The sequence below is a fragment of the Anguilla rostrata genome, chromosome 10 (assembly GCF_018555375.3).
Source record: "Anguilla rostrata isolate EN2019 chromosome 10, ASM1855537v3, whole genome shotgun sequence".
Taxonomy (NCBI): domain Eukaryota; kingdom Metazoa; phylum Chordata; class Actinopteri; order Anguilliformes; family Anguillidae; genus Anguilla; species Anguilla rostrata.
Window position 1 is genome coordinate 26,933,605 of NC_057942.1, and position 121,688 is coordinate 27,055,292.

At 41.2% G+C, this 121,688-nt stretch overlaps 3 protein-coding genes across 4 annotated transcripts; 2 read left to right on the forward strand and 1 right to left on the reverse strand.

The window, feature by feature from the left end:
- The first annotated feature begins 210 nt into the window (after positions 1–210).
- Positions 211–43,586, forward strand: entpd8 (ectonucleoside triphosphate diphosphohydrolase 8). 2 transcript variants are annotated; one of them, XM_064296293.1, is made up of 11 exons: positions 211–417; positions 11,012–11,141; positions 17,837–17,986; positions 20,061–20,178; positions 34,863–35,013; positions 36,591–36,750; positions 37,642–37,872; positions 38,088–38,354; positions 41,907–42,017; positions 42,273–42,410; positions 43,178–43,586. In XM_064296293.1, the coding sequence occupies exons 3-11, from the start codon at positions 17,858–17,860 to the stop codon at positions 43,370–43,372; spliced, it is 1,500 nt and encodes a 499-aa protein (XP_064152363.1). In that variant the 5' UTR covers positions 211–417; positions 11,012–11,141; positions 17,837–17,857; the 3' UTR covers positions 43,373–43,586. The 2 variants fall into 2 exon arrangements, with proteins under 2 accessions (XP_064152363.1, XP_064152362.1); XM_064296292.1 differs by lacking the exon at positions 11,012–11,141.
- A 6,848-nt stretch (positions 43,587–50,434) lies between these two features.
- Positions 50,435–74,134, reverse strand: LOC135233101 (zinc finger MYND domain-containing protein 19-like). The gene is made up of 6 exons (XM_064296294.1): positions 73,846–74,134; positions 64,883–64,942; positions 61,568–61,674; positions 58,809–58,949; positions 52,648–52,828; positions 50,435–51,737 (listed from the first exon to the last, which is right to left on the reverse strand). Exons 1-6 carry the CDS (start codon positions 73,894–73,896, stop codon positions 51,594–51,596), a joined length of 684 nt encoding a protein of 227 aa, XP_064152364.1. The 5' UTR covers positions 73,897–74,134; the 3' UTR covers positions 50,435–51,593.
- A 31,379-nt stretch (positions 74,135–105,513) lies between these two features.
- On the forward strand, positions 105,514–112,694 carry LOC135233723 (basic salivary proline-rich protein 4-like). The gene is made up of 7 exons (XM_064297521.1): positions 105,514–105,598; positions 106,774–107,039; positions 108,050–108,113; positions 108,815–109,065; positions 110,518–110,642; positions 111,283–111,503; positions 112,579–112,694. Exons 1-7 carry the CDS (start codon positions 105,514–105,516, stop codon positions 112,692–112,694), a joined length of 1,128 nt encoding a protein of 375 aa, XP_064153591.1.
- Positions 112,695–121,688: the final 8,994 nt, after the last annotated feature.

A 121,688-nucleotide genomic window follows, 5' to 3' on the forward strand; every position in this document is an offset into this window, starting at 1 on the left:
GTTTATCAATCAAAACATATTTTCTTTTAATGATATTATTTGTATGTTATGCTTTGGCAATATATGTGTTCCACACCAATAAAGAATGTTGAATTGAATTGAACTGGAGAAGGAGTTAGAGGGGGAGAGAGTGAGCTAAGAGTAAACTAAGTAAGAGTATAATATAAGTGATTTTCACATCAGCCTGCCAGTGTGGGTGTGGGCATTTGGAGGGACTGCCCAACAGTATCAGGATGTAAAAGGAACACAGAGCGAAAGAAAGTGTGGCTTCAGCAGACACTCTTGATCATCAGTCTGTCAGAATTAAAGGCTGTCAGAATTTATATCAAAAAATAAAATAGTAAAAAGACTGGATATTGTTTGTGAAGGGCGTCTGAACAGAAGTGAAGGTAGAAAGATTTGGACGTTCACAGCAGGGTGAGTGTGATAGTGCCCTTCAGCTTGTTGTGAGGAAGGCAGACAGTTAATGCATAACAAAGATAAGATTGTGGTTACTGTTTAACACGGCAGTATTTCTGTTGAGTAACTGCCTGCTTGTATGTTGTACTAGTAGTTCCATTAGTACTCCAGTCAACAAAATCAAACTCATTTGTGATCATTTGGAACAGGTACAGAGTGCTTTATGCCTTAAGTGGGATGGTAAACTAGTCTCATTAGGGGCAGCTGGTTTGTCCTTTAGCTAGTTTACCTCCCTTGCTTCACTGAAAGCTGAGTAGAGGAGGATGTGTGATTTAAAAGTCACCTTTGACTGAGATCCTTTGACTGAGATCTGCAGCAGTGCTACGACACAGTGCTACGTTTTTTTTTTACTATTTCCAAAATATGATGAAAATGGGTTTATTTCATACAAGAATGGCACTTACCTTTAACTCTGTAGCGGTGATCAGACAGCTTGTTCAGACAAGCCTGGTTATGCATCAGATCAGTTGTCCTGATACCAGATTGGTCTGATATTATGGTCTATGCAAGTGGGCATTTCCTGAAAAGAAGTACAGAAGCAGAAACACTCAATGTTCTCAGAATAAAATTTTTTTTTAAACCAATCACGTCCAAAAATCAGAAATGGTGTCTGAGTGTGACAGAAACCAATTATTTTTTCACATAAATTGGCTATAAATCCTGCGAAAAAAGATTTTATGGAATTAAGCATAGGAGGTTCATGATAAGTTTAGACATAGACAAAAATATTGAAAATTTTGACTTAGCATTTTCATAGGTTACATTTTTTAATACACTTCCAAATTTGCATCTATTATTCAATTTGACTGGTGCTGGGATATTTTTCTAGACGGTTCTAGGCAGTGGCACATTTGTTAAATTTTCTTAAATTAAAATAAGTCACAGGTTCAGTGATATTAAAACTGCTTCATAGTATAAATTCCCATCTTTCTATGCATCACATTGACGAGGGACAAGATTTGATTCACAGACAGTACTAATATTCAAAATCTAATGTATTGAATGTAACTAAATATTGACAAACCTTAAGCTGTGGTATGAATTGTGGTATGAGATGTGAAAATTGGTATTTGTTTTTCTAGGCACAAATCAGTTTTAAAATGATTATTTTTTAAATCTACAAGTTGTTACACATGCTACCAAAGTATAATATCTATTAAAACAGTTACAGTGTCAGCATGTCATACATGATTAATCATGCAAATTCATGAAAATATATTCAGCATGTTTTATAAATATTTGTTTACTCTTAAGGAACTACATCATGAGATGTAGATTTGGACTATGAAGAATGGGAATGATTAATTCTTGTGTTCAACTTTCCTTTTACATAAGGCTTAACTGTAAATCAAACTGTTTGTTCCCTTTCATGAATAACATCATCTTCACTTGTTTTCAAAGTAGTAAGTGATTAAATGCTCCCTTTCCACCAAAAAGACATTAGTGATTCTGAGTAATTGATAATCAATGTAGAATTGTTGTAAATCATATAAAATATGCCCATATAAAGCTGGCATTTTGGGCTGATTTACTAGAAGAGCAAAAGGACGATTCAACTACACACAGTGCAAATAATAATTATGATTATAACTTTTTAAACATCTACACAGATACAGCAACCCAAATAATATACAGTATATTGGAGTGATGAAAATCAACCCTTAATTTACAGCCACATCTACACCGAGAAAGCAAAAGAACCACTCAGGTTCATATGACTAGTATTTATGTGATCTTAAAAACCATTAATTCAAATATTATATACCTATTATATACCAAATATAATATATTCAAATATAATAGACACCCATATATACTTGTTGAACATCTCATTCCAAAACCATGGACATTAATATGACCTCCACTCCACTGTCCAAGCTACATTATGAAAATGGCTGCAGGGGATTCGCTTCTATTCAACCTCAACAGCGTTGGTGAAGTTGGGCACTAATGTTTGGCGTAAGTCCTGGCTTGCAGTTAGCATTCCAATTCACCCCAAAGGTGTTTGATGGGGTAGAGTTCAGGGCTCTGTGCCCTGAACTCTACCCCTAGTCAAGTTCTTCTCCACCAAACTCAGAAAACCATTTATTTATGGACCTTGCTTTGTGCACGGAGCATTCTCATGCTTAAACAGGAATGGACCTTTCTCAAAAGGCCCTTTCCTGTCCCCTCGGGGACATTAAAGCTTTATTCTACTCTACTCTACTCTAGAATGTCATTGTATGGTGTAGCATAAAGATTTCCCTTCACAGAAACTAAGGGACTTAGCCCAAATCATGAAAAACAGTCCCAGACCATTATTCTTCCTCTACCAAACATTACAGTTGGCACTATGCATGCATCTCAGACTGCCAGATAGTGAAGTGTGATTAATCACTCCAGAGAACCCGTTTCCACTGTTCCAGAGTCCAATGGTGGTGTTCACTCCAGCCAATGCTTGTTATTGCACATGGTGATCTTAGGAAACCCATTTCATGTAGTTCTTGAGGGACAGTTCTTGTTCTGACGTTGTTTTCAGAGGTAGTTTGGAACTCTATAATGAGTATTGCAACCGAAGACAGATGATTTTTACACAGTACTCACTTCAGCACTTGGCGGTACTGTTCTGTGAGCTTGTGTGGCCTACCGTTTTGTGGCTGAGCTGTTGTTGTTCCTGTACGTTGACACTTCACATTAACAGCACTTATAGTTGCCTGGGGCAGCACTAGCAGGGCAGAAATTTGACAAACTAACTTGTTGGAATTCTGGCATCCTAAGACTTCCACGTTGGAAGTCACTGAGCTCTTCAGTATGACCCATTCTGCTGCCAATGTTTGTCAGTGGAGATTGCATGGCTGTATGCTTGATTTTATGTGCCTGTTAAAATCAATCATTAGAACAGGTGTCCACATACTTTTGGAAATGTGTATATGTCTGTGTGTGTGTGTGTGTGTTTATGTATATAGAATTTTGAACACTGACTACAGTGTACTACTATCTGAAAACTAGTTTGCATTTAACAGAGGTAGGAGAAGATCAAGATTAAGATGCCTTTGTCTCAACTGCAGTGTGTTCATTAATTTGGTGGTCAGAAATTATATAGTCTTTATTTTTATTACATTTTATTATGTTTGTTGTTTTATTGATTGTCAGTCAAGTGATAATTTGGTGAAAACTATGGTTCTCGAATCAGCTAAATACACCCTTCTTTAATTTTTGGCACTCTGAATGCCAAATATGTGGTACCAAGTGCTAAAACTCCTCACTTATCCAACATGTGAAATATATTTTATTTATTTCTATTTATTTTATTTCTGAATTATACAACAGCAGTTATAAATTAAATTGCTATTCATTGATAGGCAGAACAACATAGTGGATCAACATTAATCTGAATGTACTCACAACCGGATTGAGGATTAAATTACAAGTTTTTCTATGTCTAAACTAAAGATTAGGTTTCAGCTACCTTTAAAAGCAATGAAAGCTACAGTCACGGACATTAAGTTAGTCAAAAAAGAAATGAATGAAAGATACGAAACTACAGTTTGTCTGTCCCAACCTAATCCCAAAATTGCGCAAAAACAAAAGACCAGAAACCAGTAGGACACGTAACACCAAAAGGCATGGGACAAAGACAAGTAGACAAGAACAAAGAGTTTAGAACACGTCTGAGTATGCTCCAAAAGGGGACCTACAGGATCATTCAGCAATATTACAGTTTTCATAACAGAAATGTAATTGAAATGCTGAATTAAACTAATGCTACAAAACAATATTGGTAAAATAACAGAAAAAACAGTATCATTTATTTATTATGAATGATTAGATATTCATTATTCCTTCAAACTGTTTGTGTGTTGCATAAATTCAAACTGACTCACTAGTCAAATTACCATTGCACAACAGCTTATTCATTTTTAGATGGATTGATGAACGTGTTACAAATGTTTGGGATGAAAAACCATTCTCTCAATTACGATTCCATTATGTCCATATTAATTAAAGCTTTTTGCAGTGCAGGTGCTTTTCATAATAGGACATATTTCTCAACACCTTTCTGATTAGCAGGGACCAAACAGCCAAAATGATATATGGAAAATGACTGTTATTAAGTTATTGCCATAAGGTGGAGTACCTCTGTAAGAACTTTGCTCTGTTTGTTGTGATCATTTTGTTTGTTCGTTTATACGTGAGCGCTAGCTTAGCTATGTATCAAGGTAGTCACTGTGCCAGGTTAGTGGTGATAAATACTGCTAAAGTATATTTAAAATTTTTCTCTTTAAAGGTAGCTGTAGACTACCATAACTTCCAAGCACATGTGTTCAGGGCTGTGACAGTACACTTTCACATGGCATTTAACTGGCTTGTGAAGTTGCAAATTCAAAGGAAGCCCAACAAACTACAAGGATGTCAGGCTGATTGAATATGCACAGAACCAGCGGTAGAAAGAATACGATCGACGGGCATTTGATTTTCCAAGAACAGAAAATGTCTGTTAATGTTTAATTTAGCAATTTAAAATGCAGTTGTGAGATTGACTGTGTGATATGTTGTAGTATATGCACAAGATGCTTCAGGTTTCACCTCAGCCAACACAGAATGTTACCTGCAGTCTTGATTACCTGAAAACAAGTTAATTCAGTCTGATATCAAAATTCAACCAGTGAACAATACCAATTAACCCCTTTGCGCAGAAGCCAAATCTGCCCAACACTTGCCCATTTAGGGGGTACCTTATTTGAAGCTTTATAACTCCAGATGTGAGCAACACAGAGACTTGAAAAATGGCATAAATGAAGCAGGACATTTGTATATATAATACTAACTTAGATTAGTTTATATTCATAATTTAGGAAGAAATTAAGTGCCACAAATGCAATTTTACATTCAAAAAATCAAGAGTGAATTTGCTCTTTTTTAGTTTGCAATGAAATACTGAGAGATCCCATGTATAAAACTATACATGTTCTGGATGAAAAACTCCTTGACCACAAGTGTGTAAAATCTAAGGGTGGATATTCAGAACTACTAAAGTTCTATGGAGCAAAAAGTAAGCAGTGTACCCACTGTCTCCAAATCTATCCAAAATGTCTAAATTATGCATTGCTGTAAATCACAACATAATCATGTATTTCACTACAAATCAATTGTTTTGACTCAAGAAACTCACTTTTGGATCATTTTCAAGTGGGAATTACAATCTAGGGATCCAGAAACACATCCAAAATCTCTCCAAAAATGAATAAAATGCTTTTTGTCCATTATAAAGCATATAAGTTTGCCCCTTTTGAAATGTTTCAGATGAAACATTGATATCAGATTTTTTTTTAAATGCAAAAACATTATCACACATGTCAGCAAGGTGAGGATTAATTTAAATATGTGTAATTTTCTGAACCCAGCAGTTTTAACCATTAACACCCTTGTTTGATGTCCGGCACTCTGAATACCAAATACAGGCGCATCACCCAATAAAACACCTCTTTTAACCAACATGTAAAATATATTTTATGTGATTTAATTGAATAATTATTATTTAAAATGAGAATTATCAATCAAATTGCCGAATTCATTGATAGGTCAGTCTTCAGAATCAACCAACAAGTCAAAACAAGCTCTATACCAAGTTATAAGATGAAATAATTGAATTAAATACAAAGCAGTCAATTAGATTAATAAATTGAAAACATACATTCTTTATTGAATGCAGGCACACTACTTCTAAATTACACGACAGAAGACATTAAAGAAAACATTAATACCAGAAAAAAGAGAGAGAGACGGATAAGCCAGACCTTGCCAAAGTATCACCCACTTCCAGTATAAGTGCCACGGGATGAAAGGAAACCAGCTAAAAACACACAACCAAGAAACCACCACAAAAATAAAGAGGAAAACTCTTCTTCTTCCAGGCTCCGAAACCAAATTCAACACAACAACGTTTTCCTGTGGCTATCTTAAATACCTTACCCAGCATGGTTTGGGGATGTTAGCCCTGATTTGGTGATGCCGAGTTAAGGTGTAGGAGAGAAGGGAAGGGGGGTCAGAATAATTTATGACAAGGACGGGCCTACCTAAAGATGGCATTCAAACCTAAAGAGGACATGGGAAAGGGAAATGTTAGGCATGTAGCTATGCAGGGTCTCTGACCCCCGATATGGTGTCCTGTGTCATCTGGTTTGTCTCTTCTGGGGAGGTGAGACCCATAGATTGTCTGCCTAGATTAGGGTATTTAGGGATCAGTGGATTTTAAATTGCCCCAATTACATTTGCTTTGATGCTGGTGACGGGGAGAACAGGCCACAACAAGGTCCATAGCGTATAGCCGCGTTTCCACCAAAAGTACCTTTTAGTCCCAGGAACTACTTTTCAAGGAACTAAAAGGTTCCTTCAGCCCATTGTTGTCTGCGTTTCCACCGCGGTCTAAAGTCCCGCGAAGATTAAGCAAATTAGCCCACTGACGTATGAAAAAGCGACGTTGTTGTCGGTCCATCTGTCCTATGATTTCTTCTGTAGCCCCATACTACCACCGAAGTAGCCTACATTATTTTCTAATAACCGGGACAGCCCGGAGGGGTTTATTCCACTTATATACAGCGGGTTACCAACAATGACTATATATGGTTACTTTTGTATTTATTGATTTTTATCGATTTAATCACCTGGGATTGAAATATTCTTCTGTAGACGTTTGGGCATATTTTACCGTTGTCAAGCAAAACTGTCGTTGGTAGTTGAACTTGGACCATTGTTATGCAACAAATAGGATATAACAGGCCAATAATCAGATTGTAACTGTTTTATATATCCTCTCAAACACATTCATTATGTTTTTATGCAAACATTCACTTTCATGTCTTGACATCCGAGGCGACAGAATGCATTCACATTTCCAATATAACTGGCAACAACAGCAGAAAACATGCACACGTTGTAAACAATTTGCTGTTTGATTACTTTCTCATCGTCAATTCCATATAGGCTAATGACAAAATGACAAGAATAGAACGAAAACTCTTCCGTGAAAATTTAAATTAGCAGTGGTACAGCCACCGTTTGCTTTCCTTCGAAGTTACTGCTAGCCGAGCAGCGAAGTGTGCCCTCCAGATGCGAACCATGCACCATAAAGTCCATAGTCTTCCTGGTCTTTTTGTGGAATTGAAGAATGGCAGAGTAAAATTACGGCAGTCTGAAAAAGCTAAAGGGACGATTACTAGAATTAACCTGTTATTTTACCCTGACAAAAAGTGCGAAAAAAAAAGTCCAGTTTGCTTTTACTGTATCACCAATGTGAATTACGCAGAACTACCACATACCTCACATAACTGTATCAAACGTTTTGAGTCAATTACAACGGGCTAACAAAGAAAATCCGGAAGAAAATATTCAGCAACCGAATTAATCCGTTTGAATGTTTTGGTACGTAATATGCTGTCCCAGCACGAATGCTTAGCATTTTATAAAACGAATACTAAAGCAAGAAAAGAACAGAAGAGCACACGTTATAATTCCAAGACGTTGGCAGACTATAACCAAAACTAGGCTACTGCGCCGCATAACATACAAGTTTGATTTGAAGTTATTATGAAAATAAATCGGTTTGCGGCTGCATATTTTTAAACATGGCGGTTGAAATAAAACACTGCAAGTAGTCGACCAATCAGAAATTTTCCACCCCAAAGGTTCTGGTACTTTTGGAAAGTACTACCCCCCGAGCAGGAACTTTTTTGGGGGTAAAATAAAGCCCCCGGAACTAAATTTAGACCCTAGTTCCTGCGGTCGAAACGCACTGAGTTCCTCAAAAGGTTCCTAGTTCCGGGGTAAAGTTCCTGCTTAATTCACTGTTTCCCTCTCTAAGGCCAAAATCTAAACACTACATATCCTACATACAGTACTTAAATGTGTCATTAACTCATATATTTTCTTGTATGGGGATTAACTGTATTCAACCATCCTCCACATTTGGCAATGATCCAGCACATGCCACATCCTGTACATCCTGAAACACAAATCCTACTGAACTATTGACTGAGCCATCAACAAATGGTTACGTTACAGTGAGAAATATCCACATTATAAAATACCACTAATCTATTTAAAGACACTCAATTTCAGAAATAACATATACAGCCAAAATATTTTGAGCAGTAACACTAATAGGGATGGTTGAGAACCGGTTCCAAGTTGTCCTGTTCATTGGAATTGTATGCCTCCGAGCTTATCGGTTCCGCTTATCGGTTCTGCTTATCGATGCCAGCATGTTTTTACTACAGCTGCGCATTGCAAAACAATGACGTAACGCCTTGGGGGCGGCACGCACGCAGGCAGCACGCTGCCTCTCTCAGGTGTTTGTTTTGGACGGCAGCCATCATGGTGGAGAGGAAGAAATGGTCAAAAGCATGGCTTCATTTTGCAAAAAAAGATGACAACAGCTCCAGTTGTAACATTTGTAAAATTACAATTTTATGTAAGGGTGAAAACATCAGCGATATGCTTAAACATCTTTCAACACAGCATGGCCTTAAATTCCAGGAATGCCGTGTATTCAACAGTCTACGGGCGAGTATCGTTTCCCAGCCCAGTGCGAGCACGTCCGTTACCGAGGGTATTGCGTCATCCACTGGTTATTCACGCCGCTGGATTTTCATATCTGCTGTTATTCTAACATCTCATAATATTCTATTACATTTCAGTATGAAGCAATCTAGGCCAGTCCTTGACCAGTTAGGGGGTGTCATATTTAAGGCTTCAGATGTAAACATCACAAAGACTTGGAAAATGGCTTAAATGAAGCAAAACACTTACATTTAATGTAACATTTACAAAACTAACCAGGCCTTGAAAACAGAAGTTTTTTCTATCCATTCACTGAGCAGAATTGGAATTTTAATGTTTCTGTTCTTTTGTTCTATCCACAACATAATGTTCCTGAACCTGTATAAGCAAAATAAAAAAGGTTAATCTTGTTCCTTTTCTCCCACCTCACAAACATTCAAACCAGCCTAGCAGGCTGTCTCAAAAACTATTTGTGACCGTGTTTCAAATATTGGGATGGCAGGGATGCCATCCCGCCAAGTTAGGGCTTAGTCCTGCCGATTACATCGTCACAAATGCTCCAGGCCCACAAAGAATACATTTTCCCATTCGACCTTTGCTACATCAGCCAATAAAAACATAGGATACACATGCAAAATTGACATATATTATATATATATATTTATTTCCTGCCCTGTACGGCTAGTTCAGAAGTAGCTCAGTGGTAATGAGTTTGCCTAGGGGTCCTTCGGACGAGTGGGAGGCTCAGGTTCCCATCTCGAATAAGGCAAATCATTTATTATTCATTACACTGGCTTATTTGCTTATTGCTTATTTAAGTAATAATTGCCTTTTTTAACTATTGCTTTTGCAACTCTATAATCTTTGTGGGAAACTCATTTATATATCAGAAATCCATTTTTGATCATTTCAACACGCTTTGAACCTGAAACAGTCATCTACCTTCTTTAAAATAAGAATGAGCAAACAATGGCATTAAAGAATGTCCCTTTTTCTGTAAAGGCACATCCTATTGTTTGAATCCTTCTGGGTAAAATACACCCAGTTTAGTTTAACTTTTGGCACTTTGACCAATTTTAGCTAACAATCGACAGAGTGAGTGTATAACATTAGTACAGATAGCACTGAAATTAAGCATGGAAATCTGCGTTGCAGTTCAGTCTGCTAGGTAACGTTGCCGATTGTATGGGAACCGGCGCAAGATAATGATTGTCAATTTCACCATTCATGACCATTAGTAAGTGTTGATAACTTCATTTCCTTATGCAATGTTGATTTTCAAATCATATAACAATGTTCAATACATTTGTTTTGGAAAACTCACGAAGGGAGGAAGCCATAGGCTACTGACTTCTTCACAGCAAGTTTGTTGATTTTCTTCAAGTGAGAAATTAGTCTTGTTTAAACTGTTAACTCCTTTTTAAGTAGGCTACTGTAACTTGCAGGTTCCAGATCTTATTCTTTACATAGGTTACACAAGCACTGTCAAATGACCACACGTCCCGTTCATTGGAGGGCCACAAAAATTTCCTCATCATGAACTCCAGGGAGGGCTTGACTCTTGGGTGACCAGTAAGTTTGCAGGAGTGCACCCACTGGAGGACCTTGGATCTTACAGAGAGATGGACAAACAGACAGTTATGTGGACCCCCTCCTGGGTTGGGCTCTGGGCGTTGAGGCTCCATCACTTAAAATAGGATACCCCACAAGGCAGGGTCCACAATAATAGAGCAAGGGGATTATGGTTCATTCTCCCGCTCTCAGTCAGAGACATCAAATTGACTGGAGAAGGTGTCTGGCTTGGTGTTTTTTGAACCTGGCTAATATGAGATGGAGAAACTATTAAAAAACAATGCCTGTCTAGCCTGATATGAGTTCAGTCATTTAGCCTCATGGATGTAAAGGAGGTTCTTTCGTTTGATAAACTGTGAACAGATGCTCTGCTCCCACCAGCCAGTGCCTCCATTGTTCTAAAGCCAGCTTGATGGCCTGTTCTTTGTTCCCAATGTCATAGTTGCTCTCTGCCATTGTCTGCCTGGGGAAAAAGTAGGCACAGGTGTGAAGCTTTCAATCACCAGAGGTGCATTGAGACAGCTCCGGGTCCATCCAGAGGTGTCTACCTCAATGAGAAAGGAGAGAGGCAGGTATGGCTGGATTAGAACAGGAGCAGAAGTAAACTTGCCGCGGCCTCAGGAGACCGGAAGAAATGGGGAATGAAACCTTTCGTCAGAGCAGATAATGGAGCTGTCGGAGAACTAAGCCCTCTTATATGCCTTCGGTAAAATTTGATTAGCCCAGAAAGCCTTGTATTAAGTTTACCATAGAGGCCAGTCTAAAACCGCATGAACCTTCAGAAAGTCCATCAGAACACTGCCGTGGGATTTCTCACATTTCTCTGGTTTTACATAAAGCTGATTGTTTAGGAGTTCCTATAACACCAGACAGATATGCTGTATGTGTTCAGAGGGGGTCTTGGAACAGATTAATATATCTAGGTAGATGAATACAAAGCGATTAAAGGTCCCATGTCATACTATTTTTCAGCAATTTTATATTAATCTACAAGGTCCACAAAATATTCCAGTACATTAAAAAATATTTAAATCCAGCAAGTTTTTTATTCTTTGAGCTGAAAAGGCCGTTTTGGGTAGGCGTTGTTGCATTTTTCACATGCTCTGCGTTGATTGGTTAAGTGACCTGGAACGACTCGATCCCCCTTCCCATCTCTTGCCCACACTTCCCCCAGAAAAGCGAACATTGCTTTCGAAATCTATTGGTACAACTTTATATGCTTCAGAACAGTTCAGCATAAAGCACCGCATCAAACTAAATTAGTTAGCCATTCCTTGTCTACCATCCTTACTCTGTCTAGTTTCACCGGGCCTCAAAGTGCTTATTTCAAAAATACAACCGTGTAAAGCAGGACATGGTGTGAAGTTGGTTCCTGCGATAAGGTGCTATGATTTAATGTGCCACTAAGTACCTGTCAGAGCAGTGCTGCACACAGTACCAATGACAGCCAGCTTATTGATGAGAAATATAATCATTTTAAGCGCTTTACTTGTTGTGGAGGTCAGAATCGTGTAGCAGTAGGCTGCCACTGCTTCGTGAGTGTAGCAGAAACACTGCAATACTAGGAAAGTAGATTGACATTACATTCATTACATTAAAGATCCCATGACACTATTAGCAAAGAGTAGGGGGTTCCACGGTGTCCTGGCTAAATTCCCAGATCTGGCTCTTGCAAAAACTTGCCACCTAATCATCCCCTGATTTAATTGGCTAAAAAAATGTTCTCTCTCTCCAGTGGAGCTGCTCAGTGGCCAACAATAGAGGATTGTGGTTGTACTGGGCAGCTCCCAGGTGTGAATGTGTATGAGTGTGAAGTAGGGCGTTCCTGCAAAAGAGCATCCATGCTCAGTGAACCTACCCTGGGTAAATAAGGGTTAAATAAAAAAATAACATGTATGCTACTGCTCGATTAAACTGTAACTACAAAACACACATGATTACATACACTCAATATACATGCTTTCAGCTGATAAGATTATGACATTAGTTGCTAAACCAGGAGAAGGCAGAAAATAGATGCTAATTAACATAACATAACATAATAACGAGAAAAGGTCATTCAGCTCAACAATGCTCTCCAAATTCCCGACTAAATTGTAACTAGTGCTCTGATTGCCTACAGTCTAGGTGGTATCTGACAGAGTAATTTTCCATTTATTTTGTTAATACTCCAAGTGTGGTCTAACAAATGTAGGGGATAATTAGGTAGCCCGATGTAGAGAGCCACTTTCATGGAAATTTGATTTAGTCAACAGGAAGATCACCCCTACTATTTTTTTAAAATTCCCAGGGATCATTAATGACAACAATTCATCAGTATGTGACATAGCACAGCCATGTTTGGCTTCAGAAGCTCGTCATACGTGTCCAGGGTGGTACAGTACATGACTCTTGTAAACACTTTGATATTGAATGGACATACATAAATAGGTCTTCATCAACAAACCAACTTGCTCAGTAACATAAAATTGCAAATATTTCCCTCAATGTTGTGATCCCAAAATACCTCCAGACCACACACATTTTAGTGTGAGACAACTAAGCTGGATTTCAAACTTCGTGCCAAAACAAGTAATTTGATTTGATTTTCTCCTCTTCTAGCAGGTGAGCTAAAATGTTATTCTTTAGAACCAGGGGTGGACAGTAACAAAGTACATTTACTTGAGTACAGTACTTAAGTACATTTTCAAGTATCTGTACTTTACTTGAGTATTTATTTTTTTGGAAACTTTACTCCACTATATTTGAAAGATAAATATTGTACTTTTGACTCCACTACATTTCTATGAAGGTTGTCGTTACTCGTTACTTTGAAGCATAGCTTTGAAGTCAACAGTTGAATTTTTTTTTTTTTTCTAAAATACGATTGGCCACATGCACGCTGTGTTCCTCACAGGAGAAAAACCAATCACAGTAGCCTACTCCTAATACGCTGTCGGTCAAGTTCAAAGTGCTTGCTTGTTGCACCAGTGGTTGAACAGTTCAATTTGAACTTGGTGGCGGCAGAAAATAAGGATGATTCTTCGCCACCAGAGCACCCATGGCCATATCTCAAGTCCATGTTTGAGATTTGTGAAATTCAAAAAGATTCATACTGTTTTAAATGTTTGCTCTGCTTACCGTGCACGAACTACATCTCTGCATTCAAAAACTCGCCATCCAGCCTGAAAAAGCATGTTGAGGTATGTAAACGTTAGCTAACGGTAGCCCGTTTGCTAATTATGAAGTTGTCTGAGCTTGTAGTGGTTGTAGTTTTTATGCTAGGATTGGTCAAATTTTATGGAATTTGAGCGAAGGGTCATCCAACTGTTTCACATTTCAGGCAATGCTATCTATCATCAGGGGTTAATTTTGGGGTGGACGCGGGTGGACGGCGTCCACCCACCTTTGATAAATAAATAAATAATTTTGACCGGCAGTTTTACAAATAACTATGACAATCCAGTCCATTTAGGCTCCAGTCCACGTGTTCCCTCTAGCCAGTTACTCGCTCAACCAATCAAAAGTCCGAAGAAAAAAAAACTCAGGAGGAACAGTCGTTTATTTATATAGACAGCACAGAAAGAAAAATATTGTTGATTGTCTTGATTGATTGGAAGCGGACGCGGTAGGTAATTTCATTAACATATAATTTCATCTATGCAACATTTTAAAGAGAGATGAATAAACAGCCCCCACGAACGCCGGATATTATTTACGGCAACTTTGATTGCTTAAAGTAATAATCTCGAAGATTTTCATTAAAATAAATGTCTGTTAAAGTAATAATCTCGAAGATTTTCATTAAAATAAATGTCTGTTAAGTCACTATCTATCGCCGAATTAGGTAACACAATGGTGATTGAGCCTATTATTATATTAGTTAATATTATTATTATTATTATTATTATTTATGATTAAAGAACTGGGTGTCTGTGGCGACATTCCCGGGAAAAAATCATAAGCGGCACATAGTTAGTGACGCGTTTTCCATCACCCATGAGCGGTTGGTCCGCCAGAGAGGATAGGCGGAGCTAACGCAACAGGCTCGCTCTTCAACTCACTTGTGTGTGAGCGGTGTACTGTTTTTTCCGGTGTCTGCTAGCCTTACAATAACAGAGAAAATGGGGGTGGGTGGGGTTATGGAACCCTAAAAGGTTTTTGGGAAACATGAAGTCATATTATTTGTTGATGTAGATTTCGTATTACATTTGATTACAATGTAACATTACTAAATTACATAGCCTAGCTATTTGCACAGCTAACGCTAGCTACCGGACCATGTCAAGGAAGGCAACATTAGTTTAGACAACGTTGCGCACAGTATCCATCTCTCATATCAGGTAACGTTGCATTAGCTAGCTAGCTAATGTAATTAACACAATTTAATGTCAGCTAACAATTAGAAAAAACGCTAGCTAATGCTACTGACTGGTACCGACCTCGCAAAACGTCTCTCGAATGCAATGCTACCTTGTGGCAACGTTGCAATGTAGCTAACTAAAGATCAGTTCAGATCGATGATTCGCCACGAGACTGGATGCAACTTGCTAAATTCCAAGACGTCTGATTGTAAACGTTCTAACTGCACTTGGCGATTTGACAAGGTGGTCTTTTGAGTACCCCAGGCAACGGCTTCAGATGCTCTGCAACTAACCAGTTTACACCGCTGCAATTTTCTCTGCAACATTCTAAGACCGTTTCGTCTCGTTGCGAATCATTGATCTGAATTGGCCTTAACGTTACCGTTATTTACATTGCCATCAAGTTCATCAGTATATTATAATGATTGGAATAAAGCCGTCTTTACACAGAGCATTAACCAGGGATATAGGTGGAGCAGAGCTAGGTCTGATTTCAGTGTAAAGATGTCAAACCGGAGAAAACTAAAAAGAATACAGCAGTATGGATTAGCGTTATTATTTTATTACGCTTCCTCATATGGTCCTTCAGCCTTGCCCTTTTTTGATGAAATCTCCTTTGTTTTTGTTTTATTCTTCGTGTTCTGATTGCTAATTTAACACCCAGCTTCGCTTTATTCTCGAAGTTTGCTAGCAAAAACAGAAACACCAGCGGTAACATTTTGCAAGGCAGTTGTTCCAAAAATATATCACAACAATCATTCACGAGAAAGACTGTTTAGTGTGCACGAGATACATAATTGTACGAGCCACAGCGAATCCCGCAAATTCTTCTGTGCAGTGTAAAGATGTTCGCACCGGGCAAAAGGTGGATAAAGAACGTCTGTGGAAATTGATCATCACTAATTGTACCTCAGGTCTGCTACAGCATTTTAACCCAGCTCGGTAGTGTAAAGGCAGCTTAAGTTAGCCTAATGTTAGACAATGAATGAGTGTGTACATAACGTTACTTTTATAACAACCATTTTTTATTCAGTAAATAGTAAGTGTTATAGTTGGCATGGCCCAGGTGCCAACTGACTGACGTCACACAGGCAACACTGGTTGGATCCGGTTGGATCTCTGGGAAGTGAGGTCCAAAACCACACCTGCAATTACTGCTTTTTACCGTCAAAGAGAACGAAACAGAAATCTTTGAGATTGTAACTTTAAGCACAATCAGCAGATTGCAGGTCAGCAGCTAAGCTAGGATTGAATATTTCCCACAAAGAGAAAATTAGAAAATTGGTGGGGGGCAAAACTTTACTTTAACTAATCATTGATCTCAACCGGTTTTCATTAGTAATTGTCCTTTACAATCAAGCGTGCCAACGATCGGATTAATCAAATGACAAGTAGCCTAACACACAGCATCTTCATACCGTGTTAGGGGGATTAAATCATAAATTCAATTTATCCATTAAAAATTCGTTTTAATCACCAAGTAGTCTACACTTAACAAATAAGATACACCAGTCTGTTATCTACTATGTTAGCTCTCAGAATAACCAGCAAAACAAAACCTGCACTTCAATTGTGTTTACAATCTAGCCTATGCATTGCAGATATTTGCCATGAATTCGAGTGCGGAGAAAGAAGTGTATCCGCAAATAATGTTGATTAAAAATGTGCACAATTTTGTACTGCAAATGAACATAAATGTAGACTATACGGCCTAGGCTACGCGCTAAAACTGCCTATTTGAGAAGAGCTGGCTATATATGATAGTATTGAGTAGCCTATTTTGTGGATTAATTGTATTGATACTCAAGGAAAGTCATAGGAAGATTCCGCCACTGCTTAGCGATTAAAACGGATTTTTCTAAATCACATTTATCATTTAATCTTCCTAACACAATGCGAAGAAGCTGTGTCCCTTTCCATTTGATTAGTCAGATGTTTGCATGCTTGTTAATCACTGAAAATTAATGAAAACAGTTTCAGATCAATGATTAGTTTAAAGGAAAGTTTTGCGCCTCACCAGTTTAAGAAAGATGGATAAAGGAGGAAAAAGTGAGGACAAGAGGGGGATGACCGATTATTTTCGTGGGTAAAAAAAATTCTCAGCATTAATGACACTCAATAAACTTGAAATATATTATGTAAAAGCTTGCATCAATAGTATACATTCTTTTTAAAACATTGTTTTCCTTAAGCACAATTATGTGCACAACACATTAAAGATACTATTTTGAGCTGAGACATTCATTGGTTTGTACCTTTTTTCACCCACCTCCCACCGTATCTCAGGGTCCACCCACCTCCCAAATCCCAATTTAACCCCTGTCTATCATGTGTTGCTATCTAATAACAGTAAAAATGCATCTGTAAATGAGCTTCTGTAAATGCATCGTAGAAACAATACAACAGTGCGTTGGCAGTACTTTTGAATACTTAAGTATTTTTAAAAGCAAGTACTCCAGTACTTTAACTCTGTACTTTAAATTTGACTGAACAACTTTCACTTGTAGTGGAGTAATATTTGACCAGGGGTATCTATACTTTGACTCAAGTAATGAAGTTGTGTACTTTGTCCACCACTGTTTAGAACAGATGCTACAACAATGCTGCAGTTCTTTCCCTGAAATAAAATGTTTATGCTGTGTATGTTTGTGTCTTCAGTCCTTTAATGATCTGCTGAACAGAACAGTTATTATATGTTTTTTTCTTGGTGAAGAGAGATAAGTGAAAATTTTTACACACACAGATAAAATTCAGTTTATGTTTTATGGATATTTGAATATACTGTTGCTGTCACTGGAAGATTAATAAGATGATATTGAAAGGAAATGTCAGTAGTAGTAAATATAGGCAATAGGTAAACGACTCCAGAAGCATTCCTAGAAAGATATGTTTAAGCTGATGGATATATTTGTGTATTCTCACAGGTCTGTGTGCTGCTGAGTGTGATGGGGAAATTGACACTAAAACAACGGCTGGTGGGAACACTGGTGGCTGCAGTTGGATGCACAAGTCTCATTGCTCTTATCCTTATGCTGGTCCAGAATGACACTGTGGAGCTGCCACCCAGCTTTCAGGTCACTATATACACACTGTTTTTTATCCACCTTATACTTTATATTAGACCAGAACAAACAGAGAAATTGATCATAGAAATATTGGAACACTGCACTGTAAAAAAATATGAAGCTACATAAACTTAGATAATAACAATGATAGATAATATCTTGAAAAACAATATACTGACTTACTAATACGTTTCATTTTTTTACCTGACATTTCATGTTTTGCCAATTATACTTTAAAAAGGGAGTGTAACAACAAATTTTTAAGTTAGACAAAGTTTCATGTCATTGAGTTCTGCATCCTACTTACTCCTTCAAGTTTAGGCAACTATTTTTCAAGTTGCATTTTTTACAGTGTATAGTCTGGAGTCTAGATCAGCATCCAAAACTTTCAAATGTTTTCTGATTGTATTTCAGCATTTAGATTGACTTTCATTTTCAAATTGGGTTCAAAATCAAAAACCTTTCATTTTGCAAACCAGGATACTTTCAACTAAAATGATATTCGTCTCATTTTTCAAAAGACAAGATTGGATGATTCTGATTCAGATTAAAAACAATGAGGTAATGATTACAAAATCTGGATCGGCAATGCTTTAAAAATACCTTCCGAGCTGGATATGTATACATAAGCACATTTAACTACCCTTTACACTCCCATTCAGAATTAGAAAAAAATAATAAATTCATTAAATCATAGGCTACTGCAGCAATTACTGCAGCATTCAAGCAGATAAAACAAGCCATTTTAAACAGAATTAGAGACAGTAAAATTAATTTGAGTTCAATAATGTGTACATTTTATGTATAGAAATAGATATGAAATTTCTAATCAGTTTTCATTTTAAAATTTTGTTTTTGTTGCTGTTAAAGGGCATGATCATGGAGAGGAAATTAAAAAATGTAAAAAATAAAAAAAGATCTTCCTGGCTACATGGCTACAAGGGCAGTAAATGCCAACTTTTTAAGCCACGCGCACTTCAAAAAGCCAGCTATAGAAATCATATGGCAGTTTAGTGAAATTGTGAATATAACTGTAAAAATGAGAAATACAGTGTTCATCTTCTGATGCAGATTGAAGACCCACCTCTTCTTGGATTGTTGAATACATTTTGGAATTCATGTTGTATCTCCATATTCCTATTTCTTAGCACTCTTTCTCAATTATAAACATAATTGTTACAGCATGGGGACGGTGACATTGCTTAACAATTCAGTAAATGTGCCAGTTTAGCCGACCTGGCTAATTTTCAGCTGTAGTCCCTGGACAGGTACATTAATATGGGCTCTTGTACATGACAGCACAGTCTAATTTGGCAGCACTACTTTTTAGGACTATGCTGACATTGCTGAAAATTTGAGTTACCAGATCCTGAAGAAGTTAAACGAACATCAGTTTTGTGATGTGTAGCTAGACATCTAGCTATCAGTACACAACTGGCCCAACTTGTTGTCAGGCAACCTGTGATGATGATGATGATGATGATGATGATTATCAACAACATGTAAGCTACCTACCCAGTTCAATTACTAAATGCAGTGAAATAAAAACTTAGTTTGTAAAGTTTCTTTACCTGTACTGATGATATTAGCCAGCTAATATAGTGTCCACACCTAAGGATCACTCACCAATACATTTGTCTGACTCACAGGTTTTCAAAACACATCTCAATCTTGTGCTTATTCCTGTTAATTCTACTCCTCACCTGTTCTCAGTCACTTGGATAGAAGCATGCTCAAATGGTTTGACCATGCTCTTTAATGTTTGATATTTGAAATAGTGCATCTTTGCTGTGGGATTAATCTTACTAGTTGTACACTGTGCTGTAGCTAGCTCATTATAGGGATTCCCATATTTTGCATCACTTCCAGTTTAAAAAAAAAAATATTTATCACAATCAGCTTTCAAGTTGGGCATGGCTGGTGACATTACAAAACTCAAGTCAAGCTGCAATCATAAGCATCAGTTTTTCCAAAAAAATGCATGAAATCCAATTGCTACATAATGTTTTACAACTAAATGATGTTTTACAACATAATGTTGCTACAACACTTTTTTCCCATCCCTTCCCTCTGTCTTTATTAGTATGGGATTGTGTTTGATGCTGGGTCCACTCACACAGCCCTCTTCCTCTACAAGTGGCTTGGAAAGAAAGAAAACAACACAGGAGTGGTCTCCCAGGTTCTGGTCTGTGATGTTGAAGGTCAGTGCAGTGGAGTTCTTTTTGCAAGTTAATTCATAATGCTGTGTAAAGAGCTCTATAGGAAATAAGAAAGAAGATCGGTTCCCAGGTTAGGGGTTGGCAAAAACATTATCCATCCATTATCCAGGGCAGGGTCGTGGTGGGTGCTGGAACCTATCCCAGCATGCATTGGACAAGAGGGGAGGAATAAACCCTGGACAGGCAGCCAATCTATTGCAGGGAACAGACACCATTCACACATTCATACCAATAGGACATTTAGAGTCTCCAACTAGCCTACCTGCATGTCTTCGGACTGTGGGAGTGCCCAGAGGAAACTCTATGCAGAAAGGCCCAGGCCAGATTCAAACCTAGGACTTTCTTGCCGTGAGGCAACAGTGCTACCCACAGCACCACCATGCCATATTTATGCATCACAATTATTAAGATTTGCATCACAATCATTTACACCCCTGTTCACTAGGGCTGTCAGAATATATTCGAAGTTCGAAAACTATTCGAAAATCTTTCTTTTTTTAAAGTTCGAACCTAAATTTGAGCATTCGAATATTAGTTTTGGATCCCGCGTATTGTAATTAACATGCAGGCTTTAATTTCATGCGGCGAATCATGTTCATGCACACAAAGTTCATTTCCTGTGCTAACGTTACTTCCTCTGTCAACAAAAAACATTCTGCCCTGGACCCAGAGCAAGTGGATCGTCTGTTTTTCCTTGCCAATAACCTCCGGTGATACTTTCAGCTCCATGGACACCTAACGTTACTGGTCAGCTAGCCTCGCAAGCCAGTCTCTTTTTTCACTTTGTTCAACAGATCTGGTCAGCTAACAATTTAGGCTAAATAATGTTCCCATGGCAGGCTATGTTTCCTTTCTTTTCTGAAGATTTTGATAAAATTGGATAATGAAAGAAGTTAAACAAACTAAACAGAGTAAGTACTTTATGTTGTTTTAGGCGACAGGTATTAGCCGTTTGAATAGTTTTTGTGTTAAGAAATAAACAGGGATTTCCTATAAACAATAATTTCCCTATGATTAATAAATGCCGATTTGTGGCAAATTACATCCATGAGAAAGTGCTTTATTCATTTGCGCATTAGGCTGTAGAAACTGCAGGGGACTCATTTATAAAATGAACTTGCGTAAAATGACCTGACGTACAGCCACGACCGTTTCCCCGGTAAAATTGAGTCATATTGAAATTTTATAAATAACTACTTTGACGTGATTTTCTACACACGCGCCACACAGTTGATCTAAAACACGTTTTATAAATGAGGCCCCAGATGTAGTAACCTAGTATTAAAGTTCAGCGATGTCCTCTATTCTACTGCCCGCTTGTGGAAAATAACGCGCAGGCCAGTTTAGAGGGAGCGTCACGTGCATATTGCGCCCGACAATAAGCAGCTTATTTTTGTGAATTATAGGCAAATGATATTCGAATATATTCAAACTCTAACTAATTACAAAAGCTTTTGACAGCCTTACTGTGCACCATCTCTTCACAAGGATAACACTCCCGAGTCATCTCCTGTAGTGTTCCATGAGATGGGTGAACAAAATGGGGAGGATCTTTGACCATTCCTCCATACATAATCTTTCAAGAACCTTCAGATCCTTCTGTGTGTGCTTATAGATTTCAAATCAACTGGGTCCAAGTCTGGAGTCAGGGAAGGCCATTGAAAAACATAAACTCTGAGATCAGTCAACCATTTTGTGATTGATTTTGAGAGGTTTTTTTTTTGCTGAAAAGCTCTGTTTAAGCTTCCTGGCATGGTTTCAGAGGCTGTACATATGAACAGATTCATTTCATAGAGTTTATTCACAATTATAAAATACATACCAGTTTTATATTATGCCAGCACATTTTTCCTTTTCAGTTCTCAAGGGGCACTAGCTCTTCACTCCCAAGGACTAGAGAGACATGGTTTAGATGCAGCTGGCCTGGCTAAGGGTAGCCTACTGTTCTGCCTGTGTTCAGTTGTTGCATGTTCTCTTTATTGCTTGTGGCAATGGTAGCTTTATACATGCTATCACTCGGTTTTTTCATCCATTCATCGTTTGTTTTTTGTTTTTTCATTGTTTTTATATTAGAACTAATATAAAAACAGTTAAATAATGCAGTATATGATGTCATATATGTATGTAGGTCATAAATGTATGGGAAGCTTACAATATCATATATACAATAGTATTATATTCAGTACCCAGAGATCAATGGAACTTGACCTTTCACCTCTTATGATGTAATAAGGCAATTTCACATTGCCTCTATTAAAGGTTAAATAACTATCTACATTTTCATTTGGTGCTACCCATAGTAGTGTAAGATCCACGAAAACAAGATTCAAAATGATGTATGGTATGCATATCTGAAAAAATGACCCTCTTCATGAGAATGATTGTAACTTGAGGCTTCAGAATTTTGATGGAATGCTCGGGGACCAGCATTGGAATCTATTGACTTGGATTCTAATTAATGGGAAATTGCACAAATACACTTAGCAATTAATTCATCACATCAATTGTATTTGTACATACTTGATGGGTTTAAAGCCTGTGTTTACTTAGCAAGTTGATAACCACCTTCGTGACATTGGCTAATCCTGATTCCCGTTGTTAGGTTTTGTCAAGCAGTTAACGCAAAGAAACTCTGGGTATGTTAACCTTCCTTCACAGTATACCCCCCAGGAAGAAATCGAACACCATCTATATAGCTTCTGCAGTCACCATTTCTAAATATCATTGAACACGCTACACAACGTTTAGAACTTGTATGACAGCATTCCAAAAAGGATTGAAGTTGTTTTGAATGAAGGGTGGCACAACTCCTTATTAGTTACGTGATATTCATATATTGTTAGGTGTTTCCATTATTTTGTCCATCACCTGTGTATACACACGCAATGGCAATTACAAATCCTATGTAATAAATGTCATTCATTAACAAAGTCAGTCTATAAATAATGATATACATAGCATTTGCTAGGGATATTCTAAAATGCTTAACAAGAACAGTGGTTGCTGAGACTAAATATACCTGTCACAAGGCTCAGGGCTAGGATCCATGTACAGAGAGGACGCAGGAGATGAAGGTAAGTGCGACAAAAAGACCTTTTTACACAGGCAAAAACAAAACAAACAGGAGCACACAAGGAATAGAAAGAACTAAGAACTAGATGCAGGATTGCTACGAGGCTGGCATAACGTGCAAACATAACACTAAAACCAATCGAAGAAACACTGGGAACAAGGGGTTTAAATACATGGCATAGCATGTGAAAATAAAATTAATAATAGTGGAACTCCTGAATGAGTTCAGGGTCCAGAATATTTTAAGCATCATGGAACACGCATCAGGACCGTATCCCTCCCACCAGGCATTGGATGGAGCATTTAACCTGGTGGCTGATGGTATATATGGGCTGTCCATCAATGATTAGTGAGGTGGTGGCCACTGGGAGGAGGGATCCAAGGGGTTGGTGATTACAGGCTTGAGCCTGGACACATGGTATGTGGGGGGGATCCACATGAAACACAGCAACAGGAGCTGGTAATCCACAGGATTGACATGCTGGAAAGATCTTTAAACAACAGAAGAAATAAGGGGCCAGCTTCTGGAGCTCCATCTGGAGTGAAAGATCATGGGAGATACCTTCCATCTAGACTGGAACAGGAGAATGGGATGAAAACAGTGATTAGCCTGCCGCTGATGTCTAGTCAAGGTCCGGAGGAGCATCAATTCAACTTTTGATGAGGTCTGCCAGCAGAAAAGGATGACCGCCCAAGAAGATGCCACACCTGCCTCACACTTAAGCTCAGTAAATGGGAGGCTGGACCATGTACTGGCACTGGGAGGGGGACAACCCAGTGGAAAAGCTTTGGGTGTTGTGTGCATACTCAGCCCAAGGAAGGAACTGACTCCATGGGGGTTGTCCAACATGAAACACCTCAGGGTGGCCGCAGGTCCTGCTTGATGCAGTCCATCTAGTCATTAGATTGGTGATGAAAACCAATGGACAGATTTGCAGAAGCACCTAAAAGAGAACAAAAGACCCTCCAGAAACTGGGTGTCATGGTCAGACACAATACCAATCAGGAAGACCATGAAACCTAAAAACATGTTGCACAACAAGCTGAGCAGTATCTCGGACAGATGGGAGCTTAGGGAGAACAAAATAAGCAGCTTTGGAAAATGTGTCCACTGTCAGCAATATAGTGGTAAAACTCTTGGAGGGAGGCAGACCGGTGATAAAATCCATGGCAATATGGGACTAGGGATGGGAGGGGATGGGCAGAGGGTGCAGAAGCTCTGGAGTAGATTGCTGTGAGGGTTTGCTTAGGGCACATGTGGAGCGAGCCGAGACAAAGGAACTGGAATGCTGTCTCAATAGTGTGCCACTAAAACCTCCTTATGAACTCCAGAGAGCACTGTGTACCTGGGTGGACTGTAAGCTAAGAAGTATGAGCCCACTGGAGAACCACAGAACAAACAGAAGAGGGGATGAAAAGTTAATTATGAGGACCACCCCCAGGGTTGGCTTCATGACACTGTGCCTTCTTGGCAACTGTCCCCAAGTAATCAGAGCCGCAATGATGAAACTGGGTATGATAGGGCCAGGAGGTGGCCCCCCTCCAGGTTGAATGGCCAGTAGAGTGCATTTGGCTTTGTTTTCTTAGTCTCTGGACAATAAGAAAGGGTAAAGATTAAGTGGTTAAAAAACTATGCCCACCTTGCCTGATGGGAAATTCAGCTGTTTAGCCTCCCGGATGAAAGCCAAGTTCTTATGATCAGTGAGGACCACAAACAGCTGCTCTGCCCCCTCAAGCCAATGTCTCCATTTCTCTAAAGGAAGCATACCTGCCAGGAGTTTTCTGTTCCCTTTGCTTCAGCTTTTGTCTGCAGGGCTCAGGTGTATAGAGAAGAAGGTGCACAGGTACAATCTTTGGTCAATGGGAGGTCTCTGAGAAAGAACAGTACCTACCCCAACATCTAAAGCATCCACCTCTACCAGAAAGAGTAGGGAAAGACCAGGCAGTTTATGACAGGGTGGGCCATCAGCAACAGCTGCTGAAGTTCCATGAATGCTGTGTCTACCTCAGGAGATCAGAAGAACTGGGCACTGGAACTTCTGGTGAGGGCGGTCAATAGCGCCACAAGTTCCTAATGAAGCAGCTGTAAAAATGAGCAAAACCCAGGAACTGTTGTACCTGCTTGTGAGGAAGTCTGGGGCTATTCCAGGACTAGTCACACCTTGGGAATCTATTTTCAAAATTCTCAGGAACACAATGAAATGGCACCTTGTGTGTGAAACTCAGACTTCTTGGGTTTCACATAAAGTTGGTGCTTCAGCGGGCACTGAAGGACCACTCGAACGTGCTACCCATGCTCTCAGAAGGATCTAGAAAAAAAATCAAGATATCCAAATATACAAAAACAAAGTGGTTGAGCATGTCTTTAACCCCTTCCCATGGATGCCAAATCTGGCCAATCCTCCATTTTGGGGGTGCCTTATTCAAAGGTGTGAGCATCTCGGAGACTTGGAAAATGGCTTAACTGGTGCAAGACATTTATTTGTACCATTTACAATACTAACTTATTTTAAGTTGGTTTAGGTTATATACATCATTTACATAATGTAGGTAGAAATAAATTTCCACAATTGCAATTATCTTGACGAAAATGCAAAAATGAAGTTGTTCGCTTTCACACTGATCAGCTACAACATTAAAACCACCTGCATTTTTCTACTTTTTTCTGATTTGATATTTTATTTTCTCTGTTTGTAATCAAACAATTCACACGTGGTCAAAGCGCAGACTCAGAGCTTTGTTTCTCCTGAACATTTTTTACATTGAGTTCAACAGGAAAATTAATCAGGAGAAACAATGCTTGTAGTATCTACTGCATATCTGGCAGCAGCACGGTGGTTTGAGGCTCATTTGATACCTTGGACCCTTGATGACTTAAAGCCATTTAGCCAACAAATGTGTTCCATACTGTATCAGCATAATTTACAGCTGAATCTAGTCCCACCCCCCAATTCCCATAGAGATCCATTCAAATGCAAGAGTTTTTGTATCACTTGTAAGACAACCTGACAATAAGATATCCAGACTCTGATGATGTTGATAGGTCACAGACATCAGGAAGTCATGGCATGCAAAGAATATGCAACCAAATGCAAAACATGACTCTTTTATTTGACATTATGTTAATTTGTCTAAAACACTGAAATGGGGGACTGCGTATAAAAAGTGCTGTAATTACTACATGGTGAAACACAAATGTATAAGAATACCTTTTAATAAAAGCTCTGAGTCTGAACTTTGACCACATGTGAATTGTTTGATTACAAACAGAGAAAATAAAATGTTAAATCAGAAAAAAACAGAAAAATGCAGGTGGTTTTAATGTTGTGGCTGATCGGTGTAAATTGTAATGAAATAGTGAGATATAAAACAGGTAAAACTATACATGTCTTAGATCATAAACTCTTGCCCACAAGTGTGCAAAATTAGTGTGATATGTGGAACTACTAAAGATCTATGAAGCAAAATGTAAGCAGTGTACTTTGGTGTTCCTTAGCTTCTCCAAATCTATCCAAAATATCTAAATTGTGCATTGCTGTAAATCACAACATAATAATGTATTTCATTGAAAATAAAGTGTTTTGACTCAAGAAACTCACTTTTGTATCATTTTCAAATAGGTATTACTATTATTCAAACAGTATGGGTGTAGGATATCTAGGGGGTCCAAAAACATATCCATAATATCTCCAAAAATGACTAAAATGCTTTTAGTCTAATATAAAAAATATTAATTTGCCCCTTATGATGGTTTAAGATGAAACATCACATTGAAAAATAATACAAAAACAGTGGGCCTCATTTACAAAACATGTGTATGACCACATTTGATAAACTGTGTGTAAGAACGTTTCCAAGAACATTTCAGCATTCATAATTTTTTTCTTACCTGTATTTGGTCATGGCTGTTTACTTATGCTAATCACATGAACAGTATTGTGCATAAAATTTACAGACAGTCAGCATTCATCATCTCATACACCTGGGATATGCACAAAAACAAAGGTCTGTACGTGTGTCATGGATCCCATATTGGTTTTCCCTGGGAAAGTTTTTAGGAACAAAAGTAAGAATAATTTGAGAAAAGTTTTGTGAATGAGGCCCATTGTGACAAGCTGTGGTATACATACCTAAATGTGTAATCATTCACTCTCATATGTTTTTCTGTAGCCTACTCTACAGTATGTAATGTTTTGTTGCATGGGGATGCGACGACTGTGCCATTTGGTCCACCAAAGAGGCGGATTGGTCTCGGCTGCGCCGGCTGGGGGAGAGAGCACACGCACCTGGGTTGCGGTAGCTAATCAGCCCAGGTGCTTAAAGGTGTGCTGCTATCCACAGTTTGGGGCTGAGAACTGGAGCTCACACTGAGGGCGAGTTTCTTCATTTCAGTTGCGTTTAATTTCAGTTTTGTTTCTTTTAACAAGACGGGGAACCCCTGCTGAAAAGTGGGAGCAGCTGGCCAGGTGAAAATCTGGCCAGCTACGATTGGGGAACTGAAAAGTCTTTGCTCGGTTTTGCTTCCTTTTGTCTTTGTTATTTTAGTTTGTTGTTTTAGTTAATTGTTTTTGCCTGGAACCCGTGAGGGGGAATGGGGAAGATGGCGTTTATTTTATTCCATGTTTGTGTGGGTGCACTCTCTTTCTCTCTCCATGCGGCAACCAATGGTGTTCCCCGACACTGCTGCATCTCCCTCCCAGGGGCGTCATGCTGGTGTGTGACAATGGCATTAAAACAATATTCCACAGTCAGAAAAGATTTTGCTGATAGTTCCAGCTTCACATCAAATTGGTGCATAACATAACATGACTGAGCCACCTACGAATGTTTTGGTTACGGTGTGTAATGTCCTCAGTAGAAAATAACACTAGCCTATTGCAATATACTCAATTTCAAAAAAAAATATAACAGAAAATAATATAACCCAAATACACTACATGGGCCAAAGTATGTAGACACCCCATTCTAATTAGTGAGTTCGGCTACTTCAGCCACACCCATTGCTAACAGGTGCATAAAGCATACAGTTATACAATCTCCATAGACAAACATTGGCAGTAGAATGGGTCATACTGAAGAGCTGAGTGACTTTCAACGTGGCAACATCAGTACAGCCCCCCCCATCCCTCTAACAACATGTCTCCCCATTGGACATTTTACCGACACCAGCCAAATCTTCACCTACACGACCCAATCAAAAACTCGCATACACACGCAAAATACCCATACCTTTTTACTCTGAAACATTTCCAGTCTAAACTGCTAGTCTGCCTGTGGCCTAGTGGGCAAAGTTACAGTCTTGGAAACATGGGGTCGTAGGTTCAAGCCCAGCTAGGAACATGTTTCTTTAACCTGCTTTTACCCTCACTAATAATTGTCTACTACTTCTCAATTATTGCTTTTGCACCATATCTACCCGCCGTTCACCGAACGTATACACTGCATTATGACGTACCGTCTGCACGTTCAGTTATTAACCGGCTACAATATTGCAAAGCCATATGGATTCAACGGGAGCTCTTCTGTGCTTACTGGCCTGTGTTCTTCTTTGAAACCACGGACAGGTTTGCTAATGATATTTCACGCATTGCATAGCTATGTCATGGTGCTGCACAAACAAAGTCACAGACTGGTAAACCTCCGGTTGAAGGATTGAATCCCGCCTCGCCCTCAGGCAGATAATTTCCTCTTTTACACTAACGTTTTCTTACGCTTATATATGCTTTACCAAAACTCACTCACGGCCACCCATATGCATTTCATGATGGCAAATGTATTCCTTTCATTAAAAAGTTACACCAGTTCACCACGGTGCCATTTCTACTAACTATATTTCTTCACTTGGCTACCGTACAAAACCTTCTTATCCGCAAACGCCACGTTTCTACATTCATGTTACCTCGCCCTGTTCTCTATCGAGCCACATACAAACAATTACTATGTATGTATGTTCTGCAACTCCCCATTAAAACATTACATTTAAAATCATGACTCACTCATAATTATAACTACTAATACCGAACATGAGAAAAGCACATCAGTGCAATAGACTTCACACATTACTTAACCCTCCACTTTAACGAATAATGCTTTATACCGACTGTTATATATACATTCAATAAGGAAACTAAGCTCGCTCATGGTCACTTCATTTACTTCGCACTATAGTCTGTGATCATGTCAACCTTTACCTACATGCCCATTCTGCTAAACACATATTGTTTCAACTACGCAATTTCATAATTTTTCCTAATTTCTCTCACACTGTTGTTATTTTCTCATATGCAAAGCCTGCTGGGACATATGCGTCTGCTCCTATTCTGCACTATCAAGTTTTCCGGTTCTAGCTTAGCAAAACAGCGAAGAGGATTTCTACCTGCAGATAAGCCTATCAAAATGCCTTATAAACCTTACAAACACTAAAAGTGCATCTCCACGAAATAACACAACAGAGCAGGACAGAAGGGTACACAAGTTGCGACCTAGGGAGCTCTAATTCTACGGGCTTGCTGATTCTTTTGTCAATCAAGGCTCGTTGGATGGCCATCAAATCTGTGAGTACATACACTGGCCATATTTCACCTGCATTTCTGATGCGTTTACACTTACGCCACCGCACTCTTTGTCACAGCCACTGTTTTACATATATAGCAAACCGAAACTGCTAAACGGTACACGCTCATCAGACTGTACAAATTCACACAAGGATAGCCATAATCCACAACCGTTTCTTACAGGGTCACTTCGCATTTCTCACTCTCATAATAAAACTTTTTGCAAAAAGAAATGATATCTCATAAAAAACACATTTTCAACGTACAAAAATGCCAAGTTACTCACATATACAAGACATACACCGTCTATAACTCATTCATTCAGACTGCCAAAATCCAGGCCTGCCATTAAAAGTATTGATATCAAAATGACGCCAAGTTACGGTACTACAAACAATGTAGGCTATCTTGCCTCACTGAAATGAAATAAGATGTATTCCAAAGCAATGCTACCCAATATTTCCTTAATTCTTTCAAGTCACTGGGCCCGCAGAGAAAAAACACTGGAGGCTCAACAGGTAAATTTGAATAAAGACTTTACTTTCAAAAAGTAAACAGAACAACCAAAAGGCCACGAGGGGCAATTCCAATAAAAAAACTAAAACTTCAAAGAACAGAAAACACAACGAGGAACTCAAAATGCTAGAAGAAAAACAAGAAACAAGAAAACAAGCAGGGGAACTCGAAAATTCGGAACACTTGGCGAGGGTAAAATACAGGCAGGGCAGAACAGAAGTCATGCAGAATGCTGGCAGGGCAGAACACAAGCAGAACACACAAGGAACCAGCACCCAAGTCAGGGAAACAAAGAACTTAAATAAACCAGACAATAACCAGACACAGGTGAACTCAATACATAATCAGACCAGAGTGGGAAGGGATAACGAGACAACCAAAAAACAATAACTGAATAATTGAAAACAATAATACAATTAAACACAGGGAAAAGCAATGAGGTAAAAACCAACAGAACTACAAAACTGAACTGCCACCATCTGGCGGCCCAAAAAAGGAAAAGCAGAAACAGAAACACAGAACCATGACACCCAGGGGCAATTTAGACTCTCCAATTAACCTAACCTGCATGCCTTTGGACTGTGGAAGGAAACCGGAGTACCCGGAGGAAACCAACACGGACACGGGGAGAACATGCAAACTCCACACAGAAAGGCCCGGGCCTTTCCATATCCATTTTTAGAAGCTCGGTGAAACCTCAAATTAGTGGTGCAAATGGATCCAAATGGATCATAAAATCATAGTAAAATAAAAACCACAAAAATAAAAGACCACTTAGAAAAGTGAGAAGTATAAGTAAAATTAAAGACTAAAATAAGAGAGTAAAAAAACATAACAGTGAGGGTGTTGAGTAAGTAAAGAAAGGTATGGAATAAATGCCATTTTGAAACTTTCAGTGGATTCTGCTTATCATAGATCCTTTAGAAGGATTTTCTTGAGTTTTGGTCCATAGTAGCTAAAAGCTACCTGACCAAATGTTTTTGTTCTGATAGTAGGTATTTATAGGAGCTTGCTACCTGAGGATCTAAGGGCTCTGCAAGGTGTATAGCTTAAAAGCAAATCTTCAAGATATTCAGATGCAAGGCCATGACATGTAAACAAGTATTTTACAGGAGTATTTTAAAAACAATTCTAAAAGTAACAGGTGGCCAATGGAGTGCTTTTAAATGATGTGTGCTCTCTTTTTAGCTTTGGTTAACAATCGTGCAGAATAATTTTGGACTAGTTCCAGCCTGCTTGTAATAAACGCTCAGCATTTCCCTGGGTTAAAATGGGCGTATTCTTGCAAGGTTCTTCAGATTATAAAATTCAGATTTTACGGTATTGCCAATGTGTGAGTGAAAATTCAGGTCAGTGTCAATAGTAACTCAGAGACTCTTTGCTTGATGTTTAACATGAACTTCCCTTGGCTCTAGATGTGAGAAGAGTGTCTCCCTCTGGGTTTTTGAACCAAAGATTAGTATTTCAGTCTTGTTTTGATTTAGCTGGAGGAAATTATTTGACATCCACACATTTAGGTCAGAGGTACAATATTATTTGTCATTGATGCTAAAGGGGTAGTGTCATCAGGGGACACAGAGATGTATAACTGAGTGTTGTCAGCATAAATATAGAACTATATTCCATGTCTCCTGATGACATGACCTAGGGGGACCATATATAGGTTAAAAAGAACTGGACCTAAGAGCCCTGTGGTACACCACAGGTGTATTTATTATATTTATTGAGCATGACACAATCTACAGGGGAAAACAGACATCAAGACAGGGTGGCAGGTGGTGATCAGGTAGAAGGAAAGGCAGAAGAGGTGGTGATCAGGAAAGGAAGGACCCAACAGAGAACTAATAGAAATTATATCTGATCTGATCTTAGGGATCTTATCGCACAGCATACAATTTTCAACTGATTCTTGTATGACAATATGTTTCATTACAGTGTACTGAGAGTTGTCCTGCTTACTGTCTACAAGGCAGTTAAAAATATACAGAAGTGATCAGAAAGGCAATGTCACAGACAGAAGAGATCTCTGTCTTGAACCCTTTTGTAAGTCCAATGCATGACTAAGCCTATGGATGGGTTAGAAATATGTTGACTAAAATCCGTAGAATAAAACTCAATATACTCAAGAAAGTCTAAGGTATTGGTGGAGATTAAAATCACCAATTGTGACTATCCTATCATTGCTGTTGTGAATGATTGATAAAAGTTCAGAGAAATCTATTAAAAACACAGGGCAAAGCTTAGGTGGTCAGTATGCAGTAAAAGTATAAATGCAAGTAAGTTTTATTGCATGGTGTTAAAAGAAATGGAAGTGCCCAAATAAAATTGCATTGCAGCCTACAGAGTCAGAGTATGTAAGGTGGTAGTCCCACCTCCTCCTTCATCCAATCGGTTAGAAAAGTAATTGCTATAGCTTTGGGCTGGAGCATCACAATTTAGCCAGGTTTCAGTTACGAACAAGCAATCAACCATGTTATCAGTAATAAGATAATTTATAAGAAAGGTTCTGCCTGATAGTTACCTAAGTTATCTGGTTCACGAGAAGCAGTTTGGTGAGCGATTTCCATGAGGTTATCCTTGTTACAGTAGTTAAATGATCTCTTGATATAATGCCTTGAGATGGCTGTTCTAACTGGAATATAAGCCAGCCCAAGATTGCATGATTCTAATGGAACAATAGGCCCCTGACTGGTGCAGAAACAAGTTGTGTAGCCAGAATGGCGGAGGCAGGGACTCTGAAGTAATCAGTTGTTTTGATAGCCTTGGACGGATGAGGTCGGTTTGTTTTGCTGGCACCAGCTAATATATTATCGCGTTACCTCAGCTTTTCCCTCAGTGTTCCAGTTGTTTCCTTGAGTGGGGAAGGGGGGGGGGGGAGAATGAGAAGCCAATGGGGACTGCTTTCCCCTGGTCACCGGATTGGGGGTCGAATGGGTGATGCCTATAGTGGAGCAAGTTACCACTGAGCTGCTGTGTTCTGTTTCTGGTTTCTGTTTGGAAGTAGGCCACTGATATTGTCAATAACGTTCTCACAAAAAGCTTGTGAGCAGCGCCTGACGAGCTAAGCCTGGTGTTCAGCCTCAAAAGCCTGTTGAACCGGTTTATTCCATATCCATTTGTGGGAGTAGGACCCAAAATGTGCACTTGAGCTGATGATTGACAGAGAGTTCTAAGTAAATGGATAAAATCCAATCAGTAGTTCAGACTGTTGTTTTGGAATGTCATTCAAACCTACATGTACAATGATTTTCTCAACCATCAGGTAATTTAGTAAAATTTGTGGGAGAAAAAGAGAACTTACTGCCATCTTACCTCTGACATCCATGATTATTTAGTCACCTTGGATTAAAGTCTTAGGCTGGGGCAATTTCTGGGCGGGTGGGGCAGGTAAATGATCCATTCGCCTATCGTTAAAAGTGTCACTGATGGTGTTTTGGGGGAGTGTTCCCCAATGAGGCAGGCCTACAGTGCTGTTTCTCAGCAGGCTAGGATGTGGAGGACTTCCATCAATGTACTCCTGGTATGCTGGAGGAGTATGACTCTGTGGGACCGTTAGCAACTTGAATCTGTTTTTGAGCTGGAAAGGCTGCGGCGGAGGAAGTGAGGGTGTTTTTCTGGCATGATTCTAAAGCTCCTCTATTAGCATGGCCATTAGCATAACTGGGACAGATCACAGACTTGGGCTTGGCTCCAAGTCTAGACCAGGGGTTTTCACTTTCAGCAGTCTTTTATGCTAATTATGAATTGGTTGCAACAATTTCTGTAATATGGCTCGGTGCCAGGATGGAGTGGGGTAGCTGTTTGTCTTTATCTTATTTGGTGAAGTAAGGAGTATCGTGAGTGTATGTCAAGGAATCCAAATCCAAATGCCCTCCAGGAATGGAGTTGTCAACCCCAGGTATAGACCATTAGCTGGATTATAGAATGAGGTACTGAAATGTGTCTGTGCCTATGTGTGTCACGGTACGGGGGGTGGGACCCAGGCGCAGAGTAAAGAAAGACAAACTCAAAAAGGGAAAATTAACAAAGACTTTACTAACCAAAAAACGGCAAACAAACAGGGAACAGAAAAGGCCACGATGGACAAAAACACAAACTCAAAAAATATCTAAATAAAACAGAAAACAAGAGGAACTCACAAACACGGGCAGGGCAGAACACAGGCAGGCAGAGCACAAGGGCAGGTCAAAAACACAGGCAGATACAAACGGTCTGAACATACGTCGGAAACAAACACAAGGAACCAGCACCCGAGTCAAGCGGACAAAGAACTTAAATAGACAGGGGGTAACAAGACACAGGTGAACTCAAAAAACAATCAAACCAGAAGGAGGGGATAACAAGACACAGGTGGGAACAATGATGGAATAACGAGACAATTGAAAACAATCATACAATTAACAGGGGGGGAGCAGGACACAGAACAGAAGTGCCGCCATCTGGCGGCCCAACAAGGGAAACACAGACAGGAAAACAGGACCATGACAATGTGTGACTGGACTGCACATATGCCTCTCTCCTCAGGACCTGGGATTTCAAGCTATGCCCATGATCCTCCTGCTGCTGGGCAAAGCCTTACTGCATGTTTGGATGATGCTAAGGCAGCCATCCCAATTGGCCAAGAAAGGGATACACCTGTATACCTGGGTGCCACAGCTGGCATGCGGCTTTTGAGGTGAGACACCTGCTCCCTCTGCCAATGATCCACAGTTTGCCAGAACTTTACCATATGGTAATAAATGTGTTAAGCATACGGTAGCACGCTGTATATCTTAACAAATGTTAAACGTATTGCACAGTGGTGTTTACCAAAAATAATACCTATATAAAACAATTATTATTTACATTGCAGCTATTTACAATTTTGTACCTTTGATATTTATTGTTAATATAAAATTGATGGATATTTTCTTTTTACAGTGCAAGCTATGTACATATTTGAAATCAAATATTAATACGAGGGTTCTACACAAATAGTACATGTGTAAACGTGCATATTATCATTAAAATTCTTTTTATCTTCTCAAAATCATGTACATTTTCTCTTTGTGAAATAGGCTTGCTTGGTTAATTGGGTGTTAGTTACATAATTAACCTTAAGTCCAGTGAAATCTTTTCTACATGTAGCTAAGTTGAAAATGCCTAAGCACTGCCCCTTCTCTGGATGTGGAGAAAGCAATATGCTTTTTTCTTTTCACAAAAATGACTAGACCTACAATAAATTAGTTTTATTTATGGAGCCCACGGGCACTGCAATATTACAACCCCCATACAGTAAGTATTTGTAGAGCCCATTTTTGCTTGGAGCTTGCCACAGAACGAGGTAGATTGGTAAGTAGGCCTACCGTTAGCAAGCGATAATTAAACAGCTTTCAAGCGTAGACATGTGGAATCAAAGACTATCTTTAGTTTGAGATGGCTATAGAACTGTACGTTAGTGTATAGTAGCTCAGTGTTACAACATTATTACATTATTATTGAATGATCTTCAGGTTTACTTATATGATGGTAAAGCCTAAATTATTTTGTTTTCTTTAGTTTTGTCTGGTAGTGTAAGATAACTGCTCTAACCAAGCTAGCGATGAGGAATGTTTTACATATCATGTATCTTATGGATCTGAATGTTAATGAGTGCAGGATACACACCCACCCTGTCTTTGTCAGCTGAAAAGCTCACAATAATCTAACAGTGTTAATTAAAATGTAATGGTTATAACTGGGTTAAAAACGAAATATTTAGAATACAATCAATTTGCCACTTGTTGGGAATATAACCACAATTTGAATCCAGTTGGTTGGACCTTTAAACACAAGCAAGTGTAATAGGCAGTGAGCCAAAACAGCCAAACCAACTGAAAATGATTTAAAACCTGTTTTTTTGTGGATTGTTTTTACAACATGACATAGGGAATAAATAGTATGCTATTTAAGTTTTGAAAATATAGAAAAGCTGATTACTGTAGCTTACACCTCTTCTGCTTTTTTAGGTATAGGGTAGTTTCAAGCTTCAATTAGAAAGCTAGCCGTATAACTAATGCCTAGGACTCAAATAACTAATAAGGTCAAAGGACTCAAAATTGGTCAAATTAAAGGAACAGTTACTTTCTTGGGTATTCAAAAATTATTTTATTATTTGTATGTTTTTGATTGGCCCAGTTTTGAGTGATATTTTCGATATTTACAGAAGTTTTTGATGACTTTCTGGTAAAAATGAGCTCTGTGAATGTAACTGACCATTATCTCTTTTTGCAGGCTACAGGATGCCAACAAAGCAGATCAAGTTATGGAAGAGGTGGCAAAGAAAATCAAAAAATATCCCTTTGATTTCCAGGGAGCACGAATACTCTTAGGCACAGAAGAGGGAGCATACGGCTGGATCACCATCAACTACCTTTTGGAACGGTTCATTAAGGTGTGGTAACTCTTGAGAGATTGAGAAGATTGAATCTGAAGAGTTCTAGGATTTGGACTTGCACCATAACCTCAATCAGCTGAGTGTAGGATGGGGTTATATTTAGACATATTAAAAGAGAAGAGAGGTGAAGTAAAATTGATAAGGAGCTTGTGCGGAACAAGAAAGAAAAGAACCTGTCGGGGAAGCAAGGATTATATAAAAATAGATTTCTTTTTTGGTTTTATTTTCTGAATCCAGTGGTTCTACTTATGCTGCCATCGCACTGTATCACTGTATGCAGAACTAGACAGCTAGCGAAACAGTTAACAGTCTACAATAAGTGGTGAGGCTTGACTATCCCATGCTTTTTATATTGAAAACTTCCCGAAGGGAAAAACTGTTAAACTGTAGCACACAAGAGATACAATACATTTTGTATCTTGTGGCAAAATATACACTTGCGGCAGAATACAACCCACACAGACACATACGGCAAGATGCAATCTGTAAACATGTACCATTAAATCAGTGCCTATCCAACAGTAGCAGAGGAAGCTGACTCAAATTCATCTATAAAGCACATTTGCACCTTTGTGGGCAGTGTATATGATGTGTGCATATTTTATACACCCTGATATTGGTATTATTGGATTTTGGCACATAATATCTAGTCCAGAACTAATCAAGGAAAGGAATAAATGTTACAAAACCAGGAAAACTAACTGAATTAGGATACAGCCTAGGTCTCCAACACTGTAGTCTTGGCTTTAGAGACAATTGATCAGAAAAGGGAAGACAAAAAGTGAGTGACTTAATGGGGTGTAAGCGAATACTATTTTGGCAGGAAGGGCAGGCAGAAGGATGGATGATGACTCAGAGTGTGTTCCTCTATTCCCTGTTGTGAGGCAGTACTCCTTTGAGGGTATGTGGTTGAAGCCCAAAGAAGGGGAAATCCTTGGTGCTCTGGACATGGGAGGTTCCTCCACCCAGATCACTTTCAGACCAAGAGACCCACTAAAGGATCCCATATCAGAAGTCCAGCTTCGTCTGTATGGGTTCAACTACAACATCTACTCTCACAGCTACCTGTGCTATGGCAAGGAGCAGGCTATGAGGAAGTTGCAGATCCAGCTTCTCAAGGCAAGTTGACCTTACAGTTTATCAAAGACAAAATAACATTATGAGCAGCATTATATGTGGGCATACTGACCTATAAAAGGAATATTTGTGATATTACGTGCATATGGGTTTGTTTTTTGTTAGGTGAAATACCAGTGGTTCCGTGATAGAATACAGCAGGTCTTGACATGGTATCTTTCTTCACTAAAAATCACCCATATTTGTTACCCTCACAGATTACTAACATGTCGCAGCAGGTATACCATCCCTGCTACCACCATGGCTACAACTTAACACTGGCATTGGGTGACCTCTACAATTCACCCTGTGCTGAGAAAACAGATGCATTTGACCCAGCAAACTTTGTTACCTTCTTGGGGACCAGTGACCCTGGACAGTGCCTCAAACTTGTGAAGACCATTTTCAACTTCAGTGATTGCTCCTTCCCACCTAACTGTGCCTTTAGCGGCATCTACCAACCCCCCGTTTATGGCAACTTCTTTGTAAGTCGCATTTCCACATGCCAGCTACAAATACCTGTATTGGAATGGCAGGTATGCCTTCCCGCCAAGTTATGGCTTGGTGGAACGGTATGCCCCATACCATTTTTCAGGGGTTCCTACAGAAATAACCACAATAACCAGACTCTTAGCCTATAAGAACATTAACTTCTGTACCTACTGAGCTCATGTAAGACAGACAGAATTCACAAATAACTTCACACTTCCACACAGTAAAGCCCCAAACTTTGTGTTTGTGTTTTTCCTGCCGATTACATCATTACAAATGCTCTAGTAACACAATAAAAAATTCTCCCCATTTATTTATTTCATAAAAGTAATAAGATCAAAGTAGCCAACTGCAGGACACTCAGATACACAGACAAAAGGACGTTTGTAGAAACTTTGTGGTCGTCATCTTGGTTTTATGTGGGAGCTAGCTTGCTTGGGAATTAATGCCAAAAAATGTTAAATATTGCATTTACTGCTGTACAATCATTGTGGGAAGCTGATTTATATTTAGTTTAAAGGCATTCTCACTCATTTCACATGCAAACCGTTCATATCATTTCATGACTCAGATAGCTACACAACTAAAAAGGTAGGCTATAAAACCTCGGATTGAATTTGCAACCGTTAGACTACAGCACACTAACTAGCAACCTTCTTTGCTGTCAACTTATTAAAACTATAAATACTGAATAGCTAGCTAGCCAATGACATTAGCTATAGTTAAAAGTTAACAACAGTAAACGAGCTAGCTGCTAGCAGTTTCCACTCACCACCCATAACTTTGAGGTTAGCTACCTGGCAAGAAGAAAAAAGCTCGATTCAGGGAGTAATATAGTGTTACAGTGATGACGTTTTTTGCAGGCAAACCCAGCCATGGATTCGCTCGCCAGATTTCCAAAACTTTTTTCCCACAGGGATTTTGTTTTTTGCCAAAAGTGTGGTCTATGGTTAAGGTCAGCCTAAGAGAGTTTTACGTTTTGTTCTACGAGATAAATTACACCCATAAATATCCCATCTGTGAATTGCGAAGCCGTTATGTAAGTAAGTTGCTAACAAGTTGCTATATTGAAACTACAACAATGATCGTATTTCTACCAACCGCAGCTCAAGTTTCCATACTAGCCCAATTAGCTGGAGCCTTTTCCTCTCTGAAAAGGCTCCAGCTAATTCAAAATGCAGCAGCTCGTATTCTCACTAGAACAAGGAGATTCAAGCACATCAGTCCAGTGTTAGCATCGCTTCAACTGGTTGCCAGTTAAATTCCGAATAGACTATAAGATACTACATCCTACTTTTAAAGCCTTACACAGGCTTGCCCCTTTGTACTTAAATGATTTACTTCTTCCTTATATTCCCTCACAAACACACCGTTCGCAGGGTGCAGGCCTCCTTGTTATTCCTAGAATATCTAAAAGTACCATAGGTGGTAGAGCCTTCTCCTGTAGTGCTCCCCTCCCGTGGAACAAGTTGCCTACCCATGTTCGGGGTGCAGACACTATCACCTTATTTAAAGCTGGGCTCAAAACATATCATTTTAGTCTCTCTTTGAGGGGCAGGAGTGGGTGGCGGGCATAGCTATAGAGTCTCTGGTGGACTGAGTGGTTAGTGCTGTCACTGGATCATCATTGGTAGTGCTGTGTTAAGCTGAACCGGTCATGGTCTGGTGATGACTGTCTCAAGCCTGCCCTCATGGCTGCGTTGGCCCCTGCCTCTGTTTCCCTTAGCTATGCTGCCATAGCCTTATTCTGCCGGGGTTTTCCTTATCGCACACAGGCACCTCTGTCTCTTCTGCTCTGCTTGCTAATCTACCATTTGAACCCCCTAACAATGTTTTTTTTTTCTCGTCATCCTCGGCTCTGGGCACCTGCCCGGAGCTCTAGCCCAAGTTTGCTGAGCACCCCCCCTGGCCCGGAGCTCCAGCCCTAGACCAGCTAGGCCAGCTGGGCACCCCCGCCTCCTGCCACTGTTGATTTTCCATAACAAACCGGTGCCTGCCCACGGCAGATGGGTTCCCCCTCTGAGTCCGGTTCTGCTCAAGGTTTCTTCCTGTTATCAGTCAAGGAGTTTATCCTTGGCACTGTTTCCCTAGGCTTACTCTTTGGGGGCCGGTTCTTTGTAAAGCTGCTTTGTGACAAAGCTCCTTTGTTAAAAGCACTATACAAATAAAATGTATTGATTGATTGATAGCCCGGCTGCACATGATTGCCGTTCGGCAGAAAACAAAATCCCAATGGGAAAAAAAGCATTGGAAATCTGACGAGAACCCATGACTCAAAAATGCGAAATTCCAGGTTTTAGACTACAAACTGTAACACTCTATAATGAGGCAAATACCATTTTGACTGAGCTATCTAGCTAATGGTACAGAGCGAGTGTAATGTTAGTGATGAATACGGTACCGAAATGAGCCACTGATATCTGCATTGTGGTCTGGTAGGTAGGTCAAAGTGCTATGGAATTTCACTGTGCAAGCCTATTCATGGCTCTGACAGCTAATTTCCATGACTACAAGGTAGGCCCAAATACCTCAGACTACTATTGCAGGCTTCGCCCAGCCACAGGCTTGTTCTGTGCATCTGCAGCTGGGTAATTAAACAGGTTGTGAAATGTTTCCAAAATTATTACATGTCATTTGGCCCTGTGTTTTTTTATTTTTTTTATCTTACTACAGTATCTGAAGAAAAAATACCTCATGGATGAAGACGTCATTTAAATGAATGTTTTAAAAAGCTGGTGTCAAGGATTATGCTTATACTTGGTTGTATATTTGCAGCTTAAAATAAATACCAGTTGTACAATAGATAACGTAAACAGACAGATAAATACACCGTATGACCAAAAGTATCTGGACAGCCCCCTCACTAATGCTCTTCTGGTGGAATGGCAGCAAATCCCTGCTGCAATTATCCAACATCTATTATGAACATTTCCAGAAGAGTGGAGGTTGTTATTGGGTGGACCAAACGCCCATAATTTTGGATGAGATGTTGGATGCCAAGTGTCCATATACTTTTGGCCATGTAGTATAGATAAATAGAATACTTCATTATCCCCATGGGGAAGTTTTCCTAGCATCATATAACATTCACATTTATAAACTGACATTTATACCAAGAAACATTCACATAATAATACACACTAGAGGAATGGGGAAAGAATAAATAAAATTTATAAATTGTCTGATGTAAAAAGGTGTTTTTATTGAGATTTAGGTTTATCTTCCCTCCATTATCTTGCACTAATTTAGGGGATGGTTGTATCCAGAGCAACTTATAGTGTAAGAAAATAAGTACATCCTGATATTTCAGAAACATTTCCAGATCACAAAATCTGTGCAAAATTATGAAGGAACTAAATGTAAGCTAACTTACTGTATTTAAACCTAGAACCATAACACAAAATATGTACGAACTAATTTATTTTACACTTTTACATTCTGTATGAAAATACCTTCCTTCAATTTATCTATTTGTTATTTAAACTGATTTCAGTCACTGCTGCAGTGTGGCTCCATGATACTAACTATACTCTCTGCCCCCCTAGGCCTTCTCAGCTTATTTTTACACCTTTGACTTTCTTGGCCTGGCCCCTCAGGCCCCACTGCCTCAGGTTCTCAGCACCATAGAGTCCTTCTGCAAAAAGGACTGGTTAATGGTGAGATGTCATAAAGCTTTTATTTAGTGGAGAGGGCTCCTACATTGTTCCAACATTTATTCCTCAATATTAATTATGGCTGTTCTGATGTCAGGCTTATGATGGTGACAGTGGTGTTAATCATTGCGTATAGTCATGATGACAATGATGATAATGATGATGATGAGGGTAAAATGGTCATGATGATGATGTTGATTTTTCTGTTGACGGGGATGATGACAGTGCATTGCTGAAAGACCACATTGTTTTACATAGGTGAAAACAGAGAATCCCAACATTAAGGATAAGTACCTTCTGGATTACTGTGCCTCAGCCAACTACATAATGACTTTACTACAGGAAGCCTACAAGTTCAACGAGACAACTTGGAGCAACATTTACTTCAAGAAAAAGGTGAGAGCTGTATGGAAGTAAGAAATATGTATAAGAAAATGTGCTTAAAATGTAGTAGATCATGTACTGAGCATGCCCAATCATAAAAATCATATTAAATTGAAACTTTGTTTTAAACAGCTTTGGATAAGAAATTAACCTCTGCATTGCATGCAACCAGCAATAGTTGGGATTAGTATATTATTTTTTCTGGTGGCGTTCAAAATGATTATTTTCTTTAATAATGTGCTCTTTTTTGTATTATTGCGCTGAGCATATTTCATTTGAATTAAAATGTTAGTGATGTTGCATACACACTTGCTGGTCGGGGACTGTTGTTAGGCAGGTCTGTTATCCTACACTGCAAGTCGCTCTGGATGAGAGCATCTGCTAAATTAATAATATAATGCAATTGGTGTCCTATTTCCTGTATGACAATCATATCTCCCATTAACCTTAGGGACTACATTCACAATATGTATTGTGTGCAGAGGGGAACAGGAAGAATCTAGGTTGAGCATAGCCAGTAAAAGAAGCATATGGTCAGACAGAGTCTAGTTTAACACAACCCAGCCACATTTGCTCTTTATTAAGTATACAAAACATAGCACTTGACATTACATGCATATGTGGTTGACACCACACTCCCTTACTTCAGTCTATCTGTATCTATGAGGTTCTACTGTGGTACTTACAAGACTGTTAGCATTAAAATGATACCTTAAAAGTTACCAATTGACCTAAAAACAAACTTGATTTTCATATTTGGCTTTATTTGTATCTATCAGGTAGCAGACACAGATGTTGGCTGGACGCTGGGATACATGCTGAATCTGTCCAGCCTTATCCCATCTGAGCATCCCCTGTTGATGAGTGGAGTAAAGCATGAACAGTGGGTGGCTGGGGTATTCTTTATTGTCTTTGCCCTCTTCCTCAGTCTAGTAGTCACAGTCATCCTTTGTGCAGTAAATATAAACTACTGAGAGGTATTGAGCACTGGGCTCAATAATTAATCAAACCAAAAGGGATAGATTTTTTTTGCAAGAACTAAAATATGTAGCAAAACGGGTGTTTTAGGTTTCTAAATATTGGAAGGAGGGGATACGTTAGGGAAAAACTGTATGCTTTTTTTCAAGCTCCAGAATTAGATTTGATTGAGCAGTACTTAAATAAATACTTATCAGAATTTTGCATCTCTTTTCAGTTGTTTGGTGGAATTACTTTTGAAAGACAATTATTGTTGGAGGTAAAATTGCTATAGTCGACAACAAAGGTGACTATATTTATTTCACTCATTTTTTATATTATGCCCCATAAATAATTTTGCGAGCTGTTATATGTCCTGAATCTCAACAAATTTAGTGCATTAAATTGTTTAACCAAAATTGGTGAATAAAAAAACCTTTACAGTTTATGGTGCCACATAACACAATAATATAAGATTATGTCTTTTGCCTGCTGTCAGGAGCAATTATATTCAGTCTATATATATACACACACACACATAGATGGGTGACAAATTAAAGGAAAAACCAACATAAAGTGTCATAGTAAGGTGTTGGGCCACCACAAGCCAGAACAACGTCAATGCCATTTGGCATGGATTCTACAAGCATCTGGAACTCTACTTTTCTTCCAAAAGATATTTCCTCATTTGGCATTTTGATGATGATGGTGGAGAGCACTGTCTAACACATCGGTACAAAATCACTTATAGGTGTTCAATTGGGTTGAGATCAGGTTACTGGCCATAGCATATGATTCACATCATTTTCATACTCATCAAACCATTCAGTGACCCCTTGTGCCCTGTGGATGGGGGTATTGTCATCCTGGAAGAGACGACTCCCATGAGGATAGAAATGTTTCATCATTGGATAAAGGTGATCACTCACAATAACTTTGTATCGATTTACAGTGACCCTTCCCTCTAAGGGAACAAGTGGACAAAAAACCATGCCATGAAAATGCCCCCCATAGCATAAAAATGGACTCCCTCACTGTAGGGGTCAAGCATTCAGGCCTGTACCATTGTCTTGGTGTATGCCACACATGCACTTACCTACTTCTTGAGAAAGCGTATAATTCCCACTTGAAAATGATGCAAAAGCAAGTTTCTTGAGTCAAAACAGTTGATTTGTAGTGACATACATGATTATGTTGTAATTTACAGCAATGCATAATTTAGACATTTTGGATAGATTTGGAGACACTGGGTACACTGCTTAATTTTTGCTCCGTAGATCTTTAGTAGTTCTGCATATCCATCCTTAGATTTTACACACTTGTGGGCAAGGAGTTTTTGATCCAGGACATGTATAGCTTAACCTGTTATATATATGGGATCTCTCAGTATTTCACTGCAAACTAAAAAAGACCAAATTCATTTTTGACAATTGCATTTGTGACACTTTATTTCTTCCTAAATTATGAATATAAACAAATCTAAGTTGGTACAAATGTCCTGCTTCATTAAAGCCATTTTTCAAGTCTCTGTGATTCTGACATCTGGAGTTATAATGCTTGAAATTAGGTATACCCTTAAATGGACTAGGATTTGGCAGATATCTACCCTACATATACAGCAGGCCAGACTCAATAAATCAGACCTAACAGAATTATAGTTGGTTATGAGAAGTTTACATGGTGTGACTATTGCGGAGGGTCTTAAGCATAAAGCACTATATGGAAAAAAAGCTATTGAACCATTGAGTCCGTGGCTCAATAATCCTTTGAAAAAGCAGCACCATACCAGCTTGAAAAATGTCTAAGATTAGCCGGCCTAGTCTCCGGTAATCTCATTCAACTTCATTTTACCTGCAATATATTGTAACTGTCCCTACGGGTTCTGCATGGGACATGCATGTATAGGACACAAAAATGAATGGGACTCAATGGTTAGGAGTCTGAAATTACCATAAGATTACCAAATGACCATTGCCCATGGGTTTACAGGAAGCATACTGTGAAATGTATTAAAGCAATTTACAAGGTAATTGCTGCCAGAAATACATTTTACAGTATTCCTTTTACAGTAACTTGCTATCAGCTACATGATTATTTAAAATTATATTTTTTACTTAGGCCTAATTATATGCATACATTATCCAATTATTGGTCAGGGTCCCAGCATGCATTGGGCAAGAGGCAGGAATACACTATGGTCAGGTCATCAATCCATTGCAGGGCACCATTCCACTCACACCTACAGGCAATTTAGAGTCCTGTGGGAGGAAACCAAAGTACCCAGCGTAAACCCATGCTGGCAAGCAAACTCCAAACAGAAATCATACATAATACATAAAAAAACAACAATCAACTCATGTTTGATCGGTAAGGACTTCTTGGTAGACTTTGGACCGCTCCTGCAGCCCCTGTCCTTTGACTGAAATATCCTTTGACTTCAAAAATGAAATGTTTGAATTTTGTTATTTGTTATTTTAATTTTGTCAGGGTAGATCCATGACAACACAGAAGAGAAATAGCCAACAGCAGAACTACAGTGGATTTTCATTCATGTATTGAGAGAAGTTGGTCGGCCGGTAAGACGACCAATTTAATTATTTCCCTTTTATTTTGTCAACAATTATGTGGTTACAAGATGAAAATGTTATTTGAAAAATAAGGTTTAATGGTTTCCATTTACATTTAAACTATGATAGGGTTGTGTCATACTGATAGGTCTGGAAAGGGTTATTACAGTTCCACAAAATCTGGGTTTACGCAGTTAAATTAACCCAATTAAATTTTGCAGAACAACGTACACATCGAGTCAAACAAAAACCCAACCAAGTTCTCTCCCACATAATAAAAATATCATGGTGTATACACATTATACAAGTTACTGTGATGTGATTGAAAAATGAGTCCTTGATAATCCAATCCTTTGTGTGAAATTTTGATCTTTTTTTTTCAGCAAATAATTTTTAAATTGTTATTGCAACTATTTAACCCTTGTAAAAATCACAAAACTACATTTGAACACCCAGCATGTGCAGAGTACACATACGAACTTTAAAAATAATTCTACTTCTGCGGGAAGAGGCAAGCTATGCTATTTCAAGTCACATGTTTTGTTCTCACATGAAAATTGTAGTTCACATTTGAAAAATCAGTCATATGAAATTTCATGTCACGTTTTGTTTTTGCATGTGGAAATTTTCATTCACATGTGAACATGTCTAAGTTCACGTGACATTTTCTTTTCCCATGTGAAAAGGCTAATGTGATTTGTCTCATAAGGGAATGTAGGCTACAATGCAAAACAGGGTATGAAAGTAGGCTATAATCACACGGCATAATGACAAAAACTATAGGAATATGATCAATGTTGAAAATAACCCAAATTTTAAGGACAGAAAAGTTTTCTTAGATTTTCGTGGCTGGAAAACGTTGGCAGTGAAATAGGCTTATGACTATATTAAGATTTACAGCAAAAATATATTTACTGTAAGTTTCACCCACCATCAATTTTTCCCAGAATGCTTTGCAGATCGACAGCTACATACTGTATACAGGTTCATTATACAGTAATATCACTGTGAAAACTACAGAAATTGTTTACAGTGCACCAAGCAATAGAAAATCACTCCCATTTTCAGAATGTTTCTCCAACAATTAAATGTTTTTTAACCTCCTTGAATTTACTATTTTCTATAGCAATATTACTTATACCATATTTCTATAGAAAATAGTAAATTCAAGGAGGTTAAAAAACATTTTATTGTTGGAGAAACATTCTGAAAATGGGAGTGATTTCAATGACATTATCCTTACCGGTCATGCTCAGTTTCATAATTATCTGTGCAGTGTAAACACTGCCATTGAAATGAATTAGAACATTACTTTATTCATTAGTTAGCTAACTTGAACAGGTCATAAAACTTATGGAGTTGGTATAGCTAGCTTGCTAGGGATGGAAATATAGAATTGGAGATCCACTCATGATCTGGGTGTAAATGTGCATTTCACAAAACTGGTAAACATCTTCCTGAATGACATTAAAGGAAGGATTGCTTAGTCATCAAGACCCAAGTCATTTCATTCAGAATTTGTCATGAAGTTGGCAGAAATTGATTAAATTTTGACATTCTCCATCACAGTGATTGCTATTTCTGTCACTTTATTTGGGTAGCTAGACAATATCAGCATTCCAGTAGATAAGCAAGCCTAACCCTTAATGACAGGTAGTGCTAGGAATGACATTCTCAAATCTACCAGCAGTACCTTGTGGCGCTCAATCTGGCTAGCAGAGGTAGCTGGTAGATTTTGGCACAACACCGGTGTAGTCTATAGGAAGCATAAACGCAGAGAGAGCGAGTCTGTGAAAAAGACTATGAAGCCACTTTGCTAAAAGCTGAGCAGCTGAAAAGATTTTTCTGTGTTTGCTTTGTCTTTGTTATATTAGTCAATTATTTTTTACTAAATTAGAGACAAATTTATTTAATTCACTATATCAGAATTCGAATGGGTCAAAAGTTTACATATACCAAGTTGACTGTCTCTTTAAACAGTCTGGAAGATTCCAGAAATTGATGTAATGACTTTTTAGAAGCTTCTGATTGGCTAATTGTCATAATTGGGAGTTAATTGGCACCTGTGGCTCTATTAAGGGCCTACCTTTAGAGCCACTGCCTTTTCGCCCTTGATACCATGGGAAAATCCAAGCAACTCAGCCAACAGATGAGGACCTCCATAAGCCCGGTTCCTCGTTAGGAGTAATTTCCAAACAACTGAAGGTACCGCCAGCATTTATACAAACAATTGTACGCGAACGTAAAAATCTTGGGACCACGCAGACACTGCATCATTCAGGAAGGAGGCACAAATTAACTCCCAGGGCTGAACAAACTTTGGTCAAAGGCTGTCGCACAAGGGAGAAGCCCCTACTCCAAGATCAGCATAAAAAGGCCAGAATTAAGTTTGCAGGTGATCACATGGACAAAGACCGAGTCTTTTGGAGGAGTGTTCTCTGGTCAGATGAAACTAATTTAACTGTTTGGCCATAATGATGGGCGCTATGTATTGAGAAAAAATGGTGAGGCTTTTAATCCAAAAAACACCATCCCTACTGTGAAGCATGGGGGTGGCAGCATCATGTTGTGTGGGTGTTTTGCTGGAAAAGGGACTGGTGTACTTCAGAAAATAGATGAGGAAAGATGATTATCTAGAAATACTGAAGCAACACCTCAAGACATCATTAGAAAGTTAAAACTTGGTCACAACTGAGTCTTCCAGCAGGACAATGGGCCTCATTCACCAACTGTTCTTAAGAAGAATTTTTTTCTTAAAACCCACTTTCGCAGTTTTCACGAATATTCTGACATTCATCAATGTTTTCTTATTTCGGATTTGTTCTTAGGTAAGAACAGCATCTACGCACACTCGAGCACACTTACGCACATTTGAGTGCTGTAAGTTTGTGCAAAATAAACTCCTCGAAAAAAGTTTGGAAATTTGTTTGGTTGATCATATCTCTGTCACTATATTATTAGCATTGTATGTTATATCATTGGAAAGCCTGTTCATTTCTCTTTACAATGATGTCCCATTTGTAAGGATTATGCATTTGTGGGATGAGCAGCACAGCTGATTATATGGGTGGGGTCCCAAGTTAAATGTGGCAAATTTCCCTGCCAATGTCAAACAGTGTGTTCTCCTGTTGGTATTGACTCTATTGTTTTGAGTTGTTTGGGGGATTGGATGATTTAACTATCACTAACAAGGAACAAACAAGACATATTGGTAATTTTACGCTTTATTCATTGAACAAACAGTCAGGAGCCTCAGTAGCGGGTGGAAGAACCATATGCAGCCACAACAGCCTGGCACCTCCTCCTCATGCTGGTCACCAGCCTGGTCACGCATTGCTGTGGGATGGCATTCCATTCCTCAACCAGGATTCGTCGCAGTTCAGCCAACGTGGTTGCGTTGGTCACTCTAGCACGTACAGCACGCCCGAGCTGATCCCACAAGTGTTCAATTGGGTTGAGGTCTGGGTTGTTGGCAGGCTATTCCATTCAACCACGTTGGCTGACCTGCGACGAATCCACAGTTGGGATGGTATTCTTTGGATTAAAAGCCTCTCTTTTCCCTCTATACATAGCGCTGATCATTATGGCCAGACAGTTCAATTTTTGTTTCATCCGACCAGAGAACACTCCCCAAAAAGGCTAGGTCTTTGTCCTGGTGATCACCTGCAAACTTCAATCTGGCTTTTTTATGCCAGTCTTGGAGTAAGGGCTTCTTCCTTGCGCTACAGCCTTTCAGGCCATGGCGATATAGGATTCTCTTAATGGTGGATGTAGATACTTTGGTACCTGATGCCTCCAACTCCTTCACCAGTTCCTTTGTTGTTGTCTTGGGGTTCAGTTGAACCTTTGGGACCAAAGTTTGTTCAGTCTTGGGAGTTAATTTGTGCCTCCTTCCTGAACGATGCAGTGTCTGTGTGGTCCCAAGATTTTTATATTTGCATACAATTGTTTGTACAGATGCTCGTGGTACCTTCAGTTGTTTGGAAATTACTCCTAACGAGGAACCGGGCTTATGGAGGTCCTCATCTGTTGGCTGAGTTGCTTGGATTTTCCCATGGTATCAAGGGCGAAAAGGCAGTGGCTCTAAAGGTAGGCCCTTAATAGAGCCACAGGTGCCAATTAACTCCCAATTATGACAATTAGCCAATCAGAAGCTTCTAAAAAGTCATTACATCAATTTCTGGAATCTTCCAGACTGTTTAAAGAGACAGTCAACTTGGTATATGTAAACTGTTGACCCACTGGCGTTCTGATATAAATCGATTAGAGGCAGATTTATTGAATCAGAAATAACTCTCTCTAATCGATTGTTTTAGAATTACCTCTGATGTGAACAAAGTAGCCCTAATTGACTTGCCAAAAGAAATGTATAGTAATGTGAAATGTGTGGTGTTGTGAAAAACTGAGTTTGAATATCTTTAGCCTAGGTGTACGTAAAGTTTCGGCCCAACTTTATACGCAACCATTTGCTCATTTCTGTGATTTAACACTGCACTCACATGGGAACAGAAATATTTTATTCGCTTTTATTTTTGTCATTTTTTTCCATCATTTATTTTGTTCTGGCAAGTAATTTATACTACATATGAATTCATTTTTCCATTTAACAATAAAAAACCACCTTACCCAACCCTCCAAAATCATTCTTGCTCCCTCCAACAGAGAAGAGACAAAAGTTTGGATAGGCAAGTCAAAATCAGTGCACAGCATTGAACCCACCCAGATAAATAATTATAATTCTAAAAACAATTACCATCCCTGTCAGTATGCTGGAGTGTGCTTGGACCGAGATGCTGCATTCGCTGATGTGTCTGCACAACTTAGTGCACGTACACCTGTCAGAGAAGGGCAGCTGCTGTCGCAGTAAACAATGCCATTAAATTTCCATTCCATTCGCAGAACCTGCAGGCTTGTGTAAAAGTGACAACTACTCGTTTCTGGATATACGCAGCCACCCAGAACAAACAAGTGTGTACAAAGTAATACATATACAATATGAACAGTAATGTGTAGTGTTAGTGAATGACTGTTGCAATGACTTGGGTTACGTTACCATTTTTGAATGGAAATACAGAGGAAGTCCAACACATGTAGATTCTGCCATTTAGCTCAGAAAAAATAACCTATAGCAGGGAGGCCCTGTAGTACATTCAGAGCACCTGCTGACCTTGAGCCTCCCCCCCCACTCCTTCAGTCATGAGTAGTGTGCAGCAGTGGTCCACCCTGGTGAGGGGGGGGGGTACAGTACAGTAACTGCAAGACCTGTAACATTCGTGCCAGACATGCAAACATTTTTTGGAGGGGACTGAGTCCAAGTCATGGATTCCAGATCATGTTACTGAATAGGAGGGTGAAGGCAAGAGAAAGGGATGCTTGCTGGCCGTCATCTTAAATCTTGTCCACCGATGTGACGTTTCAGCCCTTGTGCACCCTCACACCATACACAAAAATCTTCAGATGGATGTCTGAGTATTAGTAGAGCAGAGATGGAGTCTCCCCCCTTTTACACATATAAATACTACATTTCCCATAATGCCACAGGTCAGACGTTTTTACAGCAGACACTGAGAGGATTGTTCTGGGAGGTGTGATTTTGCCTTCCACTTGCTTTGAACTTTAAAGTCTTCTCTCCTATCTGTCCTGCCACCCGCAGCCTGGCCCGGACCAAAGATCATCGATCCGGCTCCGGCTCCAGCTCCAGGGCTCTCTTTCGCTCGCGGCACTGCTTTTTATGGGCTGGCCAGTCCCTCTGCTGGCACTGGGACCCACAGTAACGTGCCACCTGGCATCGGCCACAGATGTTGAACTCTCTGAGCTATGAGTGGAAACAAAACAAGCACAGTTTTGTTTCTGTTCTTCAACTGATAAAGGGTAAGCTCAGAAGGTTTTTATTGTGCGGAAACAAGTCAATATCTACTGGTTTGAACACACTGATAAGAACAACATTATTAAATGATCAACATTTCATTGCTCAAGCTTTACGATGCCCATAAAAGCTATAAAAACAAAAATATATTACTCAGTGTACTGAGCTTTGCCCTGTAAGCAAACATTACCCCCCCTTCTAGTCAGCAATACAACCTGACCTACCTACCAGCAGTAATGGTTTACGTATACACTGAAAAGATTTTTCAAAAAGTATACCAATGTAGTGTCATTCTGTAGTTGTATTTTAGATGTCCAGTGTTTCTTCGTTTGAAAAATAACAAATCTTATATCATGTACAAAGCACATTTCATTCATATACACAGCATACATTTACATATCATGATGTCGGGGCGACATAGCTCAGGAGGTAAGACCGATTGTCTGGCAGTCGGAGAGTTGCCGGTTCAAACCCCGCCCTGGGCATGTCAAAGTGTCCTTGAGCAAGAACCCCTAACTGCTCTGGCGAATGAGAGGCATCAATTGTAAAGCGCTTTGGATAAAAGCGCTATATAAATGCAGTCCATTTACCATGATGTCAAAGTGATCACAGCACCAAACTACTTTAATAGGACTCTCCATTCACTCAAATGACAAGCTCTGACTAGCTGTATTACTGGCTTTCATAACCAACTGAAGGACAAGGGATTGGTTGTAGGTTGTACACATGCTCAACCTGACATAACATTATAGGTTTTCTTTAAAAGGGTTTAGAAATCAAAGAAAGTAAAGCTGAGGCATTTCTTGGGCGCATTTTCCAGCCTGGCCTGTGTCTCAGTAAAGTGGGTGGCTATACTCACTCGTCTCTCAATGAGCGAGCATGGTGGGTAGTGGCACTCGTAGTAGGTACAGGAGCACTCCTCCTCCTCCACCAGCTCCCCGTTGGCATTGTAGTAGCGTGTGCGGCTCAGCTCCATGTACTGCTCCTCCACGGGGTCAGCTGGTACCTGCTGGATGGCCAGCCAATACAGAGACTGCTCCCTGGTGAACAGACATAAACGTAGAAGTTACTGACACATATCCTACTGTCAATATACCATAATGATCGTGAATCACAACCAATCCTAAAATGCTGTAAGCTGCCGTAGTGTATATTACAGAAGCTGTGCAATGTTCCTTAGGCTAATTTCATTTAAACTGTAACAGGTACAGATGGGACAGATACCCAGCTACTTCAAACAAGAGGTTTACCTGTGTCAACAGATTCAAAATTTGAATCCAAATAAACCATGAAACTGTTTTAATTAGTTGGACAAAAAAATTGGTGATTGCATTTATATAAACCCAGAAAATACAAACTGGACCGACGCAATACAGACAGTACTTGTCTGTGTAGGCAGGGAGCTATGCATTGAATTCCAACCCTAATTGTGGCATGAAAATGGTCTGACAAGAAAACATGATCATTAATTACTTTATTAATGTTCATGATCCATTTTCATAACTTTTAGTTGTTTTTCTTTTAAAAATACAAATAATTAATTTATTGTTTATGTCATTCAGGGCAGTAGTTTTGGAAGGATGGTGCTCAATTCAAAGTAGGCATCAAAAGCCAGCTATAAGGCCCAACGGCCAGTTGAAGTACCTATACTGGTTTGTCCATTTTTTATATAGTTCAGAACTTGTGTATAGATGTATATTACTGGTATATTTGTGTATATAGTGGCATGCATTGTAGGTACACTCGGTCAGTCTGTGCCGTCCATATAAAAATAATGACTCTCTTTAACCGCATCTGATCACATCATCTGACCGCAACATTCTAAATCTGTCACACCGGTGTGAAGATTCTCTGACACTACCAGGAGGAATACTCATTCGTAGCTGAGATAAGTTATTTAGTCACGCCGGTTACATTATACATATATGTACCCCACGCATACGCGACCGCCGTTTACCCTTCCCCCTTTGGTCCAGAAAGGGACACGTGCGCACACGCACACTCTCCTACCTTCCTATATTTAGCATAGTTCTCCCCATAGATTAGTGTATGCTCTGTTTGTATGTCTGTTTAATAAATTAGAATCTGAGTCAAAATGGCCTATCCAAGAACTACATCCTTTCTCATAAATCTTTGATTTAATTAGACTCTTAATATTTGTAATTTTGATTATTAATTGAAGTTCCAAATTTATGGTCGAATAGTCTAGATAACTAATTTTATGAGACAGTTTGAATTTGTATCAAATCTAATGGTGGAGGATTACAGAATATTAGTACAAGGTATAATTTAGAATTAATGTATATGTTCTGAATTTGTCTATGAAATTCACTTGTATATTACAACGTACTAAAATACATAACATGAAACCGGTGTGAATGATGTACCAATACCTATACTGGACCATGATACCTAAAGTGAATGATATGCATGACCACTGAATTTTGGACACTGATGAAACCATTACAAAGGGTGCGACTAAGCTACGATCATATCAAACTAATACTACAGAGAAGATCTGATAACTTGCAAGATGTAAAGAAAAAAATTATTGCCCCCATATCTTCTCATGCTCCCAGTAATGAACATGGCATGCCAAACCAGCCATAATTTGCATGGTCATAGATCTGTGTTCCTAAATAAATTAATAAATAAATAAATAATGGTGATGGTACCTTATTTCTGGATAAGTAAATCCTATTACAAGTCAAGCAACATTACTGTAGCAAATAAGAGATATTTTAAATGTTGGTACATGACTTTGTGTTTCTGAAAAGTTCCAAATTCAAGAAAAAAAGATCATACAGTTATATTCAAACTATTTTTTAGCACTGTATAATGCAAATTAATCATTATGTTTTGCCATCACATATCAGGTGTGAGATAATATATTTTCTGCATTGTCTCATCATGACCTAACTGAACCAACGTGAAGTTAAACCCTTAGCGCACATGACAAATCTGGCCAATCCTTGCCCATTTAGAGGGTACCCTATTTAAAGCTTCAAAACTCCAGATGTGAGCATCACAGAGACTTGAAAAATGGCTTAAATGAAGCAAGACATTTGTACCATTTACAATACTAACTTAGATTAATTCTTCCTAAATTACGAACATAAACTAAAGTGCCACAAAGCAACTGTTCAGGCAAAAAAGCAAAAATGAATTTGCTCTTTTTTAATTTGCAATTAAATACTGAGAGGTTGCACATATACAGCAGGTTGAACTATACATGTCCTGGATCAAAAACTCCTTGACCACAAGTTCATCTAAGGGTGATATGTAGAACTACTAAATGTCTAAATTATGCATTGCCGTAAATCACAACATATTCACGTATTTCACTACAAATCAACAGTTTTGACTCAAGAAACTCACTGTTGCATCATTTTCAAGTGGAAATTACAAGCTTTCCATCAGTACAGTGGTCTAAAATATCTAGGGGTCCAGAAACATATCCAATATATCTCCAAAAATGTTTTTGTCCATTATAAAGCATATAAATGAGCCCCTTATGAAGGTTTAAGATGAAACATTGATATCAGATTAAATAATGCAAAAACATTGTCACACAATGCGGTACAGTAACTAAATGTGTAATAATGAACTCTTGTATGTATTTCTGTATTCTACAGTATGTAATGTTTTCTTGTATGGGGATGAGGCGACATGAAAACAATATTCAACCGTCCACCACGTTTTGCCAATATTCCAACTCTCTAGAGACAGAGACAGTAAATCAATGTTGTAGTTCTCTCCTCTTCGGTCTTACTACAGAAAATGATGTCAGCTAGGTCTATGATCAAACATATGGCTTAGCTATGCTCAGAAGTCCTCAATAATAATAATATTTTGCAAGAAACCACAAAAATCATTGATAACGTTTTGTCGGGTGCAGTTTTCTTTTACTGCTACCACAGAGCGAATGCGTAAGTGAATGCAATGATGAGAAACAAAAACAAAATTAGACATGTTATCCATAGTTAGAAAGCTTATACTGTCACTTACTGAATAAATGAATTGTCAATTAAGCCAGACTGTACCAAAAAGGGCGACAACGCTGTAAACAACACGTGTGGTATTATGCACAGCTATTTTGGAAGGTACCGAGGCACCACACATGTGCGTATATTTCACAAACGAATTGTCCAAGACAATATATGACCACTCGGTCTCAAAAGGGACATCTCTGCACGTAAAAAACAATGGTAAGGTTGTATGTTTATTCAATATTTAGTCCCAGATATTGACTGTAGAATGACATGGTATCATTTTTGAAAACTTTGTCTTGTTTATTTCGTTATTCAGTGAGCAATGTTTTTACTATTGTTTGGTTTATCTTGTTTCAATGACGGAATCAGATTTTTGAATGGTAAAAGATGAGAAAGCAGGGAGGGGGTTCCTGTTAAATGATCGACCAAAGCAACAATGGTGGCGCTGCAAAACTCCGTATTGGGCATAGTTGTCCTGAATCGTCTACTAATGAAGCTAGAACACAGAGTGGGTGTTTAACTCATAATTTGGTTGCAGGAGCAATGAAAGCCTGAGTTGTACAATCTAGGCACGCCGGTGTGCCGACCACTAGGGGATTTGCACTAAGTGGTTAACTTCATACACATAATCACATAACCATGTAAAACACAGATGTTTTGCATGAGGTTTGCACAAATGCCTACATAATGCTGTCAAAAAAATTTCTTCATACCATGAAGAGTCCCGGACTTGTTTACTTTTTGTTTACATTCAGGACAGATGCGACTGCAAGCGAATCAGACTGTGTTACCCTTGCAACACTTTGAACAGAACCAATTCTGGTGTTGTGCCGTTTTTCCGAATACCCTTCACGTGAATATCAAGCTACACCCTATGAACAATGCCCACTTTTATTTTGCTTAATTTCTCCTATTAATATTAAAACAATAATACTGTGGATTGCAGTAAGAACATGCAAACCATGAACTGTTAACTGTTGACATGAACTGGTGGGCCATAATAATTTCAGAAAGTCACAATTCACTAATTGATTCACCTTTAGTGCAGTGGTTATCACAACCACATCTCCCCTTGGGGACAAGTCCAAGCCTCGCCATAATGGGAGGCGTGTACACACACAATGACAAAATTTCTTAAAAGAAAAATTATCAAAAGTTAAACACAGTCATTTATCAAACTGTTTGGGTCACAAACGTAATTTAACTCTCACTATTTTTGAGTGTGACTAAAACGTTAATAATTAGTGGCCGAAAAGTTATTTTCTATATCGCAACTCTCATCATTACTGTAGGTTTATGAGCAAGGGGTGCTGCAATACCCTCAGCACCCTCAACAGCCCTACTTACGCCTATTTACGGTCAATAACTTAATGTACAATGCGGCAAATTCAGTCCTGTAAACCTCCCAAATGCACAGAGCAATGTGATAACCTTTGCAGGACATATTTCCAAAAAACTGCTTGAGTAAACATCTGCAAAAATAAAAAGTAAAAATCGGTTCTGGAAGTAATTTCTGGTAAAAGGTTCTTGTTTTTTTTAAATACAATAAATGAAATCCTTTTAGAAAAGTTAACTGTCCTTGAAAAGTTAGCATGGTTTTCGAGTGTATTCCAGCGGGATTTAGAAGCTAGGTGACCAAAGGTTATTTTCGTTTCACTCCTGCACAACTATAGTGAAACTCCTTCACAGGACAAGTAGGCCTATTTCTCCAGCAAATTATGGTCCTGCCAAATTTGGGTCTGTTACTTGTGCATATTGTTCCTTCACCACTGTGATTCCCTGGAATCACAGCAAACATTACGGGGATGAGACAGGCCTCCACAAACCATAGCTAAAAATAAAGAAAACTTAGATTATTTTGTTTAGTTTTTTACAGGGGCAACATAGCTCAGGAGGTAAGAGCGATTGTCTGGCAGTTGGAGGGTTGCCGGTTCGATCCCCCACCCTGGGCGTGTCGAAGTGTCTCTGAGCAAGACACCTAACCCCTAATTGTTCCCAACGAGCTGATTGGTACCTTGCATGGCAGCCTTTCACTGTTGGTGTGTGAGTGTGTGTGTGAATGGGTGAATGAGAGGCATCAATTGTAAACCACTTTGGATAAAAGCGCTAAATAAATGCAGTCCATTTACCATTTACTTGGGTCCATAATAAGAGAATAAATCACCAGTAAGATAAGCCACAGAACACTGTTTTGTCTCATTCAAAATACAACAGATGCATTCCTCATCCCAAGAGACATTCGAGACCAAAAGGCCAGGCTCAGACCATATCACAAAGTGACAATGTGTTCCAGTGACCAGCATTTGTGTTTGTACTTGCAGACAGTACCAGTGTGTCTTCTTTAAACCCCGGCCATCTACACAGAATTTTGGGTCTTTTATTTCAAGGAGCTTTGCTAGGGAAAACTCGTTATATTTAGAAGGGCACTTGATCTCAACTGTTTGACTCTCCATGGCAGTCGCAGCTTGTAATTCCATCAGGGGAGGCAGCCAAAAAAGGGTAGAGCTGAAGTTTTCCAGGAACACTGACATCACTTCCTCTGTTCAATAAGAACAATTTGAAATGGACTATAAAATACTCAGAGTCTGTCTATTTGTATGAAATGGAACACTCACTAGAAAACAAAAGCTCAAATGCAAAGAATAGTAAACTAAGCATACCTCTCATTTGGTTCCCAGGTCAATATTTCTCACTTTTTTTCATTTGCATTTCAAAAGCTGAGGCTTTTATTCACAAACATAATGGAGCAATAAACCATGGGTCTGGTATTCTATGGCTTGTCGGCCTAACTTTTTGAAGAAGCACTGACTAGTGTTTTCTATCAAGGGGCGTACTGTAAACGGATACACATTCACACAATTGCATTTGCTGACCTACCTAGGCAAGGAACATGTCTATGTTTTCCACAGGATTGACAAATTTATGAACAATATATACAATTGGCCCTAATCCTGCCTATTTTGAGTAGAGGATCGAAACAGGATCACTTCTGTGACATGTCACATGTATGCAATGCTTTCTCTTGTACCTTTGCTTGCTGGAAAGCTCTTCAGATTTGGGGCTCCAGCCCACTGGAACAAGACGCAGGTTGTCCAGCCGGTTGTCGACAGTGACAGAGTTTATGTGGACCACTTGAAAACTGGGAGCAATGCCGCCTCTGTGCTTCTCCCTGCCAGAAGCACAAAGTTAGACCTTATAAAAGACCGGCATCTTTACACACAAAGCATGAAGATACATTCAGTGGCTTGGGCACATGCACACACACACACACCAACAGCCCAGTCACTGAAAGAATCAACCAGTTGGACACCTATACAGTGTACTGCCTCTACACAGTTCAATAACATAGATTTATACACAAAGTATAAAACATAAATATGAGCATACACTGATGATACATCTACTGTTGATAGCAGACTCCGATCAATTTGCTTTGTAAGTACAAGGTGAACAAGGCATTAACACTGCTACCATTGGGTGTTTGGATTAAAATTACTCTAACACTGCAAATGCAATATCCCCCTCCTTCCACAACATTTACAAAATAATTTGGGCTTAAAACAATTGCATTTTTAGAATAAATTTAAAAAATGACTCATTAACGAAATACAGGCAGTGCCATTTTCTTCACAAAGAGCTCTCATCAGATAATTGGTAGTAGGTGCTGGTAACCAGGTGTGAATGGGTGGCTCTCTCCCCTGGCATGCTATACAGCAACTGAATGACCGACACTTTGATACGAAAGGATTGATCATGCGCTATTGAAACTAATTTCACACATATAATCACTCAAAATTAATTGCAACTGTTGGATGAAGATGATTTACTTTGATAATTGACTTCAGCATGGCGATCAATAATTTTAGCCATTGTAGTTATAGAAATGATATGTTTATAACTCCATGGAGATAATGTCTTCGGCATACTTTAAGTTTTTTTCACAGAAACTGCGACTTTGGCTAAAGACAATTGTTTCATCTACAACCTTCCCAAATTCTCCCACGTCACTCCTCTGCTGCGATCACTCCACTGGCTACCGATCGCTGCCAGGATCCGGTTCAAAGCCCTGACCCTTGCCTACACTGCTGCCAACAGGACAGCCCCCATCTACTTGCAGGACATGACTCGATTCTATGTGCCTGCTCGATCACTCCGCTCTGCGGCAGCAGGGCGCCTTGTAACCCCTCCCACCGGCCCAAAAAGGGATCACAGAGCTTCTCCACCCTAGCTCCCCAGTGGTGGAACGAACTCCCCGTCCCTCTCCGAACCTCCCCCTCACTACCCGTCTTCCGCCGTGGCCTGAAGACTCATCTCTTCAGACTATACCTAGACTAACCACCACCACGCTGTATATTTCACTCTAAATCCTCCCCCCCCTTTTCATGACACTTGTTACATGTTGCCCCATCCCAGCACTTTTTGGTAATTTGTATTTGTCCTAATACTGTAGCTTATTCTTCTGCCTAGTTGGCTTTGCAGAGGTTAGGTCTGAATAGTGTTCACTGTGTGAACTAAACTCTGTTCTTGGCTAGAAATAGCTGTACAAAATAAGTATTGTACCTTACTGAACCTGTGTTTAGCAGTTGTCTATGACCATGAAATGCACGTTTTGTACGTCGCTTTGGATAAAAGGGTCTGCCAAATAAATGTAATGTGTGAAATGCAATCAATTTCTGTGGGGTCCCTGCTCACACAAACAACAAAAGCTGTGCATTCCAGTGGAACTGATGACTAAGCGGAGACAGTACACATGTAAAAGCGCACTCCAATTAACTTGTTGGCGCAAACACCTAGCGCCCATGACGCCGGCGTCCTGAGATTGCTCAACTCAGACATTCTGCGCTCTGGCAACCAAATTATGAGTTGAAAACACAAACTATGTGTTCTAGCTTTATTAGTAGACGATTCATGGCAACTATGCCAAATACAGAGTTTTGCAGCGGCACCATGGTCGCGCTGGTTGTTCATTTACCAAGCACCCCCTCCCTGCAGTCTCATCTGTAACTACACCCCCGCACGCATGACACACTGGACAACAGTGTCTATCTGGGAATTCATAAAAACACTGTCACATGCGAGTGTGACAACCCTGGGAGGAGAGATGCGGCAGTACTGGGGAACACCATTTCTGTCGCATAGAGAGAAAAAGCGCACAGTTACAAACATTAAATAAAACAAACAGACCACTTCACCCTTCCCCCTCAACGGTTCCGGGCAAAAGCAATAAACTAAAACAACTAGCTAAAATAACAAAGACAAAAGAAAGTGGTAAATGATAAATGGACTGCATTTATATAGGGCTTTTATCCTAAGCGCTTTACAATTGATGCCTCTCATTCACCCATTCACCCATTCACACACACACCAATGGTGAAAGGCTGCCATGCAAGGTACCAATCAGCTCATTGGGAGCAATTAGGGGTTAGGTGTCTTGCTCAGGGACACTTTGACACGCCCAGGGCGGGGGATCGAACCGGCAACCCTCCGACAGCCAGACAACCGCTCTTACCTCCTGAGCTGTCGCATATTTCACACTGTAACGTAAACGTGTGTGTGGGGTCAGGCTTGGCCATAGAAGGTAGGAAAAAAAAGAGAAAAAAACAGGGCCTTTCTAGTGTTAACAGGGGATCAAATGGAAACACCCGTTAACACTAGAAAGGCCAAGTTTAAAAATTTTTTTTAATTCTACAGCGTTAGGCTGATCTAGTGTAATGTATCAATTTCTGCATCCACAGAGACCTAATTTCATAAAGATAATGAAACCGCATGTTGCAAAACCACACTCACCACAGCAACTCGTGCAGATGTCGGCCGGCCCAGCGTCCTTTGCCGACATTGAAGGCATAGGCGAAAATCTTTGCTCCATTACCATCGGAGTCTACCTCCATACGTGCCTGATGGAGAAATAAAACAAAAAAAAGTGTACATCAGCGAGGGTCTGCTAAATTAGGACTCCTGTTCACAGTTTACTGAACATTTCTTTCTGAACATTTCACTGGAACCAGTAAAAGAACATTATTTTTGTTTGGAACATTGTTCTGAAATGGCATAGCAAATGTAATTTTGAGTTACATTCTCATGGCTGTCAGATTTATGGGGAAACTGAGCTGGTTAATCACAGAATCAAAAAGTGAGTCATAGATACAGAAAAGACCACCACAATTATGGGAAATTTGGGTCTCTAGTATCACCAGACTCAATATTCATAAAAAGACTTGATGCAGCACTGCTAGGCAACTGTTAGCAAGCCTGAATAATAGGCTATTATACTAATTTAAACAAAAAATAAACGGGCATACCCCTTTAAGCTGCCAAATATCTGTTTTTTTATTTTTTATTTTAAACAAATGGGCAGTTCACGGATTATTGCTAACACTTGATTAAATTAAATACATCAATTGAATTGAATTCCATAGTCGAATTTACTTTAATTTGCTTTATCTTTCAGCTAACTACTCTTTTAATTGAGAACAGCCTCTACATTTAGCCTAATATTTTGGTTGACATCCCATCAGCTAAAGTTATAATGTACATCATGGCTAACTGCCATTATTTCACTTTTGGTCTTACTAAATTTATAGTTTAAAACCTGGGAATAGTCATTAATTACTTAAAGCTTGACAGGCAACAATAAAGAGCAGAAAGAAGTCGATCATCATCATATGGAAGCAAATGGTTTCTCTACCCATTGTTCTCCTTTGATTTCTTCTTTCAAGACAACACCCAGTGAAGAGAGCCTAAGTGGTCAGCAGAGCTTGACATTAACACCCGTCACCCGGTTAATGCGGGTAGAATTCGGCAGAATTCTTTGGACAGTTTGGCTGCACCCACTGGTCGTTCCTTTGTATTACTGGAAAATTTGATAGTCAGTCAGCCACAGGTTCTCATGCAAGTATACACGAGTGGCCTGCAACACATTGATCACGAGGTACCCATAGCTCAATGGGTATTCTAGAGTAGCCAAGAGATTTGGCAATAAATAAACTGTTTCCAGTCAGTTTCATGTGCCCATCATCATAATCCCATCACAAACTTATTTACAAATGTATTTTTGCACCCACTTCTAAACGCAATTGAATTATTTGCTTAAACTGCTTTCAATCAATCAATTACAGGCATGTATACATTCAAACTTTACATAGCCTAACAAGCTACAGCAGTCTGAAGTGTGACTGTGGTCATGAAAGCTATACTGACTGGTGAGTTTGGTTAGTTAGAAAGAGATCAAGTCATCATGAGTAACAAGGAAGGTCCGTTGAATAAAAAGTAAAACGGGAGCATGACTGTAGAGTGGGGGGGGGGGGGGGGTGGGGTTTACAAAATAAATAACCTGGCTTGTGTCATTGCACAATATTAATAACCACAAAAGAAAAAAGGAAAATCATATTTCAGGGTGTTAAAACAGAACACAGTGTATTTCACTAATGGTGAAAAGTCATTTTATTTCCCTCTATTTACTCTTATTCTTAATGGAGAATTTGTATTCCATTCAGTTACCAGAAAACAGACATAATTCACATAATTGTATACCTGATGAAGACCTTTCTTGAATAAACCACAAGGGAGCATTTGCTGGCGTGCAGGTATTCTTTATTCCTTCATTGTGTCATTCTTTTTCCCTGCACCTGGCCAAACCAGTGGATGTGTAGCCTATATAGTATGTTCTTCTCATAATAAAGACACAAATGTAACTCCATAGATCTGAACTCAACTGACCATTTATGGCCTATGCTGGATCATCACGAGTGTTTTCTGCTTCATAAACTAAGCATGAGTTGACAGACTTTTTCCTGGGAGATTCATATATAGCCTAATGGTATATAGTATGTAGTGTGGTCACGAAGGGCAGAACAAAATAAAACAATTTGCAAAAGGCCAAAGTGTGGGTCACTGAAAAGGAATTTACCTTGTAAGCCAAAATAAATAAAAATGTAAAAAAACTCTGCAATCCCAATTACCCGTTTGATTACCAACTAAAAGCCTCACAAAGAGAGTAGCCAGTTTAAAAATAAGGCAGCAATAATGCAAAGATTCCAATAAAAAAAAGTTGAGGCGAGTTGAATTCATAGAAGTGGTGTATAGAAGTTACTTCAGAGTTATGAACAACCTCCATTCCCAATGCGTTTGTCTCTCTGAGATTCCACTGTCTAGAACAGAAGTTTTTGGACCGCAACTACCACAGCTGATGTAGCCATCTCCGGTTTTAGGCACCTCGGAGAGTAAAACAAACCATTATAACTTATATGAACTGATTCTCTAATCACTTGACACATATTCTGAAGTACACAATACTCAAATTTGTATCAATGTACAAAATCTTCTACACTGCACCTGGAGAGTTTTTGTACACAATGAGAACATCGCTAGTCAAAATAAAAAAAGGATCAAAAGGTACACTACACGGCCAAAAGTATGTGGACACCTGACATCCAACATCTCATCCAAAATTATAGGCATTAATATGAAGTTGGTCCACCCATTGCTGCTGTAACAACTTCCACTCCTCTGGCAAGGCTTTATACTAGATGTTGGAACATCGCTGCTGGGATTTGCTTCCATTCAGCCAGAAGAGCATTTGTGAGGTTGAGCACTGATTGGACATTACAGTCTGGCTCGCAGTTGGCTTTCCAACTGATCCCGAAGGTGTTGGATAGGGTTGAAGTCAGGGCTCTGTGCAGGCCAATCAAGTTCTTCCACACCGGTCTTGACAAAATAATTTCTATATGGACCTTGCTGTGTGCCCGGTGGCATTGTCATGCTGAAACAGAAAGAGCCTTCCCCAAACTGTTGCCACAAAGTTGGAATCACAAAATAATCAAAAATGTAACTGCATTAAGATCTGCCTTCACTAGAACTAAGAGGCCTAGCCCAAACCCTGAAAAACAGCCCCAGACCAAAGGGGTGTCCAGATACGTCTGGTTAGAAAATGTACTTCTAGTTGATCTATTCATGCGAATAAACTGAACAAAATCCCTCAATATCCAAGGCTAATCACATTCCAATTGTCCAGACTAACTATCAATGTACAAATACAGGCAACAAACTGTCAGTCTCAAAAACACAGCCAAAACAGTCCAGTGACATCTAAAAGAATCCTCTTACCTCAAAGGCATAGTTTTCCACCAAGGGTATGTCCTGTTCATCTATTAGAGTGTATTTCGTCTAAAAAGAGAGGAAGAGCAGCAGAGTCAATACAGGAAACAAATTGTATGAATGTACCTGAAAATAGCAAGTATGATAAAGCAGCTCACAGACAGGCAACATAAACATTAGCTTCAAGTTTAGAAATGCTGCGTGAAATGCTTCCAAGGAAAAAACGTCACTCGTTATCTATTGGGTATTGATAAGACAGCCAGGCCTTGCAGTTTCCGTGGGATTGAAAAAAACATGTCACGTGATTATATGGAAGCTGTGTGACCTTACTGCTTATTTCAAGCCAATAATAAGCAGTAATACATTGCAGTAATTCACTTAATTTGTACAAAAATACCACATTTTAACACGTTTTCACATAAACATTCTTTATAAAAAGAGATGAGTCCACTAACCACATGACTACAAGCTTAATGCAAATATTTAAATTGATCTAGGAGATGATGTTAAGTACTTTTTCAAAATGGAAAAAAGAGATTAAAATGAACTGTAATGGTCCAATAGGCAAATCTGTTCTTTATGCAGGGAGGAATTTAGCAGCAGTAGATTCATGTCTGTAGGTGGTCAAGTGTTTAAATACTAACAAATCATAGCACCAACAAATGGCCAATTTTTTTTCCTGCACTCATCCATGTAACACTCCATCACTCTGTCAAGTATCAGCAAATTCCCAAAAATGAGCAAACACCAAATCCCAAAGATGAGCAAAATGTTTGGAACTGGACTGGAATTAAATCCTCCCATAACAGCTTTTGTTGCCTTCAGCTTGGAGACAAAATTAGCTCTAGTTTCTCCATATTTTAACCACCGGACACCATTCAAATTTTGTTTTATTCAGACTGATATTCGCTTTAAATCAGTGCAGGTTTCAAGCAAATTAACCAAATAAGTCCAGAATGAACTAAATTAGCATATTTTTTGCTTAAATTAAAATTTAACACTGCAACCATAATTTTTCCACTTTCTTTATATAACTTTTAAAGATAACCAGCCAATGACCATATTAGTACAAGTTTCGTGCAAATAGGTTAATCGTTCCAAGAGGAAAATTTGTTCAACTCTTTTTTTTCAGTAAAATCTTAGATGGTAAAAAATCTGACATGGAGCAGTTTAACAGTCCATGAGCCTTTTTGTTTGTTGTGAGGAGAGGAATCTACAGACATGAGCCCCATCTTTCTACGGTAATTGGTTCAATAGTAATGACCATTTCAATATTGAATTCATTCATTCATTCAGAATGCTGCGGCTCGTCTGGTCTTCAACCTCCCCAGACACTCCCACGTAACTCCCCTGCTCACTACCCTCCACTGGCTGCCTGTTATAGCTCGCATCAAATTTAAAACATTGGTCCTAGCATACCAGGCAGTCAAGGGATCAGCCCCAGCATACCTCCACAAGATATTCAAACCCTACATGCCAGCCAGATCCCTCCGTTCTGCTACCTCAGGACGCCTAGCACCTCCCCCTCTTCGCACCTGCACTTCCAGAACATGTCTCCTGTCTGTTCTGGCCCCACGATGGTGGAATGACCTCCCTGTGGAGGTCAGAACAGCTGAGACACTGACCCATTTAAAACGACGACTGAAGACTCACCTCTTCAGGCTGCACCTCTCCCCCTCCCTCCCTTCCCCCCTGTAAATGACTAAACTTAGGGTTGTAACTAGGCAGCTGTTTCGTAGGTGACTAGGTGCATTAACTGTCTTAACGACTACTTGTATTTTTTCCATAGATTGCGTTGTTGCCGTTCTCGTTGTTAGTGTTAATCAGTTTAACCATCAGGGTCCAAGTTGAACTATGCGGTTGTTCCCTGCACTTGGACCGGTACTTCTCTCTAGGGGTTTCGTCATACTTGTTATGGTTATACACTTTGTTGTACGTCGCTCTGGATAAGAGCGTCTGCCAAATGCCTGTAATGTAATGTAATGTAATGAATTAAATTGATCACTCTGGCCCCACCAAGTGGCCAATCTGTGTAGTTTTCATTCAGGATGAAGGGGCCATCAGCCCATTCATTTTCATTAGTTTTTGGCCAAAAAATAAAAACAAGAGAGCTGCAGCTTTGTTGTTTGAACCCCTAATAATTAGGTCTATAGGCACAAACATCAAGGGAAATAGGCTACTTCATGTCATAGGCTACTGCCCATCAGTACACCATTTTATGTCCTTTTTGAGGTTTAAGGGAAGATAAGCGCTGGTTTTCATTTTCAGGGATACTGAACAGAGGCAGACTAACATTCCTGGGGCACTGATTACCCACTCTGATTCAGTGCCCATTGTGCAAATGCAAATATATTTCCTCAGCTGTTTTTCCAATATCAGAAAGCAAGAATGGTTATCTAGCCACTAAACAAGTTTACATAAGAATCTGAATGTTTTGAGTAGTGGACAAAAAAAGGCTGTAAAAGTATGTGGACACCCCTTCTAATTAGTGGGTTCAGCTACTTCAGCCACACCCATTGCTAACAGGTGAATAAAATCAAGCATAAAGCCATGCAATCTCCATAGAAAAACATTGGCAGTCAAATGGGTCATACTGAAGAGCTCAGAGACTTTCAGTGTGTCACCATCCACCTTTCAAACAAGCCAGTTCATCAAATTTCTGCACTGCTTGAGCTGCCCAGTCAACTGCAAGTGCTGTTATTGTGAAGTGGAAATGTCTAGGAGCAACAAGAGCAGTCGCAAAACTGTGGAACACACAAGCTCACAGAATAGGACCACTGAGTGCTGAAGCACATAGCGTGTAAAAATCATGTCCTCAGTTGCAACACTCCCTACCGAATTCCAGACGATGACATTCTAGAGAATTTTGAGGCAACAGTGGAAGTGGGGAAGGCCCTTTTCTGTTTCATCATGGTCAAAGCAAGAGCCATAAAGAAATGGTTTGCCATGTTTCCTGCGGAAGAACTTCACTGGCCTGCACAGAACCCTGACCTCAACGTTATCCAACAGCTTTGGGATGAACTGGAATGCTGACTGCGAGCCAGGCCTCATCGCCCAACATCAGTGCCAGACCTCAATATGTATTATATGTAACATAAATAAATATTGATAGATTAGATAGATTCCATGTATAAGTAGAGGGTTTGGATGGGTTGAGAGGTGGAGGGGAGGTGGTGTTGAGGTGCAGAGCAGCCTCATCTGCACCCCGCACTCGATGTAAGACACATTTGTTGCACATTTATTATGTATGCATTTAGTTATGAGTCTATAAACAAAACGTTTGTGATGTGCTTAATTCAGGCATTTCAATATTAGAGGGTTACATACGGTTAAATTAAGTTGAGGCAAGCATCTGTCTGCATCTTTAATGCCCATAATTAGCTCTGGTGGAACAGATTAACTTTTTCAGGAACTATAGTATTTATTTTAGGGTAGGGGCTGGGGAGCAAATCCCCCCCCCCCCAATGTCAAACTTACTCCGACGCCCCTGTCAGAACCCTTATTTTCGTTGCAAGATGCTACATTTTGTTTTAACTGGGTGATCACTTCAGTGCCACTATCCGTTTCCAATTCAAAGTGAGACAGTTTCCTGTCCATTTCCTGAAATTACTCTCAACCCTCTATTCGCTATTTTTCATAAATTTTAAAGATGTTATGGCAACAGATTCTTGGTTTAAGTCAACACACTTTACTTTTTCATGACTGATAACACTGACTCTACCAAACACTCTTGCTTTGCTAAGAGCTCCAGAGGTTTTTGTTAGGGGTTTCCATACGAATTAGTGTAGACTTAAATGGGCTTAATGGATGGATTACATTTACCTAAAATGATTAGAATAAGCAGACTGCCCCTCACACATAAAATGGGCTGTAGCTCAAAATGTACCAGAGATCCCACTCTTGGATTTTGCTGTGCCTATACAATAGGGTTTATATTACATCATATAAAAAGATGAGAAAAACAAAAATTAGCCATTTCCACAATTAATAAATTACTGTACTAAAATCTCTTCTGGACTTGTGATTACTCTCCTAATTTAGAACTTCATATAAGGATTATAAGGATATCAGGATGTTGTCTATACCATGTAGAGCTGTCAATATTGGCCAAAATTATTTATATTCTGCCTAAAAATCAGATAACTTTGGATACATTACAATTTAAAATACTGAATTACATGCCAAAATTTGACCAACTTTCAGGCTGTGTTACTGTGTTATGTCCCAAACCAATGAAACAAGAGCCGTAACTAGCAAAGGCAAATTTTATTTGAACATAAACATGAACGCAGTCAAATTGGGGGAAAAAATGTTAACATTAACATTCAAGATTGCTTACAAGATATAGGCTACATACAGAATACTTTTATAAAGCTTTTGTTTAAATAAAATTAAGGTGCATTTGATCCTGAGGGATAATTTAATACAACAAAGTGCTATTAAAAATGGAAAAATACTTCCTCTGACCTTTTGGAGAGGGACATGGGTGTTCTGTAGACCTAACTAGGCAGTAGGCCTATAGCGCAAAGCTACTCTAAAGATACATGCTGTAGGTATAGGCTATAATTTTATTTTTAACCCATAAGATTTCATACTCCTATCATTGAGTCAAATTGACATGAAGCAGTTTTCACAGATATGAATCTAGTAACAATTTGTAATTGACGTTAAAAATGTAGGCTATGTGTAGCGGGGAATATATAGTTTCATTAACATTAGCTAGCTAACGATGGCTACAGTCAGCATTCCTCCTGCCAAGTTACCGCCGGCTAATAATGGCCACTTTTGGAGTCAGGGATCCCTTATCTCATCCAGATGTTGACAGCAGGGACTCCAGTATGCAGTCCAGGGTTATACTAATGGTATAAAAAATAAGGAAAATATTTTTTGTATATTATTGCTCTCAGCATAAAGGAGACAAGCCTCATCTGCTGTCAGTGGAAGTGTTATAGCATCACTGTCACAATTGCTATGCACAAGAGCGCTCCGATCTATGATTCAGCAAGCCAAGCATGTAGGACAGCTTGGAACAGGCTTCCAAAAATAAAAAGTTGAGAGAAAAATGGAAACAAGCGCCAACAATCTGTTGATTATGTGATGAAAAGCTTATAAATGTTTGGAGTTAAAATCTCATTTTCACCCAGATCCTTGCATTGTTATTTTTATGATTTTCACTCAGATGTTTTTTTGGCATCAGGCCATTTTTTCAACCAATTTTCACCCGATATTTAAAATTAAGTATAGATAACTGGGTTCTGAATACTTGTGATTCTTGACTTTTCCTGATTTAAAAAAAATGTGAACCATTTCATTGTGGTTCATATCAATGCATGATTAAAGAATATAATTTCCCACAAGCCCATCTTTATGAAGGGTATGAATAAAATGCACTGTAAAAGCTCTCAAACAATCAAAACTCACAATAAAGGAGCTTATAACTGTAAAAATGTTTAGCCCAAAACTGTTTATTTACACCATGAAACTAAAATACAGCAGGTACCAGTAGGTTCTCAGATTGTATGAGGAAGGGCCTATCTTACTAGACATATACTAACATTTATCCATATATTCCAGGAAATAATTCTAATTAAAACTGGCGTCTTTAACTTCACTTTCAAAGTCATTAATATTTTCAAACAACCCCTTAAGTGTTCTCATTTCTGGAGTTCTACTGTATGTTTAGCAAGATTAAACAAATAATTACATCGCTGGTATGGACTGTACAAGTATTTTATTACCTGGCCTGCATTGGATAAGTAATTCAGTACATGGTAGCTAGCTGGCTACTTCTGTTGCTAATGTTTGTTCTAGGTAGCAAACTAACATTGGGTGAGCTGAACACAACAAAGATGAGCAATATGAACAGCATCGCTAATATTAACATGATCACTGTGTTGGGACTGGCAGTATAAGCTGATCACTCAATTTCATAGTCAACATTATCCTTGTGATATGCAGCCAGCAAACGCATAACTTGCTAGCCATAGGCCACGTGTTGACCACACTAGTTATACATTGGGATGGCAGGTATGCCATTCCGCCAAGTTACGCCTTGGCGGGGGCATGCCCCATACCTATACAGCACCGACAGTTTGGCACTTTTCAGGGTTCAGGGTACACAAGTTGCGACCTAGGGAGCTCTAATTCTACGGGCTTGCTGATTCTTTTGTCAATCAAGGCTCGTTGGATGGCCGTCAAATCCGTGAGTACATACACTGGCCATATTTCACCTGCGTTTCTGATGCGTTTACACTTACGCCACCACACCCTTTGTCACAGCCACTGTTTTACATATATAGCAAACCGAAACTGCTAAACGGTACACGCTCATCAGACTGTACAAATTCACACAAGGATAGCCATAATCCACAACCGTTTCTTACAGGGTCACTTCGCATTTCTCACTCTCATAATAAAACGCTTTGCAAAAAGAAATGATCTCATAAAAAACACGTTTTCAACATACAAAAATGCCAAGTTACTCACACATACAAGACATACACCGTCTATAACTCATTCATTCAGACTGCCAAAATCCAGGCCTGCCATTAAAAGTATTGATATCAAAATGACACCAAGTTACAATACTACAAACAATATAGGCTATCTTGCCTCACCAAAATGAAATAAGATGTATTCCAAAGCAATGCTACCCAATATTTCCTCAATTCTTTCAAGTCACTTGGCCCTGTGTTTTGTAATCTTGCCATTTTACAATCTCATGCAAACTTTGTGTCAGATCAAAGTGTCAAATATTTCGAATTGCCTCATGGAACACATTGAAATTCATGTAGAAAACTACTGGTGAGTAACTACAGGAAGCATATTTCTCCAGAAAACAAATTTGTACTCGCTTCTGAACTGAATTTGAGTAAATGTAGAAGTTATTGTATATTTGCCACGTACAATAAATACTGCATGTAAAATACATATTGTACATACATACATAGAGAACTTCTTTATCCCCATGGGGACATTTCCCTCGCAGCATGTTACATTCACATTTACGAACACACATTTATACCAAGAAACATACAATCATTCACGCAGCAGAAAGGCTGGGCAGCGAAATACAGACATACCAATACAAATTGGACATATAGACACCTATTCAATCAATCTTGACTGTGAGAAAGCCATCCACACATATGTTTGGCCTGTCCATGTAATGCATGCTTATACACACAGGGCCAAGTGACTTGAAAGAATTGAGGAAATATTGGGTAGCATTGCTTTGGAATACATCTCATTTCATTTCGGTGAGGCAAGATAGCCTATATTGTTTGTAGTATCATAACTTGGTGTCATTTTGATATCAATACTTTCAATGGCAGGCCTGGATTTTGGCAGTCTGAATGAATGAGTTACAGACGGTGTATGTCTTGTATGTGTGAGTAACTTGGCATTTTTTCTTTTGTTTTTTATGAGATATATGACATACAAGCATGAGATAATTACGCATGAATATATTGTTCATGGTGCCAATGCCCAATCGATGTCAAAGAGAGTATGCGTGGACCTAGTAACAGCAGCACAAAGCCTCATCATTGTGCGAACACAAACCGAAAGTCAGTGTCTCGCTGACTCGCTCATGTCAAGCTCATGTGCAGCAGAAGATTCAACAAGATTCAGTTCTCTGTAGCCCAGATGTTCCACTGAATTTGAGGATTTTACTTAACTATATAGTTACATGTATGGTCATTGTTAGTGTCCACAAAATTACTTGCACATACAGTTCTAATCTACCTACTGAAAGAAAGCTAGGTAGATTACTCTTTCAGTCCATACCTGCTACACAATTCTGTTTCTTAATGCTAAATACTTGTTGAAACTGATATCATAACTACTATCGATTAACACAAATCGGATTACCTAAACCGGCAGTGGAAATTAAAAGGGCACGTAGATGTACAGCTGTGACGGACTTTTACCAGTGCTGGTGTTAATGACGGCTTTATTTCATCAAGAGTCCCCGATAATTACAAATGCCACGCCTCCATATCACAGCAGTGCCAAAACTCCAAAGCGATGAGAATTGAGAACGAATCGTGAAAGAAGATAATATGGACTATTTATTCATAGCAACGTGAGCATTGCTTCCAAACATGAACATTTTTTCCAATGTTTTTTTTAATAAAAAAAACATTGGAATATTCAATATTCAACACTTCCCAAACATTCAAACGTGTTCGTATATATACACGTTATTATTATTATGATAATTATTATTATTTATCTAGACACGCATTACATTGCTAAATCGATTCAATAAAGCTCACTTCTATGCCATGGGTTTGGCCATCGCAAACACAAACTTAGCTTGTTACGGCTGTCCAGTAGCTAGAAGCTAGCTAGTCTGGTCGCAAATCTCTTTGTCGCATTTTTGGTTGCATATAAAACGAATGAACCTGGCTATAGCCATCAGCTTCAGTTGTTATAAAATATACATATTTTGAGGATTTATTTAACTGTTATTCTGCGTATTCATCTCCAGCCTCTCACAATGTCACCAAAGTAGCCAAGACAACATCCGTCTGACATTGATGAGATGTTCTTATTTTGTTGGGAACACAACACTAGTCGACCTAAATAATTTAATTTACACGGAGAAATACACATATGCATAACACGGCTCAGTCTCAATTGATCTCCTGAATCGTAGCTAAGCTAGTCACGTTGGCTATACACTACCTATGTAATGATAACTAGCATCACTCGCTCGCCGGCTGGTTAGCAAACGTTAAACTTCGCCTCAAAATCCGGGATCTAGCTGGCTAGCTAACTCACTCAATAGCAGACAAAATAGCTATAACATATATACCCGTGGACTGTTATATAAATATTAATTAATTTTCGCCCATCGAAGCTTCGTTTTTTACGTTTTGTTTCTTTAAATCAGCTGAATCCTCCACCTCCCCGCGCACAAAAAGTGTAGTCTCTGTCGCACATGGCAGCCCGTGGATCCAACTCACCTTCCCGGCCACACGGCCCAGACGAACAATCCCAAGCTTAAAATCCGACATTTGGAGAACAACGGGTGAGGGGCAACAAGTGAAAGCCGATGAAGTGATCAGGAACTTTTATCTCGTCAGGGCGGCCCCCTAAATCCACTGTGCTGCCGGTTTCTTCGCTAAACCGAGGCTTCTTCCTCCCGCTGTTGCCGCCGGTCTTACTGCACACACAGGCTGCTGCCCCCGACATATCCTGCTCCGGTCAATATCCGGTTCCGTCGCATTGGCATTGAAGTCGGGAGCAGGGGACCGGGGATTGCCATTCTCCGTGAAGCTTATCTACTCCAGTGGTCACTTGAGGTATTGCAGTTTAGTAAACCCAGGTGCCAAAAAGCAAATTGAAGTCCATTCAAAACAACGAATTTACCCTGGCTAAATAAAATTATTTTGGACAGTAGGCTACTTTAAAACGCTAAAATTTATTAAATTTCTTCACATTGAACTAATTACAATCCAGGCACCGATTTCTTTTTTCTGAGTCCTAGAGAAGAAGATATTAGATTTATTTCATTCGAATATGGTCTGAATGGTTTTAACGTTACAGTGCCCGCAACTGCTTACATGGGCACACCCGCACCTGAACGAGTATGAGGTTGTGATTGACTCATTGATGCTGAAAAGGACTGAACTGGGAGTTGCCTGCTGTATCAGAATACAGAGTATTAAACCTTGACCTAGGATTACATTGTCATTTTGATATTATTACTATTAATGTTACTAATAATAATGTTACCTGCCATAACTTTCTTATGCCCATTTGTTATGCTGATTAATCGTGACATAAATAAATGATTAGTAATAAAGCTGCCATATGTGGCTCTGAAATTAAGATGTTATTACGCTGATTCAACCATATGATTTTGACTACATTGTCATTCTGATATTGCTACTAATAGCCTACTATCAAAAATGTTATTAGTTGCAGTATTTCTGTCTCTGCATGACAATGGTGCTGCTGATGACGAGTAATCACATATGAAAAATAATTAAGCCAACATAAAAAATAATGAGAATAGCTATATTTAATTTGCTCTTAAATCATTTTTCAGACGATACTATGGTGCTGATTAAGGCGACGTGGTGATGATGATGATGATAAACATGTCAATTACAAAGATGATGATTGTATGAATATAAAAATAATAATTTATCGAGATTTTATGTAATTGTTGTGTTTTACCCATTTATTCATTATTTTTTGGTTACCTCATAGTTCAATGCACTCAGTAAGCTTGACAATTTGCCTGTGTGCTGTTGATAAATCGACCATCACATCAATGGCTATAGGAGGTGGTAGAATACCGCTGCTTTTGAAGTTACGTCCCGGTCCCGTTTTAAATGTAGGCTACTACTCTCCGCTTTTCAAAGGATACGAATGTTATTTTTTCAGTGAATTTGCTGTCTCTTAGCGTATATTTCTTTTATAACATAACATAACATAACATAATGACGAGAACAGGCCATTCAGCCCACCGATGCTTGCCATTTTCCTAACTAAATTAGTGCCCTGATTACAATACAGACTAGACAGTACCTAACACTGTATCAAGCCTAGTCATGAAAATCCCCAGAGTTCATGCCTCTACTACGTGACCTGCCAGGCTAATCCACACATTGTCTACTCTGTGTGAAAAAAATCTTCCTAATGTCTGTATGGAATCTATCTTTTGTTAATTTACATTTATGTCCCCTTGTTCTAACAGAACTCAACCTGAAAAATCTCTTGTAGTTCACTTTGTCGATCCCCTTTATGAATTTAAAAGCCTCAATCAAATCACCCCTGAGTCTCCTTTTACTAAGCCTGAAGAGGTTAAGCATTTTAAGTCTTTCCTCATAGCTTTTATCTTTCATACCAGGAATCAATTTTGTTGCCCTTCTTTGAACTTTTTCCAGAGCCTCTATATCTTTCTTGTAGTATGGTCCCCAGAACTGCACACTCCAAGTGTGGTCTAACAAATGTATTGTATAAGATAAGTCTAACTTCCTTGGATTTATACTGAATACTTTTGGCTATATAACCCAGCATCCCGTTGGCCTTTTTTTTTTTTTTTTTTTACTGCGACAGCACAGTGCCTAGAACCAGAAAGTCTTTGATCAACCATTACTCCCAAGTCTTTTTCAAACTGAGCACATTCAATTTTGTGTCTTCCATAAAATAATTCTGCCTAATATTTTTATTTCTCACATGCAGAACTTTACATTTGGCTATATTAAATCTAATTTGCCAGGTTTCCGCCCAATTCTATTTAAATCTTCTTGGATTACTTTAGTAGCTTCCAGACTATTAGCTGGGCCTCCAGTTTTGTATCATCTGCAAATTTGACTCATGTACTTTCTATGTCCCTGTCGAGGTCATTGATATAAATGAGGAAGAGCAGTGGTCCCAGCACTGATCCTTGTGGGACTCCACGTCTAACAGCTAACAGCAACATCTTTGTGTTCTACCCTGTAGCCAGTTCCGAATCCAGTCTGAAATAAACCTTCTAATTCCTACTGTCTTCATTTTACTAACAAGTCTCTCATGTAGTACCTTATCAAATGTCTTTTGAAAATCTAAGTAGATAATATCATACGTCTTGCTATAATCAAAACACTTGGTAGCTTCTTCAAAGAATACCAGAAGGTTTGTCAGACATGACCTTCCCTTATGAAAACCATGCTGGCGATCCCTTAGGATGTTGCTGTTTTAAAGAAATACTCCCAACTTGTCTCTAATGATAGATTCCAGTATTTTACATATTATGCTAATTAAACTTACAGCCTTGTAGTTTCCTCGATCAGTACGGTCCCCTTTCTTATATAATGGTATTATATTACCCCGCTTCCAGTCCTCAGGTATTTCTACAGTTTCTAAAATAGAAATACCTGAACTGCCTAAAAATACCTGCCAGCGGTTTAAAAATGATCTCAGCTAACTCTTTAGCCGCGTTTCCACCAAAATTACCCGGAACTTTCAGTCCCAGGAACTACGTTACCAGGAACTAAAAGGTTCCTTCAGCCAATGGTTGTCTGCGTTTCCACCGGGGTCTAAAGTACCGCGAAGATTAGGCAAATTAGCCCACTGACGTTGTCGTCGGTCCATCTGTCATATTTCTTCTGTAACCCCATACTACCACCGAAGTAGCCTACATTATTTTCTAATAACCGGGACAGCCCGGAGGGGTTTATTCCACTTATATACAACGGGTTACCAACAATGACTATATATGGTTACTTTTGTATTTATTGATTTTCATATATCCTCTCAAACACATTCATTAACAGCAGAAAACATGCACACGTTGTGAACAATTTGCTGTTTTATTACTTTCTCGTCGTCAATTCCATATAGGCTAATCGCAAAATGACAAGAATAGAACGAAAACTCGGACTTGCGTGAAAATGTAAATTAGTAGTGGTACAGCCACCGTTTGCTTTCCTTCGAAGTTACTGCTAGCCGAGCAGCGAAGTGTGCCCTCCAGATGCGAACCATGCACCATAAATGAGTCCATAGTCTTCCTGGTCTTTTCGTGGAATTGAAAAATGGCAGTAAAATTGAGTAAAATTACGGCAGTCTGAAAAAGCTAAAGGGAAGATTACTAGAATTAACCTGTTATTTTACCCGGATAAAAAGTGCGGAAGGTGATTTCCAGTTTGCTTGTACTGTATCACCAATGTTAATTATGAAGAACTACCGCATACCTCACATAACTGTATCAAACGTTTTGAGTCAATTACAACGGGCTAACAAAGAAAATCCGGAAGAAAATATTCAGCAACCGAATTAATCCGTTTGAATGTTTTGGTAGCCTACGTAATATGCTGTCCCAGCACGAATGCTTAGCATTTTATAAAACGAATACTAAAGCAAGAAAAGAACAGAAGAGCACACGTTATAATTCCAAGACGTTGACAGGCTATAACCAAAAGTAGGCTACTGCGCCGCATAACATACAAATTTGATTTGTTATTATGAAAATAAATTGGTTTGCCGCTGCATATTTTCAAACATGGCGGGTAATGGCGGAAAATAAATACAACACAAATGCTACGAGTACTCGACCAATCAGAAATGTTCAGCGCTGCAAGCTCCACCCAAAAGGTTCCTGTACTTTCGGAAAGTACTACCCCCCGACCAGGAACGTTTTGGGGGGTAAAACAAAGCCCCCAGAACTAAATTTAGACCCTAGTTCCTGCGGTGGAAACGCACTGAGTTCCTCAAAAGGTTCCTAGTTCCGGGGTATAGTTCCTGCGGTGGAAACGCGGCTTTTGAGTACTCTTGGGTATATGCCATCAGGACCTGCTGCCTTTTTTTCCTCTTTCACTTTCCTTTTCCTACTACAGTATTGAAAAAACCATTTAGGATTACTTTTTGCATCTATGGAAATTTGTCTTTCAAAGAGCCTCTTGGCTTCCCATAGATTTTTTTTAACTTTAGCATGCATATTACAATATTCAGCCCTATTACTCTCAGTACTGTCATTTTTATATATCTATCGAAAGGTTGTCTTTGCCCATATTAAACTTTTTCCTGTAAACAATGAAAACGAGCCAGTATTGCAGGTGACAAGCTCTTATTTTACTACTACACATTGTTTACATAGCCAAAAATATTAAACTCATCGCATGTTTCCATTTGAATAAACAATTAAACAATTGTAGGTACACTCAGTCAGTCTGTGCTGTCAATATAAAAATAATGACTCTCTTTAAGCACATCTGACCTGCATCTCATGTCCCTGACGCCCCCCCCCCCCACCCACCAGGTATTTAAAAAAATGAGGGACAGCAATCGCTCTCTCTCTTCCTGCACGATCTCTTCCTGTCCCTTTCATCCACTGTCCTTTGAGTTCCCACATACTGTGGAACTCCTTTGGGCCTAACTCGAGTTCTCACAACTTTGTAGAATTCCAAATTCAAAGGTTTGCCCGATGCCGAAGATTGCTGCTGTACAGAAAATGTCGCTATACGCAGTAACCAGGCTCTGTTGACTTAGCACCCCTGCGGCAACTAAACCTAGCCCATCCCGCATGGAAACCAGTGCACGCCCGGTGCTGCACCGGCTAACCACGATGAAGATGAACCTTTCCGATGACCAACCGGGGGGAGAACAACATCGCCACTGCTACGGAACAAGACCTCACACCTGGAAACCTGTTCTCTCCAGGACCCTACAGCGACCACCGGAGGCCGTTACATGCATAAATGGACGGACAGTTAAGACTGAGCAAACTTTCCGGGCAATAGTAGTTTAGTCTGTATCGAGTTTGAGGTGATATTGTGTGTTCCCATTTTGTCCTTTAAATGGTTTGCGCTGGCAATGTAACCGATACAACCACACACGTGGTCTTTTTCTCTCCCTCTCTTTCTCCCCGACTAACATCCCAACTTTAACAACACCACACTCGTATAGTAGTTGTGGGTGAATAACTAGCTTGCTTGCATGTATCACTTAAGAGCTGAAGTTGCGCATCGCTCTTCGGCACTACCGCGAGCAATACTCCTTCATAGCTAAGCGAAGTTACTCAGTCATGCCGGTTACACTAAACGTATATACCCTACACATACGTGACCAATGCCGTTTGCCCTTCCCCCTTTCGTCCACAGACAAAGGGACACGTGCGCACACGCACACATACCTTCCTATATTTAGCGTAGTTCTCCCCATAGATTAGTTTGTTTATGCTCTGTTTGTATGTTTGTTTAATAAATTATTTTATTAAACCCGTGTCTGTTTTGATGTTGCCAGAACGTGAGAATCTGAGTCAAAATAGCCTATCCAGGAATTACATCCTTCTGGTTATCTCTTAAATCTTTGATTTAATTATTTGAACCTTAAAATTTGTAATTTTGAATAGTTGAGTAGTCTAGTTAACTGTAATTTTATGGGACTGATTTTTAATTGTGCGGCTACCGCTACGCCTGTGGAGTGGTGCCCAATGTGAGAATACATTAGTAGCCTATATTCCCTACGTAAGTGGTGCCCCGTGTAAGGCTATATTGTAATTTCCCTGACACAATACAATTAATATTGATGAAATCTGCTTACTCTCATGCACCGCACAGGCATTCCGGACAAAGCAAGCAGACAAATCAAGTTAATTATATTAGCTAGCTGTTGCTGTCTACAATCGCTTTCCACAATTATGTGTTTTGCTTGAGATCAGGGTAACATTGGCTAGGAATGGCTAGGAACAGTAGGGAGGTAATTTACAACTCGAAAGCACCTGTTAGACTACAATCAAATTACAGAATTACCAACCACATTTCTATTTATTTTGGAAGTCACTTGTCTATCTCCTTTAAACAGCAGTAGATAGTAGCTAGCTACCATAATACAGAATGGCTGAGAGTGCAAATAGGATTTCATCCAGTCAGAAGTTGTGCCTGGCCTGCACTGCTAGTTTGATATAACACAGTGGAGTGCCACCGAATGTTTGTGTTAACTGGAAAAGTTAGCTAGCTACAGCCCAACTGTTCTACTGTCCAGCTGGCTGGCACTAGTCAGTAAGACAGCTCGATAACTAGCTTGTGATAGATAATAGTTATTTAGCTAGCTAGCTAATCAAAGTAGATACATACCCACATAGCTAACTAATGAAATGTACAGTCAAGTGTTGCTGAATATTTCTATAAAAATCTTGACTGCCGTATTTATTCATTTAACATGCAGAAATGTTAGGAACCACATTAGAAATGGCCTTGTCACTTGTTCTCTTCCACAAAATCCTGTGGCTAGCTAGCAAAGTCACAGTTCGTTAGTTGATTTGAAAGCTTTCTCGAAGCGCAACCCCATGGGTTAACATCATTGCTCTGCATTTACCGGTTTACCATGATCCTTCATGTGTAGGTAACCAGTGAGCAGACTGGTGCCAAAAGCCCGACGAGTCAAACATGGCAGACTCCATGAATTTGCTTCATGTGCCATTGACCAGCTCCCATGTAGGAATCCATGGAACCGGTAAACAGATGTCTCCAGTTCTCACTATAAATGGCAGCAATGTCAGCCGTCTTTCTTGACATTCCCTCTGCCCAATGTATTCTAGTTTCTTTTAAAGGCTGCTTTACAATGGTTTGGGTTATAGTTTCGTTTAAATTGTAGCCTACTTAAAAGTCAACAAAACACATCTTTCATCAATTGTTCTCTAGCTAGAATGCTTTTTTTTATAGACTAACTAGGTTGCTTCACGATCGTTTTACCGTCTAAAATCTACCTAGCTGCAACAAGCGTAGGCTTGGCTAACTCAATCCAGTTAGTAAGCCGAGGCTTTCCGATCATTTAAAATTTCTCTCTGTAACATCAAGCCAGCATTTGCTACAGCACACGACTCCGCTTGGCTTAGTTAATGCACCACATTGCAACAGAGGCTAGTACTGAGGGGGAACGTATCTATGTTCCCAGAGTCCTAAGTTCTACTGCACATGACGAAACGTTGTGAACAATTTTTCATAATTTCTTGGAAAATATTATTATTATTGAGGACTTCTGAGCATAGCTAAGCCATTTGTTTGCTGATAGACCTAGCTGACATCGTTTTCTGGAGTAAGACAGAAAATCATTGATTTACTGTCTCAGTCTCTATCTACTGAATAAGATTTCATGTAGAGCGGGGAACATAGGACCCTGGGAACATAGGACCCTTTGTCATGTTCCCATTATGTGCCATATAAATCTGGGGAACATAGGACCCTGGGAACATAGGAATAACCCTGTTAGCTGAGCTGATAAGCTTTTTAAGTTACACACAGTATAAAAACACATATTTCTCTCCTCATTTTCACTCTTAGAAGAATTTAGTCAAATTTATTGGTGAAATCAGAACTAAAAAAGTTTATTTCGGCTAACATGTGATCCTACAACAAAATTGATTCCTGGTATGAAAGATACAAGCTATGAGGAAAGACTTAAGATGCTTAACCTCCTCAAGCTTAGTAAAAGGAGTGATTTGATTTAGGCTTTTAAATTCATAAAGGGGATCAACAAAGTTAACTACAAGAGATTCTTCAGGTTGAGTTATGTTAGAACAAGGGGACATAAATGGAAATTAACAAAAGGTAGATTCCATACAGACATTAGGAAGAATTTTTTTTACACAGAGAGTAGTCAATGTGTGGAACAGCCTGCCAGGTCACGTGGTAGAGGCAGAAACTCTGGGGATTTTCAAGACTAGGCTTGATACAGTGTTAGATACTGTCTAGTCTGTAGGAAATCAGAGCACTAATTTAGTTAGGAAAATTGCAAGCATCGGTGGGCTGAATGGCCTGTTCTCGTTATTATATTATGTTATGTTATGTTATGTTACTAGCCTCTGGCTAGGAGTTAGTCTCTAATGTAATCGATTCACATAGTTAACTATATGAGTTAGGCGAGCCAATCATTTCTAGTTATATGTTGTATGATTTAAATGAGCTGAAATTCAGTGATTTTAACACACATTTTTCACCTTTCATTCTTAGAAAGATTTTCATTACATTTCTTGGTGAAATGAGAGAACAAAAAAAAAAAAAATAGTTGTGATCATGACCCATCTCTTCTGCCATCACACAGTGTATAGTGGGATATTAAGTCTGTTCTCATTGGGCATCCTCAATATTTGAGGGGAATCAAGACCACTTCTGGGATCTTTAACCGTTCTTGCTTCTTTGCAGGTACAGACATGGAGAAACACCACATTTTTGAACCAGCTCTCAATACCAAACCCTTGAGGGGACACAGTTGGGATAGGAAGCAGGGGTGATTCAGGAAGTTGGGGAGGAGTCAGATATGGGAGAGGAAGCAGGACATATTCTGGAAGTAGGGGAGGAGCTAGAGATGGGATATGAAGAAAAAGCAATAGAAAATCAGCAAGAAACAGTAATGATGCAGAACAAGGATTACGGTTGGGTATCGTTTGAAAATTTTCGATACAGATACCAAAACCGATACCTTTAATTCGATACGATACCTTCACAATACTTTTTTTCGATACTTTATATTATGAAAACCTTAAATGAGCTATAAGTGAGCACCATAATTCGTCGGACAGTGACACATTGTGTTATTTGTTTTGTACTCCAGCACTTTGAGATTGAAAGGATACAATGACAATAAGGTCAACGTGCAGACTGGCAGCTTTAATGTGAGGGCATTTTCATACATATCAGATGATCATATATACATAACACGTATTTTTAAATATTTGTCATCTACGTGGTTACTAATGTTAAAGCAGGGTTCGTACGGTCATGAAAAACCTGGAAAAGCCATTGAAATTTAAAATGCAATTTCCAGGCCCTGGAAAAGTTATGGAAAATAATATTTTTTGAAAAGTTTTGGAAAAGTAATGGAAATATAGCTAAAGTTGCATCAAATATAATTACTAATTAATCCAATCATAAACATAGTATGTATAGTAATAAAACGTAAATTGGCACGTAACCTTCGCGGTATTTTGGTGGTGAGAGAAGTTAATTCGGTCTGGCTCAGTCTGTTTACAGGCACGCCCAACAGTCACCCTTCTGCTAATGTAGCAGTTAGTAAACGTAGGCCCTACTGTGCCGACAATATGCCAGGGAAGTGCAGCTTCAATAATATATCAAAATATTAATTAACTTTTGAAATTAACTTTTTTACTTCGTAGCACTGGTGCTCCCAACTTCTAAAAGTTAGGAGCACCCACCAAAATGTAAGGAGCACCAACAATATATGCAATAGATGTTTTATTGATAAACGACAATATAACAGTACGGATTACAAGTAACAGTTAAACTGTCAGGCCTAAAATGTGTCTACTCTTCAAGCAATTGCGTGTTATGCATTCAAACGACAAAGTGCTTCTCGTCACATTAATACCGCTAATTAAATCAACCGCCAGTAAACTGCATCGGAGAAATTAGCTGTTTCAACCAGGTCGCTATACAAAACACTACGTTAACGTTTAAAAAAAAATGCCGTAATCGTTCTCTTCAACTTTTCAGCTTTCGAACATAATAAATTGAACATAAACTTTTGTCTTCAGGTAACATTAGTTAACGCGTTAGCTCTCTGTGTCGCGTGACAGTGGAGTGCAGCGAAAGGGAGTGATTGAAGGCTAATATTAACCTATTTAAAATCAGCATTAAAGGTAAGAATGTCAAGCTCACGATTGGTTAGAAGGGTCACCGTCAGCTCACAAGGCACATACTGAGTGTACTAACTAGCGAATGTACAGAGAAAGAGACGTTCGACTGGAAAAAGGAAAAAAAGGTCGCGCCAGAACAATTATTTGCACTCGCACGAATGCTCCCAATTATATTTCGAGGTCGCACAGATTAAATTTCGGGAGCATATGCGACCGAAATGGTCGCAATTTCGAGCCCTGTTTGAGACATTGACAAAAATGTTAAACTATTCGAATTAAAATATGAGAGGATGTATCTAAGTGTGTCTGTCTGGTGTTTATTTGTTTTAGAGAGGCACCATATGTTTCAGATGCAGACCTAAGTTTACTTAGTGTTACAATAAATAATTTTAAATCGTCCCGCTGAGATAAAGTCATTTGTTTTGGTCATGGAAATTCAGTTAAAGGTTGTGGAGAAGTCATGGAAAAGTCATTGAAAATCATTGGTGAAAAAGTGTATGAACCCTGTTAAAGCCTCCCGTGTGCATGGCATGGCAATGACAATCGGTGACAGCCAAGGATTATTTTTGACAGGACCCTCTCACGTCAATACACAACCAGTTGCAGTAACTCTCCAACCAACACATTATTGTATTTTTTTGAGGTCAACACATCAGGTAGGCTTCTATACAGCTCCAACTCCTTTCTTGTCCTCTCTGCATCAGTCCGCGTGTTGGTGCTGGCACTCTCCACATTACCGCTGATGGTTAGGGCCCTGTCTTCTTCCACAAAGAGTTCACATATACCCCCTTTCCACCAATGCGAACCTAGTTCTGGTTTTGGGCTGGTGTTAGTGCCGGTTCGCAGTTCAACTTGCGAACCTTATAAGAACCGGTTTGCTTTTCCATGGGCTAGAGAGCCACGTCATTACGTAACTGTATACGTCTTCGCTTTCCCAGCAACATCGTTACCTATTAAAATGTATGTCCTGTAAAAATACAGATAATAAACTGTCTAAATGTAAAAAACCAACTTCACACATATACATTTAGTTATATTATTACAGCCTTATTTACTATGTCAACTTTAAGACAAGCAATACACTCGGAATTCTCATCGCGACCCATTAAATCCAATGGCGCAGACGTTGCTTCATAATTAGGGGTCCAAGCAGCGAAGCTGGTGGAACCCTATTGTATCTGTTAGGATTATTAGGGGTCCAAGCAGCGAAGCTGGTGGACCCCTGGTTTACGCGTAGAGATGTCCCTTTTGAGACTGAGTGGTCATATATTGTCTTGGACAATCCGTTTGTGAAATATACGCGCATTTGTATCGCCTGGGTCGGCTACCTTCAAAAATAGCTGTGCGTAATACCACACCTGTTGCTTACGGCGTTGTCACCCTTTTTAGTACAATTTGGCTTGATTGACAATTCATTTATTCAGTAGGTGAGAGTATAAGCTTTCTAACGATGTATAACATGTCTGATTTTGCTTTTGGAATAGCGTTTTATCGGTCAGCGTAACCGAAAATTTTCTTATATGCCAGTGTCTGAATAAATAATACGGTAGGCTACTCTGCGAGTTGATATTTCGTCTTTTGTTTTGTTTTTTCTCAATGTCCTATTTATTATTTGAAATGTGTATTATTATTCTATCTGTCTCTGAGGCACTCTGAAATGTGCATTCTCTGCTAACCTGAGCAATAGATTGGAATATGTGTCTGACGTAGTGTTGCATGGTATACCGAAACTTCAACACTTTTTCGGTACTTAAAAAAAAAAAAAAAAAAACGGTTCGGTATTAGAATTTTCCGACGTTCGGTTTTTTGTCTCAAATGTAAAAGCCACATTACTGATTGAGAGGATGAAAGGTGTAATTCGTCAAAATCTTCGCTAGATGGCAGTAGCAACTAAGGTTGTCAAGTGAGGTGACTTGCGCTTGTGCACTCACTCGTTGATACAGTGCAAGCTTCGACTCAGTTCACTTAATTAAAATATGCTGTTTTTAGATCTATTTAAAAGTGAAAGACCTGTTTAAAGATTATTTAGTTTACAATTGTTTAATTTTTGAAATATATTTAATATATTTTTCTATTGTTTAGTGTTGTAACACTATAGGCCTATGCTTATTAATATGTTGAACAGGCTTCAACTTAAAGGTTGTTAATAAACCAACTGTGAATTCGAAAATGAGGTCAACCCTTTTGGACATTAGGTTTCTGATCTATGAAGGTATTTTCAGTATTGTTAGGTACCGAGTATTGAATCAATATTGTTTCAGTATCGAGTATCGTGATACTAAACCTGGTATCAGTATGAAAGTCAAAATTTTGGTATCGTGACAACAATAGTGTGACGCCTTTTTTAGTTACAGCATGGAAGCGCTGCAGCTGTACATACACGCCGGGCCATATATGTGTTACGACATCCCATCTAAGTGTTACGACATAGTAAAGGCCTTTACGGGAAGCGGCCAGGACACATCCATGGCGACGCAACTAAGTCATCCGACAGCGTCTCTTAGCACAAAATTGGCGATAAGTCATCAATATTTTATACAATCATCATGATATTCAGTAGATATGTTGGGTGAAGGCATATGATCATGAGGATAAAGCCATTTTAAAACCGCTCCATAGGGGGCGCGATGGTGCCAATGCTTGGAACCCTCCCAACGCCGCTTGCGGCTTTAATTTCAAACTGCTTTCCTAACGGCTATTTAGCGTCCTGCGACTTGAGTTACAACAGTGAATATGTATGGATTCCTAGACGTGCTGATAGTGACCACCCTTTCTCATATTAACCTCAAATACACAAGACAGGGCACTTAAACAGTATGCTAGCAAATTTATGTCAAGTTCCATTCATTTATATGGAGTAGTCGATACACGTCCCCTTAGCAAACAAAGATAGTGCTGGACCACCTCTGACTTATTTGCCGACACAGAAAAAAGACTGTGAGAGATGTGGGAGTAAACATGCTCCAAACAAGTGCCCAGCTTATGGAAAAGACTGTCAGAAGTGTGGGGGAAAAAATAACTTTGCCAGGTCCTGTTTCACAAAGAAAAAGGTGCCTGTTGTGGGGCAAAAGAGGCAAGTGACAGTGAGGATGATGAACCACTGTACGTGGGGTGACATAGCTCAGGAGGTAAGACCGATTGTCTGGCAGTCGGAGGGTTGCCGGTTCAAACCCCGCCCTGGGCATGTCGAAGTGTCCTTGAGCAAGACACCTAACCCCTAACCCCTAACTGCTCTGGCGAATGAGAGGCATCAATTGTAAAGCGCTTTGGATAAAAGCGCTATATAAATGCAGTCCATTTACCATTTACGTGGAGGCAGTGAAACAGACTGAAATGGACGGCAATGAAGATGAATCGATAGCGTTGATGATGTAACAGTCCCAATGAAAATCGACACTGGCGCACAGGTAAATGTCCTGCCAATTAAATACTTCAAGAAACTGAGCAAAAAGGTGTGATCAAAAAAAAAAAGAAATTAAGAGCGTTTAAAAACCAACCAATCCCATCAAAGGGTGTGTTCAGAGCCACTCTTTCAGGAGAAGGACACTCCTTTAGTGCACTGTTTGTCCTAGTTGAGGAGGATAGACAGCCTATCTTAGGTCTAAGACCAAGCGAAAGGCTAGGGCTTATAAAGAGAGTCCATGTCATTGATAGCGCTCTAGTAACCCCTAGGGGCAGTACTAAAAAACATATGGACACAGGTACAGGATCCACCACTGAGATAGTGAAAGAGTACAAGGATGTGTTCCAGGGTGTCGGCCGCTTACCAAACCTGTACAAAATACAGTTGAAAGACAATGCTGAGCCAGTTATACAAGCAGCAAGAAAGGTGCTAGTGGCTCTGAAAGAAAGACTGAGAAAAGAACTGAAATCTCTGATAGACAAAGGGATAGTGAGAAAAGTGGAGGAACCTACCGACTGGGTCAATTCCCTTGTCATTGTGGAGAAAAAGAACGGAGATCTGAGATTATGCATCGATCTGAGAGATCTGAACAAATGGATCAAAAGAGAGCACTTCAGACTGCCAACAAAGTCAGACATCACAAGCGCAATGGCAGGAGTACGCTTTTTTTCCAAACTGGATCCATCGTCAGGGTTTTACTAAATTGAACTGGATGAGGAAAGCGCAAAACTGTGCACATTCAACATGCCTTTTGGCAGGCATTGCTTTCTTCCTATGCCTTTTGGAATTGCCTCAGAAGTTTTTCATAGGACAGTACACCAACTGTCGATGGTATGGAAGGTATGGGTATTTTTCTGGACGATGTAGTCGTTTGGGGAACTACAGTGACTGAGCATAATGGGACGAGCACAAAAATATAGGCTGAAGCTGAACAAACAGAAGTGTCAGTTTGGGGTAAGTGGAATTACTTATCTGAGCGACAAACTATCCGCAGCAGGCATACAGTCAGACCCTGAAAAGATAAAGGCATTAAAAGACATGCCATCACCCAAAGACAAAACTGAGCTACAACGTGCGCTAGGCTTAGTTAACTACGTGGGAAGATTCATTCCCAATCTATCGGCTAACACAAGAGCATTGCGCAGCTTGCTGGAAAGCGGAACTGAATGGCAGTGGGAGCATGAACACGTGACGGAATGGGAAATGCTCAAGAACAGTCTGGTTTAAGATCCAGTGTTGAAATTCTATGACCCAGCACATCCAGTGAAAGTGTCCACCGACGCTTCAAAAGATGGACTAGGAGCAGTTTTTCTTCAGCAACACGACTCTGCATGGTTCCCAGTGGCCTACGCATCTGGGATGATGACCGAGGCGGAATGTAACAAATTGAGAAGGAGACATTGGGAGCAGTCTTTGGATGTGAGAAGTTCCATGAATACATCTACGGAAGAGAGGTGGTGTTAGAGACCGATCACAAACCACTGATTGATCTCAACAAAGGCACTTGGAGATGCGCCACCACGCATTCAACGCTTAATGCTCCGTCTCCAGAAGTACAGTCTGACACTCGAGTTTACACCAGGAAAGCACCTGGTGATGGCAGACGCTCTCAGCAGAGCATCCTTGAGCAACAAAGGCCCAAGTAGTACTGAACATGATGGACAGATACATGTAGACTGCATACAAAAGCACCTGCCGGTGTCTAAGGAGAAATGGAGACAGATTGCTGAAGCAATGGCAAACGACCGTGAGCTGCAGGTCGTGATGGAGAACATTCACCTACCAGGAGACCAGAGGCTGATCAATCCATACCAGAACTTCAAAGAGGAACTGTCAGTGGTCAGTGGAGTTCTCATGAAAGGTAAACGGATTGTCATACCTACCTCCATGCGCTCACAAATGGCAAAACTCACACATGAGGGACATTTAGGCGTTGAAAAATGCAAGAGACGTGCAAGAGCTCTGATGTTTTGGCCACATATGAACAGAGACATTGAGTTACTTGTGCTGCGCTGCGAGACATGTCAACGGCACAGGTACCAGCAACCAAAGGAGCCTCTTATGGCCCACAGCAAACCTGTGGGACCATGGAGAAAAGTGGTAACAGACTACCTTGTCATCATGGACTACCAGTCAAACTATCCAGAGTTTGCTTTGTCTGATACAACAGTGAAACAAGTGATAAAACACACTAAAGCCATCTTCGCGAGACACGGAATCCCGGTGACTGTGGTGAGTGATAATCAGGGGTTAAATTGGGATTTAGGAGGTGGGTGGACCCTGAGATCCAGTGGGAGGTTGGTTAAAAAAGGTACAAACCAATGAATGTCTCAGCTCAAAATAGTTGTATCTTTAATGTATTGTGCACATAATTGTAATTAAGGAAAACAATGTTTTAAAAAGAATACATACTATTGATGCAAGCTTTTACATAAAATATTTCAAGTTTATTGAGTGTCATTAATTCTGAGAATTTTTTTTACCCACAAAAATAATCAGTCATCCTCCTCTTTTGTTTTCCCTTTCTTCTTCCTTTATCCATCTTTCTTAAACTGTCGAATTGAAACAAAATAAGCGGCGACTGGTGAGCTGAAAACTGGTGGGGCGCAAAAATTTCCTTTAAACTAATCATTGATCTCAAACTGTTTTCATTAATTTTCAGTGATTAACAAGCATGCAAACGATCTGAGTAATCAATTAGAAAGGGACACACAGCTTCTTCGCATTGTGTTAGGGAGATTAAATGATAAATGCGATTTAGAAAAATCTGTTTTAATCACTAAGCAGTTGCGGAATCTTCCCACAATTTTCCTTGAGTATCAATACAATTAATCCACAAAATAGGCTACTCAATACTATCATAGCCAGCTCTCCCCAAATTGGCAGTTTTAGTGAGTAGCCTAGGCCTTATAGCCTACATTTATTTTCATTTGCAGTACGAAATTGTGCACATTTTAATCAACATTATTTGCGGATACATACACTTTTTTCTCCACACTCGTATTCATGGCAAATATCTGCAATGTGTGGATTGTAAACAAAATTAAACAAAAGAGGTTTTGTTTTTTGCTAGTTATTTTGAAATCTAACACGGTAGATAACAGACTGGTCTTGTTTGTTAAGTGTGGACTACTTGGTGATTAAAACTGATTTTTAACCGATAAATTGAATTTATGATTTACCCGAACATGGTATGAAGACGCTGTGTGTTAGGCCACTTGCCATTTGATTAGTCCAATCGTTGGCACGCTTGATAATGAAGGAAAATTACTAATGAAAACAGGTTGAGATCAATGGTTAGTTTAAAGGAAAGTTTTGCGCCCCACCAATTTTCAGCTCACCAGGCGCCACTGTATGTGGGAAATATTCAATCCTAGCTTAGCTGCTGACCAACCTGCTGATTTTGCTCAAGCAATCAAAGTTGCCGTTAATGATAGCCGGCATTCATGGGGGCTGTTTATTCATCTCTCTTTAAAATGTTGCATAGATGAAATTACATCTTAATGAAATTACCTACCGCGTCCACTTCCAAACAATCAAGACAATCAACGATATTTTTCTTTCTGTGTCTGTCTATATAAACGACTGTTCCTCCTGAGTTTTTTTTTATTTGTTTTTGATTGGTTGAGCGAGTAACTGGCTAGAGGGAACACATGGACTGGAGCATATGAAAAATGGACTGGATTGTCAAAATTATTTGTAAAACTGCCTGTCAAAATTATTTATTTATTTACCAAAGGTGGGTGGATGGCGTCCACCCGCATCCACCCCCAATTTAACCCCTGGTGATAATGGACCACAGTACAGCAGCCAGGAGTTCAGAGACTTCGCAGAGACATGAGCATGTAACATCAAGCCCACTGTTTCCACAGATAAACGGCTTGGCCGAAAAAGGAGTGCAGATCGTAAAATGACTGTTAAAGAAAGCAGCAGAGACTGGAGGAGATCCCTATTTAGCCCTGCTAAATTACAGAGCATCGCCTCTTGAGTGTGGACAATCTCCAGCTGAACGCCTCATGAACAGAAAGCGGAGAAACCGGCTGCCCTCAGCAGAACACTTGCTTGAGAGGAGGGATGGACACTCTAAAGCAAAACAGACAGAGCCAAGCCTACAATAGGACTGCCAAACCATTATGTCCACTGGGGCAAGAAGACGTGGTAAGCGTCAAATGCGATGGAAAATGGGGACCTATTGCCAAGGTAATCAAAGAGACAACACCAAGATCCTACAAGGTGCTTGCTGAGTACAGCAACACACTGCAAAGGAATCGTCGTCACCTACTGAAGGTGCCACACACTGGATTGAAGGATTGGGAATCGGCATCACTGATGGACTGAGAGTGCAAACAAGTGCAGAGCACGACCCACCCAGCTCCACAGCTGTCACTGGAAGTGGCACAGACAACTTATCTTCCCCAGAGACAGTGCAGGAACGGCCACGACGACATGCTATGAAACCTAAAAGACTAAAGCTGCGTTTCCACCGCAGGAACTTTTTTGCTTTAGTATTCGTTTTATAAAATGCTAAGCATTCGTGCTGGGACAGCATATTACGTACCAAAACATTCAAACGGTTTAATTTGGTTGCTGAATATTTTCTTCCGGATTTTCTTTGTTAGCCCGTTGTAATTGACTCAAAACGTTTGATAGTTATGTGAGGTATGCGGTAGTTCTGCGTAATTTACATTGGTGATACAGTAAAAGCAAACTGGAAATCACCTTCTGCACTTTTTGTCAGGGTAAAATAACAGGTTAATTCTAGTAATCGTCCCTTTTGCTTTTTCAGACTGCCGTAATTTTACTCTGCCATTCTTCAATTCCACAAAAAGACCAGGAAGACTATGGACTAATTTATGGTGCATGGTTCGCATCTGGAGGGCACACTTCGCTGCTCGGCTAGCAGTAACTTTGAAGGAAAGCAAACGGTGGCTGTACCACTGCTAATTAAAATTTTACAAAAGTAACCATATATAGTCATTGTTGGTAACCCGTTGTATATAAGTGGAATAAACCCCTCTGGGCTGTCCCGGTTATTAGAAAATAATGTAGGCTACTTCGGTGGTAGTATGGGGTTACAGAAGAAATCATAGGACAGATGGACCGACGACAACGTCGCTTTTTCATACGTCAGTGGGCTAATTTGCCTAATCTTCACGGGACTTTAGACCGCGGTGGAAACGCAGACAACAATGGGCTGAAGGAACCTTTTAGTTCCTTGAAAAGTAGTTCCTGGGACTAAAGGTTCTGGGTACTTTTGGTGGAAACGCGGCTTAATAGAGGAGTGTTAGTTAGTTAAAGTTAAAGCATCTCAAATATTTCCGTTTCGTTCTCTTTGGCGGTACCAATGGCGAGAAGCGGTAATTGCAGGCGTGTTTTTGGACCTCACTTCCCAGCTTCCAAACAGTGTCGCCTGTGTGACGTCAGTCAGTTGGCACCTGGGCCACGGTAACTATAACACTTACTATTTACTGAATAAAAAATGGTTGTTATAAAAGTAACGTTATGTACATACTCATTCATTGTCTAACATTAGGCTAACTTAAGCTGTCTTTATAATGCTGAGCCGGGTTAAAATGCTGTAGCAGACCTTGGGTAGAATTAGTGATGATCAATTTCCACAGACGTTCTTTATCCACCTTTTGCCCGGTATGAACATCTAAACACTGCAGAGAAGAATCCCCGGGATTCGCTGTGGCTCGTGCAATTATGTGTCTCGTGCACAATAAACACAGTCTTTCTCGTGAATGATTGTTGTGTGATATTTTTGAAACAACTGCCTTGCAAAATGTTACCCCTCGTGTTTTTGGTTTTGATAGCTAAACTGTTCGAGAATAAAGCTGAGCTGGGTGTTAAATTAGCAATCAGAACAAGAAGAATAAAACAAAAACAAAGGACATTTCATCAAAAAAGGGCATCAAGGCTGAAGGAACATAGGAGGAAGCGTAATAAAATAATAACAACGCTAATCCATACTGCCGTATTTCTTTATTTAGTTTTCTTCGGCTTGACACAGAAATCAGACCCGGATCTGCTCCACCTATACCCTGGGGTTAATGCTCTGTGTAAAGATCATTATAATATATTGATGAACTTGATGGCAATGTAAATAACGGTAACGTTAAGGCCAGTTCAGATCAAAGATTCGCAATGAGACGAAATGGTTTTAGAATGTTGCAGAGAAAGTTGCAGCGGTGTGAACTGGTTAGTTGCAGAGCGTCTGAAGCTGTTGCCTGGAGTCTCAGAAGACCCACCTTGTCACGCCATGGTTTGTGATATTGAAAATTATTATTTTTTTTGCTGGACTAACGCTTGCCTAGTAAGTTACGTTAGCTACCGTAATATTAGCAGCTGACTGCTAGCTAACGTTTATGATAGCTTCAAAGCTACAAGGTATGCTAATAACGCGGTAACGTAACTCACTTACTAGGCAAGTGTCAGGCTTAGTATCAGAACCAAAAGTTGGCACACAACTAACCTATCCAACCTGACAGAGCTTGAGAGGATCTGCAAAGAAGAATGGGAGAAATGCATCTCCTGTCTGTTCAGGCCCCACGATGGTGGAATGACCTCCCCTTGGAGGTCAGAACAGCTGAGACCCTGACCCACTTCAAGCGACAACTGAAGACTCACCTCTTCAGGCTGCACCTCTCCCCATCCCTCCCTACCTCCCTGTAATCTCTACATTGACTATAAGCTTAGGGTTGTAACTAGGTAGCTGTTTCGTAGTTGACTTAGTTAATGCACTTGTGTCTTAACTACTGATTGTATTTTTGCATAGACTACGTTGTTGCTGTTCTTGTTTGTGTTAGTGTTAATCAGTTTAACCTACAGGGTCTAAGTTAAACTATGCGGTTGTTCCCTGCACTCGGAACGGTACTTCTCTCTAGGGTTTTCGAAACACTTGTTCCTGGTTATGGTTATACACTTTGTTGTACGTCGCTCTGGATAAGAGCATCTGCCAAATGCCTGTAATGTAATGTAATGTAATGTAAAATACCCCAAATACAGGTGTGCCAAGCATATAGCATCATACCCAAGAAGACTCGAGGTTGTAATCTTTCTAATCTCTGCCAAAGGTGCCTCAACAAAGTACTGAGTAAAGGGTCTGAATACAGTTGAGGCCAGTTGAGGCCAAAAGTTTACATATACCTAGGCAAAAGATATTCAAACTCAATTTTTCAGAACTCCACACATTTCATGTTACCATACATTTCCTGTGTTAAGTCAATTATGGTATCTACTTTATTTCTATAAGAGGTAATTTCAAAATAATAGCTAAGAGACAGATTTATTTCAGCTTTTATGTACTATATCAGATTTTCAGTGGGTCAAAAGTTTATGTACACTTTGTTAGTATTTGGTGGCATTGCCTTTTAATTGCTTACTTTGAATCAAACGCTTGGAGTAGCCTTCCACAAGCTTCTCACAATACTTTTCCGGAATTTTTGCCCATTCCTCCTGACAGAACTGGTGTAACTCAGTCAGGTTTGTGGGCCTCCCTGCTCGGACACACATTTTCAGTTCAGTCCACAATTTTCCATGCGATTCAGGTCAGGGCATTGTGGTGGCCACTCCAATACTTTCACTTTGTTGTCTTTAAGCCATTTTGTTACAACTTTGGAGGTATGCTTAGGATCATTGGGCCTCATTCACCAACCGTTCTTAAGAAGAATTTTCTTCTTAAAACCCACTTACGCAGCTTTCACGAGGATTCTGACATTCACCAATGTTTTCTTATTTGGGATTTGTTCTTAGGTAAGATCAGAATCTACGCACACTCAAGAGCACACTTATGCACATTTGAGTGCTGACATGTGCTGCAAAATAATTGGTTATTGTGTTTTCTTCAATTCTACAGTTGTATAATATTATAGGATTTAAATTACAATAATATTTTTATAATTTATAATATTTTTAAATAATTATTTTCATTATTTTACATAGCATTAAGGTGCCAGGTTCCGCCTCAGAGGGTGGTTGCCTCAGCGGGAGTAAATGATAAAAATCAAACCATTGTAGTGGCCTTTTATTTTTGGGGGTTTCAATTATGCAATGTTTGGTCTATACTGCAAAAGCAAATGTTTAAATTTTGAATACAGACTAAGCACTTAAGTAACACTTTTAAAACATATGGACATGTTAAAGAAGAGAACGTCACTAGGGGGGTGACACCAAAATGACTGGCAATAAATTTTTTGTGCAGTGTTTTGTGCAGCAACGGGTTTACTCCGATGCAGTTTACTGCTGGTTGATTTAATTAGTGATATTAAAATAATTAAAAAATTTTATTTATTTTTTTGCCTCAGATTTGACATCAACCCATTTTTTTATTTCATCAATTGTGCGCCCTTCTCCGGATACAGCGTTCACTGAACGAGTAATATGATCCCATGCACCTTTTTTGTGTCATTTTATATCCAGTACTGACGCTACTAAATATGACAGGTCGTTTGTTGTTCACTTCCCGCAGCAAAACCTCCACTTCAGAACTACTGAAGTTCTTCTTACGTTTGGTGCTCCACCGTCTTTAGATTTTCGTTTGGGCATTATTGACTTCATTCGCTCTCAACTTTTCTTTTAGATTTCTGTGTGTGCACACGGCCCTGCAGTCTCATGCCCTTTTATGGGGATTGGTGGGGCGTTTACCTATGCTAATTAGGAACAACTGACATACTCTTTACACTTATGAGGACGATGGGATTCATCATTTTAAGAACACACGTGCGAACAATTCTGCAGTTTAAGAGCACGTTGTGAATCTGATGTAGACTTTTCTTAGGAATTTTCTCAAGAACAAATTCAAGAAAAAACTTCAAGATATTGGTGAATGAGGCCCATTGTCCTGCTGGAAGTCCCAGTTGCGACCCAGTATTTCTGAATAAGCCTCCTTCCTCATGATGCCATCTATTTTCTGAAGTGCACCAGTCCCTTTTTCAGCAAAACACCCCACGACAATGTGAAGCACTGCCACCCCAGTGCTTCACATTTGGGATGGTGTTCTTCGGATGAAAAGCCTCACCCTTTTTCATTCATACATAGCGCTGATCATTATGGCCAAACAGTTCAATTTTTGTTTAATCTGACCAGAGAACACTCCTCCAAAAGGCTAGGTCTTCATCCTGGTGATCAGCTGCAAACTTCATTCTGGCTTTTTTATGCCGGTCTTGGAGTAGGAGCTTCTTCCTTGAGCAACAGCCTTTCAGGGCATGGCGATTTACAATTCTCTTAATGGTGGATGCCCATACTTTGGTACCCGATGCCTCCAACTCCTTCACCAGTTCCTTTGTTGTTGTCTTGGGGTTCAGTTGAACCTTTCGGGCCAAAGTGTGTTCAGCTCTGGGAGTTAATTTGTGTCATCTTCCTGAACGATGCAGTGTCTGTGTGGTCCCAAGATTTTTATATTTGCATACAATTGTTTGTACAAATGCTCGTGGTACCTTCAGTTGTTTGGAAATTGCTCCTAAGGAGGAACTGATCTTATGGAGGTTCATACTATTTTTTTCTGAGACCTTGGCTGAGTTTCTTGGATTTTCTCATGGTATCAAGGGCAAAAAGGCAGTGGCTCCAAAGATAGGCCCTTAATGATCGTATTCCAGGTTGGAGACCCCAGTGAATCAATGTGCAGGAAAATGATGTAGGAACTAGATTTTCATAAAAAATATATTTATATATACACTACAGCAGTGGTAACCAACCCTATTCCTGGAGATCTACCATCCTGTAGGTTTTAATTCTAACCCTAACAAAGCACACCTTATTCAACTGGTAGATCTCCAGGAACAGGTTTGGTTACCACTGCACTACAGTCGTTTTTGTGAGAGAATTTTACTTCCACATCTAAAAACGCCAAACCGGAAGTGATGTAACAGAAGGGAGAGAGGTCAAGTTGAACAATAAGAAGAAGAATGGATCTTAACGCTAGTTTTGACACTGAAGAGGTTGTAAATGTTTATGCAAACGCATATGACGGACCACAGCCTTATAATTATGAGCCTGTTAGGCGTCCAAGAGACCAGGAACAGACCAGGGTTAGAAGGAATAATGGTCAGAGGAGAGAAATTGAGTTGTGGTATGAGGAGAACCAGTGGAGAACTGGGCAGGTGTCTTGGTGAGTGACCAGCGTTAGCTTATAGATATATACACGTATATATCTATGGCCGTTAGCTAATGATATCTAACGCTGTGTTCACATCACAACATTGTAAAGTTTGCTATCATGTATCAGGCTATAGCAAAACTAGTATTGGTCATCTAATACCGAGTATTGATACTTACCCATAACAGAAACTAATGCGCAAGTATTAGCTTGTATCAGTCGTATCTCGCACTGCGTAATATAACTCCACACTACGTTTTACAGTGCTCTACCATCACCGCAAGAGTAAAGTTACACTACCTGATGAACAATGTAAAGGTTTGAGGTTACACTGTGAGCCACAGTGAAGCACAGATGGTTGAGGAGCTAGTGGAGAGAAGGGCTCTTGCTCTGGGTCTACAAGCACTGCAGCACTGGCTGTAGGTGCATCTGTCCCTTCATTACTTGCAGTATCTCCCAACACCAACTTTACACCAGATGAAAATAAATTACAAATGTATTAGCTGTGCAAACAAAGTCACCAAGCTGTAACTGGACTTCAGGGTTCTAATGTTCGCAAACTGAGGTTACCAATTATGCCTTCTTATATGGTAGGTTTTACAAAATAGGTTGCTAATGCTAGCTAAACTTAGCCATTGATGCCTTATTAGCTGGTGGGTTTTACAAGATAGCTATGCTGCCTTACAACAATTAATATGTTTCACATGTTGCTTCTAATTATTGAAATCATTATGCTGACTAATTTGGAAGTTAGCAAACTTCAGAAAACAAGACTTATGGTGCACAGTTCACGTTTTTGTCGAGCTGAATTTCTGATGGATCCGTGACCGTTAGGCCTACTCCCGCCGGCGGCAGAACCAGAACCTGCTGCTGATGGCGGACCTGGTGAAGCCACTGTGTGCACTGAAGGAACCGCACCAGCTGTCAGTCACACCCGGTCCTGGCTTCGACATCCCATCCTGAACTCCATCATATTGCCGGGAAGATAATCCTCCGGTCTAAAATAAGTGACACACACGACCACGTTTTTTGTAACAAATGCAGCAGTGAAGTCCCGTCTCTTCAGCTGCACAAAACGCACCCAGGCACGAAAGCTAGCACCTTTCCTTTTCCTGTTAGGAAAATAGTGTGCTCGATGTCCTGACAGGCAGGAGTTTGTGCAACCTGCACAAACACAATAATTTACCATGATGATACACAGTGAAATGCAATATAAAACTACTGAAAAAAGACCAACTCACTTTATCACAACCGCTCAGACTCACTGCCACCTACTACTGCACACTGGGCTAAGGCTAACGCTTCTGTTACGTACTATGACGCAGTGTTGAAAAAAAAAGGCGTTTTTAGGAGCTTTGCTCAAAACGGCCACTAGTTCCTCTGAATTTGTGCCCTTATGTCTTGTAAAAATTATTAAATCCTGCAGAAACTTTTCAAATGGTCATTTTCAGACAAGGTTAAATATACATTTTGTAAAAAATTTAACCTGCAAGATGCTCTTTAAATACAGCCACAGGTGCCAATTAACTCCCAATTAACTCCTAATTATGACAATTGGCCAATCAGAAGCTTCTGAAAAGACATTATATCAATTTCTGGAATCTTCCAGACTGTTTAAAGAGAGAGACAACTTGGTGTATGTAAACAATTGACCCACTGAAAATCTGATATAGTACATAAAAGCTGAAATAAATCTGTCTCTTAGCTATTATTTTGAAATTACCTCTCATGGAAATAAAGTAGATACCCTAATTGACTTAACGCAAGAAATGTATGGTAACATGAAATGTGTTGAGTCATAAAAAATGTAGTTTGAATGTCTTTAGCCTAGGTGTATGTAAACCTTTGGCCTCAACTGTTTTAGCTTTGTCATTATGGGGTAGAGTGATGAGGATAAAAATGAATTTAATCAATTTTAGAATAAGGCTGTAACGTAGTAAGCACAATTCAGTAAGCACAATTCAGCCCCAGTTTTATTCTATATGGCCTGGCTGTATCCTAGCCGGCTAGAAAACTTTCACATTGCAACCAAATGTAGCTGGTTAACCGAACGGCTAGATGGTATGTCATAATACAGTCTATACATTCAGTGAAAGACCGGCTAGATTTAGTCCACAAGGATCCAGAAGAACTGTACAGTTGCAAAAGCAATGGTTTAGAAGCAATAGAGAATTATTAGTTAGTAAATAAGCATTCATAAGAAAGGAAAAATTTGCCTGAGCCTCAGGCGGTTTTCGATTCTGTGCCTCAACGTTCCTAAGGCAATGATGTTACCACTGAGCCACCAACAAAGTAGGCCTATTGGCCCAGATTTGTCTTGGTCAAAAATATATGTCTATTTTTCATGCGTGTGTATGAAAAGTTTTGATTGGCTTGTGTAGCTAAAATTGTTTGTGGGCTTGGAACATTGTGATGATGTAATCAGGCAGGAAACAGAAGAAGAAGAAGAAGAAGAAGAAGGAGAAAATGCAACAAAGTAGGCTATTGGCCCAGATTTGTCTTGGTCAAAAATATATATGTCTATTTTTCATGCGTGTGTATGAAAAGTTTTGATTGGCTTGTGTAGCTAAAATTGTTTGTGGGCTTGGAACATTGTGATGATGTAATCAGGCAGGAAACAGAAGAAGAAGTTTGTTTGTGAAATCTGTTTGTTGAAATGGGGTCAGAAGGTGCAGTAATGAATGTTTTTAAGGGCTGAGAGTCTGTAGTCATTGTGGTTTTATTTAGGAAACCCTGAAAAGTGACACACCCTCTGTGCTGTGTAGGTATGGGGCATGCCGCCCCACAAAGGTGTAACAGCAGCTACCATTTCTGGTTGTTTACAATGTCAATAACGTTACCATGCACCATGTCTTTTGGAGCCGCCCCCCCCCCCCCCTTTCCTATATTGGTGCCTTTCTTGCCTTCCTCCTCGCAAAATCATCCACTAGATCGTCAAAATCTAGCTGTCTGACAAGGTCTGACTCTATTGACATAAGTGACAATGAGTTGAGACGTGTTTGGCACATAGGCTACTACTCCGCAGCTCATTCTTTATTCTGTTTAAAAGGGAAAATGTCCGCTCACCCTGGCTGTTTGTCACTGGCAAAGTAAGGAAAATACGAAGTGCCACAAGAACATTGGGGAACACTGACTGCAGATTAAGTGCCTGTAACGTCTCAAGAAATTTAGTTGGGCACTTCTCACCCTCAGAGTCAGACATGAAAGACTTTAATTCTTGAATTGGACTTGAGTTTGTTGGCAAAGTTCATGTTCAGGTCTGATGGATATGCAGCGGAGAGTGCATTTACCTTTTCCACTATGACATCACTGTTAGACACCTGATCTGACATAAACAGAACTCAAAAGAGACTGGTCAAACACTTGTAAGCGCTGCGCAAGGCACATACTCTATCAGAGGGTTTTTTTGTTTCAGGTGGGCCTGTAGCCCATTGTATTTTCCTAACATGTTGCTTGCATTGCCATATGACTGACCTCTACAGTTTGAGAGGTCCAACCCAAGGCCCTCCACCATCAAAGTCACACAGTGTGCTAAACTTTTACCAGTGTGGCTCTCAATTGGCTCAAAGTCCAGGAATTGCTCCACCACATTCCCGCTGTTGTTAACAAACCGGAATATGAACATCAGTTGGTCCAAATTTGACAGGTCTGGGGTGGAGTCAACAATTATTGAAAAATATTTGGCATCCCGAATGACCTCATAGCACCAGGAATGGCTTGGTTGCTGATTTGATTCTTGTGAACTGCCCAACTGCTCCTGAGGTGGAAATGATGGTTCTTGTATACCATTAGCTGTTGAGGGTTCGCCTTCAAAGGATGGCTCTGGGGGAGTGACAACATTACTGGAAATTGAACTAGTGCTAGTTCCTTCCTCACAGCTGACAATAGTGCTGCTGTCATCATTATTACTCTCAGAGGGGTTTTGAAAGAAGTTGGCAATGAGTGGAACACTTTGAAGCAAAACTGCCTCTCTTGCCTCCTTTTTTTTTGGCTTTCCTTTTGGAAGCACCACTATTCCAACGTTTTTGGTCCATATTTCAGAACTAATATGCTATTTATATGAATATATTTATAGCATATCTCAATACTTATTAAATAATAATTTAATTAATATATATTAATAATGAAAACACCCTTCAAATACTGTTGTTGGAAAATACAACCAAGTGGTAGTATTTTATAGTCTACTTGCACCTAAAGGCAGCTTTGTGTAGATAAAAGAAAGAAATAGAAAAGCACATAAAAGAAAATAGCCCTAACCCTTTAAAAAGGCTGTTAAAAAATAGCCCTTAGGAGGGATTGTTGAAATAGTCTTTAAAAAGGCTGTTGTTTTAGAAAAAGATGAAAAAAGTCTCTGAATCTATTACTGTGGCATACCAAGCAAGAAAACAGGCATCTGTCTGTGGCTTTTCCTACCAAGAAATGTCTTATATACCTGCCTGACACAGAGAGAATAATGTTGCTTGAAATTAAAACGATAACTTTTTTCATTGGCTGAACAACCAACAAAGGTTTCTGATAAGTCAGTGAAATGACATGGTGGAGACTATGCACATAGGCCACACCCCATCGATGGGGAGGGGAAAAAAAGACCTCGTAAGAGCTGTCGACAATTTGCATGTCAATGTTAGCATTATCTACTTCCGTGGATCTAAAAACAGACGGTCTATGCAAAAAGATGTATGGATTACCTGAAGATTAGACAATTTTACATACAGTATAAACAACAATATTAAATGATAACCACTAGACAGTGTGCTAGTGTGTCACAACACCACAATGTGCATTTAGCACACTTGTTCATTTGGGCTGGCTAATAAGCTTTCAATGAGGTTTTTATTCCCACGGCCACAGCATCCCATGTTTTGAACTAATAGTAGTTTTGAACTAATAGCACTAATAGTTAGCTAGCTAGTAGATTTCATTTAAGCATCATGACTATGGCGTGCTGTTTTAACATTTATTCAACCCACTCTTGCTAGCTACCCCTTTATCTTATACCCCTTTCACACAGATGGCCCATGAACAAATGCCACCTAACTAACTAGTTAAGTTGTGTACCACCTAACTAGTTAGACAGCTGAGTTTTAGGTCGATAATTAGTCAACTAGCTGGCTTTTTAGTGCAGCTAATTTGGTTGAAAGGGCAGCTAGCTGGCAAAAATGGCAGCTAGCTAAAATAAAGGGATAGCTAGTTACAGTAAGTCAAATAACAAGTCAAGTCAGTTTATTTATAACAAACGGCTTGCCGTAATATGACGCCGTTCAAACTGTCCTGTTATGCAGAATGAACTGACTTGATGAATATCGTATCATGTGACAGCATATTGTAGCGTGACAACCAGTGGCTTAGTTGTATAGCACTGTACTCTCCGAGAGGGTCTTGTTTTAAGCATGCACTGTATGTACCAAGGGACCCAGGTGTTACGCTCGATGTATGCACCGAGGGGCCTGGGGGCCCTAGTGATCAACTCACACTGTAAGCACCGAGGGGCCTCACATTGTAAGCGCTGCCGGGCCTGGGGGCCCTAGTGGTCCTCTCATGCTTTAAGCGCGGAGAGGCCCAGGGACCATCACACTGTAGGTGCCCAGGGGCCCTAGTGGTCAGATCATGCTTTAAGCCCCAGGGGCCTAGGGGCCCTAGTGGTCAGCTCACTCTTTAAACGCCAAGGGGCCTGGAGGCCCTCACACTGTAAGCGCTCAGGGGCCCAGGGGCCGTAGTGGTCAGCTCATGTTTTAAAGACCAAGGGGCCCAGGGGCCCTCACATTGTAAGCGCTGAGGAGTCTGGGGGGGTTAGCTTATGCTATAAGCACCCAGGGGCCTAGTGGTCAGCTTGTGCTTTGCGCACTGAGGGCCCTGGCGTTCAACTTCCATCGGAAGTCTTGGGCCACGCACCGCGTGTGGCCTGAGGCTTGGAGGCCCCCTGGCAGTCTGAGGCCCTGGGGCACAGGCCCCACTGGCCCAGTCCATAATCCAGCCATGCACATACCATTAGTGGATGAATTTGGCAACATTTCACTGGTGCAGGTGTACAATGTAAGTATGCATTTTACCACTACACCAATGAAAAGACAGGATGTTCTTGCATTTCTTGCACAAGTAGATTTTCATTAAACCAAACACTCTTTTGTGACATGGTAACTGATGTACTATGATAAATAGGCTACCATTTTATCAAGTTTAAGTTGATGGGTTTTGTTTGTTTCTGAAGATGTACTTTAGGTAGGGAAAATATAGAGCTTTAAGGGGTATTTCACTTTGAAAACAAAACAATATCACCTGAGTAAATCCTGGCAACGACCAGATAAGGCGCAGCTGTGTTGGTGCACAGGTTTGTCTGGTCTGGCCAAACCAGACAGCTAACCGTGGACAATCACCAGACCAGACACACCTGCGCACTAACACAGCTGCGCCTGATCTGGTCATTACCCGACCCATAGTGACCTACATCACTGCTCCACTGTCCTCTGCTGGACAGATGCCCCAACGCCCCTCACAGTTACATCGAAATCAAAGTAATTTCTCAAAATGTAGCATACTTGACACTGAATAGAAAAGATACAGGGAGGTGTTGTGCATAATTGGTACTTTCTATCCATTGAGGCATAGCGAAATAATTGTTCAAATGTCTTGCTTCTGAAAGGTAAAGATCATTGCAGCTAGTAAAATGTTTTATTTGAAATTGTCAATAAAAACAAAATTGGGTAATATTTTTGTGTACCATATTTTTACAGTGGACAGTTGTCATCACAATTTACATAGATTATGTGTCAAATTATGGTATTAGTTTCACAGATGTGCTGCACACAATTAGTTATTTGATATGTTTTTACTGTGAATTAAAGATTAACAATTCTGTGAATTTATGGGGAATATTATGTAATTACACTGGAAAATACCATTCTCAAACAGGAAAAGCTTGTATATTAATTAAGGACATCCTTAAAATAATTGACTTTGATCTAGATTTTTACTAATTGACTAATTGAATTTACATTTTATTTTTAATAAATGTACATTTTAACAAAGTTTTTATTATTATTATTTTTTTTACAATTATATGATTAGAAATGGACTATTTTAACATGGAACACATGTTATTAAGTGTGAATTTGCATGTGAAATAGAGGTCAATGTATGTATGTAATGTATGTAAAATAACAGTCATTTCATGTGTTTTAAGTAAAGTGACTGTCTTATTACAGTGAATCGCTGTCATTAGATTTTATATGTATTATCTGTTAATTTACGGTATTTGTTTGGCAGCCGTGCTGCCGTACTTTCCTTGTTTTTTTACAGAATTTTTTTTTTACAGTGTAGTTAATGCATTTTTTTTGTTGGTTTTTAGTGCGAGTTATAGACAGAAGGAAAGCCATTGCGCTTTATCTTTTGCTCCGAATGCTCTGGAGGAGAAACCGGTGAAGAATGTGGGTTCACCCAATAAACCAGAGAAAGAGGCAACTTGGAGCTTTTCACCATCTTGCTAAGGGCAAGCACCTGAAGTATTTCAGAATGAGCGCTGAGCAGATGGATCATGTTCTTTCCTTGGTTGGAGCCGACCTGACCAGGCAGGCGACAAATTACCGGGCTTCCATCGAACCCAAACAGTGGCTTGCTGTTACACTCAGGTAATTATAATTATTTCACTATTATTGGACATGCATTAGCAAAGACCGGAATAAATAAATGTAGTAAGTGTTTTTATTGAAAAACAAAACAAATTAAAACGAACACTTATTTAATTTACACCCATTTAGAAAATGAAACAAAAAAATAAATAACATAAGCTATATCATTTTTTTTAACAATAACAAAGTTAAAGTACTACATGTTTTAATAAACATTACTAACCTACAAACAAACAAACATGAATTACTAATACTAAATATAGCCTTTAAATAAAATGTGAAAATATAAATAACCATTTACAACATTATGGCAACGAAAATATCAGTTGAGGGGGTGGGGTTGGATGGGGTGAGAAAAGAGACCCAACAATAATGAACAACAATAATCTGCTGGTATAAAGGGGTTTTCCAGCTCTTCCAAAAATGGTCTTTGTTGTTGTTGGTTGGCTCATGGGGGAGATGCTGGATGTTGAGAGGTCTGGCCTTGCTGGTAGAAGGGTGTGGAGTGGTATGGGTGAAATGCTGTATGACTAGTATATGGCTACTGTGGGCTTGCTCTTGGGACAGCCGGTGGGGCTGGTGTGGAAAGCTGTCCCTGGTCTTCTAACTCTGCTAGATATGTTATTATGTGAATTTGGGCCTGGGCCTGGGTCCCACGGGACAGCCTGTTTAATCTGGGCACTAAACTGAGGGCAAAATAATACATTTTCTCACCTGGTGTGGGGACATGTGGTGGAGCAGTAGTTGTGGGTTGACTTATAATGTCCAATAGCTGTTGCTCTGCATTTGTGGGAGAAATGGATGCCCTTCTCCTCTCCCGTCTTGGTCTGTTTTCCTGTGCAGATGACTCTGTTATCAGAGCTTGCACTCGGGGGTGGGGGGTGGGGGTGGGGGACCTTTGGGATGTAAATGGCAGGGTGGGGCTAGTAGCCCTCTGTAGAGAAGGGAGTGGAGTTGCAGGTCTTGAGATCAGTCCTGATGGTCCTGCCTCCACATCCTCTTCCATGGCACTCAAATCCAGTGCCTCCTGTACATCCTCCAGAGGCTGCAGTGTATTTCTTGAGCTAAAATAATTAATAGTAGATGTCAGTATAATAACCAGGTACCAAGTCCATTAAAAACATGAATCCCTGTAGGTAAAACACACATTTTGACTAACTTTACATACAATTCAAAAACAGTAATGGTTTTGTTGGTTTCAGAACTATGCTTATTCAGTATGTCTAGCCTATAAATGAAGTAACAAAGCATACTAACCTTCTGGGCTGCACATGAGGTAGTAGGAAAGACAGAACTTTGTCATATTTCCATTCCTTGATGGAGCCACCAGCAGAGCCACTTGGCAGATTTTTTTGCTTTTTGTATTTGACAAATGCATCCCGGAGCACCTTCCACCGCTTGCATTCATCAACTGTGGGGGAAAAAAAAAACATTTATTAAAATAACATAATAAAAATGACACTTTTTCCTTTTTTACACAGGTTCCTAGGAACAGCAGAAAGCTTCACAAGCCTTGCCTTCCAATATCGGCTTGGGAGGAGCACTGTTGCTGATGCTGTACACATGACCTGCTGGTCAATTGAGAGGCAGATGATGGCAACTCACTTCCCTAGGCCAACGGAAGAGATGTGGAAAGCCGTTGCCTCAAAATTCTGGTCCAATGGGACTTCCCAAACTGCCTAGGTGCCATTGATGGCAAACGTGATCATAGCAGCACCGTAAGTCTGTTCTTCAACTACAAGAAGATATTCTCCATTGTTCTTCTTGCACTGGTAGATGCTGAGTACCGCTTCAAATTTGTCCAGGTGGGGGACTTCGGAAGAGCAAGCGATGGTGGAGTGTACTCTAGCTCTGCGCTCAGAAGAGGTATGGAGGCCAAAACTTTGGATGTGCCTGCAGACAGCCCTTTACCAGGGTCGGGTGTACAGGGTCCCATGTCATACACCATGGTGGGGGATGCTGCATTCCCCCTTAAGACCTACTTAATGAGGCCATTTGTCATGTTCCGGTGTTCCTGTCTGCGTTTTCCCTGTTGGGCCGCCAGATGGCGGCACTTCTGTTTTGTGTCCTGTTCCCCCCCCTGTTAATTGTATTATTGGTTGTCTCGTTATCCCATCATTGTTCCCACCTGTGTCTTGTTATCCCCTCCTTCTGGTTTGATTGTTTTTTGAGTTCACCTGTGTCTTGTCACCCCCCTGTCTATTTAAGTTCTCTGTTCCCTTGACTCGGGTGCTGGTTCCTTGTGTTTGTTGCCTATTAATGTTCAGACCATTTATACCTGCCTGCGTTTTTTTTACCTGTTTGTGTTTGTTCCCGAGTTGTGTTTGTTCCCGATTTGCGTTTCCTCAGACCATTATACCTGCCTGCGTTTTTTACCTGTTTGTGTTTGTTTCCTGACCGTATTATACCTGCCTGTTTTGTTTGACCTGCCCTTGTGCTCTGTTTGACCTGCCCTTGTCCTCTACCTGCCTGTGTTCTACCCTGCCCATGTTTGTGAGTTCCTCTTGTTTTCTGTTTTATTTAGATATTTTTTGAGTTTGTGTTTTTGCCCTTCGTGTCCTTTCTGTTCCCTGTTTGTTTGCCTTATTTAGATTTTTTGAGTTTGTGTTTTTGCCCTTCGTGTCCTTTTCTGTTCCCTGTGTGTTTGCCTTTCTGTAAGTAAAGTCTTTGTTAATTTTCTCCCTTTTGAGTTTCGTGTTTTTTCCACTCTGCGCCTGGGTCCCAGCACCCGTACCGTCACAGAAGGAACCAGCCAGTTTGGGACCCAGCAGAGGTTTTTTTTTTTTTTTTTTTTTTGTTTAAAATGCCATCGGGGTGGTGGGAGCTTGAACCTCCCAGTGCCCGGGGCGGGCGGTCGCGGAGGCGCCGTGGTCGGGCTGCCTCCCGGTCGGCCAGACCTCCAGCTGATCAGCCGGCGGATCCTGACCCTTTTGAGGGTCTCGGCTTGCAATCTTCCCAGGGTCCGGCCCGCGGGGGTCCCGCCGGTCCCGTCCGGCTGCCCAGCCGGGTTCCCTACAGCTGTGGTCTGTGTTCCTGTCCCCTGCCCAGCCCCGAGTGCCGGAGGGACCTTCACGGCCTGCTCTGCCCCGAGTGCCGGAGGGACCTTCACGGCCTGCTCTGCCCCGAGTCCGGAGGGACCTTCACGGCCTGCTCTGCCCCGAGTGCCGGAGGGGCCTTCACGGCCTGCTCTGCCTCAAGTCCCGGAGCGGCCTTCACGGCCTGCTCTGCCTCAAGTCCCGGAGCGGCCTTCACGGCCTGCTCTGCCTCAAGTCCCGGAGCGGCCTTCACGGCCTGCTCTGCCTCAAGTCCCGGAGCGGCCATCACGGCCTGCTCTGCCTCAAGTCCCGACGGCCCCACGATCCGCCTCGAGCCCCGGAGAGGCTCCCAGATCCGCCTCGAGCCCCGGAGAGGCCCCAGATCCGCCTCGAGCCCCGGAGAGGCCCCAGATCCGCCTCGAGCCCCGGAGAGGGCTCCCAGATCCGCCTCGAGCCCCGGAGAGGCCCCAGAGCCGCCTCGAGCCCCGGAGAGGCCCCGGAGAGCCGCCTCGAGCCCCGGAGAGGCCCCCAGAGCCGCCTCGAGCCCGGAGGGCCCGAGGGCCCCGGAGAGGCCCCCAGAGCCGCCTCGAGCCCCGGAGAGGCCCCCAGAGCCGCCTCGAGCCCCGGAGAGACCCCCAGAGCCGCCTCGAGCCCCGGAGAGACCCCCAGAGCCGCCTCGAGCCCCGGAGAGCCCCCAGAGCCGCCTCGAGCCCCGGAGAGGCCCCCAGAGCCGCCTCGAGCCCACGGAGCGAGGCCCCCAGAGCCGCCTCGAGCCCCGGAGAGGCCCCCAGAGCCGCCTCGAGCCCCGGAGAGGCCCCCAGAGCCGCCTCGAGCCCCGGAGAGGCCCCCAGCCGCCTCAGCCCGGAGGCCCCAGACCGCCTCCAGCCCCGGAGGCCTCGCCTGCTCTGACCCTTCCGTGGAGGCCGCCTGCTACACTCAAGTTTCGGGCTGTACTTGTGCCTCGAGCCCCGGGGGGGCCTCCGGAGCCGCCTCAAGCCCCAGGGGAGCCTCCGCAGCCGCCTCGAGTCCCGGGGGGGCCTCCGGAGCGTCCAGAGCTCCGGAGAGGCCTCCAGAGCCGTCCAGAGCCCCGGAGAGGACAACGGTCCCATGTGTTGTCCCGCTGGGGCCGCCGCAGACTGCTCTGGCCGCCCCGCAGGCTAAGCCGCCTGCCTTGCCCCCTGGCGTTCGTGCTCCCCCTGGCGTTCGTGCTCCCCCTGGCGTTCGTGCTCCCCCTGGCGTTCGTTCTCCCCCTAGCGTTCGTGCTCCCCCTAGTGTTCTCGCGCCCCCCAGTGTCCGTTCTTCCCCTAGTGTTCTTGCTCTCCCTAGTGTCCACACCTTGCCCCCTGGCGTTCGTGCTCCCCCTGGCGTTCGTGCTCCCCCTAGTGTTCTCGCGCCCCCCAGTGTCCGTTCTTTCCCTAGTGTTCTCGCTCCCCCTAGTGTCCACACCTTGCCCCCTGGCGTTCGTGCTTCCCCTGGCGTTCATGCTTCCCCTGGCGTTCGTGCTCCCCCTGGCGTTTGTGCTTCCCCTAGTGTTCTCACGCCCCCCAGTGTCCGTTTTTTCCCTAGTGTTCTCGCTCCCCCTAGTGTCCACACCTTGCCCCCTGGCGTTCGTGCTTCCCCTGGCGTTCGTGCTTCCCCTAGTGTTCTCGCTCCCCCTGGCGTTCGTGCTCCCCCTGGCGTTCGTGCTCCCCCTGGCGTTCGTTCTCCCCCTAGCGTTCGTGCTCTCCCTAGTGTTCTCGCGCCCCCCAGTGTCCGTTCTTTCCCTAGTGTTCTCGCTCCCCCTAGTGTTCGCCCTTCCCCCAGTGATCGTCTCTCCCCCGGTGTCGGTCCTTCCCCCAGTGATCGTCCCTTCCCCGGAGTCCGTCCTCCCCCCAGTGGTCGTCCCTCTCCTGGTCTCGTCGCTCCCCCTGGTGTCCATTCTCCCTTTGGTGTTCGTCCTCCCAACCGTGTGTCCGTGTGTTCCCCGGCCCCCCTGTCTAATTGTCTGCCCGCCTGTTTGTCTGTTGGTCTACCCGTATGTGTGTCAGCCAGTTTGTTGGCCTGTTTGTCTGCCCCCCAAGCCGTCAGCCCATCGGCCAACGTGTTTGCCCGCCTGTCTGCCTGTCTGTCAGTGTGCCAGTCCGCGTGTGTTTTGTCTTGTTTGCCTGTGTGTCAGTCCCTATGTCAGTTGTTGGGCTCCCCCCTCGCCTTCCCTGTCTGCCTGTCCCTTTGTGTGTCCGTCGGTGTCGCCGTGTGCCTCCCCGCCTGCTTGTCCCTGTGTCTGTCCTTGTAGGTCTCCCGATTGTGCCAGTATCTGGCAGTCTGTTTCCCCCTCAGTCTTGTCCAACCCAGTCCAGTGTTGTCGTGCCCCGTCTCAGTCCTGTCCTGTATGTCTGCCTTGCCCCTGTCCAAGTCCCCCCCTGGTTTCCTGAGTCCCTGTGTCGCCCGAGTGCGAGCCCTGAATTTCCCTGTGTCGCCCGGAGTGCGAGCCCTGAATTTCCCCGTGTCGCCCGGAGTGCGGGCCCTGAATTTCCCCGTGTCGCCCGGAGTGCGGGCCCTGAGTTTCCCCCTGTCTATTTAAGTTCTCTGTTCCCTTGACTCGGGTGCTGGTTCCTTGTGTTTGTTGCCTATTAATGTTCAGACCATTTATACCTGCCTGCGTTTTTTTTACCTGTTTGTGTTTGTTCCCGAGTTGTGTTTGTTCCCGATTTGCGTTTCCTCAGACCATTATACCTGCCTGCGTTTTTTACCTGTTTGTGTTTGTTTCCTGACCGTATTATACCTGCCTGTTTTGTTTGACCTGCCCTTGTGCTCTGTTTGACCTGCCCTTGTCCTCTACCTGCCTGTGTTCTACCCTGCCCATGTTTGTGAGTTCCTCTTGTTTTCTGTTTTATTTAGATATTTTTTGAGTTTGTGTTTTTGCCCTTCGTGTCCTTTCTGTTCCCTGTTTGTTTGCCTTATTTAGATTTTTTGAGTTTGTGTTTTTGCCCTTCGTGTCCTTTTCTGTTCCCTGTGTGTTTGCCTTTCTGTAAGTAAAGTCTTTGTTAATTTTCTCCCTTTTGAGTTTCGTGTTTTTTCCACTCTGCGCCTGGGTCCCAGCACCCGGACCGTCACAGAAGGAACCAGCCAGTTTGGGACCCAGCAGAGGTTTTTTTTTTTTTTTTTTTTTTTGTTTAAGATGCCATCGGGGTGGTGGGAGCTTCAACCACCCAGTGCCCGGGGCGGGCGGTCGCGGAGGCGCCGTGGTCGGGCTGCCTCCCGGTCGGCCAGACCTCCAGCTGATCAGCCGGCGGATCCTGACCCTTTTGAGGGGTCTCGGCTTGCAATCTTCCCAGGGTCCGGCCCGCGGGGGTCCCGCCGGTCCCGTCCGGCTGCCCAGCCGGGTTCCCTACAGCTGTGGTCTGTGTTCCTGTCCCCTGCCCAGCCCCGAGTGCCGGAGGGACCTTCACGGCCTGCTCTGCCCCGAGTGCCGGAGGGACCTTCACGGCCTGCTCTGCCCCGAGTTCCGGAGGGACCTTCACGGCCTGCTCTGCCCCGAGTGCCGGAGGGGCCTTCACGGCCTGCTCTGCCTCAAGTCCCGGAGCGGCCTTCACGGCCTGCTCTGCCTCAAGTCCCGGAGCGGCCTTCACGGCCTGCTCTGCCTCAAGTCCCGGAGCGGCCTTCACGGCCTGCTCTGCCTCAAGTCCCGGAGCGGCCATCACGGCCTGCTCTGCCTCAAGTCCCGGAGGGGCCCCCAGATCCGCCTCGAGCCCCGGAGAGGCTCCCAGATCCGCCTCGAGCCCCGGAGAGGCTCCCAGATCCGCCTCGAGCCCCGGAGAGGCTCCCAGATCCGCCTCGAGCCCCGGAGAGGCTCCCAGATCCGCCTCGAGCCCCGGAGAGGACCCCAGAGCCGCCTCGAGCCCCGGAGAGGGCCCCAGAGCCGCCTCGAGCCCCGGAGAGGCCCCCAGAGCCGCCTCGAGCCCCGGAGAGGGCCCCGGAGAGGGCCCCGGAGAGGCCCCCAGAGCCGCCTCGAGCCCCGGAGAGGCCCCCAGAGCCGCCTCGAGCCCCGGAGAGACCCCCAGAGCCGCCTCGAGCCCCGGAGAGACCCCCAGAGCCGCCTCGAGCCCCGGAGAGACCCCCAGAGCCGCCTCGAGCCCCGGAGAGGCCCCCAGAGCCGCCTCGAGCCCCGGAGAGGCCCCCAGAGCCGCCTCGAGCCCCGGAGAGGCCCCCAGAGCCGCCTCGAGCCCCGGAGAGGCCCTCAGAGCCGCCTCGAGCCCCGGAGAGGCCCCCAGAGCCGCCTCGAGCCCCGGAGAGGCCCCCAGAGCCGCCTCCAGCCCCGGAGGCCTCGCCTGCTCTGACCCTTCCGTGGAGGCCGCCTGCTACACTCAAGTTTCGGGCTGTACTTGTGCCTCGAGCCCCGGGGGGGCCTCCGGAGCCGCCTCAAGCCCCAGGGGAGCCTCCGCAGCCGCCTCGAGTCCCGGGGGGGCCTCCGGAGCCGTCCAGAGCTCCGGAGAGGCCTCCAGAGCCGTCCAGAGCCCCGGAGAGGACAACGGTCCCATGTGTTGTCCCGCTGGGGCCGCCGCAGACTGCTCTGGCCGCCCCGCAGGCTAAGCCGCCTGCCTTGCCCCCTGGCGTTCGTGCTCCCCCTGGCGTTCGTGCTCCCCCTGGCGTTCGTGCTCCCCCTGGCGTTCGTTCTCCCCCTAGCGTTCGTGCTCCCCCTAGTGTTCTCGCGCCCCCCAGTGTCCGTTCTTCCCCTAGTGTTCTTGCTCTCCCTAGTGTCCACACCTTGCCCCCTGGCGTTCGTGCTCCCCTGGCGTTCGTGCTCCCCCTAGTGTTCTCGCGCCCCCCAGTGTCCGTTCTTTCCCTAGTGTTCTCGCTCCCCCTAGTGTCCACACCTTGCCCCCTGGCGTTCGTGCTTCCCCTGGCGTTCATGCTTCCCCTGGCGTTCGTGCTCCCCCTGGCGTTTGTGCTTCCCCTAGTGTTCTCACGCCCCCCAGTGTCCGTTTTTTCCCTAGTGTTCTCGCTCCCCCTAGTGTCCACACCTTGCCCCCTGGCGTTCGTGCTTCCCCTGGCGTTCGTGCTTCCCCTAGTGTTCTCGCTCCCCCTGGCGTTCGTGCTCCCCCTGGCGTTCGTGCTCCCCCTGGCGTTCGTTCTCCCCCTAGCGTTCGTGCTCTCCCTAGTGTTCTCGCGCCCCCCAGTGTCCGTTCTTTCCCTAGTGTTCTCGCTCCCCTAGTGTTCGCCCTTCCCCCAGTGATCGTCTCTCCCCCGGTGTCGGTCCTTCCCCCAGTGATCGTCCCTTCCCCGGAGTCCGTCCTCCCCCCAGTGGTCGTCCCTCTCCTGGTCTCGTCGCTCCCCCTGGTGTCCATTCTCCCTTTGGTGTTCGTCCTCCCAACCGTGTGTCCGTGTGTTCCCCGGCCCCCCTGTCTAATTGTCTGCCCGCCTGTTTGTCTGTTGGTCTACCCGTATGTGTGTCAGCCAGTTTGTTGGCCTGTTTGTCTGCCCCCCAAGCCGTCAGCCCATCGGCCAACGTGTTTGCCCGCCTGTCTGCCTGTCTGTCAGTGTGCCAGTCCGCGTGTGTTTTGTCTTGTTTGCCTGTGTGTCAGTCCCTATGTCAGTTGTTGGGCTCCCCCCTCGCCTTCCCTGTCTGCCTGTCCCTTTGTGTGTCCGTCGGTGTCGCCGTGTGCCTCCCCGCCTGCTTGTCCCTGTGTCTGTCCTTGTAGGTCTCCCGATTGTGCCAGTATCTGGCAGTCTGTTTCCCCCTCAGTCTTGTCCAACCCAGTCCAGTGTTGTCGTGCCCCGTCTCAGTCCTGTCCTGTATGTCTGCCTTGCCCCTGTCCAAGTCCCCCCCTGGTTTCCTGAGTCCCTGTGTCGCCCGAGTGCGGGCCCTGAATTTCCCTGTGTCGCCCGGAGTGCGAGCCCTGAATTTCCCCGTGTCGCCCGGAGTGCGGGCCCTGAATTTCCCCGTGTCGCCCGGAGTGCGGGCCCTGAGTTTCCCCCGTGTCGCCCGATGTGCGGGCCCTGAGTTTCCCCCGTGTCGCCCGATGTGCGGGCCCTGAGTTTCCCCGAGTCCTGCCCAGCCCTGAGTCTCCCCGTGTCGCCCGGGTCCTGCCCAGCCCTGAGTCTCCCCGTGTTGCCCGGGTCCTGTCCAGTCCCGAGTCCTGTTCCCCCGTCCGAGTCCAGTCCCGAGTCCTGCGTCCCGTTCCAGTCCCGAGTCCCGTCCTGTTCCTGTCCAGTCCTGTTTCTGCCCTGAGTCCAGTCCAGCCCCGAGTCTTGTTCTTGTTTTGTTCCTGTCCTGTCCAGTCCAGCCCTGAGTCTTGTCCTGTTCCTACCCCAGTTCTGTGTCCAGTCCCTGTTCCTGTCTGAGTCCTGTTCCCCCGTCAGAGTCCGGTCCAGAGTCTTGTTCCCGTGTTCTGTCCCTGTTCTTGTCTTGTCCAGTCCTAAGTCCTGTCTCCAGCCCCCACCCTCTGTTGACTCCCTCCCCGGGTCGGCCTCCTGGGACGTCAGGAGCCGTCCCTTGGGGGGGGGGTACTGTCATGTTCCGGTGTTCCTGTCTGCGTTTTCCCTGTTGGGCCGCCAGATGGCGGCACTTCTGTTTTGTGTCCTGTTCCCCCCCCTGTTAATTGTATTATTGGTTGTCTCGTTATCCCATCATTGTTCCCACCTGTGTCTTGTTATCCCCTCCTTCTGGTTTGATTGTTTTTTGAGTTCACCTGTGTCTTGTCACCCCCCTGTCTATTTAAGTTCTCTGTTCCCTTGACTCGGGTGCTGGTTCCTTGTGTTTGTTGCCTATTAATGTTCAGACCATTTATACCTGCCTGCGTTTTTTTTACCTGTTTGTGTTTGTTCCCGAGTTGTGTTTGTTCCCGATTTGCGTTTCCTCAGACCATTATACCTGTTTGTGTTTGTTTCCTGACCGTATTATACCTGCCTGTTTTGTTTGACCTGCCCTTGTGCTCTGTTTGACCTGCCCTTGTCCTCTACCTGCCTGTGTTCTACCCTGCCCATGTTTGTGAGTTCCTCTTGTTTTCTGTTTTATTTAGATATTTTTTGAGTTTGTGTTTTTGCCCTTCGTGTCCTTTCTGTTCCCTGTTTGTTTGCCTTATTTAGATTTTTTGAGTTTGTGTTTTTGCCCTTCGTGTCCTTTTCTGTTCCCTGTGTGTTTGCCTTTCTGTAAGTAAAGTCTTTGTTAATTTTCTCCCTTTTGAGTTTCGTGTTTTTTCCACTCTGCGCCTGGGTCCCAGCACCCGGACCGTCACACCATTTCCTGGGAACCATATCCCAAGATGAAGAAGGATTTTTAATTACCGACTGTCCCGGGCTAGGATGGTGGTTAAGTGTGCCTTCGGCATACTTTCAGCAAGATGGAGGGTGCTGCACACTAGGATCAACATGAAGCCAGAAAATGTTGACTCTGCGGTCATGGCAACGTGCATCTTGCACAACTACCTGCTAACCCCATCTCAAAACTAAATGTGGCTGGATGAGGCTGAACAAAGAGGGGACACACTACCACCAGTTCAAAACATTGGTGGAAACAGGGGAAGCAGAGATGCATATGATGTGCGTGAGAAGCTCAGAGCATTTTTCAGCTCCCCTGAGGGCGAAGTGTCCTGGCAGGACCAAATGGTGTAGGGCTCAATACCTATCACACAAGAGTAGGGTTTTAAGTCAAGTCACCAAGAGTGGTTTAGTATAGAAATGACAACGTTGCAAATATTAGTTAGTTATTACTACAACTTAATTTGAAAGTAGCCTAGCTTACTCATTTAAAATTTGTTGTGAAGGCTTTAAATAAATACTTGCATGTAATCTCTCACTGTTTCCATTTATTAATAGAATCAATTAAATGTTGAACTATGGTAATAACACAACTGTTTGCACATAATAACAGCTAGCATAAAAATATTTGTGTTCCATCCTCCATCAACATTTAGTGGAGGGACTTTGCTTTGGTGTGGAAGGGAAGATTCTTTTACATTGGAGGGGATAGTGAGAAACTTTCAGGTGTGTGGGGGATGGTAATAGGCTTTAAGGAGGAGGGGGACAACTGGGTCCTTTAACATAGTCTGTCATGACGGTGAAAAAAACAACAATCTTTTACATAGCTCAAAGTAGGCACAGAAAGAAATAACAACTGTGTATAGCCTCTATATATAGGCCTATTTATAAAGACGCATTAAAAAACAGCTATCTCTTTGCTGAAATATTAGCTAAGTTACTTAACTGGGGTGAAAAACGATATGCTTTAAGAAGGAGGGGGAGGAGGGGGACAACTGGGCCCATGACGGTAAAAAAAAACAAACATATATAGGCCTATATATAAAGACACAGTAAAAAACAGCTATGTCTCTGCTCAAACATTTATCTGGGGTGAAAGACTACATGTCATGCATCACAAAATATATATAATATATATAAACTTATATATATATATATATATAAACTTACCATCTGAACCAACAGCTGAGGCAACTGCATCCCATGCTTTTTCCTTTTTTATATTATCTTTATAATATGTATTCTGTGGGTCATAGAGCTCTTTGTGATTTTTACCTCCACAATGAGTTTGATGTCATCCAACATTGATGAGCGGTCCAAACAGTGAAGAGTTGTAACCAGAAAGCAGTCAGATAAAGCCTAGACATTGAAACTATAGTGAAAGGTGTCAGTTATGTAATGTTGCTGGTATGATGTCAGTATGACTATCAACAGATCTTTTCACTGTCTATTTTTGCTGAGGCGCGGTTCTCACACGTGAAAGATCCACACTCCACGCTGAAACTCTAGATGACGCGCCGCTGCAGCGAGGCTCGAGCCGCGCCTCAGACGCGCATCTCACGCAGGCTGTGTGGCTGCTATAACTTGTTGACATGGGCGCCGAAATTAAAAGCAAGAGGTTCCGCGACCGTAACGCACAGGTGAGGTAAGCGGTGTGGCACGGGCTTAAGAGACACACAAGTTTCGGCACAGTTTTATTCTTTTACGCAATGAATTGGATTCTGCTGTAGTTAATTTAGCATATCTAAGATTGCAAGTAAACATGAAAGCAGTCAAATTAAAACTTGAAATGCAGTATCATTCACAATTTTATTTATTTGTTTATTAACCTTTATTTAACCAGGAAAAGTCTCATTGAGATTAAAAATCTCTTTTACAAGAGCGTCCTGGCCAAGACAGGCAGCAGCACAATTAACAGGGTTGCAGACATAACAACATAACAATGAAATTGTACCAATAAGTTCACAGACCATTTCTGATCATTTTCCAGGATTTTTTGCCCAATTACTCCTATAGGCAGCTTAGGTGGCTTGAAAAACCATTTAGGTGAAAAACCCTTTTTTGATAGTTTTTTTTTTTTTTTTTTTTTTTTTTTAATTAAGTTTTTTTTTGCCCTCAGGAACTTTTCATCTTAGTTTTTTTTTTTTTTTTTACAATAATAACCTTGTTGGGAACTTCTGTAATTAATTTCATTTATTGATAAGTGATTTATAATTATATAGATATAAAGACCTACAAATGCACAGCAAAACCAATTTAGAAATGGAGTATTTGTTGCTTTTGGATTACTTGGCTAATCGTGCCTTGGAGCGACAACACGTCTTTAGGGACCATGCATATGAGGCACAGATACATTTGCAGAGACCAATGAATGGCTGATGTTTACACATGACCCTGCTGGTGGAATGCTTCTTATAGATTGCTAGGGTGCTTCCTTAGCAAATCAATATGAAAAGTCACGTACATTCAATTTATGAACAAGTAACATTTGTATTCTGATACACCAGGAATACGCACAAAATTGAAGGTCTCCCCATGAAATGGGTGCAACTTCCATTCGCAATTGGTCATCACATAATCTTTGCTCCATTTGTACATATCCCAATGTATACCTTTAATCAAGGGCTCAAGACCTGGAGTGTTTCTCAATGTCTATTCTGTTCTTGCTCTTGTAAACTCATGTAACATAATATTAAATGGCCCAAGTTCTGTCCTTGTGAACTTCAATTGCAAACTTCAAATGAAGGAATACCTTTGAGAACCAGATGTACCCTCGGTCACCATTTTAGGTGCGAGTCCTATCCAATTAAGTGAGGTTTGTGGCTTACTTCCTCGTGGCTAACCCCCAAATTTTCTCAAGGGAAGAAGTCTGCAACATGGCCGATTTGACAAGCTCAGATTAAGGGCTTGATATTAACTTTTTGCCCCACCACCCACTATTGCTACTGGTTTCCCAAAGTCACTAGCCACTCATTTTATTTGAACAGAAACCAAATAGCTATCCAACCTGAGTAAACTGTGTGTGTGAGACAGAGTGAGCACAGAAATCTAAGAAATCTAAAACGCTATCTTTAACAAAGCATGCGCAAAGCATGCGCATCAAGATCATTTAAATGACAATGATGTTAGCCAGCTTAGACATGCCCAGGCTACAATTTAGGCCAAAAGTTTACATACACCTAATTTTTCACAACTCCACACATTTCATGTTACCATACCACTGGCGGACTGGTGCCCCCATAGTTGAAAAAGCTTTGCTAAAGTGCCCTCTAGAGTGCCGAAAACGAGAGGAAGTGCCCTATTGGCTGCCCTTCACATTGGAAAAAAAGATTGAGTGCCCTCTAGGGTGACCCTTCATGCAATAAATTATGATGATGTGTCAAGAAAACAAGAAAATTCGATAACGTGTCTTAATGAGTGCCCTTCTAGTGGAGAAAACGTGATGCAGTGCCCTATAAGGTGCCCTTACAATGGTCTAAACTTGATGTTCCCTATGGGTGCCCTTCCAATGGAAAAGGGTGCCGTTATGAAGTACCCTCTATGCCGCCCGTACATGACAGTGTCCCAAAGGGTGCCCTTTCCAGTAGAGAAAATGGGATGCATAGGGTATAGGGTTCTCCTACAGGTGAGAAAACATCATGAAGTGCCCAATTAGGTGCTCTTCTAATGGAGAAGTGCCCCTCCAGTCGATAAAATGTGATGCAGTGCTGTAAAGGGTGTCCCTACATGCATGAGAATGTGGAGAAGTTTCCTAATGGATGCCCCACCAGTGGAGAAAATGTGATGTGGTGCCATATAGGTGCCCTTACAATGAGATAAACTTGAGGTTCCCTACAGGTGTCTTTCTGATGAAAAAAACTCATGAAGTGCCCTCTTAGATGCCCTTCCAAGTGAGAAAATATGATGCATCATATCTGTGGTGTGGGGATGGCTGGTTTAAGCAGCCACACCTGCCCTGGGTCAAGCTAATTAGTGGCTACACCTGTGCGTAGTGAGGTAATCACTGCGCACAGTTTAAATCTGCCATCCCCACCCACACAGGGGAGCCTCTCTGTCATGACAGTGTTTAAGATCTGCTCCTTTGGCTGTACCATCTTGCCAAACCCTTGCAAATAAATGTGGACTATTTGAACATCTTCTCCCTGTGTCTCTGTGCTGGAGGGCCCCTTGGAAAGCCACTTCGGTGGCCTGTGGCAGGCGTGCTTGCCACAATATCTTTTTGCGCGCGGGTGGGGCCCCATGTCATGCAGTAGGTGCCCTTTTTATTTTTTCGCCCCTGCCCTTCAAACAGCCTGAGTCCGCCACCGTACCATACCATTTCCCGTGTTAAGTCAATTAGGGTATCTACTTATTTCCATAAGAGGTAATTTCAAAATTGGGATGGCAGGTATGCCATCCAGCCAAGTTACAGCTTGGTGGGGCATGCCCTATACCTATACAGCACAGAGTTTGGCACTTTTCTGGGTTCCCCACAGAAATAACCACAACAGCCACAGACTCTCAGTCTTTAAAAACATTAATTTCTGTACATTCTGACCCAATTTCAACAGACAGAATTCATAAACACCTACACATGTCCATACAATAAAGCCCCAAACCAAGGGGATTTTGCGTTCTCCTTTTTGCTCCCAGAAATAGTCCTAGCCCACAAAGAATATGTCTCCCCATTGGTCATTTTACGTTACGTTTCAAGCAATAAAAACATCGAATACAAACACAAAATGATCGTATATTCAAGTGCGCACATTTAAAAGAGTACGACTTCGCATCTCTGCTGTTCGGTCCTTTGCTTCAGTCATGACGGCTCGATTCACAGCCTGCGATGCAGACGTAGCTTCCATCGCTTGTTGCTGATGTTCCGGCAGGCTGCGGAGAGCTTGGTGTTGCGACTCCTGCATCTGTGCTAGCTTCTTCACCATCTGCACTAGTGGAGAGCTTTCCATGGTCGGAGACTCCTCTGTCCCGGGTTAGGCACCAAATATGTCACACGCCATGATTACCCTGGAAGGGACAGAAGAGCTGGACACAGGGAGATGCGGAAATTCCGGATATCTCTGACGTTTTATTGCGAGTGAGAGAGAGAGCAATCAGCAAAACACAAACAAAAAACCTTCGCCCATCACCCTCACGGGATCTGAGCAAAACAATAAACTAAAACAAAGACAAAATAAATGAAATTATACGGGTCACTTTTCAGCTGCATACGTCGTACGGGCTCTCCCTCTCTGTCGCAGGGGATCCCCGGCCTCAGACCCCTACTGTGGAAAGAAGCACACTTTTAAAACCTGGACTGATTCGTAACATCATCCAGGTGTGTGCCTACTTAACCAGTAGGTGTGGTCCTCTAATTGCCCTGAATTCCTCCCACAAACCGAGCCCTGCCACACCTATCATTCATTGCACGATGACGGATGAGACGTGATGCTCACAACTAAGTTATTCATTCTCTCATTTCACCAATAAATGTGTCAAAAAGAATTTGTCACAAGTTTCTCCTGTTTTCCATCAGATGCTGCCTGTTTCCCTTTCCTTGTGTCTTTGTGTGAACTTCCCCAGATCTTTGCCAGGCCTTCATGTTCCTAGCTTCCTGAATGGTTTCCTAGTGTTTTCACATGTTCGTGAATACTCACAGATAATTGAAATGCAGACACTGCATTATAAACTCAGTCTGTCAACCCAGGATTTCCTACTCAAGCTATCTGCATGTTCACATAAAAGGTGTCTTGTTTGTAACATGTATTGCCTTATGTAAGACTGGCTCATATGTTTTTATTATCACTCAAGATAAGCTAGGGTAAGGTTGCTGTGAATTGTTTATGAACCTTTCAAACTCATCCTATGAAAAAAAACCTGCTGCCTATAAAGTCAATTTTAGAATCTGCACCAATGTCAGGAATTCAGGAATGTGCATGCAATTCTTCTAGTAAGCTGATTGGTAAGGGGGCAGTGTCTTTGTATGAATAGTAAACTTAGCCAGAACAATAAGACTAGGCAAGCTTAATTCAGCCTGTGGTGAAAAATTTCTGTCAGATATTGATCCATGACTTTTCTTCCATAAATGGTAGTGGACCATCTTTTCATGTAGGTTCCAGAAGATATGTCCTCTTTAGTCAAAATTATATCACTTTTTATTCATATTTATATTGCTGTCACTACTGGTTTAAGAGTAATACCGCCACTGGCTCTATGCCACTGCCACTTGTGGATGTTTCAACAATGAATTAATACTGCCTCCTACTACACACCACCACGCGCACACATTTCAACAATAAAGATTCCGCGACTCAGCAAGTCAGCCAGCCCCTCACTCACTGTTCTTGGCTGGCC

What these genes read in the sequence shown, in the direction of transcription:
- entpd8 (XM_064296293.1), top strand. Translation starts at nt 17,858, where the DNA reads ATGGGGAAATTGACACTAAAACAACGGCTGGTGGGAACACTGGTGGCT. An exon ending in TCTGGTCTGTGATGTTGAAG is followed by an intron (nt 20,179 to 34,862) that starts GTCAGTGCAGTG and finishes CTCTCTCCTCAG; the next exon opens with GACCTGGGATTTCAAGCTAT. An exon ending in TGCAGATCCAGCTTCTCAAG is followed by an intron (nt 37,873 to 38,087) that starts GCAAGTTGACCT and finishes TTACCCTCACAG; the next exon opens with ATTACTAACATGTCGCAGCA.
- LOC135233101 (XM_064296294.1), bottom strand. Translation starts at nt 73,896, where the DNA reads ATGTCGGATTTTAAGCTTGGGATTGTTCGTCTGGGCCGTGTGGCCGGG. An exon ending in TGGGCCGTGTGGCCGGGAAG is followed by an intron (nt 64,943 to 73,845) that starts GTGAGTTGGATC and finishes CTCTCTTTTTAG; the next exon opens with ACGAAATACACTCTAATAGA. An exon ending in TGGAAAACTATGCCTTTGAG is followed by an intron (nt 61,675 to 64,882) that starts GTAAGAGGATTC and finishes TTTCTCCATCAG; the next exon opens with GCACGTATGGAGGTAGACTC.
- LOC135233723 (XM_064297521.1), top strand. Translation starts at nt 105,514, where the DNA reads ATGGTCTTTGTTGTTGTTGGTTGGCTCATGGGGGAGATGCTGGATGTT. An exon ending in TGGTAGAAGGGTGTGGAGTG is followed by an intron (nt 105,599 to 106,773) that starts GTATGGGTGAAA and finishes CAAACTGCCTAG; the next exon opens with GTGCCATTGATGGCAAACGT. An exon ending in GTCCCATGTCATACACCATG is followed by an intron (nt 107,040 to 108,049) that starts GTGGGGGATGCT and finishes CAATCTTCCCAG; the next exon opens with GGTCCGGCCCGCGGGGGTCC.